General features: G+C 35.2%; 1 protein-coding gene, 1 long non-coding RNA gene and 1 pseudogene across 2 annotated transcripts in view; all 3 read left to right on the plus strand.

Annotated features, from left to right (window-relative positions):
• Positions 1-2,703, plus strand: part of LOC138331638 (uncharacterized) — a 6,757-nt gene extending 4,054 nt beyond the window's left edge. The window contains exon 3 of the long non-coding RNA XR_011209712.1: positions 2,611-2,703. This is a non-coding gene — a long non-coding RNA (uncharacterized lncRNA). The remainder of the gene's footprint in view (positions 1-2,610) is intronic.
• A 17,812-nt stretch (positions 2,704-20,515) lies between these two features.
• Positions 20,516-23,333, plus strand: LOC138331639 (uncharacterized). The gene has a single exon (XM_069279360.1). It carries the CDS (start codon positions 20,532-20,534, stop codon positions 21,633-21,635), a length of 1,104 nt encoding a protein of 367 aa, XP_069135461.1. The 5' UTR covers positions 20,516-20,531; the 3' UTR covers positions 21,636-23,333.
• Positions 23,334-35,659: 12,326 nt separating this feature from the next.
• LOC138331640 (uncharacterized) lies at positions 35,660-92,384 on the plus strand (annotated as a pseudogene).
• Positions 92,385-110,842: the final 18,458 nt, after the last annotated feature.

The raw sequence follows: 110,842 nt of genomic DNA on the forward strand, positions 1-110,842 counted from the left end.
TAATCAAACAAAAAAAACTTGATCTGCCTTCAGCTTTACTATGATATAGTTCAGTGGTGTATATAACATCAATGATCGTAACCATGGGATATCAAGGATGAGATAACCCAATCTCGATGACTTACATGGTAATATATTTTATGTTATGTGTAGATATTGCCCGCATATAGACACATTTAACGACCGGACGTATCCAAGCGATATACTGCGGTATGGGGAGGTGTGAAGGTATACTAAGACTGTGAAAATCAGCTACAGTTCACCAGCTAGTATCGCAGAATCATCGTCATGTAGGTGTCATTTGGTCTGAATATGACGTTTGTGTGAAATTTGTCAGTGGAAGACTGCATAGACTTTGTAGTATTCAACATGACTGGAATGCTACTAGATTCTTATAAAAAGAACTTGCATGTGTAACATATTTGTGTTACAATAAGTTGTTTGCTTGATTCGATTAACGCCCTTTTAACAGCCAGGGTCATGTAAGGACGGCATCCCGTGTATGTTGTGTGTTGCATGAATGAAGTACGTGGTTTGGTTTAATTAGTTTAACGTCCTATTAACAGCCATGGTCATTTAAAGATGCGTCAGATTTGTTGGTGGAGGAAAGTCGGAGTACCCGGGGAAAAACCACCGACCAGCGGTCAGTACCTTACAATTGCCCCACTTTGAATGACACAGAGGTGGAGGGCTTGTGGTAATATGTTGAGACATCTTAACCACTCGGTTCCTTTAGTACGTGTTTTGGGAGACTGCGGAATATTCATGCAGTAACTTTTTGTTAATTGGAACTCTTGCCCTTTTTAAATATCACTGAAGCATGCTGCCGCAGACACCAGACAAATAATATACATACGTAGTTAAGAGTATTGATACTAGTATACAAGAGTGTGTCATTAATAGTCTATTTGAAAAAGAAAGTGAATAAATATTCCTCTAATATAACATCACCTATACTCGAGATACGTTTACGACGGGGGCAACTGAGAGCAGGATCAAAATCCGTTAATTAAGGAGAGAAAATCCAGAAAGAAACAAACCATAGATGTTCTAGGTCCCCTGACCAAAACACGCTTATAAGGTTCAACCAATAGTGCTTACAATTGGCCACAGATTGGCTGGAGACATAACTGGTTTATACTGGAGTCTCCCAAATCATTTTCCAAACTCTCATCCGAAACAAATGGCATGTATGGGAGTAAGGGTAGGGTGCATGATTGGTTGTGCAGTGAACGTCTTTAAATGAACTTAGCCGTGAATAGAACGTGCAGCTTAATCAAACTTCCCTTTAAAGCGGCGTAGTGTTGCCTTGGTTGAGACAGCAACTTATCATATCTTGTATGCTTTCAAGTTATCAACACCGAGTTACTTTACTTGGTATAAACATAAAGTTCATTATTCATATATCTTTAACATAAAATATTCCTAAGATCCAACCATGTATGTTTTTGTCGACATTCCCTTATACGCGAACTTACATTCAAGAATATTGACATACAATGTATCCACAAACATCTTTGAGTTATCGCCCTTTGATCAACGATAGTGACGTTATGAATATGAACAACTTACGTTTGACAAAAATGTTAACGAAGTAAAGGTCACCAAACTCCACAAAAAAGACCATCCGAATCCCCCATGGCAAACCTCGTTTTCGGTTCATATCCAAAATGGCCGCCATAACTATACGTTTAATGTTGATATAGACATATTATTGGAACTGGTTAGCCAAGAAATATCATTGAGATACTAGAACTAACTATTTCAGATTAAGAAATCGTTGGTAATAACTTGTGACTTATTATGTATAGGATAGTCTTTTGTCCGTGCGTTGTGGCTTTACCTTGGACACGATAACTTATGTAATAAATATAAACTAAGATTACAGAAACTTTGTAAAGCTCAACTACAGTACTAGTAAGATCTCTGAATTCATTTCACTTGTTCGACAATTACAATGTACTTATAGAGGTAATGCCCTTTTCCATAGGCCCTGGAGATAGGGCGTTAGAATTGCACCTGCTGTCCATATTGCATGATCCTAAAAGGCGACTAAGTTTAGGATCTTATCTTTTCTCTTCTTCCTAACTAGCTTTTTTCTTCCTTATGCCTCCCTTCGCACCGCCTCTTTTTTGGCTTTGGGTTGAGCGTTCGCTTCTGTGAGGAAGGCTCTGGGTTCTGTTCCTTGGCCTAGACACACTAAAGTCTTTAAAAAGTGGTAGTTTCTGCTCCTGCTTAGCGCTCAGCATTTAAGGGAGTAGGACGACTGGTTCGCCCGTTGTCAGTGTAATCTGACCGGGTTGGGTGTGCTTGGTAAAAAGGACCCGAGTTCCACTATACACTATGAAGTGCGGATGGATTTTTTGGGAGACTGTGGTTATAGTGCCTAATCATATATATATAAACTTAAATACATTAAAGTTCTAATTCAACTTTTTTGTACTGTGTATACATTGAATTACCTTTCATTAACTTATTTTTAACATTTGGAGACAATGTATTTGGTTTTCTGTATAAACGTAAGGAGTTGTCTTGTTGGTATATATTTTAAAGATAGCATTACTCTTAAAGCATGGAATTGGAACGATTATTGTATATAATTTTGTGAAGGTTGTGGTTGATCTGGATGAAATAGAGGACATCTCTTTGCCACTGTCAGTGGAGTCCATGGACCAGGGCGACTCGTTCCAAGGTCAGTTTAAATTTTAAAATCAATTGGAGTCATTTTTATGAATATCTACAGAAGTCATCAATCTGCAAATGTTCTCTCTCTCTCTCTCTCTCTCTCTCTCTCTCTCTCTCTCTCTCTCTCTCTCTCTCTCTTTGCATGTTCTATGTTTGAACTTTTATGTCCACTACATAGCAGGTTTTAAACAGTATCTTATTTAGCTATTATCCATGGAGATACGACTTTACCAGCGGTTGTAAGTTGGAGAATTATTTGATGATGGTTTTCTGTCATTTGTTGTATTTTGGTGTGTCTCGGCCAGGGACAGAACCCGGTGCCTACCTTATAGGGGCGAGCGCTCAACAGAGCCAAAAGTGAGGCAGTGTCAAGGGAGACGTTAGGAAGAATAAAACAGATAAGATCCTTGATTAAGTCGTCCTTTATGATCATATAATAGGAAAAGAAAGTACAATTTTAACGCCCTACATGCAGGGCCGAGAAGGTGTAGGGGAACACAAAGAAAATAGATTAAAATATTAACGGATTATGATTCATGTCGGAGGGAAATACAGTACAAGACATCAGTCACAATACTGGCTAAGATGTGCAAAAGCAGATTGGTATTAAACCATACTGTGTAGATGAACTTACAATTTTAAACTACTATAGGAACCGGGTCAGGATCCATGAGCAGCTTCTTGACCTCCCCATGATCCTATATTCGGCTTATGTGCTAAGTTAAAAAACACTTACGTTTTCAAAACTATTGGAAATTTTAATTTACAGAATGCATGTTTACATGAGGATAATTTGTTCCGATTTTCATTGTTATGAGTGATAGACATAGACAGAGATTGAGTTGGTAACGGGTTTTATGAGTGCTGTATAAAACATAAACTGATTGAGGTGTAGTACCACTTTCTAGCCAAATAATAATTATTGATGAACAAAAGAAGCATAACAACATTTAGATTATTAGGTATCTACTTACTGTACAGTTATAATAGATTTTATCACGAATTATCTACCCATTGTGCATGCTCGGATCCAAAAATTGATTATCGATCACAACATTTAATCATGAATCTATGTAAATGTTGACTTGTTTTCATGTATGCCTCTTTAAAAGTGAAATTCAACACGTAAGTTAATTTGGTTCTTTCTAAATGAGCCTTTTTCGTGGCAAAAAAAGGGGAATTGTATAAAGGCATACGGACGGTACATGCCATCGCCAGGAAAGTCACAGGCGGCTTAATTTTTACTCCAAAAGCTAAGCGGTTATCGCGTGTGCATTCTCCTAAAAACGAGCATTAACACCAAAACCTTTATCATTTGTTATCACATATACATGTAGTCCGAACTTAAATTATACCTAACAACGAATTTATCTGGCTTGTAACAGTATGAATTACATTACATTGAATTATGCCCACTTCATGGATTTTTTACTGCTATCATGTTATTTATATTTATTAGTTTTATAACGTACAGTGGACGCCGAATTACCGTCGTAACGTAATATATTAACTAAGAACGCAGAATTGGTCAGTCCAGAAAATACCAGTCTCCCAAAACACGCACCACGTATGGGAGGCCGTCCATACATGACCCTGGCTGTTAATCAAACAAACAAACAAACAAACAGTAATCAATACGATTTAGGCTGGAAATGAAGGTTTCCGGATTATTGAAGGTTCACCGTCATACACCATGAAGCAAGTTAGATATATAGGCCGTAAATGTACGTATATTGGTTCCACTACACAGGAAGACACAACACGAACATACTGTTGTCTCCCAAAACACACGTCTCGCACATCACACACGCTACACACTGCATACATGGGAGGCCGTCCTTTCATGACCCTAGCTGTTAATAGGACGTTAATTAATCAAACAAAATGAACAAACAAAAACGCAGGTAGGGCATAAGAATTTAACTGCTGGCCAAATTGCATTATCATAAAAGGCGACTAAATCTAGGATGTTATATTTTCTCTTCTTCCTAACTAACTTTGTCCTTCCAAATGTCAACCACCTCACTTTTGGCCATCCGTTGAGCGCTTGCCCCTGTGAGGTAGGCTCTGAGTTCTGCCCCCTGGCCGAGACACACCAAAGTCTATAAGGTTGTCTAAAATGCGAAACGACGGAACACCGGAACATATTAAGATACGGAACTAACATGTCCTCATAGTCACGGAAGAATTGATGGTTAACTATAGTTAGTTGTTTTTATACATTATCAACGAGTATCTTAATGTAGTTTACTATGTTGTACTTCATGTTGATTTCTTTTTGTGTGTGTGATGTTGTGTGTTGGGTGGCGAATGTGTACTGCATACATATATACACATGTATCCTCAACTGTCTAAATATATCCTTTTTATATGGAACTTGTTGGGAATGTCATCAATCTTTTTGAGAATTTATCATATAAGACTTTCCTTAAACCTCAAATATTGCCCCAGTAAACTGTGAGGGTTTATGTTTGGAAAGTTAACGATGGGATGTTAAAAAGGATGCAAGTGTAAATTTACTAGCCATAGATATAACAATTGAAAATACAAGACTCATGTTGGTTACATTGTACGGTCCATATAATGATAATCCAAACTTTTTAAATACTGTTGATACTTATCTTAGTCATTTTGATAATACTAAATATATATAATATGTGGTGATTTTAATCTCGTTTTAGATCAATAAATAGATACAAATAATTATTCTACGTATAATAATCCTAAAGCAAAAAATAGAGTTTGAATTCTTATAGAAGATCATAATGTAACCGAATGCTTTCGGGTCTTACATCCTAATTTACGGAGGTATACTTGGCGGAGAAAAAATCATATAAAACAATCAATATTAGATTTATTTTTAACATAAGAAAGTTTATTAAACCGACTTGAAAAATGTAATAAATCCATGATACCATAGCTTCAGTTAAATTACAATATTACAATATCTATTTCGGATGAAAATTTAATACTAACTATTGATGTTCAGTTATTTTTGGAAATTTTATTTATGGAAATCCGCATCACCACATTATCCCACGCAGCATATCGTAACAAAGAGGCCCAAGGGCCTTTACGGTCATTTGATTACCTTGGCAATAATCATATAGGAAATTAATAAGATATCGTGTAATGGTAGCGATTTTCAATTTGGGATCAACCAAAGATGTAACAACCCACTGTCAGGACCATGTCAGGATCATTTCATGCAAGTTTCAGCCAAATCGCACCGGTAGATCTTCAGAAGAAGTTCAAAATGTGTTTTCAAGATGGCGGCTGTGGTGGCCATCTTGGATTTTAGATCAACCCGAAAAATAACAACACTTTGTCGGACCATGTCAGGATCATTTCATGCAAGTTTTAGCCAAATCGCACCGGTAGAAGTTGAGAAGAAGTTCAAAATGTGTTTTCAAGATGGCGGCTGTGGTGGCCATCTTGGATTTCAGATCAACCCAAAAAATAACAACACTTTGTCGGGACCACAATGTCAGGATCATTTCATGCAAGTTTCAGCCAAATCGCGCACCGTAGAAGTTGAGAAGAAGTTCAAAATGTGTTTTCAAGATGGCGGCTGTGGCGGCCATCTTGGATTTTAGATCGACCCTGAAAAATAACAACACTTTGTCGGGACCATGTCAGGATCATTTCATGCAAGTTTCAGCCAAATCGCACCGGTAGAACTTGAGAAGAAGTTCAAAATGTGTTTTCAAGATGGCGGCTGTGGCGGCCATCTTGGATTTCAGATCGACCCGAAAAAATAACAACATTTGTCGGGACCATCAGCTCAGGTACCAATCATTTCATGCAAGTTTTAGCCAAATCGCACCGGTAGTTAAGTTACTTGAGAAGAAGTTCAAAATGTGTTTTCAAGATGGCGGCGGCTGTGGCGGCCATCTTGGATTTCGGATCGACCCGGAAAAATAACAACACTTTGTCGGGACCATGTCAGGATCATTTCATGCAAGTTTCAGCAAAATCGCACCGGTAGAAGTTGAGAAGAAGTTCAAAATGTGTTTTCAAGATGGCGGCTGTGGCGGCCATCTTGGATTTCGGACTGGCCCGAAAAATAATAAAACTTGGTCAGGACCATCTCAGGATCATTTCAGGTAAGTTTCAGCTTAATCCCACTGGTCAAACTTGAGAAGAAGATTGAAATGTGAAAAGTTTACGACGGCGCACGGCGGACGGTGGACGGCGCACGACGACGGACGAAGCATAATGGCTATAAGCAAACTGATAAAAAAGAAAAAGAATTGATTAGAGAAATAAGTATTTTAGAATCAGATGAACAAAATACAAATAATCAAAATAAAAATTGCAAACAAAAAACAAGAATTAGAGAATATAAGACAGCAAAAAATGAAAGGCAACCTCATCAGGTCAAAAGTCATGCAGATAGAGGAAGGAGAAAAACCTACAATATATTTTTGCAGCCTGGAAATAAAAAATTACATTAAGATGAGAGTACACTCAGATTTTTGTGTTATATCTCCATAACATAAAAAATATTCAAATTAATCCTTATAATTCAATTCAATAAAGATAATCTCTTCAATATTCGAAGTTCATTTTGGGACTCTTTTGTCTATGAAATCATTAAGCCGTCATCTCAGCCAATCAGAAGCAACGTCACAAACGGCAAGGCCATTTTTTCCTTTATGGGCTGATAAATTTAATTTAAGCCAATGAAAATGCTCGTAACAGGCGAAATTGAATTATTGTAAGTTAACAGACGAAGATAAAAATGTATCTGAGGGGAAGTTATCTGAAATAGAAATATGATATAAATGGAGGTTCCCGAACAAGTGACTGTTGTTTATCATGTTTATCTAACTCGAGTTAGTTAATTTTCAAATTTTGAAAAGACACGAGCTTTAGCGAGCTTAATTAGTGCTTATCCCATAACTTTAATAGCATCGCCATACCGTCGGAATCAGTTGATGCTACTACACATACAACCAAATGTATTGCGTCATCCAAATTTGGCTGACATAAAATATAGTGCCTAAACAGAGACATATTTATCTGATGAGCAAACTTCAAATTGGCTTAAAAATAGTTATAGATGCAATTTAAATATATTTTTATTACATTTTACAAATAATCGTAATAAAATTACAAAATATTTCTTTGTCTCAAAATAGTACATATCGGTCTGCGCAATCACAAAGTTGTCCATCGAGAGGATTATGAATGAGCTCTGGACCTAGAAAGATTCAATAATCGGCCGTTTCATGTGGTTTACTGGAGTGTAGAAATTATGTATTGTTATGTTGAATGTCCCTCCAGAAATTTGTCCATTCACGATACAAGAAGGTAAACGTTTCCGAGGATTTTGCTGAGAGGCATGTGGACTCTGTAACGGTGGAATGTTGATAAACTGCTATGGCGTTACTAAAACCGTTTGAATGGCCGGCTTGAACAAAGCACTGGTGTTGGATTTTCCTGATGCCAGTACATTCGAAATACCTCGCTGTTGTTGGAGATTCATTGAGGAGTATGCGTTAATACTTTGCACTTTTTTGTGACCAGATATCTGTAAAAATAGCGTAAAATACGAATTTGTGAAATGCTTTCGTCGAATTGTAAAAAAATCACGAAAAGAATTATGTTGTTGGAAGGATGTAATAGATATCTACACCAAAATTCTTAAAATTGGAATGTTTTATTAATATGTTTTGGGATATATGTTCTGAATAAAGGTAAACAAAACGTTTTTAATTTTATTGTTTATCAGTCATTCTACATATATTTCAAATTCAATACCTGCATGATCTGTGTAGGCGCAACACCGCTTTCGTTAAGTTTCTGAACCAGGTATTTTCTAGCCGAATGTATTTCAGGCGTTTCCCACTTTCCCCTTTGGTTTTCAAACCTGTTATACGACATTTATTTCATAGTGTTAAATGTATATCAACATTTCAGTACGATACTGTATATTTTACAACTCGGTCGAAGGGAGACTCGATTAGAAAACCTGCTTTTTTATGGAAATCATACACTTGGAGAATTTGTTGACTTCAACAGGCTGGCATTTGAATCATTTATCAGACTTCTTGGTGTTTTTGTGGCTGTATAATATGGAGTTTCTGGATCACTGTATGTTGCCGGGCGGTGGTCACTGTATAGTTTGTAATATGATACAGGACAGAAAAGGTTTTTTTTTTAATTTTGGACCAAGCATCAAACAATGGATCAAAACTTTTAACAAGCATACACAATCAGCAATATTACAAAGCGGCTTTCTTTCAAACTTTTTCCCAATTAATAGAGGTTGCAGACAAGGTGATCCAGTATCTCCATATACATGTATCTTTCTGATTGTTGCCGAAATCGTAGCTATTCTAGTAAAAACAATAAAAATATAAAAGGGATAAATATTGATAAAAAGGAACATAAGCTTTCAGTTTGCTGATGATACCTCTTTCATCCTTAATGGTTCATTAACGTCATTTAAAGAAGCATTTGATACTCTAGAGCGATATGCTCAGATTTCAGGACTTAAGTAAATAGGAAAAACCTCAGTCATTTAGTGCGGAAGTTTATCATCATAGATGGAAATTACATTGGGGGGAAACAGAGTTTACCTTATTATGAATAGACTTTTCGATGAATTTAGATATTTTGCCTGAAATGAATTATACAAAAGCAATGTGAAATATTGATAACATTTTGAAACAATGTTCACGAAGAGTATTAACACCAATAGGTCGAATAAAACACTAGCTATCCCAAATATGAATCATTTATTTATATCTTAACAAAATCCAAACGGAATTTTCATTCAAACACTAAATACTAAACTTTTGAACTTCATTTGGCAGTCAAATATTGGCAAAGTAAAACAATGTATTAAATGTAAAGATTATATTGAAGGAGGATTGAAAATGTTAAATGTAGAAAATTACTGGACTTACAGTAAGACAACATGGATCATGGAGTTCGGAAGTCACAATATAATGAATGGATCAATGTTTTTGAAAAGCAAAACTGTAATATTAGCTACATTTATGACTTTGGGTCTGATTATTTAAATACGTTGGAAACAAGAAATGTTTTTGGAAAGATGTTTTTTCAGCCAGAAATAAAGTTACATCACAGAATTTTTATGAAATATTGAAATCTCCATTGTGGTACAATAGCTTGTTTCAAATGGACAATAGATCAATTTTCTGTAAATTAAAGTATGGTATGAAAAAGGGGTAAGAAATGTTGGTGACCTCACTACTGAAAATGGCATTTTTTTTAATTTCGAAGAATTTAAAACACTTTTGAAATATCGTCAGATAATTTCTTATTATTTAGGGGACTTTGTCGATCAATTTAACATTATTGTAGACATAACAACACCAAAATGCAACTAACAAAAAACCTTTTATAGACCGTTTTTACCTCACCACATTCAGATTATACTAAAAAACACAAAGGGAACCAAAGATATGTATGATAAACTACATAAAGTGAATACATTGAGGAACACAGCACAGATAACATGGGAAAATGTGAACACAATACACAGAAAGTTTGGCAACATTATTACATGATTCCTTTTCAAATAACAAAAGACACAAAAATTCACTGGTTCCAATACAGATTACAAAACAAAATACTTCCAACCAATTCATACTTTAAATTAATGATAAATAAAGTACCAAATGACACATGCAATCTTTCTAATGAAGAGATGTAGTCAATTGAACATATGTTTTGGAATTGCCTAAACTTTAAACCAATATGGGATAATATTATACAGTGGGTTTTTGATACATCACATACAAATTTGAATTTAGACATAAAGAAGGTATTATTTGGTTTTGCATATGTAGAAATAAAAGAAAACTATATTCCAATCAACTTTATTATACTTTACTCAAAATACTATATATATTTGATGTCAAGAAAGAAGACAGGCATACATGAATTGAAAACATACCTTTTAAGACATAAAACAATTGCCCCAAAACAAAACAACATACAGGAATTTACTTTAACATGGCAGGATATCCAAAAAATATTAAATGTTTAAATCAGAATTAAAAAATCTAATTTCTACTAATATATACATACTGTAGATTATATAGACTACATTTATATGTTGATCTGTTTTTCTAGTACAGTTGTTATATTTCAATATGTTTATCTATCCGTCTAGTACATGTATGTAAGCAGTGTGGTGAATGAGAGCCCTCCTCTGTGGGAACATTTGTTTATATTTTTGAAGGCTGACCCCAATGCCCCAACCTTGGCAGCCTTAAGATGTATAACATATCTAGGATATAAAATGTTTTAGTGTTTCAAAAATGGCGCAGATGTGGATTTAAAGGGACAATTCAGTCTTAAGAGATCATTGAAACCTTTGTACATATATCGGGAAAACCCCAGTTCTAATAGAAATTAAATCAGTCGGTTTTACTGTGATATGATAGAAAGGCCCATGGTGGTGAAATGTGTATGGAATGTTGAAACTCGCTCGCTGTCTGCCATTACACATTGTGGTCGAACTTCTTGTATGCCGAACCCTGTCCCTTGCTCGCAGAGTAATGCAACTTTTGTCTAGAACTGCTTAAATCGATCTGAAAGTAGTGTGTTTACCTTATCAGGTAAATTGTCTTGCCCTAAATAATTGTATCACCTCATCAGCAGTTATGTATTTTATTACAGCAGTCTTCGAAAACACGCACCCGCACTTCATACACGCAATACACTACATACATGGGAGGCCGTCATTACATAACCCTGACTGTTAATTGGACGTTAATAAATCAATCAAACAAAGCTTTGTTCCAGAGCGGTAACAAAATATCGTCGATTCCATTTCCCCTAAAATTTGTGATATATTTGTATTAAGACCAGACTGTCCATTAGAAAAAAAATGAGTGGAAAGCAGATTGACATCGATGGAATAATGCAAGTTGTAGACTGTTACCACGGAAGGCTCCTATATCCGGAGGTCATATTTTATGCAAAAGGGAAAGACAAGATATTTACTTTCCTTTTGAAAATAACGAGCATACCACCGAGATTTATTACATTGGCGAAGAGAATTGTCTACAAGAACCTCGTGCGGAAAAGCTTTTTGTCCGGACAAAGCTTCCTACAAATTTATAAGCAATTTGGTCGCAATGGGTCCGGAAATTAATCAATAGATGTCACACGGAATGTACTTCAGGTACAGAACATCAAAGTAGCAATGACCAACAGAAATAGATTATCAATGGATTCAATAACGAACATATTGGAAATGGCCTATGAAGACAACGTAATTTGATTGTTGTATGTGTAATGAAAGCCGTGCTGAATATTGTGTCTGAAACTATGTATCCTGTTAGAGACTAGAAATACTTCTTTGTTATGATACCAAGTTTTGATACACGGGGAAACATTCATCGACCATTCTATTTTTAAATTAAAACACAAAACAATATTGGTCAAATACACCATGAATACAGATTATGCGGATGTATAAAAGTTAGACGGTAATGGCAAAGTTTTATTTTTTGACTGCAGAATATTTTTTCATATGTGGAAAATCAATCTCGATCGATTTTCTAAACATTTTTATTTATTCTAATGAGGTTCTTTTTAGTTTTCCTTTGGTCGATGTTTGATTTGGCAGGTAACCCTGGGATGATTAATGAGACATGTGGTTATACAAAGAAGCACTGGGAAAATGTCATAGGCACTTGTAAATAAACCATATGACATTGAATAACTCGACATCACGGAAAAAATTGTAATTGATGTGACCACATTATTGCAAAAAGTTTAACACAATTTATCTCGAATATATGTTTGTTTGTTTGTTTGTTTGTTTGTTTGTTTGATTAATTAACGTCCTATTAGCAGCTATGGTCATGTAAGGACGGCAATGCTGGAGTTCCTCTTTGTTTTCAAAATCATTTGTTTGGTATATTGTCACGAAGTGTACGGTATTTGGTATTATTTTCAGCACTTCACATTGATAATAACAAAACAATAACCGTTCGAGAACAGCAATGTTCGCCTTTTACAGCATATAACGTTTTTATCACGGTACTTAGACAATGTATGTTTCTTTGTGACCCAGTTGATGATAGAAAATTTAGGATGTTATGCAATAGTATTAAAACTTATCTACATTTAATTACAAAAGAGACTATTTTGTATCATTTAGATATGAATCGATGCATTTTTGCCTGCTTCTCTCATTTGTTATTTACAGATACTCACGGGATTTAAATTTCGCTAATTTTTTTGAATTGTTACTTGGATATTTGTTTGATTAATTAACATCCAAACAGCCAGAGTCATGTAAGGACGACCTCCCATGTATGCGCTGTGTTGGGGGTGTAAAGTGCGGGTTTGTGTTTTGGGAGTCTGTGGTATATTCGTATAGTGTCTTGTGTGTTATATCTCTGAATCATGCTGCTGAAGACATCAATCAATACTAACTTACTTCTAGATGCTTTTTGTTTATATGGTTGTCATGAACAAAGAGCTGAAGAGAAATACTCGTATCAGGCATTAAAACAATCAACCATACGACAGTTTGGGTCTCAAAATGATGTTGCCAGTTGTAATTGTACTGTGACCTAGTTGTGTGTGCTTGTTCGGTGTCTTTGGCGCCATGCTGCTGTGAGATAGCACTATAAAAAGGACAAAAGTCCCACTATAACTTGGAGACATAACACGAATATACCACAACCTTCAAAACATTAGCAGAAACTAAATGTCTTTCAGACTATCAAAGATCCCAGGATCATGAAATGGAAATTGTTTTATTTCATCTTAAAAGACCCTTCAATTTAAGGGAAAAAATTGTTATATCAAACTTCAAAATTCTATTTGGTACTGATAATTCTAATGAAAGTAAACAAGTGTGGCATACATAAATGCAAACGACCTTCAGACATGTCCAAGCAAGAATCGTAATTAAGTCTACCATACACATACAGGAGTCAGGAAAAAAAGTTGTGATTTACTTTAAATTTCGTCTCAGGTGACATAAAAAGGTTAATTTATATGTTGAATTAAAGACATGTTATTTTAAGCTTATTATGATTTAGATGATGGTGCGTTTATAGTGGCATGTCACGGCGAGAAAGTGATTCAAAACTAGAATGCATGTCTGTGTTAAAAATCAATTATGCTTGGATCAATGAAATCTATCAAGGTCGTTCCTAGGTTAGTTAACAGATTGATTGTGACTGGAATATGATTTATGTGTTTTCTGAACAACGAACAAAACTCAAAGCAAGACTTGTATGTAAATAAAAATACTGCAGGGAACATATCGACTTTAGGCCTCTAATGATAGGTGCCAATAAAGTCTGAATGTTTGAAGGTTGAATGCAATGTCTTCGCTATTTATTATTTCTATAGAGACAATCTTTCCGTTCATTCCATTTGCGGGTTCGTACCAGTTGTACCGGTACGAATCTGCTGCATATGTAACAGAACGTCAAACCGACCTGGTACAAGTGGTTCGTGTCATGAAGCGTATAAATTGGAACCAAGATGGCGGAACTGATGTTTTCATTTGCCATCGAAAGGAACTCTTTCACGAACAATACAAAATTGCTTACGAACTAATATTTTTGAATCTAAAGGTTGCATGTGGTAGCATTAATGAAAATCCTTTACATACGTTTACAAATTCAAAAGGTATCCGGGGCCTTTGCTATGGTCAAATTAAAGTTTCCCAGTAGAGGAGAAAGACGGGTTTCCATTTTTGAGGGAAGATGGTGAACCACATTCAACATGTCCGAAAATATCACTAAAAAATTTCGCCATTTTCTGTCTCCAAACTGCAGCCGACATTTTACCTGTTACCTTTTGCCTACAAACTTGTGAACATAAAATATAATCTTGAAAAAATGATACAGTTTGTCGACATAAAACATAATATTGGATAATAAAGGAATACTGTCATACACCTCTACCGGATAATTTTAATTTGGCCAAATCACGAGCCCATATGACCTTTTTTGAATTTTAAACCTATTTTAGATGACACTAATATTGCTACATACGTATAACATTTAGTTTAAATAAAATTGGTGGGGGACAAATTTTCATTGTTCGTGAAAGAGGTCTTTTCCTTTTGTTGAAAAACAAGATGTAAGATATGGATAATTATATTCATTGAATTTTGATTTATTATATAATAAAATACATTTAGAAAAATTGGTTGTTGCTTTTTTATCACTAGTGCTCTAAAGATTGAAATTTGAAACGTATATTTTATATAGATTCCGCCATGTTGGAATAATCCAAATGTGTTCCATTATGGTATCTTGTCTGTACAACTAGCACGAATCTGCAAATGGAACGCACGGTTAGTATTAGACTTTGTTCGGCAGTAAACGTTTTTATCAATATATTTAAATGACTGGTATTCTTGAAATATACATTTCGTGCACTGACACGATTTAGTATGCATTAATCCACGGTATACACTAGAAACATATAGACTTTTTCGAAGGAACGCATTTATAAATTTATATCTTAAAAGGCCAGCATGGTGGTTTTCCCGAGGCTAAAGATCGTAAGTACATCTTGTGTAATTAATGACTTTTTAACTGCAATATTGGAAATCAAATTGTCACAAAAACCAAAGCCAACTGTGTTTGAAAGCAGCTGGCGGACTTTTGAGATATTCAGTGATATAGATTTGTTCAAAGGAACACCTTTATAAATTTATATCTAAAAATTCCAGCATGGTGGTTTTCCTGAGACTAAAGATTGTAAGTACATTTGGTGTAATTTTTAATTAACTTTTTAACTGCAATATTGGAAATCAAATTGTCACAAAAACAAAGCCAGTGTTTGAAAGCAACTGGCGACCTTTTGGGATACAATCTTCCTAAGAAGGTAGTAAGGAAAGAGCATTATCATATTGGCGTTCATGAGGGTTAACATTGGTATGCATCGTTCGATTTCAACCACATTTGGTATATTGCTTTAAATCAATGAGATATCGGATTGGTTTGATACTGGTCAAAATCCGTCAATATTTACAAGAGTCAAGGGACTTCAAAATCGTCAAAACAGATAATTTCTTGGTTACCGCTCAATACGTTTTGTATTTATTTTCAGATTTCAACCATATTATATATTGCATATGGCTTTAAATCAATGAGATATCTCATGGGTGTGATCTTGGTCAAAATCCGTTCATATTTACAGGACTTAATAACTTCACCTAATTATTAACAATGTTTTCAACTGTGAATAACTATTTTTGTGATGTTTTAAACTGCTCTGCAGGCGACACATTCACTCCCATGGAATTCTTGTATTTACATACTGGTTTGAATATCAATTGTTTGTTGATGTTATGACAAAGATATCAATTTGATATATTAACAATTTGGCAATTTTCGTCTGTCTGTTAAAGTGTCTTATTTTTATACCCACCAACCGAGAAGAGTTTTAGAATGTTATTTATCACCAAATGTTACCAACATAGGACGTTTAAATGATCAAACAAACAAACAAACATTTCGAGAATTACAATACTTACAATGCGTATGTTTTTATTTTACAACTACAAATAAGAACTAAAAAGATTTTTGGTAATACTGCTATTAATAATTTTAGTGAAAATGTTACAGTGGTATTAGTTATTATGAAGTGATTTCTGCGGGTATCGTTTCATCTCAACATACATAAGGCATACAAAACTGTACCGTGCATCAATTCTGTTGTACTAATATTTTACGGCATCACAAAGCTTGTCTGTTCACGCCAATGATTTTTTTTATTTTAACGTCCAATTAACAATCATGGTCATGTTAGGACGACCTCCCATGAATGCAGTGTATAGCGTGTGTGAAGTGCGAGGTGAGTGTTTTGGGAGATTGCGGTATTCTCTTGATGTTTACTTTAATTCATCAAACCTAATGTTTTTTTAATATATTACCGAATAGAATGTGATTATTTTCATCCAGTTATGATACATATAACATAAATGCGTGTTCACGTTTGCGGCTTCTTTTAGTTGTTTTATTAGGTTCAACGTGCTATTAGCAGGTAGGGATATTGGCAATAAGATAATCCCCCTGTGTGTGTGTGTGTGTGTGTGCGTGTGCGTGCGCGTGCGCGTGTGCGTGTGTGTGTGTGAATGTCTGTTTGCCCTAGGACATTACGGTATGTTTGTTTAATTAATTAAAGTTGCTCCACCGCCTACAGATCATAAACAATACCCATCATTTAAACAATAATTGGTGTTTTATCATGTATTAATAAATATGTCTAATTTACACACAAAAATATAAAAACAATTTATTTTGCTTTTGGTGCATGCGTAATCAGTACTTCATTCCATGACATGTAGGACATAGTTCTGCACACTTTTAGTGCAGAGTGATGTTAGGACGACACACAACAGATGCGGTGTGTAGCGTGCGTAAAGAGCAGAATGTGTGTTTTGGGAGATTGCAGTATGTTCTTGTCGGTCGTCTGATATAGTGGAACCTTTGTCCTTTATCACCGAAGCGTGCTCCTGAAGACACGAAGCAACACATCCCACCTGGTCACATTGTACAACTGTACTGACAATGGGCAAAACCCACTGCCTACCCCACAGGGGCGTGCACTCAACAGAATGCCAAAAGTGGGTTTGTGCCAAGGGAGACGTAATTTAGGAAGAAGTTAGAAAGAAAGGAAAAGAAAACATCCTAAATATAGTCGCCTTTTACGATCATGCAATAGGGCCAGCAGGTACAATTCTAACGCCCTACCTGTAGGAACTTTATGGGATATTCAAGCCCTTGTAAAAGTAGAATTCTTGACATTTGTTATGATAGTGTTATCTCACTGCAGCTGAGGCATATTGTCAGACACAGATCAACATTTCAGTATGTATTTCATTTGTAAAGTGAAAATGATAGTTAAAAAGTAAGTTAAGCCCCGAGAACCATGTGTATCAAAGATAGTTTAATGATTCAAAACGTGTGGAGGTGTCAAGGAATTTACTGGAGAAGGATGAGGAATGAAGAAGGTTTCACAGTGCAGAAGTGATTATATTCATGGAGATAAAAATTAATTGTACTCGCGGTCAGATTCAGTTATAATTTAACAAAGACATAATTGAACAATTGGTTGAGCCTCCTACTTAAAATTCGCGAACGATCTGTACATGATATTAAAATGTAGGGAAAAAATAACAAGACAAAAAAACATTCAAAGCTTATTCATCTCATAAATTGGCAACTGCATGAACATTTAGGGAGAAGGTTTAATATCATTTGCTAAAGGTGTGCCCAATTCCATCGTATTTAAAACGTTACAATAAAAGGTTAAAATAAAAAATTCTCCCCTCAATTTAGTTTCAAGGATGATAAAAATAAACAATTAAACATTGTAGTTACGACGTTGTAACGGCTAATTACAACCACAAACTCAATTGTTTTGTTTGCTGTCCAACGTGTATAAACTAATATAATGGCTGGCTATGCCTTAATGCATTTTTAAACTTCCAATATAACATTTTAATAAATTGGCTGATTTATAAGCGCCTGCTGAATACCATCACCTCATAAACCTGTCATTACTACACTAAGCGTTTAGGTGGTAACTATTCTTATTCAATTCGTCTGAAATCAAGGACAAATCAATGATTAATACATTTTTAATCGAAAAATGAGAAAAGGAAAAATTCTTTAAAAAGTTGTCATTAGCCCGCTCCATATTAATGCTAATTTAAAGCGTCCCACCAAAATTTAATAATTTCACATTTCGATCTATAATTCCGACTTGAACAGGTATCCGGATATATATATATATATACATAAATATGGCTGTTGCAGCGCGGAAACCCGTAAGTATAAAGGATTTTAGCGATATCATACATGTACAATTAATTAAATTATAAATATTTCAAACTAACCGATACTTAGTGTGTTTATCATATTTCCGGCTCTTTATCAAGATCTTCGCCCGTGAAAAAAATAGAATAAAAATAACGATAAATGGTTTAATCGAACTGGAAATCAAACATGCTCAAACATAGCCAGGTCACGCCAAAATAAGGTATGGGACTGCGTAGTTGTGTTTGTTTTTTCCTATCTCCGATCCTGATTCAAAAACAACTTGTCAAAATGAAACCCTATTGGAATAGTGCCCATTGAAGCACATTTTATCTACGATCCAATGGAAAGACAAGTCGGTACTGTTTAATTATGTTAATTATCGGGGGTTTTTTCACACCCGTGATATTTATAGTCAGAAATTGGAAATACTTCTATAAATATTGTCAATTGTACAGTCAATAGACAAAAGGTTTTGTAAATGTTATTTTCTCTCTATATATTCTATGTATTTGTACTTTTTTTATTTTTTTTCCTGATCTCACCATTGACGGATTTCAACCAAATTTGATGTACTTATAAAGAATTGTCTACATGTACGTTTTGAGAAAGCCTTGCTTTGTTACCAAGCAAGAACAAAGAAGGAAAGGACGTTATGAAGTTCACGTGGTGCACAAAATAATGATATTTGGAAACGAAACCTAGGAAAATTATGCAAATATTATGAGCTTAAAGTGCAGATAATTTTCAACAATTATGTCAAATATGGTGAAAATCCATCAATAGATGAAATAAAGAAAATTCAAAGAACAAATGTAAAAATACATGGTATATATGGGGAGAAATGAATTACGAATACTTTTGGCACAGTACTGTATTTACAACTAAATACACTAATTCCAAATTAGTATAATGGAAATATCTTTGAAGGTAAACTTTTGCTCATTTGCGTAAGACAATAGGTTCATAAACAAAATCTAAAATTTGATTTATTATATTTACATCATATTAACAGCCAGGGTCATTTAAGGACGGCTTTCCGTGTATGTACATGGTGGCTTTAATTTCTTATTATTTTAATGTACAATATTACAACTGACACTCTGAATTATGGTTAATATCAATTAACAAGATTAGCTTAACATTTTTAAAATTGTCAGCTTGGGTGCAAGGTGTGAAATTTAACGAGCGGGGAAAATATTCAATTATATTTGTAGTTCGTAGGGTTTAGTTTAGAATTACATTTTTTGTCTACTAAATTATTACATAAACGATATCGAGTAATATCAGTAATGTAATCAACAAAAAGTCTTGGCTACAGGATTAGTAATGGTGGTAGCTTTGTATTAGCCAGCTGATATTTTTTTTTTATTTTAACATATTTTATTGCGTAATTTTACATACAATGGGATTAGGCAACTTATATGAAGCCCTCTCCCTACAAAATTATATTCAATTATATGACAAAGAACACACAAATGTCAAAAATATACATATTTACATGATTTTAGAGAGAGGGGGGGAGAGTATTTGTTTATTTTAACATACAAATGTATGTATACAATTTCTTAATTTATTGATATACATTTACACAGCTGATATGTTCAGCAAGAAAACATCAGTGAGTGAAATATGTATAAAAGCTTATACATAATGAATTTATCTGTCAGGTTGATTATTATGGGATGCATTTTTGTCAAGCATTGATAATTCCTATACGGAAAGAATTATGATATTATGTGTATATTGCCAGTATTAACACAGACCCTTCGGATTTGTTAACGTAATATTTCTACAATAAAAATGTGACAAAACCCTCACTTATTTTCACTTTTAAATTACGTCATTTAGAGTGACAAAACATGCCACATGATTGATGTAAGTAGCAAATGATAGAGATCTGAAAAGAAAAATAGATTTCGTTGAATTATTTTATATACTATTTACTGAACAATTCGTATAACAATGTTTATATGTTTATCACTTTTTGCTTTATATCGAAAGTTTTACTCTACTCTCCCATTTCAGGGCCGCTTTCTGACTGTATTATTGATCATGGCAGCCATTATGATATCAGCAATTTTTCAAATGCTGTATCTCAAATGGAACACGGAACATCCATCTGATGAATACATTGCTATGAACACTTTAAAAGAAACAATGGCAAAAGTGAGAAATAACCCCAGGTATCTTGTGTACGAGTGTTCTAAAACCAGGAATACTTCATGCTACGGCTGGTCCGACAGAATAGCGGGTATCGTTACAACATTCATCATATCCATACTTTCTAACCGTCATTTCCTGATCGACTTTGACACGCCATGTTTACTTCAGGATTATCTCATTCCTAACCACTACGACTGGAGATACAATTCATCTATACTTGTTAACAAGACAAGTTCTTTTCATGATGTAAAAAATTGGCATCACAAAAAGTTAGATAAATATATCTCAGGAGGTGAAAATTTTAACAAATACTTCAAAGAAGACGTTGTACACTTGCTGATGAATTGGGATTTCATAAACGATTTTAGAAAAAGGCCAAATATTGAACAAGATATTCCATGGATTACAAAACGTCATCAAGTAGATATCTACAAGGGTGTGTATGACTTTCTTTTTAAGCTTTCTCCTATGTCTATGCATGCTATCGCGTTTTACGAATTAACACAACGGAAGCGAAACAAAATAGCATGCGCACATGTACGTGTAGGGCAGAATCCAAACATGCCAAACGATGGTGACATACGAATCCCGATGCCTTTGGAAGTTCTTTGGAAATATTTTGATTCATTGGATAAAGATCAATTCGACTTGTTTGTTGCCTCGGACTCGGATATTGTAAAGGAAAATGCTAAGAAACGTTTCCCTAACAACATTGTAGACACACCGGGGAGTATAACTCATATTGACCAACCAGCAAAACATAGTCCGCGTGAAGGCTTTCTGAAACAGCTTATTGACTTCTATATATTGACAAAATGTGACGTTATCATTATTACCGCACAGACAGGATTCGGAATGCTAGCCACATTCCTCAGGGATATTGACGATGGAATTTACTGTTGGCATGGAAAACGTCTCATACCGTGTTCGAGGTATACAGTAAATGACGTGTTTCGATACGGAAAATTCGGAATTAAGCCTAAAATTAGTTGAAACTATGAAATTACATGTACAGGGTAGCTATTTTGTAATAGTCAAAAATGCTGAAATCAGCCATTTGGCTGAAGATTGTCATCAAATTATAAATGTCATTTGATGACCGAATATATCCTTAATCTTTATACGTTATATTAAAGATGCTCTACCGCCGACAAAGCATAAATGTTATTAATTATTTAAACAATAATCGGTGTTCAATCGTGTATATGTATGTCTAATTAACAAAGAAAATAATACATTTTTTATTTTGCCTTTGGTACATGCGCAATCAGTACTTCATTCTATATAGGATATAGTGCCACAGACTTTTTTCGGGATGCAATAAATTATTTTTAACTTGAAGTAAAATTAGAAGCTCAAACTTTTCAATGGTGGTAATGATGTAAATTAAATAATTTTTGTAACTGAAGAAAAGTATTAAATCGTCTGCTCCTGTTTTTGATCGTGAAAAAATACCATTTGTCGGTGGTGGAGCATCTTTAATCTGATCTACAATTTTCTGTACTATCAAGATAAACGGATAATATGACAACTGCTCATAATCTTTTATCAATGAACAGTTAACGAAGACGTCTCACTCTCATGTCGATTAGACTACAGCGTTGTTGTTATCGATTCATTTTATAAGAACACACAGGCAACATATTTTCCTACTGTGGTGAATGTATCAGTTTGGTTTCTATGTGAACACCGATTCGAATAATCACTGTATCGTTATTTATTCATTAACCTATTTTCGTATGGCATCTATGGTCTACATAGATGCCAGAGCTTTGCAGACAATCTTCATCATGCTCGCTAGTTTTGTTTACCCGGTAATCACATGCATAGGATCTTACATGAGTGATCATTTCATATGAGATTTTATGAAACGAGATTAAGAAGTTTTTATTTTTGCGCGTCTTGGCGAGTTCATAAAATTTCATAATAAATGAACATTTTAAGATACTTTTTGTCACATAACTACAAATACCTACATAACAAAGAATTTACGTCAAAATGTATTCCGAAAATCCAGCAGAGACCGCCGTCCTCGCACTCTTGACGTCACGTCATTTTATTGTTTCTGTCTGACGTCACAATGAATTTCCAGCCAATGAAATTCGCTCCAGGTCATATTACAATAGTGATATATGCAATATTCAATTAGTTTCAAGGGGAACTCAATTCATCCCCCCATGAAATCGACCAAAACCAAAGCAAGATTCAATCCTTATATTTCAATTCAATCGTATTTAATACAATAAAATACAATTTATTTTATTAAAGTGTCACATGTCAATTTACATAAAACAACAAAGTAACTGTACAAAATATTCAAATTTAAAATTGACACCCAGCCTATAACATAAAGGCTTACGAGACACTGATATCTGTAGTTTGTACTTAAAATTCATTCTTTTGCTATACATTTTATAAATTGTGCTGGCTAAAATATATATAAGATTGCCTTCATTCATTAAAAAAGATTGACAGATTGGAATATTTCTGTATAATGATAACTGTTTCTATCTAAATCTCACTCAGACACACTAAATGTGTGACAAGAGGTGCAAGATATAATACTGTTGTTTACGGTTTTTGTTTGACTTTGTTCTTTAGATAGTTAATATGTGTACAAAAACTTTCTGATTATGATATAAAAATATTTTTGATAAACATGATCCATTTGAATAGAATTTGTTCTGTTTCATGAAGCTAATACATCAGTTTATACATACATGTACGGCTTGATAATTTATTTCATTACAAACCAACATAAACCAAAATTTTATCATTCTTAATCAAATATCGACATCTAATGAATATCTACTAGGATATGGTTTTTTCTGAGGTTTACCTGTGCTGTCAGTGTAGTGATAGTAGAACTTGTGTTGTTTTAGTAAAACACACCGGTTCCACCTTGGCCAACGTTTATCCTACCCGTTTCTCACCTAAAATCCCAAAAGTTGGCTAGACTGGAAGACACCAAATATTACACGAGCGAAATCACTGGATATCAGGTGGTTTATGTGCTTATAATTTGTACTAATCTGAATTCAGGATTTTTTTTTAAATTTTAAATCTGGACATTTTTGTAAGCGTTTCAGAACAAATTGATATAAATTTATTTATTACAAAATCGAGCTTTTAGTCGCTAACATGTTGTTTAATAATTGTTTTCTTTTTCCATTTTTTACAATGCAATCTAAAAAGTATACATTTGAGATTAAAATATTTTGTTTTTCCTTAATTCGTTCCTGAGACAACCCCTTGCGATTCTAAGGACGGACAGTCGCCATTTTGTTTTAACTCTGCTTGGATACAATATTGGGTACCGACTCCTATATAAAGCACGTGAACCACACACACGTGTAGCCATTCTGATCTCGTGCCCCGAAACGTTATATATAGCGTCACGGCACGTAAAACTCTTCACTTCACACACGCGCTATCAGTCCAACACCCGCTGTTCAAAGTGTAACAACTAACAACTGACCGACTCTAGATGGTGACCGCCTTATATCCCTACGGCCCTATAGTCCGAAGGCCCTATAGTCCGAAGGCCCATTAGTCCTAAGGCCCGTTAGTCCGAAGGCCCAATAGTCCGAAGGCCCGATAGTCCGAAAACGGATAATATAATTGGGATTTATATGCGAACAGTACTTGAAATGAAACAAACGTTTATTACTAAATTTTACCCATTACATTTTTCCACAAAATATGTCTCGTTAAAAAGCTCGCTAGAGGTCAAAGTTTACCAAAAGTGACTATTTTTAGATTTTTTTTTTATTTTTCATTTTTTCCCAATTTTTTTCAATACATCGATGCAGTATGTCATTCTGAAGGTTTTGATGTCTCCAAATTTAAAATTGGTCGACTAACTAATGTTTTATGACGTAATTAATATTTAAGTAAGAATTTTTTGCAAATTTCGACAAATATATTTTAAACATCTCCTCTGACGCCACCAGTCAAATCAAGCCCAAACTCACACAAGATCTTCCGCTTATCACCGTGAACAATTCTTGTTAATATGGTGTCGATTCAAATTCAAATATGGCTGCAATGATGTCACTTCCGGTTTAACCTAGACAGCCATGATTCGTTAACCATTGAGCTAATTCCTTTGAATTTTTTTTATATTTTATGTAGAATACCATACTGATAAACTTTGTAATTGTACATTTTCTCTAAAATGTCAACTTCCGGTTGATCATTGACTCATATTGCAAATTCGCTGTTTTCGGTGAAAATCACGAATACATCTTCTTGTCATGTTTTTTGACAAAATGATTAACAAATCTTCTTTTGAAATTCTAGGAGGCATAGACACCTAATATTAGGCATGTAGCATGCTGGCATAAATGCCTACCAAGTTTTTCGATATGATTGAACTTGACTTATATTCAAGGTCACAGGGGCCAAAAAATCTAAAATCTCAAAATGACTTCTTCTGAAGTTCTGGAAGGCCTTGTTTATATAAATGACCTTTACCGGAATACCTTTTAGGTGAAAAGCCCGTCAAATTGTCCCGGTGACAATTTCTAACTTTATTATTTTTTTTATGTTTTTTTTTATTGCCCCATGAAGAAATGACAACTTGCTGTCCATAGAAATGGTCAGATCAGCAATGCCGAAAAATGTTTTCGTCAAAATACGTTAATTATAACAACTCTATAACTTGCAATATTTACTAATTTTCGGACTAACGGGCCTTCGGACTATTGGGCCTTCGGACTAACGGGCCTTCGGACTATTGGGCCGTAGGGATATAAGGGTGTCACCTCTAGATCTACTGTACTTGCGTATTTACGTGTAACCGGAGGTCGTGCCATAAGAATGCAGTGAACTGCGTTCAAGCGTCCGGATTAGACTCCTCCCTCAAATGTTGTAACATTCTGTTACGACAGCCAATGAAATCTCTGGGAAGTTACCTCGATTGGTTAGACTCCATGTAGTGTAGCGCAAACAATGTTGACTTCAAAGAAATCTACTGATTTGACTTGGTCACACCTTTGTACCAAAGATTTGTTAGCATACACTTGGAGATAAAAGGTTTCAAACATGTTTTTTTTTAATTCAATAGTAGCATATAACCATCGAAAGACAACAACACTATACCTTGATAGCTTCGTAAAACGTAGCTGTATATATAAGCTAAAAAATATATTTGTTTAGAGTTACATTGGCAAAAAAATAGGGTCGGTAGGTAGCGATTTTTTTTTTTAATTTTTATATATATTTATATATTTTTTGTCAAGTTCAAATGCAATAGCGAGCTGTTTACTAAACAGATATATGGCGCCTATTTATCAACAAGAGCTGTTGGAGAACAGCAAAGCTCGCCTATTCAGAAGAAGTTGATGTTCAAGTATTTACTATTTAAACATGGAAATATGACAAATTAACGGACTCAAAAACCCCCTAAAGGCCCCCAAATTGGTTGTATTATCGCGTTCAGCATCCATACACATTAGGAAAATAAAATCATAAACATTTATGATGACTTAAGCTTAAACAATAGACAAAATAGAAACTTGTTCAAAAACTTTAACATGGAAATATGACAAATTAACAGACTCAAAAAACCCCTAAAGGGAACAAAATTGGTTGTCTTATCACATTCAGCATCCATACACGTTAGCAAAATAAAATCATAAACATTTATGATGACTTAAGCTTAAACAATAGACGAAACAGAAACTTGCTCAAAAACTTTAACGTGAAATGGGACGCCAACGCTGACGCCGACGCCGACGCCGACGCCGGGTGACAACATTAGCTCCCCCTATATTTCGAATAGGCGAGCTAATAAAATGATTAAACATTATTGTCTTTTACTCTTCACTCTTTATTTAACAATGAATAATTGGAGATTTGACTAATGAAGAAGGTATTAACAGATTAGATTGGCCTAGAGTAAAACTATTAATTGGAGTATCCCTTTAGGTACAGAAAAAAATCAGGGTCGGGGGTAAAAAATTAGGGTCGGTTGGGTAACCCTAAACCGACATTGTTTGGCCTAATGTAGATGTTTCATCCGGAAGCAGACATCCCACGTCTAATTGTTAGTTGTTTGAATCGTAATGTTTAAAAGTATGCTTATAAATATGTAGATTTCTATTCAAACCTATGATAAGTTGTGTCTAAAAACCCTCTATTGTAGTTCAAGAAAGCATAATTTGACGTTTGGAATATACATGTACATGTATTAAGTAACGACTTTCTAGCTCATGTGATTTCAAATAAAGTTAAGATACCAAATACCAAATTTCCACTCACTTTAACCTGTGACTATGGCTATGTACCTGTAGGTCATGACTATATACATACACGTAATGCTGTTTTTATTTTACGATTTTGTATGCCAAATTGTTGCGGTATTAATGATTGAAATTACGAAAGTTTTTGAATGTGTAACAGCTATAACAGGTAAAATCCACCCTCAGTTAGATAAACTCCGCCCACAGTTTGACTGACGCTATTCCCGAGCCGATAAACGCGCGTACGACTGGTTGAAACTATTCACGTGATTTGTGGTTTGAACGATCCGAAAGGCAATTCCGGACGCTTGAACGCATTTCACCGTAAAATGGTTAATACGGTCAATGTTTTCTCAAATAAAGTTTCTAAGAGCCATATATAGATCTATACAGTTGAATAAAAAGTACTGAATGAACCCTGCCTTCTTTCCACGTGCCATATCCATTTTGATTATAACGTAATTAACTCGGAAATTCTTATAGCAGATAACATTGTCAAACCAAAAATGAACATTATATTGCACTCACCTGACAAGATTTCATGATGCAATATTGTCTGCTAGATCCGAAAATATGTCTAATACGAGCAAATAAGACACTTCAATATACATGTACATTTGATATTACACGCACATGAACACGTGTGTGCCTTCGGTAGTTTATATATGGAAGCGTCAATTGTTCGGGACAGGTGGTCACGTCCACGTGGCCAGTCGAGTACATCGGGTACGATAGTATACGTGGAGATATGTGGTGGATTATTATTAGTATTTCTATTCATTTGCGTTGAAAGTTCAATTTGTGAAACATCTAAATGACAGCTTAGAGGAGTTTTATTGTTAAGATAAGCCCTACACATATTTACAGGTAAGGGGTTTATTTATGTTTTAGTAGGTGATACACAGTGGACAACTGCTAGGTGTATATGTACATCAGTGGCGTAGGAAGATGAAACGTAATGGGGGGGGGGGGGGGGGCAAAGGTCCTCAATATTTTTGTTCAGTGGCGTAGGAAGATGAAACGTAATGGGGGGGGGGGGGGGGCAAAGGGTCCTCCCCCCCCCCCCCCCCCCCCCCCCCCGCCGCACCTACAGGAGGAGATTCATTCAACTCCCAACCATATATGCTTTATGTACATTTTTCATATCTAATTAAATTTAATCCTTGTACACATTTATAAGCAGTGGGGTCACTAAAAGGAAATTAACGAATATGCAAATTGGCTAAATTAGCGTGTGAGCGTCGAAGGCGAGAGATTTTGGTGTTTTAGGGGTCTGAGGGTGACCTCCGGGAAAAAATATTGTAATTTAGAATGGCTGAGATGAGTTTTACAATGTATTTTGATGATTTTGCGAGTGCCCGAAAGCGCGAGATTTTGGTGTTTGGGGGGTGGGGTGTCCGGGGCCTCCCCCGGGAAAATATTACGATTTAGAATGGCTTAGATGAGTTTTACGATGCATTTTGATGAATTTGCGAGCGCTCAAAGGCGCGAGAATTTGGTGTTAGGGGGGATCGGGGGTCTCCCCCGGGCAAAAAATTACGATTTAGAATGGCTGAGATGAGTTTTAAGAGGTATTTTAATGATTATAAAGCGTTCTTAACATGGTAATTTTTCGATTTAGAAATGATAATTGTGTCGCCATAACATTATGCAACCCTACTCGATCTGAATATACCGGTTTCACACCATCGGCACATTGTTGTGTAACATAAAAAAATGAATTAATTGTCTCGCTAAGACATATAAACAAATTGATCTTTTAAGAGACATTTTTTAAATAGTACATATAATCCCTTGATGAACACTTTAGTCTAGTTCGTGTGTATTGAATTTTTACTATTTAAGGTTTGACATTATGTGCTTGAACGTTTAAGGAAATGCGCCGCGCAGCGGAAAATTTTCTAGAATGAAGTACGAAAAATGTGCAGGAGGACCCTTTTTTCATTCAAATAAGCATTTTTAGAAAATTTCAGTCGGCGAAAATGGGGGGGGGGGGGGGCAAAAAGACATGTTTGCCCCCCCGTCCTGGGGAACGGGGGGCAGTTGCCCCCCTGCCCCCCCCCGCTTCCTACGCCCCTGTACATTACTGAGCGCACGTGTGTCGGTTTACGCGCTTTATATAGGGGTTGGGAGGCGTATTGTATCCAAGCAGAGTTAAAACAAAATGGCGTCTACCCGTCCTTAGAAACGCAAGGGGCTGTCTCAGAAACGAATTATGATTTGTTTTAATCTCAAAAGTATATTTTTTCACTTGCATTGTCAGCTTTACGAAGGCACAGATTGAGAATACACATACATGCAAAATAAACACACACATACACACACTCAGCCTCATAGTTACACGACTTTACATATAGCCAGTTCAATTTATTATTATTCTAAAATATGCCTAACACAAAATGTAAACACCTGGCCTAGTCTTACACCTACCATCATTGGCAAACATGCAATTACACACCAAATATATATATATTCTAGTCAAAAGATAAGTACACAGTACTCTTAAATGGAACACAAGTATGCGCAAACATATACACATATGCAAGAAGGACAAATTAAGACACAAATTAAGGGCAGGTAACAATACAAAAAAATGAAGACCAGACACAGATCAAACAAAACAAACTATACAACATGTATTGACACACACACATGCGGTGGACAGGAAGTGTAAACAAAACAGAAACATGGATGGACAGACAGACAGACACTGAAAACTGCAGAGAGACAGGATTGACAAACTTATAATGTACATGTAGTGTCAGAAAGACAGCTGTTAAAATGGAAATTGATGGACATAAGGACAAACATAGGATAAGCGTACATGTTCTTTTTAATCTGTGTAATAAAGATATTAATCACAACTTTTCAGAAAAAAATATTTACAAGAAAGAAAAATCATAATCTTTTTGTTTATACAAGTCTTAATTTCCCGTTCTGAAATTTCTGTCAGCTGTCTGCGACTCACTAAGATTTTTTGAAAGTTGGTGTACTTTCTTTTTTAGGATGTCATTCTCTCTCTCCAGATCAAATACTCTTCCTTCTAGTTGTTCTGTGGCTTCTAATACAACATTTTAAACACGACTTTTCTTGTTGCTCCGAGAAAGATGGTAAAAACCATGCGACTGACCCATCCGGAACTCCTCGGGGAATAGATATTTTCGTGATAATACCCGATGAGTTCAGGATGGCGACTGACCAGGTCCTGGTGACCTTGATCTTCCTTCCTAACATGTTCATTTTAATAACTGCAAATCTATTTCATTAAAACCTTTAAATACGTTGATCCGTATGTAGCAGGGATGAAATTTATAAATTATAAATTGTATTTTGTTTTTGATATTAATGCCGTCATTCGCGCCAACCGTCCCATGTTTTGTATCGTGCTCGCATAAAAGAATTGTCCGTGTATCGTATCCCATGTTGTGATCGAAGTGTACAGATGTATTGCGTTGCGTTGCTCGTTAGTTTGTTGTTACGTCAGTGTCCTATGGTGTAATTTGTATAGGTCATAATTATTACATGCAAGTGTATAGGTCATAATTATTACATTGGTTTGTCGCGGGTGGTCAGTTTTGGCGCGTGTTTCATTGTCCCTAGTTATCTCGCCAGTACCCTTTGTGGACTCCTAGAGGACGGACGACTTTTATGACAGTAAGTGTCTTATTGATTTTATGTACCATATATGTTATATTCGAGACTTTATTTATTAGTCTCATTAAGTTTATGTTGAAACTAGACATGTGTAATGTAAATATTCGTAATGTATGTATTTTAATAATTATATTTGAGTAAGATTTTGAATAACTTCAAAGTCATGTAACAGAATTAATTGTATATTTGAAGTCTATGTAATATTCTCATCTGAGTAACGAGATTGTACCGATAAGTCTATTTATTATAATTTGCAGTACCATTCTACAGTTTATATCTAGACCTGTTATACGGCTCTGTGCCACACGCAGGTATACCATGTTCTACTTTATGTCTTTGTATTGTTGTAATTTGTAAAATATATTGAATCAAGATATTGGATTCAATAGAATGTGGTATTATTGTAATTGTTGTACATATGAGTCTGGCCGGGATAAAATTAAGTTTGTAAGAGTTATCTCCCTTATCATTTGTATGGATATAAATATTGTATGAAAGTGCTATATGTATGGTTTTACTTATATTCGTCTGTATATGTTACGGGGTTTGTTGCTTCCTACAGAACTCTGATAGATCTGTGGGTAATAAAGGCAGTAGAACTCATCTGAGGAGTTGTTTGATTATTTTGAACACGATCCACCTCTACCACTGGTCACCATCCCAGATAATAGAGAATAAGAAACCTTAAAGCTGACAATGCAAGTTAAAAAGCATGCATTTGAAATAAAACAAAAAGTTTTTTTTAACATTGTTTCTGAGACAGTCCAAAGATATGACAGTGTCGTATCCAAGGAAGTGGCAGACATTTTTATTTTTGCTCTGCTTAGCTCCCTTGCGGGTAGGTATCGATTGTTACGTCATTATTTTGTGAGCTCAATTCACGTCGTTTTCTCCGAAACGTATGACGTTACGCTCACACACACATGGCGTCACAAGTTTTGAAATCATTTCGTGCTAACAGAGTTTAGAGTGTTCATAGGAACGACGTTAATGACGTTATTTTCTCTTAACGGAAGTAGCCGTCTCCATGATGACATATCATGCGCAGAAATGATGCGCACTACTCTGGAGTTGGAATTCCCACTCAAGATGGCTACTCGCTACCGGTCCTCAGTGAAGCGTACGCAAGGGAGGTAACTGAGGCGGGAACCAGTCTATCGATTGTTACGTCATTATTTTGTGAGCTCAATTCACGCCGTTTTCTCCGAAAAGTATGACGTTATGCTCGCAAACACATGACGTCACAAACATCACTTGTCTCGTATACACATATTGCAAATAACAATGTTCAACTGAAAATAAACACTGCACTCACCTGACAAGGTTTCTTTGAAATAATACATGAATGTGTTGTCAGCTAAATCCCAAATAATATCCAAAACGAGCTAATGAAACACTTCAATATCATTAGATTTTACACGTACACTGAGACGTGTGTGCCCTTGGTACAGTAGTTGTCGCTTGTTCGGGACAGGTAGTCACGTGCACATGACCAGTCGAGTACATCGGTTACGATAATATACGTGGAGACATGTGGACGGTTAATCATTTGGATTTCTATTCATTTGAGTGGCAATTTTATTTTGACAAACACGTAAATGACAGCTTAGAGGATTTGATGTATTTTTGTTACCAAACAAGCTGCATATACCTTTATAGGTCAGTGTTTTGTTTACGTAACAGTAGGCGAAAAACAAAAATGGCTGACCTCGATAGGGGGTTGTCTCATAAACGATTCTTGAAATTCAAGTGTCCATATTTTTTTTAATCTCAATTTAAAACTTTTTAACTTGCATTGTCAGCGTTAAGTGTTTCTCTTTTTAAGTATTTATGTTATCTTAGAGAAGAGTGTGCAATTGCGTTTGAATAAAACCGAAACTATAGGTTTGTTTGATTCAATAATTAATACAACGGCTTATTATCTTATTAATATCAACACATGCTCATGTTGGTATATTTGTGTCGTGTCTTCTGTTTGCACTTTTTATAGTGCTACACAACTGACGCATGCCGCCGAAGACATCAAACAGCACACCCCACACGGTTACATTATACTGCATTACGGGTGAATCAGTCGTCCCACTCACTTAATGCTAAGCGTTAAGCAGGATAAGAAACTACCACTTTTTTTCTCTCAAAAAATTTGTATTCAAAAGACATATAAATAACATTATGTTCCTTTCACAGAAGGACTTGCACACAAATGTCCATATTTAAATAGATTATTCTAATCTTGAACACAAACTTTCACCGCTTTCACATTATTTACAGATATATTCATCATTTATTCATCATTACCTCTCATTCATTTATATCCATTCAAAATAAATTGATATTTGTAATTGCAAATAATTAATTTACTTTGTGTATAGTTAATATTGCCATCCAATATGTCAGGTAAGGGGAGACAACTCTTATATAAAAAAAATCGGTAGAAGGGAGACTACTCTGATCATCTATTCTGACATTCTATCACAAATTGATCTTACTTTTAATAATTTCAGTGGTACATCTTACTTTTAATATTTGTGGTACACATATTATGTAATGTTATTTTTTATATGTACTTTTTTCACATTTTTAAATTTAACTTCTAATCAATCCATAAGTAGTTTTAAAGAATATGAAAAACACAATAACATTGAAATTGATATCACAACTTGGGGAGCTAACTCTCACATATACTTGATTGATAAAAGTGTAATTATAAATACATGTAGTTCTTAAATCACAGTTTTTGTAATAAACTTCGGTATTTTGAAACTATCAATTCCTTTTCCCATTTTGTTTGATTTTTATGTATAAGGACAGATTATCATTAAGTAATTCTTTAAAAATTTGAAATGCTGATGTAGAAGAAGTTGATTTGTTTTATAATTTTTTTTTATATTCCTGATCTTCCATATAACCCATTTAGTTGTAATTATGACTGTGTTAGATATTGCATTTTTCAATAAATTATCAGTGCAGTCACCGAGCATCATTTTCTCCTCATAAATATTCCAAGTCATATTTACCCGTCAGTGTCAAAACTTTCATTTTTGTAAAGATTAGCATGTCTAACAGTTAAAAACAAATGGGTTAAAGTCTCATTTTCAGTTCTACACATATGACATAGTCCATCGGATCTATTCATTAGACTTAGTTTGTTTTCGGTATACATTACCCTATGTATACTTTTCCATTGAAATTCTTCCATTTTATTTGCAATTGCACAGTCGGTATTTCCAAAAAATTTCAAACATTCATCCAATCTATTTCCTTCTGAATTTGAGTATTCCATTTAATTTCTGCTTTTGGTCTTATAATTGGTGTAGTAAGGGTATGCAGGGTTTTCAATTTAAGTTCTTTTGGCTTTACAATTTTAAGATAATTTACATTAAAAACACATCTCTAATTTATTGTTAATATAAATATGTTGTTTGTGTTCTGGTTCATTATCTTGAATAATTTCAATATATTTTCTAGGTATAGCTTTCTTTGTTTGAGAAATCTCGGCAATCCAATTATGTTTAATTAAATATAAGTTTCCTTAAAAGTTCTTTTTTGTTGATAAAGTTTTTCCTGTTCTCATCCCATATGTCAGACACTTTTCGAAAAATAAGATAAAAATAACGGTTGATTATTATGTTGTGTGTTTTTGTTACCGAATAATGATTGTGACAAAATTTGTGATATTCCATTAGGTGCTATTTTAGATTTCATATTTGACCATGCTTTCAAAATTGAACAAATTTCGAAAAGAATATATAGACACGTTTCAAATATCCTTCTACTAACTTGAAAATTGACATCCTTCAATTATTTTAACAATGTAGAAGAACAGAGAAAGTGCACATTCCTGTCGAGTGTCCCGACCAGGAATCGAACCAGGGTCTCCGGCGTGGAAATCTATGGCTCTACCGACTGAGCCAAAGAAGCATGCTCCGTCAGCTGAGTGACAGAGACCGTATTTAACACTATGTACAAATCACACCGATCCGCTCCTTTTACACTAATCCCCCTGGTTTTCTTGAGATTTCCTAAATCTCAACCCGAGACTCTTTAAAGTGAATAGTCGGGCAAAGAAAACCAGTCTAAATGCGTGTATTGCCCTTCCAAAAGTTTTCACATGTTAATACGACGGTCAAGTTCTGCCTACGGTTTCCAGTTCTGACCATTGAAATAAAGAAAAGTTGAAAGCATTGAAAGCGAGGCTGCGTGAAAATGTAACCACCATTCCTATACTTTAAATTAATTTCTTCGCACGCAGACAGATTTTGACGAGAGATTTTATTTTTCTATTTCATTCGAAATTATACTGGATACATTCACACCATTTTTACCGACTTTAGCCATCCTTGCCCGACTGTTCACTTTAACCACCTACCATGGGTTATTTAGTTGGGCGCCAATGTAGAAGAACAGGGAAAGTACACATTCCTGTCGAGTGCCCGACCAGGAATCGAACCCGGGTCTCCGGCGTGGAAATCTACGCCTCTACCGACTGAGCTGAGTGACAGAGACCGTACGTATTTAACACTATGTACAAGTCACACCGAACCGCTCCTTTTACAACAATGATACGTTGCTGTCCGATAATTCTGATTTTAAACCAGTTAGATGTCGTGCTGATATTTGTTTGCTTACAGAGTTTCACAAATAAACATTTACTATACTCAGATAATTCTATGCACAACGTGCAATAACTATTATTGCAAACGGCAATAACTCTAATGTTAGTCTACATACAGTGTGATCACATGCATTAATGTTAAACGCTATACATCAACTTTATCCTAGTAAAATTATGTAACCCTTACTTTAGTTTGGCGTATTAGGTTTAAAGTATAACATCCAAAGTGTGTTAACATCTTGATAGATCGGACCTTCAGTTACCGATACTACTGGTTATGTAGATTGTACAGTGGTAGATATCTGTAACCTTTGCCATATATGCTACACACTGAAGCGGACCTGTTAGAACATCTAGGAACGTTCTAGTAACCGTTTTTATCGATCACATTTAATATTTCATGAGCGATACGGCTGGTTGACTAACCATAGTCAGATGTCATGCTTACATAATGTAGGTGACCCGAACGGATACCAGTAGTTGGAAGATCTTGGAACGTATCATTTAGTGGATCGGAATTTCAAGTATAATTTTGATTAGAGTGGGAGTCTTCAGATGCATTATGTATTCCATTTTTAAAAAAGTTTTACCAGTATTGCTATATTAGCCACGACTACAGATATCTGCTGTGGAGAGACTAGGAATTCGAGCTCTGAATAACTAAACATCTCTTTACTCCGTGTAACAGACCGTAACCAAATACATAGGTTGACTACGAGTAAAACCGATGAAGATTGAATTTATGAGGCCAGTAAAAAAGGTAGGTTGAACAACCAGTTTTATTAAAAACATGTTTTATAAATGACTTTAAATCGTACTCAATCTCAAACAGTACATTGAACCATATAAGCTTCCATAAACACGTTTCGATACAGCTACATGTATTACATGTGTCTGGACCTTATGAGTATTGCTTTGGCTCGGATTAAATTGATAGTCAGAACTCTTCTGGGCCCGACACCATAAAACGTTCTCAGATTTTTTTTTACTCAACCCTATGTAAAATCATATTCTTTAGTTAAACAAATCTGTCTGAGAATAGTTTTATGGTGCTGGGTCCATAGTCATTACTGTAGCATTGTTTGTTGTCGTGTTACATAATAGACCTTTCTTAATATAAGCTCATGAATATTCATCTATGATCGAAAACGAGGCTTAGTGAGCATAGCGGTGGTAGTAATACATGTGCATTAATGGTATAATTTTACTTACCTTATCATTATATTTAAATTCACATAATATTCCCGTAGAGGTACATGGATCAATTTGATCACATCAGTGGCTGATCGAATTATGGCATAAACATGTATAATAAATCCCAGAGGCGAGAGGAAAGAAAATGCAGGTATCCATGTCAACGATTTCCTTTATTGAGGCCAAGCTGAATTACAGTATTGGTACTCGTTGCCTAAACTGGAATAAGGCTATATATTATACATGTATGGTGCCAAATAAACAAGGGACATGAACCAAACAATTAAATAACATAAATACCATTCCTAACCTTCATTATCAAAGTCTCAAGTTGCCTTCCCAATATTCCCTTTAGGCCGGTATTTGGGTCCCAGTCTGTTTATATTTAACAGCTGTCCCCTCTGATCACATTTTGCCATTAATTTCCCTATTAAGGTATACATGCATAAAGTTGTTATCACAAATTTCACCTAGCTCTGGCTGTCCCCTTTACCAATCCTTATTTACTCCAATAAACACCCTTTGTCTATGACATGTGAACAATTACAAACACCAATTATGTTCACGATATTGCAAAACAAATGATATTTGTTATTAGAATGAAGCATTCCTTAATGACTATTTCTGTCTAATGATCACCTTCTTAATAAGATCAATTTCTTTATGGCGCAAACAAAATGGTAAACTTTACATTATATGACCTTTTGTTGTGACCACTTGGCTACAAAGCCCAATTTCTCATTGCACTTTTGGGTTTAGATAGGCTTCCCTGAATATATGTGTTTTCCTCATTTTTATGTATCACAAAATAGAAGTACATTGTACTTGATATATTGAGCATGCTGCAAGGATCATTTTAACTGAAATATGTGTTTGTCACTTTTAAGTATTTGACAAGTCTAGAGGGGCTATTAACAAAGAAATATTACGAAATTTCCTGAAACATAGGGATCGTTTTCAAAATCTGAAGATCATAGTCGAAAGGGCTACTCTAAAATTATCCCTGAAGTTGTGATCACAAAACACATATCCTATAAAATCAGTGCACAGATCATAAGCATGATAAAACACATAAATATACATCAGTATACCACCCATTTAAACTTAAATAAAATGATTAATAAAAAGAGGAGTTGCGATTGAAAGCCTTAATTGTTCATGCAATTATAGAAAATATCGCAAATGTGATCATTTCAGTAAATATATTTGGTTTTCTTCTAAAGAATTGAACCCTTGTTCAGATTTGATTATTGATGTCCATAGATCATTATATTCAGTTACTTTATTTCAGTTTTTCAATATCTACCAGAAATAAGAATTTATGATGTTAGTTTTAGAAATAAATCACTCTAATAATTAACATTTAAATATATCAGCTTTTATCAGCTCTAAAATTAGTGTCCTCGTGATAATGCACAAAAAGTGTTGTTTCATTTTAGGAAAAGGTTATGCATGTATCTAACAACCGGCACGTTCACTTAGAAAATTACGGTAAAGAACTAAACACTAAATTTGATATTTGTTTCATTTATGTAAAACACATGTATAGAATTCTCCACTCTTGTATTTAAATGTGTGGAAACAAACTACACATGTAAACAGATACAGTGTAAATAACTGATGGTAAAATATAGAATGTAATGTTATACAGATAAATCTACAATGATCTTCAACATTATGTACCCTTTTCTCTGCCTATGTTGATAATCAACCTTCTTTTACACTTCAGTATTAAGAATTTGATGAAAATGAGCAATTAAAACTATTTTCATGACATTGAACAGCATTGTGGTTTGTTTTTGTAAGATATGTTGCATTAATTGTATATACGTTGCTACGGTGCCTGTGCTCACTAAGCCTCGATCTGAATTAGGAATGTCAGGCATGCATATAATTTGAGAAAGGTCTATTAACCGCAACCACGCCGTTAGTAACCACGCCGTTCTGTTGATCTAGTAAACAGTTTTAATTTAGTGACTCATTACAGTCACATGACATTGTCATGCACTACACGAAAAATCACAAACCCAAACAAGACGTCCATCATTGACAGGTTTTTATCGGTCAAATGAAATAAGTGATTGTCTCCTCTTTCTATTTCTATTAAACCTTTCATAACTCTACAGATATTACGAAATATGGAACAATTTTGTTAAAATTAAGATAATTCTTTATTTAAATTCTGCATTTCCTTCACTTGAAACTGCTGCACGACTTTTAGTTTGGCCCTAAATGACCCTAGTTGTCAATGGGCAGTAAAACACACACACTGCTTTTCCGTCACAAAAATAACGCAGTATAAAAGCACAAATTATACTATTAGAAAGATCCTTTACAGTATAACCATTTAAAACAGTGAAAACGGACTTCAATTGTTAATATTTAAGGTGATGCTTGATTGACTACATGTATATTGATTTTGAACGTTCAATTTTAACAAGATTTCTTTATAAAAACAAATAACAGTTGTCAAAATCAATTATGGTATCTGCTGGTCATTTTCCTAGATTATTCATAAAATGCAAAACTAGTGAGCTTGGGGAACCGACAAATCACTTTCAAAAAGATTGGTTGTCATAGAATGGAAACAAAATATAGAGGCCTCTGATTGGTTGAAATTTAGATATTGTCAGATATAAGTGAAAATTGGTATATAGGGGATATGAGGTCTGCTGAATAAATGGTACACTTTCAAAAAGATTGTTGCCATGGAAACAAAATGGAGGATTCTGAGAGATGGCCATTAAGTCCTATTAACAAATTTTCTATGACTGACCTTAGGGGCGGGTTCAAAAGGGGTCAAATAGGGTAGAATCAATTACTTTTCATATATAGAAAGGTCTTCAGGTCCTTTACAAAATTGTGAATAATATGGCCCTGGGATCTCAAGTTTCCACCTGGGGAGGTGTCAAGTTTACTATAGTTTATATAGGGAAAACATATTTATGAGCATTTTTTTGCTCAATTTTAAAAGGAAATGAGTCAACTTGGTTAGAATTATTAGCCTGAGATAGCATTTTATCATCATATCCATATTGGTCCTGGAAATTCTGGAAATGGTAGAATCAAATACACTTTATAGATGAAAAGGTCTTAAGGTGTTTTATAGAAATTGTGAATTATATAACCCTGGGGTTTCACATTTCCCCCTGGGGAGGGGGTCAAATTTACGATAGATTATATAGGAAAAACGCATTTATGAGCATTTTTTACTCAATTTTCATAGGAAACGAGTCAAACTTGGTTAGAATTATTAGCCTGATATAGCATTTTGATATCGATAATATATCCACATTGGTCCTGGCTTTATAACTGGAAAGGTCTTAAGGTGTTTTATAAAACCTGGGGTATCACGTTAAGCCCTGGGGAGGGGGCAAATTTTACTTTAGTATATATAGGAAAAACACATTTATGAACATTAATATTGCTCAATTTTCAAAGGAAATGAGTAAAACTTGATTAGAATTATTAGCCTGAGATATAGCATTTAAGCATCCATATCGGTCCTCGCTGACCCCTTGGGGGACCAAAGGGGCAGGACCAAACAGGGTCAAAATAACTAAAATTTTTAAAATTTCTTCTAAGTTCACCGGTTTGATGGAAGCATATACTCTTCATAGACTAAAAAGTCAAATTTATAAAATCACTGACCAATTCAAGGCCCAGTATATAGTGTTTATATGTTTTAATTTGTTTCATTTTATATTCAAACTTAGGTGACCGTTAAGGCCCATGGGCCTCTTGTTCCAGTGTACTGTCTTTTCATGGTAGACCAGCGGTAGGGTCTTCCACCTCTTTGTCTTCCTTGATTAGGTGGTTCAGTCTTGACAGGCCTAGGGTACGGCAGTTAGCTCCACAGTGGAATCTAGCACTCGTGTTACAATCACTGACGGGGGCTCCTTATGAGCCTTTGGTGTCGGTCTCCATTAAGTTTTTTTACGTTTGTCTGCCTATTTGCTCTTCCCTCTGACCGTAGGAGGAGTGATATCCATCTGTTCACTCTTCGTGCTTTCGTTGGGCAAGAGATAGCTCTGTCGTTACCCTACTCACTGATCCTCCCTCTTTGACAAAGAATCAGGTTCCTGGTTTGTAGCCGGACCCCATTAGGATTCCTTCCTTTACAGTCTCTATTGAGTCTGAGGAGAATAATCGGTTGCTTTGTTCTTGTCGGGCGCTTAGGTTTTACCTTGATAAAACTAGGGGGCGAGATACTATTCTTGCCCATAAATAGGGTCAGCAGGATTTCTCCTCCCAGTCCATCTGCAGTTGGATATGTCAGGTGATCAAGATTGCTTATGAACAGTCTAATGATCAATCTGGGACGAAACAAGGTGAGGGCTCATGAAATTAGAACCCTTGTGGCTTCTTTGGCTCTCCATACTGGGTCCTCGTTCCAGGACATCATGTCTGCTGTCTATAGGCGTGGTTACCAACAATTTTGGTAAACAACCCATACATATTTAGAAACTTCAGATCACATCCTTTCCAGATTTTATATGAAAAAAATGTTTTTGTGTTAATGACGTTACCATAGCAACAGGAAATTGGGACTTTTACAAAAATGTTAAAGTTTCTTACATTTATAGCTCTTAAGCCTCTTAATGTGATTCAAATGTTCATTTAACTACTTACTAATCAAGAACATCATTGAATAAGATATGAAAAATCTATTGAATGTCACATTTGCAATTTAGTTTTGGTTGTTACCAGGTTACCAAGAAATATTTATAACCGATGATTTTTGAAAATGTATTGATTTAGCGCTGTATTTATCCTGCTTTAGCTGTAGCAAAAATGTTGTATTCTATGATTTTGGTTACCTATCAACTTGCATATTGACTTTTGAAAAGAACATGGTCAAATTTAATGACAAATAATTGATTTTTGGCATCGTGGCAACTGAAAGCGGGCCTATACAATTTGTTTAGCTTATAGAAACATTTATGTGGGCCTCCAGTCGAATGAAATATGGAAACATATTTCTATTATGTTGTACGTTTTGTTTGAATCATTACTGTTAGTAACATTAAATATTTTATATCTATGCACGGATATTATTATATCAGATGAGTGTTCGAATGTCAATATTCAACATTACATGTATAATATTTTATATAAATCCTTCCCTATTTCGTCATTAGTATGTAGTTATCCGATAGCATATATGTTTCGAAAATCAAGATGTTCAAATGAATAGTTTTACATATGCCATTTGATAAAATCAAAATTGTAATGCAGTAATCTTCATATATGTGCATACTGTATTAATCTATTTGTTACCAAGGCAACTAATTTATCAATTTACGTAGTGTCACCTTTTCCTTATCCTTCACACAAAAGTATCAATACCATCAACAGAATAAATGTTGACAGAGCAATTGTAACACTCAGGGACTTATATGGAAACAAATTATGCATTAAAGAAAAATAAAGCAGGTATAGATATGTATATATATATATATACATTTTTCGATGTTTCATAGGGTTAGATTTATTATGCATGTGTACAATGCTCTGTCTATATAGATATATAGCTACGGAAAATAGATGCATGGGACAGGAGCCCCCATTGTCTTGCCCTTTATTGGGTGGAAGGGATATTTATACTATTTAATAATGTTTATATTTATTCTTCCTCTGGAGAACTAGTATTTGAAACTTTATTGTATATACCATGAAGTTGTACTTGTGTGTTGTGTCTTGTTTAGTTTGCAGAAACAACGAATGCATTGTACATATATGTGTTTTGTCTTGTCCATTTCATATATACACTGCTGTATCTACAAATATATACAGGTGTGTTATCACAGGCCTTTATCACCATAGATACATTGTATATAGACACCTCTATGTATGCATAATACTGTGTTACACGTAGAAATGTATATCGAGGTGTCCGTATATCGATCTGTATAGCCAAAAGCCTGTTGTGTCTACAAACATGTGTATTTTGTCTTGTCTAAATTGTAGATACATAGATTACATGTTGTTTGTATCTTTGGCCTTTGGTCACATAATACATGCACGTTTGATAAGAATTACATACACTATACTCTACTTTTAGTACGCGTTTTCAATTGGTTGAAAGTTATATGTGCCGTATTTTTCATACTCACGAATCAAGATGAGTTTTTAATATGTTATTCATCACCAAAAATTACCAACTTTTTGAAAATTACAGTACTTTCAATGCATAGGTTTTAAAATTACATGTACAAATAAGAGCTGAAAATGATTTTTGGCAGTACTGCCAAAAATCATTTATTTACATCAATAGTGAAGTGAAATGAGTACATACGGTCAGACCTTGAAGCCAAATTGTGGTCTACAATTACATTACACATTTTTACAATGTTATTAGTAATTGTAAAGTGATTTCTGCAGGTATGTTTCCATGTAAACATATTTAAGGCATAAAAACAACAATTTCACAGTACAAAATTTCTGTGTTATAACTAACGTTTATAAGTCATCTGAAGCCATTTGAATGATTTTTACAGCTTTATTCATCAAACCTTATGGTTTTAAATAGATTAAGGATGGAAAAATAGCATGTCAAAATTTTCGCCCAGTTACGGCACATATAACTTTAACTATAAATATATTATGTTTATCATGTTTTCCTTTTTAAACAATAACTTGTGTAAGTTTACAACTGTATAAATTAAAGTCCTCTTATGTTTTCGTAATATTTAAAATGGTAAAAAAATACCAAATTGTGCCAAATGATAGAGTTGATATCCCTATGGCGATATACTTTTTACTTAAAAATGTCGTAGTTAATCCGCATTGTTATTGTTACGCTCTGTTGGTGCCACAGTCCACACGTGGGTACAGTAGCTACTTTTGTAGCAGAAAAGATATCACCTTCTGACTGACTTTTCTCAGAAGGTGATATCTTTTCCGCTTCAACAGTAGCTACCCACGTGTGGATTGAATTGAATTCTATAAATGGACCCCCTGGGGTTAGAGAAAATAGGCATACCTTGCCAGTGACGCCTAACTGATCATCATCTCATGATCAGGTAAGGTGCAACCTTCTTAGGTGGTTGAATGGGTGTTCTCCATTTGCCCACTTTTTAGAGTTCAAAGAAAAGTGTTGGTATAGGAGAACAATGGAAAACCGATTATAGTCAGTTTCATAAAAATATTTACCTGTGCTTACCTGAATTCGTTTACCTGAGCTACCTATAGTGTGTCAAAAGTTGGGAAATAGAGAGATATCAATATATACAGTACAGTATATTTTATGCATTTTGACAGACAATTATGCATGATATTTTATATGTTAAATCTTTATAAATTTCAACATTGAGATAAGAATAAAGAACAAAATTGCATCCAAGTGTTTGGAGAGGTGTCACAGGAAGAGCAAATTGTTTTTTTACCAACTGTTTCAATTTCAAGAATTAGTTAAAATCATAAAAACGTCTACATCTGTCGTTATTAGGAGAACCCAATCAAGACAATAATGCTTGTAATGTTGGCATGTGTACTTATGTAGGTATATAGAGAATATATCACAAGAAACTGTTCAAATCTATAAGATCATACATGTGACAATACACATGTAAATATGCATGTATTTAATTGATTATATCATTTACAGTTGTATTCCCTTATACATTGTATATAAAACTTAACTGATGTCCCGACATTCCAATTCTACAATAACAAGAATAACAAAGATACATGTACTGTACATATTTGTATGTAAGACATTGAGAAAATCCAACTATTTTTCATCAAGGATGATATTTTCGCAATTTATTGGAAACATGCAGATGGTCGCTAAAATATCCTCCAAAAATATCCTCCATGAAATGATTACTAAATATGAGATATCAATAAATTAAATATACATTTTTGTCAGAATGTAATATTTGGATTCAGATATCTTTTGTTTACAGTAGCCTGCAAAATTTAGTAAAGCATAATTTGATAATACACGTATTATTATATTAATACTACTTTCATTAGAGGGTGACACTAGGCACTGTCACCCTCTAATGCAGGTAGTATTTATTTTATTATACCAAAAGTCTAGAAACAAAACTAGTTTTCAAGTATTTGCAATCTATTGAAACATTTTAGCTGATTTTAGCAAAAGTCGAACAGTCACCGTCGGCAGTACTTCTACTTCTACCGGTTATCGACCTACTTCAACATGGTGAAGATTATATGTCGAGTGGTTTATGGAGCATGAAATGTGGGAACTGGAAATTGGAAATTAATATTGGTGTTTTGAGATTGCGGATTTGAATGATGGTACAGTTTCAGAAGATATAATTTGTGAAGGGAGGTGGTTCCATTCTTTTATTGTTCTTGGGAAGAAAGATTCTTTTCTGGAAGTTGTTCTGCATGATATTAATTGGAATGATAAGTGGTGGTGGTGTCTTGTAGGTCTTTTTATTGGAATGAGGTGCTTTGTTGTAATAGCAACCTTCTGGTGGATGATCTTAAACATCATTGTTATTCTAGCGTCTTTACGGCGATCTTCGAGACTGCGCCAGTTTAGTACTTCCAACATACTTCCGACACTAGATATGTTATGGAAGCGGTTGGAGACAAAACGGGCAGCTTAGCGCTGTACCATTTCCACATTATCTATATCTTTCTTTAAATAGAGGTCCCATACTGCGCTAGCATATTCAACCCGAGAGCGGACCAGGAACTTATATGCCTTTTCTTTGATGGAACACGATGATACTTTGAGGTTCCGCCTCAGGAAGCCAAGGCTTGAATTAGCTTTTTTACTGATGTTGTTGATATGGGTGTCCCATTTTAGATCTGAGTTAATGGTGACACACAAGTATTTCGCCTCAGTCACATGTTCTAGTTCTTGACCATGAAGTACATATGGGTTGATGGTGGGTTTGGTGTTTTTAGTGACAGTGAGGACTTGGTATTTCCCAGGATAGAAAGCCATTTTCCATTTTTTCTCCCATTGGGCCAACTTGTCTAGGTCTCTTTTCAGGTATCTTACTGGGACAGAGTTGGACATTTCCCCCTCGACAATGACACGTTGGGATCTATTATTTAGGAAATTTTGTATCCAGGTGTTAGTTTTTCCTGTAATGCCATAGCCTTCCAATTTATGAATAAGTAGGTCGTGACTCACCTAATCAAATGCCTTACTGAAATCCATGATTAGAATGTCTGTTTGTTTACCATGTTCTAGATTTGTTGTAACGTCATCTATGAATTCAATGAGCTGGCTCTCAGAACACCTAGACTGCCTAAAACCGTGTTGCAAGGGATATAATATGTTGCTGTTTTCAGCGTGGTTCACGATGTTACTCACAATGACATGTTCGAGTAATTTGCAACATATACAAGTGAGAGAAATGGGACGGTAATTTTCTGCATTGAATTTCTGACCTTTTTTAAAAACAGGGGCTATATAGGCTCTTCTCCAGTCTGATGTTACATGACCTGTGTCTAGTGATCTTTGAAAGATGAAACAGAGAAGGGGGAAATATCTACAGCTAGCTCTTTTAGTACTTTGGGTTTGATTTGGTCAGGCCCATCAGCTTAAGATGCGTCAAGATTTTGAAGTAGTTTACAGATACCATTAGATGTTATTTGAAAATCAGGCATTTTAGGATATTTGTTTCGAGTGTTGTTGCTTACAGGAGGAGCTTTTGAACTATCAGTGCTGAAGAAGACAGATTGAAATTGCTCATTTGGGATGTACGCTTTTACTACTGGATCTGTATGTAGTTTGCCATTACTTTTAAGTGCGCCTACTCCATTGTAATAAGATTTTTTGTGTTTAATGTAGGTCCAAAAAATTTTCATTGGTTGTTAATCTTGTGAATTTGGACTTGTGTCGGAGTTTGTGGTGACCACATCTTCAATATATTTCCAAAAGGCTTTTCTCAGGAGTTTTTGGATGTGGTGTTTGAGTGATCTAAATTTCTCTTTGATGGACAGATTTCCAGATTCTTTAGCTTTCTTATAGAGACGGTTTCTTTTGTTTATTAGTTTTCTAATTTTGTGTGTTACCCACGGATTCCCATCCTTTTTTCTAGCCTTTTTGTGTGGTATATGTTCCCTTTTTTGTGTGGTCTATGTTCCCTTACCAGATTATTGATGGAGTGTTTGAAGGTTACCCATAGCCCTTCTGTCGTTAGGACCCTATTACTGGAGAGTTCAAGATGGAATTCCTGGAGCTCGTTTCTCATAATGTCCCAGCTTGCATTTCTGTATAAGGGAATGAGTCGGTGTTTCTGTGTCAATTTATGTGGTACTGATTTAAATTCTGCAAAAACAATATCATGGTCCGAAACGCCTGGAAATGGTTTAATTCTGGTGACTAGGCTGGGATTGTTTGTGATCATAAGATCTAGAGTGTTGTTATTTCTATTCGGGAATTTCACAAGTTGGGTTAACCAAGTGTCATCAAGAAGATTGCCGAAATTATGGTGAGATTTGGAATGGGTAGTATGTGGTTTTACTATGTTTTTGTCCCAGTTCCAACCTGGAAGATTGAAGTCACCTCCAATGAATAGAGAGTTTGGGATCTGGCTAGCTCTACGTTGCCTGATTTTGGGTTGTAGTAAGAACAGATATAAAGGGATTTGCTTCCGACTACTTGGATTTTTGCCCAGATAATTTCACAATCTTCAGGGGGGTTTAGATCGTCAACAGAGTCACTTATATAATCATATTTGATAGCTATAAGGACACCTCCTCTCTAACTTGTAAGTCTAGCTTTTCTATAAAACTTGAAGCTAGATGGAAGGACTTCTTTACAGGAAATACCTGGTTTGAGTCATGTTTCAGTTCCAATTATGATATCGGGAAAGGGACTCTCTATGAGGTTGTTCACAAGATGTTGTTTGTTTTTCATAGATTGAAAATTTTCATTTATTATTCTGAGGGGTTTATCTCTGGTGTTTGGACTGCACCTTCCTCTACGTATTGGTGTAGATGAATGAAGAGGTTTGGTTTGATTTGGGGTCGTGTTTAGGTTGTATACTCCACTTGGACAGAGATCGGATAGAGATAAGAATTGATTTGAGGTGCTAATAACATGAAGGTCAAATGTGACAGTACTATAATTGGGCTGATTGCATATGAGACAATGCCAACTTATCATACTGTCTTCCAGTTCTTGATATGATTTACTGTGAATGTTTTGGCAGTCAATATAGTACCATTGGTCGCAGGTCTCGCAGACAATGCCTCTATGCTTCCATGTAACGGTATGGTCGCATGTTTTACAATAGAATTTTGTACTATCATTACTGGGCCCTGGGTTTTATTCGATGTCCTTTGATTGGGTGATAATAAGTAGAACAAGGAAATACTATATAAATACTACCTGCATTAGAGGGTGACAGTGCCTAATGTCACCCCGAGGATATCACTGTCACCCGAGGCGAAGCCGATGGTGACAGTGGTAGTCCGAGGGGTGACACTAGGCACTGTCACCCTCTAATGCAGGTAGTATTTATTTTATTATACCAAAAGTCTAGAAACAAAACTAGTTTTCAAGTATTTGCAATCTATTGAAACATTTTAACTGATTTTAGCAAAAGTCGAACAGTCACCATCGGCAGTAGAATAGCATATCAGCTTCTACTCAGAAGCGCTAACTATCATTGCATTATAAAAAGAGTACTCACAATAAGCATTTAGTGAAAATTCTAGTTGTCTTGTCTCCAGCGTTTGTTAAAATCTTAACATTTCGTAAATCTCAATGAATTTTGGTTTCGTCCCGTTGTGTGTTTACAACTTTAGCAACGTCACGAAGACGCTTGAAATCGCATGTCTTCCGTTCACCTAATCACCGACGGGTTCATAAAAACCAACATATAGCGCTTTGACGGTAAGCAAAAAGGGCGTGAACGGAAAGCTCTGTCCTTAATATGAAACAATGTTATTGATAGACAGACAAATTTGGCAAAACTATCACTAAATAACTCCAGATAAATGTTGAAGCGTCGCTTCAAAGAACAAAGATGGCGTCGAAAAAAGAAACGAGTGCGCATCTTTTTCGGGCGCTTAATATTTTGCACTGTCAAAATCACCCGTTGCTAGCTATATAGGGTGTTGCTACGAACGTGTCTATAGTTCCCTATTGTTCTAATGTTACCTGCCGTGTGATAGTGTAAAATACCAAATATCTCTCGACTAATCAGAATGCAGGATTCTCACTTGAGGTATAATAAAACATTTTACCTGGTCTCACTACCCGCATTTGCTTGTTTCGACGCACAAAGCAAAGTAACGCGTGACAGGCTGGCAGTTTTGCAGGGAACGGAAAAAACATGAATATATGGTTTCGGCTATGGGGATGGCATTCATGACTACTGATTAGGTTGGCTGGAAATGATGTTATCATATACAGAGATAGGGTTATGATGATGTTGATATGATGGAGTGAATCTCTATTATACATGTACATATATCCACCCGGATTGTAAACACACGGCAGATCTGCCATTTCATAGGAGTAAAGACATCCTGGTGATTGTCAATGTGTCTCTAGTAACGACACATTGTTGTCATATGATTTTGGTAACTGATTACTTATCAGCGTGGCGAATACCACGAGTAAAGATAAAGCCTAATTTACGTACGACATTGATGGTGTGACTTACGATTTGTGGATGGATGGACCGGTGGGACAAATTAATAGCATATAAGCTTCTACTCAGTAGCGCTTACTACATTTGTATCATTGCATTATTAAAAAGAATACTCACAATAAGCATTTAGTGTAAATTCATGTTGTCTTGTCTCCTGCGTTTGTTAAAATCTTAACGTTTTTATAAATCTCAATGAATTTTGGTTTCGTCCCATCGTCTGTTAACAATATCAACAACGTCACCAAGACGCTTGAAATCGCATGTCTTCCGGGATCCGTTCACCTAATCACCGACGGGTTCATAAAAACTAACATATAGCGCTTGGTATTTGGAAAAAACATATATTGATAAACAAACTACATGTAATTTGGCAAAACTATTACTACGATTTCAACGATTTTATTTTACACCCAGACACATTATAATGTGTAACATGAGGGATAAAACAAATACAAGTGTATAGGCATGACAGGATTGACAAGCATATGTACATAACATTAAGACATTATTATATATATAGCAATGGCTCTCAACATTTTTACATTTCACATGTACGAAACACAAAGTATAAATATATCTTTATGGTGCAATAAGAAAAAAACCTACATGATAAATGTAGAATATTTTGATTTTGTAGTAGCATCATTATTACGAAAATAGTAGAGGATTACGTTTTTTAAGAAAAAGGGAGAGTCCATTTAGGACACTCTTATTACAAACTGATGTCAAACCTTTCATCTTATTATCATTTGGGTTAATTCGGAAGTAGTATGGAATATACTTTCTTTGCAAATTTTGGACATCCGCATTATTACAAATAAACAAATAATGAAACTCATTTTCAACATGTCCCAAGCACATATTACAAAGTCTATCTTCGTTAGGAATATTTCGCCATCTGCCTGTTTCAATGGGAAACTATAAGTTACAGGTACGTATTTTGTTTATTTGCAATCTGTTATTTTCGGACAATATTGTCAAATACTTCTCAAATTTAAATTCAGTTTTAAAAATTAAATAGAATTGTCCTCTCGATGAGTTGTGGGCATCAGAAAACCAGTTTTGGATGAACTGGTCTTTACTAAATAGGTCCAGATAAATCTTGAAGCGTCGCTTCAAAAAACAAAGATGGCGTCGAAAAAAATGCAAGGTGGAGTATATTACAAAACCCATGATTACATACATAACGCAGAAAGTTTATTGCCTGTTAACCGCGATCACAATGTACAGCAAATATAAGCGGTTACCTTATATCAAATTGTCTAACATTTATATTTCTCATCTTACTTCATATCGTTCATATGACAATTAAATCCATGGAAAAAACAATGGGTGAAGTACATTTTCACACATAACAACGAGACAAATTTCAATTCATTCTTAAGACTACATTGTCAGTAAATATTCAACGTCTCAATTTACATACAACATGACTCACTTAGTCATTGCCCTCGATCAACTTAGAAAAATAAAATGTCGGAGAATTCGTCAAGGACGCGAAAAAGGACTATGGAGAATAAAACATGCCAGGGACACATTCGCCAATCGAACGAGGAGGAGGTATAATGGAGATATTTAAAAAAAAACGGTTAAGACTAATATTTTATAGAAAAACTTACTTGACAATAGCTGTATCATCCCAACGGGGGCGAAAACAAATGGAATAGACGGTGTTGGAGGTACATGATTATACACTTGACCCACAGGGAAAGGCTATCAGAGTCCTGTCCTATCCGACTGTGAAAAGAACATTTCGGAGACGCCCTCACCAATCCAACAGGAAAAGAATATATCGGAGACACCCTTCCCAATTCGACAGGGAAAAGAACATATATCGGAGACACCCTAAGAAATCCAACAGGAAAAGAATATATCGGAGACACCCTTCCCAATTCGACAGGGAAAAGAACATATATATCGGAGACATCCTAAGCAATCCAACAGAAAAAGAATATATCAGAGAGTTCTCACCAATCCACCAGAAAAAGAATACGTCAGAGAAAACATATTATCAAGATACCCTCACCAATTTCCTAATATATGGGAGGCACTTTCCCAATCCAAAACAAGGGAATCTAACAACTAATTTCTCCGATTTGCCAAGGATTAGAATATATCAATAACTGACACAAACCCCTACTTCCGACGATGGGAAGTACTGTACGTCTCAGCAGATCTAAAGTGGTCAAGAGATGTTGTTTCCAATTCAGGACGAAAGACGTGGAATTTTACTTGTATGATTTTACGTTTACATTTTATAACTTAATTGAATGCTAAGTTGAAAAGCAGATACTCCACACAGGGCAGAAAGCTCCGTCAAATATTGCATTTTCATACTAATCGCTATTTACTTGTAATATACAAAAGAAACGGCTGGGGAGGGAATTGGTCTACTTTAAAATGTCAGAAGACTCATAGATGCGTCTCTTCTGAAGACATACACAGACATGGCCTCATCGATAACAATGGAATGTAAATTTAAGACCAACATCAAGCCACGGTGGTAATTAAAGATATGTACGCACGATACTGATCATATCGCCATGGCCGCCATTTTATTGCATGTTATCACGCATGTTCCCACCCCAACTTCCGGTTAATGGACGATGCTGAATATTGGTTCACTAGTTGCTAAATTATGGTGATGTGTTGACAATTACATTTAACAGTCTGTTCTAGGGCTGACTGAAAATAAAATCACATTTAATACATATTTCTATAGCAATTTGAACGAGTTTTTTAATCAACTAAATGTGCTCATCAAAAACATGCCAACTACAGCGTTTGACTATCGGCATGGTATGAACAATATATAACAGCAGACACTACATGTAGCCTCTCAATTGTTGATTGTTCTTTCAATTGGAAGAAGATCGCACGGAATGATTAATGACATTGCAGCCAAGAGAAGCACTTGGGAACTTATATACGTATTGTACACTGTGTCTTATTCAATGAAACACAATAGCGTGTAATGTATGTATCCATGGGAAAGCTAGGAGATTGCTCGAAATCTAGTAGACATGCATTTAAAAATGGTTGCATGACCAGAATCAGGGTTTGGTATAAATAATCTCAGTGTAGAGAACAAACAAACACATAGGCAAAAAAAAAAAAAAAAAAAAAAAAACACTTAAAAATCAAACAAAAGGAGGTCGAATAACTTCTTCAGTCTAATAATTTCTATTTATATTTTTGTCAACATGACAAAAATAATCGTGAGAGGTATACAATTATATGACAAGAAATTGTTATTCTAAAGTGGTCTAATAGGTCGTAATGTGGAAACTTTACCTACAATTTTACATCAAAGATGTACTTTTCCTATACTGATTACAAAGAACAATAAGTGTATAGATCTATGTATGAGAACCGCTTTGTGTTACCTTTGACCCAAGGTACAGTTGGGAGCAAACTAAACTTGGTCTCTAGTGCACATTGTAGTGCACATGTAGTGAACAACGTAGTGCACTAGACTAAACATTAGTGCACTACGATGTGAATTCCAGTGCACTAGTGTTAACTCTAGTACACAACATAGTGCACTTCAGTTTTACATTGCTGTGATACACACATGTTCCAGTATAAACTTACAAATACAAGTATATTAAAATTTGTGATAACTTATATTCATTTTGAAATAAATAAATGAATGAATTTGTTCATAGACACATACATAGGCACACTATTAAAAGTCAAATAACTTGTATTTTGAGATACAGTGTACATGAAGCTACATTTACTCTAGCTAGATTATAGGTTTTACCAGAAATTTATATGGTATATTATCGAAATATCTGGTTTTACATACCTTCATTCATGTAATTACATCGTTTTCTATACTAGATCTCTTGATCAAGTATGTATGATGGCCGTATGTATACCTGAGTCAGCATGTTACATGTAGTTAAATTTCTTTAAATAAAAGAAAATTCTAAAACAGTTCATAGCCAGAGGGCAGAATTAGTGTCAGCTAGTGGCGAGAAAAATAATCAATATTATAAAAAATATTCTCAATTGAAAGAATAAGCACATTTTGATAAAAAAAAGTAGCTATAAGTTTATTATTATTACTATTATTAATATATTAAACAAAACCACATGGGGTCAAGTTGACAGTTAGACTTTACTAAACAAATCAGGTACAGAGGCGGTCACAGCATGCTATAAATGGACCCCCTGGGGTTAGAGAAAATAGGCATACCTTGCCAGTGACGCCTGACTGATCATTATCTCAAGGTGTCACCATCTTAGGTGGTTGAATGTGGAAATAGGGAGAAAAGGACCCTAGGCCTAGTGACCATAACGACACACCTGTGTGCCTATATATAGTTTACAATATACAAGTCATTTATTCAAATTCAAATTTCAAATTCTTTATTTGCATTAAGTTTTTCAACTTATTTGCTTTTTACAAAGAATAATATCAAAATACAATTTGCATACATACAGGATAAGTGGAGAATGGACAAAGCATTACATTAATGACTTTCTCAAAATAGTTGCATTATAAATATATTTACTAAGTAGATTTAATTCTTTTTTTATTTGTAGTACTCAAAAGTTTGGTTAATTTAAATACAGGTGGTTTTTCCCAATAATGTCTTTTTATAAATTTCTTTCTAATATCTTGATAAATTGGACAAATGAGAATAAAATGATATTCGTCCTCAATATCACGATGAAGGTCACAAAACTTACAAACACGCTCACTTCTAACTAAATTTGAAAAACGAGTACAGTGTATACGTATATATGTACCTGTATCCCCATGTACAATGTACCGTACATGTATATCAGTGTATGTGACAGACTTTTGTACCAATTACACATCAACTATACATGTACATACATTTACTTACATGTAATAATGACATGATAACAATTAAATATTTTGTATGTACACGGATGTACATGTAGTTAGAAATCCTTGATAAGTATATGATAAAAATATTGTATTTTATGTGTATATGTGTAAACACTAAAACATGTCTATGATTAATGTCTCTTGACAACATCAATTATATAAGACAGTCCACATTATTTTAAAGTACATGTCATCACTTTTAGTTCAAACACTTTTAATAAATGAACACAACTTTTGCTTATAATTTCAATATAGATTTAATATCTTTAACATATATAAATATAAAGATCGCCCAAACTGAAAATACAATGAATAATTCAAAATTTATTTATCACATCTTTTGTTTGTTTGTTTAATTTATTAACGTCATATTAACAGCTATGGTCATGTAAGGACGGCCTCCCATGTATGCGGTATGTTGCGTGTATGTTGTGCGAGGTGTGTGTTTTGGGAGACTGCGGTATATTCATGCTGTGTCTTCTTGTATAGTGGAACTGTTGCCCTTTTTATAGTGCTATATCACTGAAGCATGCCGCCGAAGACACCAAGCAACACACCCCACCCGGTCACATTATACTGACAACGGGCGAACCAGTCGTCCCACTCCCTGTATGATGAGCGCTAAGCAGGAGCAGTAACTACCACTTTTATAGACTTTGGTGTGTCTCGGCCAGGGGACAGAACCCAGAGCCTTCCTCACAGGGGCGAAGGCTCAACTCAAGGCCAAAAGTGAGGCGGTGCCAAGGGAGGCATTAGGAAAGATAAGGTCAGTTAGGAAGAAGAGAAAAGATAAGATCCTAAATTTAGTCGCCTTTAACGATCATGCAATAGGGCAGCAGGTACAATTGTAACGCCCTATCTGCAGGGCTGGTAAATTTGGTAATTCATCTGAAATAATTCAAAGATATTTAAAACCACTCAATGAAATATATACATGTACAATGTATGCAATAAGTAGAAGTATCAGGATCATTTGTCTTGTGCACTACAGTGTGAACTCTAGTGCACTACGTTATAAACTCTAGTGCACTAGCTAGTGAACCGGAGTTCACTTTACTTGTGCACTTCACTACCAAGTTTAGCTTGCTCCCAACTGTTTGTTTGCCAACTGATGTTGACAGACGACGCTAATGCATTGTCATCTTATTTTCGTCGTTTTTATAATTACTTACATAATATATAATAATAATAAAAATATTGTTGGAGGTAATTTCAACTGTTCCGAAATCAGAAAACTCAACAAAAGGAGCGGAACAATATCAATAAATCAGTGTTCACCATGACCTATTTTATGTTTTATATTTTTTACGTTAAATTATGCAGCGCCATCATTAAAAGTTCAGTGCCATCATAAACAAACGGTTGCACCATCGCCAAATATCCCTTGGTGAGCCCCCAGATTTTACCTGGACTCGCCTTCAACACCGCATGTAAATGCTTGCGGGCAAATTAAATAGAACAATTGACTCTAGGGACCCACGCTCATCTGAGTGCCTATATCGTACATGGGTCAATGCACACACACCACATGAGATCTATTACTGTTAATCGATAAATTGTATACACATCATTTATTAAACAAGAAATTCTCGGCGGTATCAGGTCGTTTCGGTAACATAACTGAAGTCGTTTCGGTACATTGTACGGTCGTTTCGGTACGTACATTGTACGGTCGTTTCGGGACACAAAGAAAAGTCGTTTCGGTACTTTTATGTAGTTTCGGTAGAGTTATTTTATGACGAAATAAAGTTGTTTCTCCCACAGATTTACAACAAACACATATTTACTTTCAATTGTTTTGCCTTTATCAGTGAAATAGATTATAATATTTACGTCACTGCCTTTGGCAAAATAGGAAAAATATAGTTTCCTCTAGATCGGTTCATAATTTTCTTTGCGAATATATACTTGTGTTTTAAAAAACTCCAAAGTGTGTCAATTCATGATATAATATTCATGTAGCAACAAAAATGCATATATTATCAATTCGCTTCCCATAAAATAATTATTGCATGTTTAAGTATGTAAAGATCGTCAGTTATCTGTGATCTCTGAAAAAAATTTGCTTGGTAATGCATTACGTCTTTCTCAAAAAGTACATAGAGGAAAATTATGTAAATATTATAAGCTGAAAGTGTAGACAATTTACTATAAGAACAACAAATCTGGTTGAAATCCGTTGATATATAAGATCATGAAAAATCAAAGAAAAAAAGTATATACACAGAATACGTAAGGAAAAACAATAATTATACTGATACCAAGGACGTATATGGGACTCACTTATAAATCCTTGACTGATACCAAGGATACGTCCTTGCGAATACTTTTGGCACCTAGCTGTTCTAATTGTAAAAGATGCATGGAATGTATTATGTTGTCGACAGACTTTAAAAACTTGTCGTTACTTACTAATATTTCGTTCCCACGCAATATTATTTCGTTCGAACAGAATAATATTTCGCTCGAACGAAATAGTACATTCCCACGCAATGAAATTTCGTTCCCATGCAATAATATTTCGTTCGAACGCAATAATATTTCGTTCCCACGCAATACTATTTTGTTCCCACGCAATAATATTTCGTTCGAACGGAATAATATTTCGTTCCCACGCAATAATGTTATTTATTTCAAGTCCGCTCCCAGCCACCGTAGACACGTCTTAAATATGTATTTTACTCAAATTTACATGGCTTACTTAAGTTCATGTCCCTTAAAGCGATGTGTGAAGGTTATGTGGCCTTGGTTTACAACTGAATGTAAATCTGCTAGACAGAACTACAGAAAAGCCAAGAGATTATACAAAAGATATGGTGATATTGCGCTCATAGAAAATTTATATGATAAGGAACGAAGTTATCGTAAAACACTGAAATCTGGTGTGAATTCACATAAGAAGAATATAAAAACCAAGTTAAATAATCTAATATCTAGAAACCCAAAAGAATATTGGAAAATATTAAATCAAGGTTATTCCATTAATAAATCATGTAAGGCAAGCATCGATGAATTATTCAACTTTTTGGTAGATATTTTAATAATAATGTTGAAGGTGATATCGACCATGTACTATCAATTGAAGAAATCAAAGAGTTGTCGAACCTTGGTGCTCATGATATCTAGATTCAACAAATATCAGCATCTGAAATACTTAATTGTGTCAGCAAATTAAGAAGCAATAAGGCTGTTGGTGAGGACTTGGTTTGTAATGAATATATTGTATCTACTATTGATATTATGATTCCTGTATATGTAAAAGTTTTTAACTACATATTTGACACTGGTATCATTCCAAAGTCGTGGCTTATGGGAAATATTATACCTGTATATAAAAATAAAGGGGATAAAGGGGTTTGACGCCAAAAATTACAGACCTATCACTCTTGTTAGTTGATTAATGAAAGACTAAATAACTATGCCGATAGCATTGAACTTATGCTTGAAAACCAAGCAGGATTTCGAAAGAAATACTCTACCTTAGATCACATATTTTCGTTATATTCTTTAATTGAGCTGTCAAAGCAATTTAAACAACGTATGTATTGTGCTTTAATAGATTTCGAAAAAGCTTTTGACAGTGTCTGGAGATTAGGATTATGGAACAAATTAATATCGAGTGGTATATATGGAAAGTGTTTTAATGTAATAATAAATATGTATAATGACATTAAAGCTAATTTCGTTAAAGGTAAATAAGTTTCTAATATATTTAGTTGTAACTCTGGAGTGAGACAAGGTGAAAACTTATCCCCATTTTTATTTTCAATATCTTTAAACGATTTAGAAGACTTTTTAAAATCACATGATTGTAAAGGCTTGTCAGCTTTATCTGGGAAACTTGAGAATGAATTACAAGTTTACCTTAAATTGTATGTCTTACTGTATGCTGACGATACTATATTACTTGCAGACTCTGCTGAAGATTTACAAAAGCAACTTAATGTATTTTATAATTATTCCAAGCTATGGCACCTTAAAGTTAACATCGACAAGACGAAAGTTATGGTTTTTGGTAGAGGGAATGTATCTCGAGATTCACTTTTAATGGTAACAACGTGGAAATCTAGACCTCTTAAACGTCTAAAAATGATCTTAGGGCACTCTGGTGGGTCCATGATTATATAATCTGTAACTAATTCTCAGATCCCTGTGCCTGCAAGGAGACGTCTTAGGCCTAACTCTACCCACGATGCACTCGATCATTGTCTTATATTATGTAACTTTTCATCGATTATTTATCTAGATAGATCTGTCTACAACCGCTATATTTAAAACTATCAGTACGTTGAAAAAACGTGTGTACAAGATAAAAACAACCCATCTCAACTGCTATTCCGGGACCGGAAAATACACATGTAATGTTGATCCCCTCAGCCCAAGCAAAGGAGCACGAAAGTTATTCATTATGTAAAATAGTTTCTATGTACGTCATGACCACATCATCGAAAAATGAATTATATATTATGTAAATATCGGTTAACTTTTAATGATAATAATAATAACTAGTTTTGATCACGATCAAAACACGGGATTTCCACCCAGGTACTGATATAAGTAATGCTATCGAACAAATGGTTGCATCAATACCCTTTCCCCTCGCTTTTTTTAAGTCGAATGAATGAATAACGAGAGAACGAACAAAAGAAAAATGAGCAGTAAACGAACGAAATAAAGAACGATCAGACGAATAAAATGATGATTATACATTGTATTCAGCTACATATTGATATCCACTTATCCTTCCGATTATTAATCTGTTTGTGCATATGTTAAAGATGCTCCACCGCCGACAGAGCATTAATGATATTAATAACTTGAACAATAATTGGTGTTTAATCATGTGTATATATATGTCTAATTAATACAAAAATATTATAAAATAATTTATTTTGCCTTTGGTGCATGCGCAATCAGTACTTCATTCCATATGATATAGTGACACGGATTTTTTTCGGGATGCAATTAATTATTTTTTGCAACTTTAACTTGAAGTGAAATTACAAGCTCAAACTTTTCAATAGTTATAATGGTGTAAAGTAAGTAACTTTTGTAACTGAAGAAAAATACTAATTCGTCTGCTCCTGTTTTTGATAGTGAAAAAATGTCATTTGTCAGCGGTGGAGCATCTTTAAAGGTCTCGCAATTAAATGAGCTAATATGCGGGAGTCTGGAGAGATAAACAAGTTCACTATTTTAATGTGATTTGAATTGAAAAATTTTGGAAATGTGTATTGATATTGTCATATCTTATATTTCAAACTAACAGAAAGTACCGATTTTGTTATACTGAGATGTACTTCCTGGCAGATATACACATGCACACGTGGAAAATAAAAACATGCATATATATAGTCTATGGGACCAATTTCTTCCCATGATGGTCAGAACAAAGGGGACCAGTAAGATAATGCATACAACCCTTTGTTGCGGTCTTCCATTTATTTGATTTTTCTATATCTGAATATGTTAACTGTATATACGTTTCTGGAAATGGAAATCCCTAACTAGATTTGATCGCGATCAAAACACGGAATTTCCATTCAGCAAAATAATCATGTTATCGATCAAACGATCACTTTAATACGTTTTCTCTTCGCATCAAATCGAAATAGCTGTTATGACCGAACGAACGGTCGAAAGAATGAACAAAAGCACGCCCAAAAGAACGAAAACAATAAATACCGAACGAAAAGAGCTAACGAACAAAAAATAACGAATGAACGAATAAAATTATTATTTACATAATGTAGTTGTACACGGGTTTCAACATGTCCTTCCTTCTATCCGACTATTAATCTGTCTGTACACACAATCTTACAGACAGAACACACTGCTTATGCCACGAACATACTTCCAGATATGATTTTATTAACTCAGACAGACAACACACGAACACATGACAGACAGACAAGCACGATATGAGATGATTACAATTTGAATACATAGACGAACAAATAGCGTTGAAAAAGTTCAAAGTTAGAAGCCATAACGATGAAATCAATATACCCATAAAAAACACTTAAACAAGTGGCCCAAGGACCTTAACGGTCATCTGACTATCTTGGCAATAATCGTATAGGAAATTAATTAGATATAGTGTCATGGTAGCCATCTGCGATTTGTGATCACCCAGAGATGTAACACCACTTTGTCGCGACCATGTCAGGATAATTTCATGCAAGTTTCAGCCAAATAGAACTTAAAAAGAAGTTCAAAATGTGTTTTCAAAAGGGTTGCTGTGGCGGCCATCTTGGATATCGGATTGATCCGAAAAATAACAACACTTTGTCGAGACCATGTCAGGATCATTTTATGCAAGTTTCAGCCAAATCGCACCGGTAGAACTTGAGAAGAAGTTCAAAATGTGTTTTCAAGATGGCGGCTGTGGCGGCCATCTTGGATATCGGATTGATCCGAAAAATAACAACACTTTGTCGGGACCATGTCAGGATCATTTTATGCAAGTTTCAGCCAAATCGCACCGGTAGAACTTGAGAAGTAGTACGAAATGTGTTTTTACAATGCCGGCCATCTTGGATTTCGAATCAACTCGAAAAATAACAACACTGTATCGGAACTATGTCAGGATAATTTCATGTAAGTTTCAGCTAAATTGCACCAGTAGAACTTGAGAAGAAGTTCAAAATGTGTTTTCAAAAGGGTTGCTGTGGCGGCCATCTTGGATTTCGGATTGACCCGAAAAATTACAACACTTTGTCGGGACCATGCATATGTCAGGATCATTTCATGTAAGATTCAGCTAAATCGCACTGGTAAAACTTGTGAAATGTGAAAAGTTAACGCACGGCGCTCGGCGGACGGCGCACAGCGGACGACGACGGACGAAACATGACGACTATATATATAGGTGATCATGACCCTTCGGTTCAGATGACTTAAAAATGGCTTATTATTTTTTTATCGGTATTTTTTTTTTTTTTTTTTTTTTGCCTACTGTTAATGTACAGTAAAATCTCAAGTAGTCGATAGTTCCGTTGATTTAGCTACCTACTGGGTGAAGACAGTGCTAATACTTGTTATTTAGTTAATGTTATATTTGACAAGGTTTTTAAGTTTTGAAAAAAAAATGTTCAAATAGCATTTTAAAGGAACTGATGCATTAAAATCATCTGAATGAAATGCTGCCTGTCGTGTGAAACATTCATGTGTATTGAACGGATCACTGCCTATGATGGGATATTAAGATATACTATATCAATCTATAAATGAAATCTCAACATTTTGTGTGATTTATGTGAAATGAAACCGCCACATTTTCAATCTGATTAAAGTGCAGATTTTTTATCCTTCTAACCTCTACATTACATAGCCTCTTATCCAACGTAGTGAAAATGCGGATCTGTTTTTTAATCAAATTGAAACTTTCTGTAGAACACTGCGCGTCTCAGTGGCGGCAAGATCGACCAGCCTTGAAATACCGATGCCTATGTTAATCTTATGAAAACGTGAAAGTTCATCTTTATTCAAACTTAGTCCTACAATACCACTTGGAGTTCGACTTATCAAAGTTCAACTATATCATTTTATCCATTGATCCATACAAATTGCCATATTTGGAGAGCTATATTTCCGCCACGTTTCTATATAACCCCTTGAAATCCATAACCTTTGAAGAAAAAAGTTCATACAACATAGGTGCGAATAATCCGAAAAATCAAGACTGTACATACAGGTTTAAAGGCGCTGAAACATCTGCCGCAAGGACAAAAAAAAGTAAAAAAAATCGATTTTTGATGCCCTATATCTCCGCCATTTTGAATAATATGACCTTGAAATGGGTCATCATATGTACCTGAGAGCATGCTCTTTCATATGCGCCCTTCAAAACATTTCTATGATAGAGTTCATTTTTTTACCTTTGTGCGACCTCATTTGACCCTCAAGCGAACTCTTGACCTAGACATGATCTCTGATAACATATAGTGAGAAAAAAACGTTCAATATCGTGATCTATCTAAATAACGAAACGCACACGTTGAACAGCGCCGGGTTATGAATTTTTGAGCGTTTGAAGTTCGTTAAAAAACATTTTTTTACGTCTGTGACCTTGACCTTGAACGTGTTCGTATAAAATCTCAAGTAGTCGAGAGTTCCATTGATTTAGCGGGGTCTTCCCCGAACACCAACTCATGGGGCTGTATCCCGGAAGGCTGTATCCCGGGTGGGGTGTTTTCTTAGAGGTTAAGGTGTGTTGATAGGGAGATATAGTCTATCTCAGAATTGTTCTCAGTGCAAGATCACAGGTAAATCTCTGGTAAATCAACTCACCTGGTAGGTGATCAGCAAATCAGTAACTGTTATTGTCAAGATGCTGCAGAATGGTGTATAAAACAGAGGCATACTTCAGAAAAAAATCATACTTGCCATGATATTTGAATAGAGCGTTAAATTATCAACTTGACTTAGCTTGTATTTGTAGACTTTATTGTCTTAGTCTTAAGCTATACATGTTTGTGCTATTTCTCAGCTATATAAGTGTAAATATTTAATAGAAATACTATTCTAATCATTCAATTTTATCATTTTATTATACTTTCTGACTTATTTTAGTTTTCAGATTTAGATTAATATACACTTTGTAAAACATCTGTACTAGAATTGTAGAATTTACAGTTTATTATTGATCTATACTTGACTGTGTTATTTTTTTCAGTTTTCAAGGATGAGAACCTTCCTCTTTAATTCAGAGGATTTCTTCTGATGGCAATATTTAGGAGAAACAAATAATGTCAGATATGATATGAAATATCATAAATTGATCCTTTTAAACACTTAGTGGAGGGATTTCTCTTATAAGTCAAGATGTTTCCTCCCTTTGTTGATAGGATAGATCACTATTTTTATCTATTTTCTGTGATATAAGCTTTTGATCGAGTAAGGCATTAAAACTTATGTATAAGTTGAAAAAAAATATGGAATTAAAGGTAAACTGTATGATTGGTTTGAAGCCTACTTATCTGACAGAAAACAACTCGTATTCATAAACGAATATCAATTACCCGGTAATCCAATGAAAAACCGATAAATGCTTGAGTACCGCAAGGTTCAGTACTTGGTCTTTTCTTTTCCTATTGTTTATAAATGACTTAACAGATAATGTAATATCTTATATAAAAATATTTGCTGATGACACATCTCTGTATTGATAATGATGATGACCTTTTACTGACAGTAATACATGCAGAGTTCTTGGATGATGATCTATCGTCAATTTCTTCATGGGCTAATAAAAAAAGGATCATGGTCGGATCACATCTTTAATATTTGTGAAAAAGTTTCATCAAGACAGAACTTATTCCTGATTAGTATTCATGTGTAATATCTCAAAACATTGACATGTGCACGGAGTACGGCGGACCAGACCGCCGATGTTTTGGACAGCTGCAAGATATTTCAGTTTCAGGTTACGGTGGCCAATAAAAGTAAACAAACACAATGCGGTTTTAATATGCTATTTCTTCTAAATACAACACTTCTCTGTGCAAGTTGTCAAGCATTTATGGGGAATATTTTGCACTGAAATTGTCACCTTCATACATCGATTTTGGGACTCCCTGGACATCGTTTTTTTCCAAATTTTTTGATGCGCAAAATATACTGATAGTAGATTTTTTTCAGCATTTTCAGCCCTAAAAGTACCTGCGCAAATTACACTGGTGCGCAAATTATACCAGTTTTACGGTAATCCAATGAAAAACCGATAAATGCTTGAGTACCGCAAGGTTCAGTACTTGGTCTTTTCTTTTCCTATTGTTTATAAATGACTTAACAGATAATGTAATATCTTATATAAAAATATTTGCTGATGACACATCTCTGTATTGATAATGATGATGACCTTTTACTGACAGTAATACTTGTAGAGTTCTTGGATGATGATCTATCGTCAATTTCTTCATGGGCTGATAAAAAAGGATCATGGTCGGATCACATCTTTAATATTTGTGAAATAGCTTCATCAAGACAGAACTTATTACAAACATTGGAACATAAACTAGATAGAAATTCACCAAGAACTTTGTATCTCTCCTATATCAGACCAATTTTAGAATATACAGACATTATTTGAAATACCAGAACGGAACCATTGACTTGATGACATTAGCCAACTCATGATCAGCATCACAGTTGCTGCACCTTGCTTAAATTGGCAGGAACTATTTTGCATATCAATTCAATTAAAAATATTTTATTGTACATACATTATACACAATGGGATTGGGTAACAGGCAGTGCCTATATCAACCCTTTCCCTCTTCCACAATAATACCACAAATGAAAGTTTATTCCTTCCAAACGCCAGCTTGCAAGGTCGAATCACCTGGGCTCATAGAGGACTAAAAAGTGACGTCATTGGAATGTTCGGGATCAAATCGTCAAATTGAGAAATGGTTATCAGAATAAAGAAATTAAACATTTATTTACTCACATCGCAATATTTTCCTATCGCAACTGTTACAGGAAATTCTTATTACCTGGTATCGAGTTCTATGCCAGATTAATCTCGATAATAGTGCTGAAAATATCTGGTTTATTGATATTGTTCCGCTACTTTTGTTGAGTTTGAATTCGCAAATTCGAAGGGCGTTAGAACGCTTGTTTTCAACCGGGAATCAACACCGTAGTGATAAAGACCTTCCAAGTGAATTTTTGCATCGGGGGAACAGGGACATAAAAAGTTGATTTTCTCAAAAATTAAGAAAACAAAAATACATTGATTTTGCTGGAACAATAAAAAAATCATTCTGATATCGGAACAGCTGGAATTATGAAGATACCTCTAACAGCATTTTTTATCATCATTATATATTATGTAAGTTAATTATTATGTATCTTATCATAGGTATGAGTATAAAAATTACCTGGTTGAAAAAATACCTGAGTTGGTGTTAGAGTTTGAAAATGACTATAATCAAACTTCAAAGGGTTCCCTACATAAACATCTCCCATTGTATTAACCAGAGTTGGTGTTCGGGGAATGAGCCGATTTAGCTACCTACTGGATGAAGACAGTGCTAATACTTGTTATTTAGTTGATGTTATCTTTGACAAGGTTTTTAAGTTTTGAAAAAAAAAATCAAATTGTATTTTAATGGAACCGATGCAATAAAATCATCTGAATGGATCACTGCCTGTCGTGTGAAGCATACATCTGTATTGAACGGATCACTGCCTATGATGGGATATTCAGATAAATTAAGATATACTATATCAATCTATAAATAACATCTCAACATTTTGTGTGATTTATGTGAAATGAAACCGCCACTTTTTCAATCTGATTAAAGTATGGATTTTTGAGCGTTTGAAGTTCGTTAGAAAAAAAAACTTTTTTTTTACGTCTGTGACCTTGACCTTGAACGTGTTCGTATAAAATCGAACGTACATTTCAAGAACTCATGTACGTACATGATGTGTCCAAAGTTGACCGTCGTACCTTGTTCCGTTCAGGAGATATCCTGCTAACAAGATTTGTGGAAATAAGAAGAAAAAAGAAAAAAACTAGATTTGATCGCGATCAAAACACGTGATTTCCATCCAGCAAATAATCATGTTATCGATCAGACGATCGGTTTTATAATTTTTCTCTACTCATAAAATCGAACTATCTGTAATGGGTGAACAAACGGTCCAAAGAACGAACAAAAACACACCCGAAATCAAGAAAAAAACAATAACTATCGAACGAAAATAACAAACGAGAAAAAAAAAAAAAAAAAAAACAAGAAAAAGAAAGAAAGAACGAATAGTAATGATTACAAACACAATGTGGTTGAACACGGGTATCAAAGTGTCCTGCTTTCCATCCATCTTTTAATCGGACTGTGCAAACGTCCTTACAGAAAGGATACACTACATATGCCACGAACATACATGTACTTCCAGATATGATTTTATTAACTCAGACAAACAAACACACGAACACATGAATTAATGGACAGACAGATGGAAGGACAGGCAGACACACACGATATGGTGATCACAATTTGTACACACGGACGAACAGACAGCGCTGAAAAAGTTAAAAGTCATAACGCATTACGATGAAATAAATATACACATAAATAACACTTATAAGTGAAATGGCATATTTTTTGCCTGCTGTAAAGACACAGTAAACTCTCATGTAGTCGAAGTTGAAATGCCTATCTTAAAAAGTTCTACTCATCTAGACTTCGACGCATAAACTGTCTAGACAGTGCACATAGTTGTGGTTTAAGGCCCCTTAAAACTGGATGAAGCCTCTACTACGCTCTCCATGACCTCCACGACCATAAAAGATCGTAGCGAGATCATGAATTTTTTTTGAAAATCATCTTCAGTGTGACTGTTTTAACGACACTGATACGCTCCTACCGCGCACAAAAATAGCTTTGGGTCACATTCTTTACGTCAACGGTACGTTCTTACAACAATTATACTACGACATACCATGCTACCACTACGATATTTTACTACTAGGCTCGGATGCTGCTACGCTCTAGAATATCGCATCACGCTAGTATTCCTCTGCTTCCACGAGTATTCCGTTTGCGCTACATTATTTGCACGACTCTGTCAAGACCGACCAACGTTTACTATACATGTATATACGATGTCTTTGAGCCTCCGCTCTCAGTTTCATTCTTGCTTTTGAGAAAGAAACATCTTAAAAATGGAAATCAATCTTTGATGCACCTTGCAAAGTCAGCAAGGTATATTTCAAGTTAGTATGGCAATATCCCTATTGCTGCGGAGAAGGGGAAGAATAATGAGGAAACGCCACCTGTCTTTTTCCCTCTCATAACTACTGGTTTAAAGTGACTGTAATGACGGTCAGACGATAAATGAAGGATTGCTGTGAAATCCACGACGGTCTATTTTAATATTTAGCCTATTTGACCTTGAATGAAGGTCAAGGTCATTCATTTGAACAAACTTGGTAGCCCAGCATGCCAGAGGCCTTATAGCAGGTCTCCATAACTCTTGGTTATTAAGAAGAAGTCGTTTGAATATGTTTCAGCGTGCCACGTAGGCCCAATATCAGGTCTCTAGGAATCTTGGTTATTAAGAAGTCGTTTAAAGATTTTAACCTATTTGACCCTTGTGAACTTGAATATAGTCAAGGTCTTTCATGTGAACAAACTTGGTAGCCCTTCATACGTGGGTGTCACAGTTCAGGTCTCTATGCCTCTTGGTTATTTAGAAGAATTCGTATCACATTACCTACTAAAAACAGCGTGCGAAAACTGTGTGATCTGGGATATAGTTAATCGCACACAGCGCATTTTGAAACTTTAGGCTAAATATTAAGAAATCTTGTCTTATAACTATCAGCTGCCCACGGGTATCATCTGTCTATGCCCATATATCCTTACGGACATATACTGCATATGAAACGAGCAGACTTTCAGCTATGATTTCATTACGTTAGACACATAAACACACAAACAGATTATAAATAGCTTATTTGACCCATGTAACCTAAAATGAAGGTCAGTGTCATTCATGTGAACAAACTTGGTAGCCCTTCATACCAGAATGTCTCAGGCCCAATAGCAGGTCTCTATACCTCTATGTTATTAAGAATAATTCGTTGAAATATTTGAGCCTGTTTGACCTCTGTGACCTAGAATGAAGGTCAAGGTCATCCATTTGAAGAACTTGATAGCCCTTTAATCACAGGTTGTTACAGGCCTAATGTATAATCTCCAGGTCTCTTGGTATTAAGAAAAAGTAATCTAAATACATTCCAGCCTATTCGACCCCTGTGACCTTTAACGAAGGTCAAGGTCATTAATTAAACAAACTTGATTGCCCTTTATCCCAGGAGAACACAGACCCAATATCAGGTCTCTAGGCCTCTTGGTTATTCAGAAGAAGATTTTAGCTTATTTGACCCCTGTGACACTGAATGAAGGTCAAGGTCATTCATTTTAACAAAATCAGTAGCCCTTTATTCCAACATGCTACAGGCCAAATATCAGGTATCTTGGTCGTTTGGTTATAAAGAAAAAGTAGTTTAATTATGTTTCAGTCTATTTGACCCCTGTGACCTTGAATGAAGATCAAGGTCATTTATTTAAAGAAACATGGTAGCCCATCATCCAAACGTGCAACATGCCTAAAATCAGGTCTCTAGGGATCTTGGTTATTAAGAAGTCATTCAAAGATTTTAGCCTATTTGACCTCTGTGACCTTGAATGAAGGTCAGGGTCATTCATTTTAACAAGTTTTGTAGCCCATTATCCCAACGTGTCATAGGCTTAATATCAGGTCCCTTGGTTATTAAGAAGGTTTTAGCTTATTTGACCACTGTGACCCTTTTTGAACAAAATTGGTAGCTCTTTATCCCAGCATGCTACAGTACACGCCCAATATCAGTACCCTGGGTCTTCTGCGTTTTTTTGAAGAATTCGTTTACAGATTTTAGCCTTTTTGACCCCTGAGACCTTCAATGAAGATCAAGGTCATTCATTTGAACAAACTTGATAGCCTTCTTCCAAACATGTCATGGGCCAAATGTCATGTCTCTGGGCCTCTAAGTTATTCATAAGAAGTTGTTTAAAGGATTTTTAGCCTATTTGACCCCTGTAACCTTGAATGAAGGTCAAGGTCATTTATTTGAACAAACTCAGCAGCCCTTCATCCATGCATGCTGCAGGCCCAATATGAGTATACTGGGCCTTTTGTTTCTTGAGAAGAAGTCATGAAATAGTTTAGCCTATTTGACCACTGTGACCTTCAATGAATGTCAAGGTCATTTATTTGAACAAGCTCGACAGCCCTTCATATGTGCATGCTGCAGGCCCAATATGATGTCCTGGGCATTTCGGTTCTTGAGAAGAAGTCATGAAAGATTTTAGCCTTTTTGACCCCTGTTACCTTGAATCTAGGTCAATGTCATTAATCCCAGCATGCTACATGCCAAATATCAGTACCCTAGGCCTTTCGGTTATTGTTCAAATGAAAAATGAAATTTCATGTATACAGGCATTATAAATATAAATAGATTTAAATATCTTGTAACATTTACATACATGTAATACCTTAGAAATAATATGGGAGATTGCTATATGCCACGATTCCGTAATTACAGTACTATACTGGAATAATTTTAAAGGTTAAATCTTTAGTTGAAATAGTTCTTAGAACCATTCTTGTTTCTGAATAAGTCAACTTCCATTATTGTTTTACCTGTGTACGACATATAGGTATGTAATATATATTCCTAGGTATGATCAGGGATATTTTATTTCCATTTGCTATTGCATTTTCAATTTAAAAATGGAGGTGACAATAAAAAACCTAGAGCATAGATGTATGGGGTTTCCATGATTCAAATCACAATCCAATTAACGGATGTCCTAACCTGATTGACAGTAAGACAATAGCAAATACACGCGGCCAGGAAATTACAGGTGATTTCGAGGAATGGCGTTGTGTACAGGTCAGACGTGGCATCCATGCTAAATGTAAAAATGGAAACAGAACTGAAAAATCTACAATCAACGATAACATCCGAAATGGAGACAAGCGTGAAAAAGTTACGGTTAGAATTCGATAGAAAATTAAAAGGTTTGAAAGACTCGATACAAACGACAAACCCACCTGCCCCGGGCCACGTATCCGATACAAACGACAAAAAACTTAAAATAGCAAATAAAAATTTACCAGTATTGGAAGAAGAAAATGGTGAAAACAAAAATGAAATGACATTACAGAATGTGAAAACATTGGTACGTGACGGTCCAAAATTAGCGGACATACAAATCACACATGCAGAACGTAAACAACCGAAAGGTAGATATGCGGGTGTTGTGATCGCTTCAGTGGACACGATTGAAAACAAAACAAAAATAATGAAAGAGAAAAAGAAACTGAAAAGTACAGACAACTACAACAATGTGTACATTGACAGTGGCAAATCAAAAAGTGAGCTTGAGACAGAACGTACACTACACACAGTCCTAAAAGAAATCGGCAGAAATAATAAATACCGAGTACAGGGTACCCGATTAGTGCGTCGTACACGTGATCATGAGCGCAACTCAGGCCAGGATGACTCGTACAGTGACTCGGCGCGTACGCGTGCACGTGGTGAACAAGTGCATAACAGTGACACACACGTGAATGCTCATGACAGTCGTCCGCGGGACAGAAACCACAGAAATGGGGGATACCAACACAGAGACAATAGTTTTTCAAACTCATGGAGAATCAACGGCACAAATTCAAATAGACGTCAAAATGACAGGTTTGATAACAGAACCGAATGCGATAACAGGGACACGCGTGACCGACTTACGCCTAGGCCCACACGTGGTAACGTAAACAACCATCACGTGGGCAGGGACCGTCAAAACACACGACACTATAATGAACGTAGATAGGGAAACGGAGAATCCCGTCTGTCTCTAGGATTTTGGAATTTGGCAGGGTTGTCAGTGAATAATAAAAACAATTTTGACTTTAGACAAAAAGTAATCACCGCAATGAACTTTGACATTTTTGCGGTGTGCGAGACATTCCTGAGAGGTGATGAGGAACCACATATCAATGGATATCGATGGATTGGAAATAACCGGAAAGCTTTACATCAAAAAGCTAAGCGGGGAAGCGGCGGTGTAGGAGTTTTTATAAAAAATGACATTTACAATTCGTACGAAATTAACATTTTAAATGATAATACGGATGACATTTTATGGATAAAACTCAGTAATGGAGCTGAGAAGGACCTTTATTTTTGTGTGTGTTACCTACCACCCCAACATTCAACAAGGTCAGCGGAAAGTGATGCTTTTTTCCATAACCTGTTGGAAAGTATTTATTCTTATCAAACCTTGGGTAACATATGTATAGCAGGAGACTTCAATGCCAGAATAAGCGATTCAGCTGACTTTATTGAAGGTGTTGATACAATACCCCATAGACACTCAATTGACGACGGATCAAATCATTATGGTGATGTTTTTATTGACTTTATGATTGAAACCAATACTTGTGTCTTAAACGGTAGATTTGGATCTGATGATTTTACTCATGTCTCAAGAAGGGGCAGATCAGTTGTCGATTACGTTATAGTTCCGCACGAACAATTATTTTTATTTGATAGTTTTAATGTACTTTTAATGTCAGACATTGTGCGCAACCTAGGCCTGGAGGGTCACACCAGCGTACCCGATCATTCTATACTCGGATTTACTATGGGAACAAAACGGACAACAACAAGAAATCAAGAAAGTATCCCGGATTCCAGCAAAAAATATAACTTATCGACGTTACCGTCAGATTTTCTAAGTGATGCCGAAAGTATCGACGCAATAAACTCGACAATCCGGATAATCGAGCGAAATCTGGAGGATAATGGAGATATTGATCAAGCGTACTCAAATCTTAAAGATCTCATATTCACGGAAATGGACAAGCGGGTGAAAATAACGCGAAAAACTGTTGGTCGGCCCAAAACCAAATACCTATTGAAACCATATTGGAACGACGAACTCCAAACACAGTGGAACATTGCTCATGAGTGTGAACGTTTATGGCTGAAATTTAAAGGGTCTCGTTCGGCAAAACACAAACTTAAGGAGAGTTTTTGTCGGGAACGGAAAACGTTTGATCAGCTTAATCGTAAATATAAACGGCGATTCCAGTTAGAGGAACAATCGAAACTTAATTCTTTGTTATTAGAGAACAATTCTAGAGACATGTGGAAAGAGATTGGCAAGCTCGGTATGGCAAATGCACGACAAACGGAAATCCCCATGGAAACCGTGAACACCGATGGTAACATAGTTCGTGAAAAAGACGAAGTCCTCGAATGTTGGAAAAATAAATATGAAGAACTCTACAATAGTCATGGTGATTCAAATGATTTTGACGAGACTCATCTCGCTGGTGTAAAAACGAAACTAGAGACAAATAGTGTAGAGGTTTCTAACACGGTAGATGTTACGTCCCTTAATACACCATTTACCAGGGAGGAAGTACGGAAAGCTATCGCGCGTGCGAAAAACAGGAAATCACCAGGTTTTGACAATATTCCAGTAGAGGTTCTCCGGAACGACGCGTGTGTGAACATACTTCTCAAGATTTTTAAATACTCCTTTGACAATAGTACTGTACCAAAAGATTGGACTTCCGGAATAATTCATCCTATCCCTAAGTCGGATACGAAAGACTTCACCAATCCGCTTAGTTACCGCGGGATATCGCTTTTGTCTGTACCCAGTAAAATTTATACCGATATCCTAGGACAACGCTTAAACACCTGGCTTGAACGTCATAACTTACTAGCGGACGAACAAAACGGCTTCCGTTCGAAAAGGAGCTGCCTCGACCACATCTATTCGCTTTATAGTGTGTTAAATAACCGAAAACTTTCCAGAGACTCGACGTTCGTTTGTTACGTAGACGCTAAAAAGGCGTTCGACACCGTCAACAGACATTGCCTATGGTACAAACTTAAAGCTATTGGCATAAGTGGATTATTCTTGGACGCGGTGAAATCTCTCTATTCACAGTCGCGATGTGCGGTACGGCTGAACAATCACGTCACCGATTGGTTTAACGTCAACAACGGCGTAAAACAAGGTTGCAATATTTCGCCGAGTTTATTCGCCATATACATCAACGACCTTGCAGAGGAAATCAATAACCTTCGATGTGGAGTCACGATTGGTGATAGCATGATCTCTATTCTTCTTTACGCTGACGACGTGGCGTTATTGGCGCCGGATGAGCCCTCCTTACAACGGATGATGAATTGTTTGCATAATTGGTGTTGGAAGTGGCGTCTTACGGTCAACGTCGAAAAAACCAACGTTATTCACTTTAGAAACAAAAGTGTACCAAAATCGAATTTCCAGTTCACATGTGGCGATCTTAATATCCAGACTACCGATCGCTATAAATACTTGGGTATATGGTTTACGGAACACTTAGACATGGAGCTTACTGTCAAGGAACTAGCGAAATCAGCAAGTCGAGCACTCGGCGCACTATACAGCAAATTTAGATTCGCGGGTGGCATGTCGTTTGGTGTTTTTAAGAACCTTTATGAATCGTTAGTGGAGCCCGTACTTTTCTACTGTGCCGGTATATGGGGAATTAACTCTTACCGTTTTGTTCAAACCGTGCAAAACAAAGGCCGGGCGCTACTTCCTTGGCTCCGGAAAAAATGCTTCAAACGTGGCGACAAGAGGCGACCTTGGGTGGAACTTGTGTGCAACGAAACAGAAAATAGAAGTATGCAGGCTTTGGCTAAAACTCAAGTGCTGTGAACCCCGGCGTCTCATAAAAACAATTCATATCTGGTCACTCTCTCGAGGAAGAAGCTGGGATAAACGAGTGGAATCCATGTTAAATATACGGAACTTGAACTCTCTATTAGAACCTACCCCTTGTTATATATCAGGTCTCAATAATGCAAAACTAGTATTCAAACAGGAGGATGTAACTAACTGGTATAGACAAATGTGGAACGACTCCGGTCAAGACAACAGAAATAAGCTTAGGACCTACCGAACGTATAAAAATAATCTTGCTCCGGAACCATATGTGACGTTAATAATGAACTATAAACATCGACAAACCTTAGCCAAATTTCGCTGTGGGAACTTGAAACTTAAAGTAGAGACGGGACGGTATTCTCATCCTGTTATACCTTTACAGGAGAGAAAATGTACTTTGTGCAATTCAGGCTCTATAGAAGATGAGACTCATTTTCTGATAGATTGTGACTTTTACTCAGATTTGAAACTTTCTCTATACAACAAAGCATCTTTTTATTTACCAAACTTCACAAACCTTGATTCTTCTCTTAAATTACAATTTCTTATGCAGAATACGAACCTTCAATCCACATTAGCGGCCACATTATATAACATGTACAGACGAAGATTATGTTTTGATTTTGTTTAATAATAATATGTACTAGTACATGCTTTTAAGAATCCCAACCTATATAATGATACTGATCAGGTATCTCCTTACCGATATACGATAGAACAGGCACCATTTTACGATCGTGACGAATTTTTTAACTGGATAATTTGATACTTTTTAAATATATATATATTCTTTTAAGTGTCTCGTAAGTCAGATCTGGCTGGGCATTTTTATTCTAATTGGTAAATTATTTATCATGGCTGTTTTTTACCCTGTTGTAAAAATGTGTGACACTCTAATAAATAAAATATTGTATTGTATTGTATTGTATTGGTATAAAAACAACATTCTGGTCCAGGTATTACATATCCATCAAACCAAAGGCATGACTAATTATATATCTATATCGGAGTATCTACTCGTATATCAATTTAAAATTAAAAGCGACCGCACGATCTGAAAAAATAGTTTGTTTTGCTTAATATCGCAATATTTTGGTCTTTTATAATATCAAAAATACATTCTTTCTACCACATGTTGAAACGTTTTACGGTATTGTCATTAATGTATCTCAATTTATTCGGTTAGCAACACACAACACAATGTTTGTTATGATCAATCATCGGTGTGTACGTACGTCAATACTTTAATCAAGGATTTCTTATATTGTTAAGTAAAATTTCATTTTACAGTCACAAGATTTGTAATTCACAATTTATAAAAGATACAGATTACAGGAAAATATTATTTAATTAAAGCTTATTCGTTGCTGAACTCCTCGACAAAAAATCCGAAACTTTTATTTCTGTTTTGATTTTCTTTCATAATTACACGAAGATACCTGCTATTAAAGCATAAATTATAGTATTTGAAACATCGAATTTCACTCTTTTAGTTATTTCCATTCGAGCCAAAGTTATTGTACGATTAACTTCACTCAAAAGTAATCATAAAAATTCGTTGATCGGCTTTTCCTCTGACAGTCGATGTAAGTGATAGCACATCAGTTATAGTACAGCTATAAGCCACGGACTATTATGACGTCACACGGTTTAGAGCTAGAAAATATGCATAATCGGCGGTCAGAATATCGACGGCTTACAGGTTATTCCGGCCGCGCGCGGCACGGAGAGGTTTCTACACGTGCTAATAAAGCCCTTTCTAGCATAAACTGAAATTATCATTTTTGACTGCACAAATCCTGTAAGTACGTAAAACCACCGCATGCTCCGTATTTTGACAGTGAAAATGTAAACAAATCACCCGTCGCCCCTACTCGTATGACTTATGTGGCTTAACTTGAACGAATCGTGCATCCTTGGCTTCAATCAACACATCTCGTCGATAGAATGGGAATCACTCTACATGCAAAAATTGTTGGTTTTTAATTTTTCTCTCAATATCTGTGTCTATGATCGCATTGAAAAAATGTAAACAACTACCGTCGGCTATTTCTCGCTTCGAGCTCCCCCTAAGTCAGAGGTACTCACCTCCTGCGCACCCCGATTCCGTTAACCTTCTCCACGGTGCACACGCTCAATATAATCTTACACTCTGAGTTTTCGGTCTTCTTTCTGAATATAACCGAACATGATGAGTTTAATCTGACACGCTGAATATAATGTTACACGTTGAGTTTAGATTTTCACACTGAATATAACCGAATATGCTGAGTTTAATATGAGACGCTAAATTTAATCTTAAACTCTGAGTTTTCGGTCTTCACTCTGAATATAATGTGCAACACGCTGAGTTTTCGGTTACAATTCTGAATATAACCTGACCACACTGAATTTAACCTCACCACTCTGAATATAGTCGTGACACGCTGAAAAAGTCAGAGTTGTCGGTTAATACTACCATAAAACGAGGAAATTCAGAGTTTTATATTCACCAGTGTAAGCCAGTAGACCATATCAAGGTAGCCTGTGCTGGTCAAGTGCTGCGTGATCAATACGCATTCAATGTTAACGCTGTGGGACATTTGAAAACTGAATGAATGAGCTGTGTATTATTCCAGGTTCTACCATGTATTTACATAGTACTTTATCTGTCTAAGCCTATTGTATTATCTATCTTGTGAGACGAGTCTTTGCTTTTGTACTTTCAGTTCTAACCAACAATTGGACAGTTACGGTCGCGTTTGAAAGTATATCTATGCAAACGGGTGTGGACTGAACTGCATCAATCATGAGAGAGAAGAAAATTGTGAGTAATTTTAATGTATACATTGTATTGATATGATCAAGTATTTTATTGTTGTATTTAAGTAATCACGGCCTAATGATCACATTTATCATGTTAACATGACTTATCGAGTTCAATAGTCAAACCAGATCTGTACAAACACGGCTGTCAACAGTGATGTACCTGCTGTACGATCGTCGGAGACGACTAAATCAAGAATCTTTGTAACTTTTTTCCTAACTTGCTGTCTTCTTTGTTGTTACTAGTTGATAATATAACGTCCTATTAAAGGTTGGCCGAGTGGTTAAGGGTCCCGACATATTACCAAGCCCTCCACCTCTGGGATGCGGGTTCGAATCCATGTGGGGTAGTTGCGAGGTACTGACCGCTGGTCGGTGGTTTTTCTCCGGGTACTCCGGCTTTCCTCCCAAACCTGGCATCCATTATGACCCTGGCTGTTAATAGGACGTAAAAATAAAATAACAAATAAACTATTAAAGGCCAAGATCATTAATGGACGTCCTCTCGTGTATACGTGGTGTGTGTGTAACGTGTTGTGGGAGACTGCAGTATACTCTAAATTTGTATAGTGCATAGGGTTAGATGTTCCTTGTATTTTGCAGAATATTCAAGCGAATAAAATATCTCCAATGATAGAAAGACACACAACACGAATATATCGCAGTCCCTCTAAACAAACAGACATTCGCACTCATAACACATCGAATGGGGAAAGCGTCTTTTAATCCCCTTAGCTGATTAAAGCATATGTTTATCCTAATCAATCGAACGCATACAAAAGAGGCATTTCAACAGATAACTACGCATTAACATGATGTTCTTTTATATGTCAGTATATATTCATTAGTACCCTATATGTATCTTACGAACTCTATTGAGGTTACCTAAACCCTTTATATACAGTATCTGAACCGTTTAACGTTCCCAGCCTAACGCAACGCAAAAAAATCATACGTTAGCTAACCTTAACGAATTCTAACGCTAACGATTAACGATCAACGATTAAATTATATTTAAAATAGGAAATATTGCAACTGAAATCAGGCTAAATACATATGTAGATTAGCGGAAACATATATAAGTTATATATATTTCTGGTATAAGCCAGGTGTACCTTGTGAAAAAACTTTTAACTAGATATCTCCGTTTTCACAGCTTACTAAATTATCAAACCTCGGTAATATTCCATTTCCGTAATGTGATCTAAAAAGAGACGAATTCGAAAAATGATGGTCATATAATAATCCATTTGAATAAGTTTCTGTTTAAATAAAAATTAACTAGGCTTGTGGATTTCAAGAACCAGCATAACGAATAGCAAATGTCTTAAATGTATTTCATAGTTCAATACACGTAGATATCATTGACATAAACTCGGAGGAGAGTAAAAAAAATAAAAAAAAATAAAAAAACACTTGAGAGACTGAATTTAAAATGTATAATTCATTTATAGCTGTAACGAGTCCCTCTTCCTTTTAAAGCTACATGTATGACAACATGTGTTATTTTAACAATCTTCAACAGTACATTTATTGGTCAGATAGACTATTATATAATATACAAATATAGCATTTTGATGAGGTCGAAACATGGTTATATCGACCATAGAAAAAATATTGACCGAGGACGTAGTCCGAGGTCGATATTTTTTCTGTGGTCGATATAACCATGTATTGACCGAAATCAAAATGCTATATTTGTTTTATTATTTTTCTGGATTTTTTTACATTTTGAAATAATCATTTGCTATGACAGTTACAATCTTATGATTTTGTAACATGTTTAATTTAAGAACAACATACGAAAGCAGTGTCAATTGATGCACTTCACCCTTTTGCACTTCACACTTCATCGAGAGTGATTTGCATAAGTTTTATAACTTGTTTCGTAATCGATGTAAAAGAAATAAAGTTTATATATATATATATACTTCACCCTTTTATTACATGCACCCGGTGCATGCGTTCTTGTAAATTGCATACATGTACATGTACTCGATTATACATGTAGCTCCATGTCGGACACGGTCAATTAAATGTGTACACATGTAGTGTGTTCTCCGTTGAAATAATCCACTTCGACGCCAAACATATATTAAAAGATTCAGATTGACATAAAGATACATTCTATTATGCTTAGTACTCCATTACGTAAAATAAAAATCGTATACATACTGTAGGATTAGCTTAGGCCTAATGTTGTTACTAGTCTAGGTGGAAATTTCCAAAAAAAATATCAAACGTATTCACTATTCAATGGCTCCAGATGCTTAATGAATGTTATTCGATTATTTCCTACTCTCCTACCGTGTTTATGTTGAAAATTTAAAAGTTTAAACTGTAGTCATCAGCTGGAAGTCATCATCATCTTTCATAGAAACCGAAACAATCAACGTCGTCTGTCACAATTTGTGGTTACGCTTCAAACTCAGGTCATCAAAGCGTTTGTTTCAAAGCGCCAGGAACACGAAGCGTTTTGGTAACGTAGATAATAACGTAGATAATCTAAAAATAACCGTGCAATATACTTTTTCTATAAACTACTTCCGGAAAAATCGTGCAATATAGTTTTTTATCGGTGATCACGTGGCATGTTTTTGACCAATGAGAAGTGACAGAAAATCCAGAAAAATAATAATATAACATATAGGCCGTGGGCAGGGGCCACATGCCCCCCCCCCAAACCTCCGCACCAATATTTTTCTGAACCCTTATGACCCACTGATCACAAATCCAAATGTTAACATTGCATAAGTTGGGATGAACTTCCGGTTTATGACGTCATCAAGTTGGCCGCCATCTCGAATTTCACAAAAATTGAAAAATAGTCATAACATTACAATTTTTCAACCGAAGTAGACAAATGAGGTATCAAAATTACCACAATAAAACAACAAATACATATCAGGACCAAAATATCCAATTTATGTGGTGATTTCTACGCAGGAAATGAAAAAATAGGATTTAAAGCTCAAATATGGTGATTTTTCAGCAATTTTTTTATATTTTTTTTGACGCAGCAAAAATGTTTCCCAACAGCAATCTATTATTTCTAATAAGTTTTTTGACCACTTGTCAATCAGTTTAAGCAACAAAAACAACCAAAACCAATGTTAACATCGTATAAGTTCCGGTTATGACGTCATCAAGATGGCCACCATCTCGAATTTCACTGAAAAATGAAAAATAGTCATAACATTGACATTTTTTCAACTGAAGTAGACAAATGAGGTATCAAAATGACCACACTAGAACAACAAATACATGTCAGGACCAAATTATCCAATATATGTAGTGATTTGAACGCAGGAAATGAAAAAATTGGATTTAAGCTCAAAAATGGTAATTTTTCAACATTTTTTTCATATTTGACTTGACGCAGCGAAATTGTTTCCCAACAACAAATTATTATTCACAATCAGGTATTTGACCTCTTATCAATCTGTTAAAACAACAAAAATATATAGAAATGCAAAAGAGAATTGTTATACCATCATTTGGTTTACAAAACATCACCGGATGCGGCATATGATTGTTATCTTTTCCAAACCGCTAACACTACAGTTTCCTGGTGTCTTGGAATTTCCTTAATATAACATTGGCTATTGACGATTTATATCTTCACAAATTTGAATTTAAAGTTGGCTGAATATGTAAGTGGGACTTCAAAATAATCCATTTTCATGTTCGAAATTTTGTAGACTAGTAGCCTCTCAAACTGAATTATTACAGCAAAACGCTAACTAATAGCTATAGGGTATCAAATTATAGTTCCGTAAATACCATGACACTTTTCGAAACATATTGTGTCTTTTAGAATGAGCACACTCATTGTTTATTTCCTGTGTATAACGCAAGGAAATATAAGATGGTTACTACTGTGTCACATATTTCTTTCACTAGTTCTTAATGCTAATCATTTTCGTTGTGCGTGCTTTCTCGCCAGAGTGTCGTCTTCGACCTCGGTGACCTGATGTGACATTTCATTACCGGGTTACCATTGTGGTTCTAACTTGTCAACTGCCCATGGTCAGAGTTAAGATCAGAAACATCGGCTTCAGGGATGTGGGAGATCTTCCTGTTTCCAACCTAGTTTCACCTAGATTCACATATCGTATATTATGTTCCAGATTTCCCCGGCATGATGGAAAAGACACCAGATCCACACTCTGCGGAGGGTTGAGTTGGTTCTCCTTAATTCGTATGAAGCACAATTCCTTATTCTTGTTAACCTCAGTGACCATTGTAGCACAGGTGGATTCTTTGAGGTCATAAATGAGGTCTGCAGTGAAGTTTCACTCTTTGCCAAGTCTGGAAAGCACTTTAGAGAACTTTTTACTGGGGAGTCTTCAATAGTCTCTTTGCGCATACACCAGATGTGACACAACCAGCACCTTCAAGGGAGTGGGGAAAGTCAGACCAATGAAAAACATTTAACATTTATGCCCTCATTAATGACCTCAATGATATCACCTGTGCCATTTATGGTTGCACGAGGGTCCACAAGATTGATGAAAGTACTTCACACGAATTATGGAGTTATGTGCTAAGGAGAACCCATTCCACCATTGGAAGAATGTGCATCTGGTGTAATTTCCATTATGCCGGAGAAGTCTGAAACAGCATATACGTACGATATGTTAGAATCTGAAAGAGATCCCACATCCCTGAACCTGTTGTTCCTGATATGAACTCTGGTCATGGATGGGTCATAAAAGGCTAGAACAACACTAGTAATGCAGTGTCACATGAGCTCATCGACACCGAAGACGTCGATATGGCTTTCGACGAATTGGATACTGATATCTCGAGTACTCTGATTCGGACTGCATGTACCAGCTACCAGATATGTCGAGTCTCTTCAGTGGATAGGTCAGTGAGGCGAGAAAGCACGCACAATGATAATGGTTATCATTGAGAACCAGTGAAAGACATATTAGTGACATTGTAGTAACCATCTGACATTTTGCTTATGCTATGCATAGGAAATAAACAATGAATGTGCTCATTTTCAAAGACACAAACGCTTTGGGAACTGTTAATGATATTAACGGAAACACAGGCTTAGCTTAGGTTACATTTGTTAGTAGGTGTTGTGTTATTTTTGAGACGCTGCTAATCTACAAAATTGAGGGTATAGCAATAATTCTTTTTTTTGCATTTCTATATATTTTTGTTGTTGTTTTTTAATTTACTGATTGATAGGAGTTTAAATAACTGATTACGAGTAATAATTTGTTGTTGGGAAACATTTCTGCTGCGTCAAGCCAAGTATGAACAATTTGCTGAAAAATCACCATTTTTGAGCTTAAAAGCTTATTTTTTTTATTTCTTTCGTACAAATCACTACACATATTGGATTATGTGGTCCTGATATGTATTTGTCGTTCTATTCTGGTCATTTGGATACCACATTTGTCTACTTTAGTTGAAAAATATCAGTGTTAGACTATTCTTCATTTTTTAGTGAAATTCGAGATGGTGGCCATTTTGATGACGTCATAACCGGAACCTATACAATGTTAACATTGGTTTTTGTTTGTTGTTGTTGTTTAAACTAATTGATAGTGGTCAAACAACTTATTAGAAATAATAGATTGTTGTTGGGAAACATTTTTGCTGCGTCAAACAAAATATGAAAAATTTGCTGAAAAATCACCATTTTTGAGCTTTAAATCCGATTTTTTCATTTCCTGCGTAGAAATCACTACATATATTGGATTTTGTGGTCCTGATATGTATTTGTTGTTCTATTGTGGTCATTTTGATACCTCATTTTCTACTTCAGTTGAAAATGGTTAATGTTATGACTACTTTTCAATTTTTAGTGAACTTCGAGATGGCTTATGCAATGTTAACATTTAAGGATTGATTGTCAATTTTGTTGCTTGCATTGACTGATGAAGAAAGTTAATCTTGTGCAAATGAAGTGAACTGCGAAGCAGTTCATGTAACATTTGCACGAGATTAACTTTCTTCATCAGTCAATGCAAGCAACAAAATGATAATCAATCCTTATATTTACGTTAAACCAATTTAAATATCCCGCTTTTGAAAAAAAGTCAAATTATATGTGTTCGGTATAAGATTATTATACAATTTTGCAACATTGTACCAGTTATCGTACATGTATGTACAGCTACGGAACAGCCGCCAGTCAGTTCTTCTCGTCACCAAGGCAACACAAAATGTAGTTCCGAAAATAACTTCATTCTTTGTGCGTTGTTACGATAAAAAAACGGCGATTTTGAAATATTGTTTTTATATTCAAGAACTAATGGCTTAAATTTTATCATAAAACATTATTATGTAGCTTCAAATACAAAAACTGCTGCTCAGTACTAGCAGTGCAGTCAATGTGTAATCCGGTCGCTCGATTGAGCAGGGGTCCGGTTTCGAAGAAAATGACGATTGTGGTGAAAATGCTGAATGATTGGTATCTAAAACATGATCAAACCTTTTAAAACTCAATTATAATTGTTATGGAATTAACTGAATGTTGTATTTCCGTCTGATAATTATTTGTAGCTGACATTTAAATATGTATGAACTAAATCTGTTGTGAAATCCAACCCCTGTGTCTATAGTATGTGATGCAGTCCAATAATCATGCTTCCGGGGCTCAATAAAACGTGTTAAAATGCGGGACTTAGTCGCAGATCACTGGAAGACTTCTGTGTTATTCTTGAAATGTGATAACTTCTCTGTCTACTGGAGTTTGGGGATTAAAATTCGGTATAAAGTAAGTAGAGAAACATCGATTTGAAATGTTGGCGGTTTCCAACGACCCTCCAATGCCGTGGATTTTGACACTCACAGAATCGTTTCGTTAGGCTTAATGTCACTGAAATTAGCCTGTTTGCTATTTGAGCGTATTTTCATGGAATCTATCATTTCTAAGCTTACATGTATGACACCGTTTCACATATATTGTACACATTAAACTATTTGCGTTCGATTATGGCCTACTAGGCTATGCGATGAGTGGTGAACCTCACTGCGTTCGGTCCTAACGTGACGCTAACCCAAATTACACTTTTTGAAGATAACATTGTTAAAATTTTCTTACGTGTGCTTGAATTAAGATATTTCTCTAAACATTAAACAAATAAATGCTTTTAGTTTTAATTTCATGCTTTGTTTACTTGTCAGCAGTGCATATATTTATAGGCCTAAATAGAGAGCTTTGAAGCATCCCCGGTCCAGGCTATGCTCAGCATTTTTTTACCTGGGCTTGAGCCTAATTCAGTGTTTTATCAAAATACGTACGCGTGTAAAATATATCTAGGCGACTATAATTTTATATTACTGACAATTTCTAATATCACTTTATCAAGCATTCCTGTCTGTGTTTCTAAATGTACAACGATAGGCCACATCGCAGAAAGTCCGTTCAAAACTGAAGCGGCGTAAAACTACAATGTAGGTCAAAATGTAAACAATGTCAAAATGTATTCTCACGCCGGTCAGAGGTCAGCACGTGACCAAGCATCTTCATTGGGAAATGAAGTAATCGGAGTTTACTAGTTTCATTGAGGCGGAGCGAAGTGAAAATGTAAATATTTGGATTTGTGATCAGTGGGTCATAAGGGTTCAGATATAAATTCATTATTTAACTATAATAATTCACTTATTTTAACAATAGTTGTTTAACATTGATAGACTATGTATATGAATAAAAAAACAAATACATGTTACTTGTTATTTTATACAAATTACAAGTAATACAATATAAACAATATGATAAAGTTAAGATGTTAAATTTATAACTATTTATTAATAAGTAAGTTCTCAATCTCGCCTAACATTTCTTTAGTATTACTCGCTACATCTATCATCATAACCTCTCATTGTTCGTCTGGCAAGTATATAAATTTGAACGATCACCAAGTAAAAATCTGCATTGATTTTCGATATTCATGTTTGAAAAGATTATGTAAAATGTTGTATCTATCGCATTCACAACACCGTCCAGAATTTTGTTACGACTCAAATATAGAGATGGACATTCTAGTATAAAATGTAATAGAATATCACTACTTGTTTTACTACAAAGTTTACATCGTAAAATATCATTCTCACATGATAGGGAGTACTTAAATAAATCTACTATATCCCACACATGGTGTCGAGAGATGTACTTTGTACTTTGTTGTAAAATAGGATTTATACCAGGATTACTGTGAATAGCGGAGTACCTCTCAAGCTCTTCACGATTATTAAGATTTTCTTTCCATCTGATGTACTAAAAATCATACAAAAATCTGTTAATGAAACGCTTCCAGCACATTGCTGGTGGCACAAAGACATTTAGAATATAGTCATTTATAAAGGATTGTATATTAAATTTAACCATTATATTGTATATATCAGGTATAAATCCTGTTTGAGTACAAGTATTACATACATCGTAATACAAAAACTGACATAGTCGAGTAATAAAAAGTGTTTTCCATATAAATTTAGCTTTACCCAAGCACAATTTATTCCAAAATAATAACTTCCGTCTTAGTAATAGGTATCGGACATGAACACAGGTATTTGTGTCTTCAAAATCGATATTTGCAAACAGATAGTTTATATTAGATGGCAGACACCGAATTCGAAAATCGTTACTCTATCTTATGTGAGTAGAGTACGTCCCTTTGTCCTCGTGACGTCACAGGTCAGGGGTCCCGAATCGGGGTCAATGGCTTTGGGCTTCAGGTATGTTCTAGAGAAAAGTCGCATTTTCTCTAATACCGTGATCGCTATGAAACTCGTACTTTCTCCGTTCTAAATTTTATCGAATGACGCATTTATCAAGCCTCATATACCACACCATTGCGTGTACACTTTAAGCACATTCTTAAATGTGCACTAATGCAAGGTATATGACATTTGTTTCTGATAATAATAGAAATAGTCAAAAAAAATCACATTAAGTTTTGTTGTTTTTTAAATTAATACATTTATTATTTTAGTAAATAGACCGAATAAAAAATAATCTGTCACTTAAATACGAAGTATTTCAGAACGTTTTCACGGATCTGAGCGTCATCAACATATGCGATCTGGATACATATTTTCATTTCAACCACATCTAACAAAACATAAATACAACCGAAGGAGTTATAAATTGCAATATAACACACTTTATTCATTTTTTCTAAATTTTATAAATGCTTTGAAATCGCTACTACACGAAGCGGTAAACGTAATATCTTCAGAGAAAAAAAAAGAAACATTATTTAAATTCGGATCGTCAAAGCGTTTCACCGGCCTTCAGTGGTTAACGTTAGCGGAAGTGGATCTTGCTAAAGGGCACAAAGGGAAGCAGCAAGAATAATTACGGGTTTGCCATCATTTGCAAAAAATGAATCTCTTTATGGTGAATCAGGTTTGGAAGTACTAAGTGATAGGAGAGCTAGAAGAAAACTTAAATTATTACATAAGATGAAAACTCATGATACTCCTAACTTTCTTTCGAATCTATTACCTCCCACAGTTGGTGAAAATAATCAATATGCTCTAAGAAACAACAACGACTTTTGTATTCCAAACTATCGACTCTCTTCCACTCTCAAGTCTTTCTTACCTTCTACTTTAAAAAACTGGAATAATTTAGATATTAAGTCATTACCCATTTCTTCTTTTAAGATTGCACTTTCCCAACAAATAGTCTCAAATCGACCAATTTATTTTAAGCTTTAAACATACAACAACTTTTACTACACAATTATTATCAAATTTATTTAAAGTAATATTATTTGATTTGTTTAATCTGAATAAGATATCTAAGTCATCATGTATAATATGTTAATTGTGTTATAATGTTAGGAGACGGCTGTTTAAGTTTGAATAACTTGTGCCTGATCCTTTTGTGTTTTACAATAAAATATGTTTAAGGACGTTCCGAACAGTGGTCGAATGCGCCGTTCGTTCGGACCTCCTCGGGTCAATGAGTACATTCGGAACTGCACATGAAAACTCTTTTGTGACTAAGATTATGAAGAATAGCCATCTATATGTTATCCGTCTAACGATATCTTACCTTTTCACGTTAAAATCAGGATAGTGTAGTCGATAAACTGCGTATTTGTCGATATTGTATTTAGTTCGGTTTGCCGAAAGCTTGATACCGGGTGAAAATCAAAGTTTGTACGGTAGGTGTAGGACCTAGTTTCGACAAACTAGAAAAAATAACGTTGTCAGATCTTTGAATTGGGCTAGGATAATATAACATGAAGCTACATGTATCTTTTGAGAAGCACATTACATAACTCATACAAACGGACTGATATATGCCGAAACTGAGATTTCATAACAATCAAGTGATTAAAACATTTTCTGTTCAACTCCGTTAAACTGTGAATATTTGACACTTAATAAACATATGTTTTAAGGGAGATGCAAATTAAATCAAGACATTCCAATTTTGCCGAGTAATACTCTAGTATAAAACTACAGATACATAAATATTTTCATCTCTCCATCGCCCTACCCCTACTTTTCGTTCAATTTGTACATGTTGTAGATGTCTACATGTATCATGTTTAGCTAATATGATCCTCAATAAGCACTAACACGTTCGGGAAACAAGATTTTATTTACTGAATACATGTACGATAGGACATAGGCTGTTAACTACTGTAATTAGATGATGAATGTATTTCCCGTTTTGAGAAAGTACACGGAAATAAGCTACTCTGATTCAGTTGATCAAATACTATCTTCAAAGCACATGTAAGCTAGTGTCAACATCAGTATTATATCTGTGATATAGAAACTAAACATGCACATGTAGGCATAGACTAATTATTTTCCTGTCTACAGTAATCAGCTGAACGTAGATCGAGGATTCAGAATAAGAGATATTTTTTCTTAGGCGTACTGTACACTTGCCGTACAGGTTATATTGAGGATCCAAAAATTTGTTTTATTTTACTTCGAATAATAAATATATATCTACATGTATTAAATATGCAGATATCTCCACAAAAAACATACAAAGACATACAGTTGTGTATTTTGTGTCGATTTTATCGACATTGTTGTGATCAAGTTGAAGTTATCAACTTCGATCGTTGTCACGTAGACGCTTTTCATGGTTACAATTTTGGCGCCAAATTCAAATTTATGCTTGAATATCTGCCTCAAACGACTATTGAAGCTAAGATATCTTGACGATGGAAAGATAGATTTTGATAAAATATTTTTCCGCTAAAACAATATAAAATCATGGATTGTGTAAAGGGTAATTGAAGTAGAATATTTACACAGAATTTTCCATATTCATTTTTCAGATATTATATCCAGGCAAAATAATGGCTTATTTGTGCCATTTCTTAGCTTTGTATAGCATCAAATCGGTGGCATCGTGACATAAAATTAACAGGTATAACAATTTATATTATCAGACTATTACACTTATTAATATTCAATATATAAGATGTTCTTTATAGAAATATTACCGCTCGATTTCGGTCTAATAATATAATTGTGAAAAAAGTCATTTTTAGGGGGTAGGGGTATAGAAAGGCTAATTACTAAAAAATTCCACGGTCAATTTTTTTATATTCTTTCATCATAACCCAAACAACTGTTTTATTACGTGGACAAAAAATAAAGAAAATTAAACAACACGATTTTTTGAAATTAAGTATTTAAGTTGAAATTGGCCCTTTTTAGGCCTCATTTACACGCATTCGCGTGTAAAATTCACAATTATTGTATTTTTAAGAGTGGAAACGTTATTCAAGTCATTGAAAGCCATATAAACTTACATATTAAAGATACAAACTGTTGTTGTTTGTAATATTTCAGTCAATTATCAACCTATTTAAATAAGTGTGTAAAACTGTATTTTGAGAAAAACAGACGGTAAAGTAGGGTTATTGAGAGTACAATATTTCCAAAACCGCACGGTCAAATTTAAAATAAAAGCCTTAATAAACAGTTTATCAACCAATCTCTCAATGAGCAAACTTTAAAGAAAATTAAACGAGGGGAAATTTTTAGGCCTAACTGTATCGAGCAACCTTAAAGTAAAGTCTTGGTAACGATTAACGCAAACATGTTGTTAACGCAACTATAACGATAAACGATTGCTCACGCTAACGATTGCTAACGGAAACAACGCAAATGAAACGCAAATTTGGGAACGTTAAACGGTTCAGGTATTGTATATTGTACAAGATAATGATGTTTTATATTTAGATATTGATATTTACATTTCTGTTCCATTTTCAGAGTGGCCTTGTGGTGCTATTACTGCTAGTATTTGGTGGTTTGGTGTATATTCGCGACATTCCACATACTGTGATAAAGATGATTACTACAGAGAAAAAAACCAAGGAAAATCGATGTTATGTTGCAAGCGAAACCACCCCAGACGTGAGAGAACCACCACCCAATGTCATAGAAAGTTATCTTCGCAACCACACAGCGAATAATAGTCAGAGAACTAAATACCTTGTTTACGAGTGTTCTAGAGCACGTGGAGTTGCGTGTTACGGATGGTCCGATAGGTTAGCCGGTATCGTGACCACCTTTATCATATCTGTACTTACGAACCGTCACTTTCTTATTTATTTTGACATGCCATGTTCACTGCAAGATTACCTCATCCCTGCTGAGTACGACTGGCGATACAACTCGTCTATAACTGTGAACAGGACGAAATCTTATCACAATTTAAAGAACTGGGCACAATTAGAAATGGATAAATATATATCCGGAGGTGTTGACTTTAACGAATATTTCACAAAAGATATTGAATTCCTTGTGATGAACTGGGATTTTATATATGATTTCAGAAACAGACCAAGTATTGAATCTGATATGCCAATGATTACAAAATTTCATCAAGCAGATATTTACAAGGGTATTTATAAGTTTTTTATTCAAACTTTCACCCTTGAGTGTTACAGCGTTCAATGAAGTAAAGAAAAAGCGAAACAAAATGGCATGTGCACATGTTCGTGTTGGAAAAAATCCAAACATGCCACATGATGGTAACGGACGAAAAAAAATGCCTTTGGAAGTTCTATGGAGATATTTTGACTCGTTAAATAAAGAAGAGTTTGACTTGTTTGTTGCTTCTGATACGGACAGTGTAAAGGAAGCGGCAAAGAATCGTTATCCTGACAATATAATAGATACGCCAGGAAATATAACTCATATTGACCAGCGAGGAAGGAACGACCCAAGTGAAGGTTTCCTAAAACAACTTCTGGATTTTTATATACTAATGAAATGTGATAAACTCATAATAACGGAACAAACTGGATTTGGAATACTAGCGTCATTTATCCGGAATATGGATGACGGATTATACTGCTGGCGACGAAATCTTCTGATTCCTTGTTCGAAGTATACAGTCAATGATATTTTTCGTTCGGGAAAGTTTACGGCCGTTAAACCAAAACAACCTTAATTTAAGGTATATATTTTCCTCACAGATCTGAAGGATGCGCGGTATGATGATGCTGAACGACTGCTGTGTTTTTTTGGAAAATGAACTACGTCTGGTGAGGATATTATGGAACACATGACAGAAAGTAAATCGCAACACATATGTACTATTCCAATGAATAAAAACATCTATAATATGTTTGTTAAAGCATTACGGGGAATGATCAGTATGTAATCATGAAATGATGTCTGCGTTAGAATTGAGAATACATTTCAGAGATAGGGTATTATAAAACAACCTTAAATGCAAGATATATGAACTTTCAAATAGATTGTACGTTAAATATTTGCCGTCCGGAAGCTTGCAGTAAACCAAAAATTGAAATTATATAACTTCTCCTATTATATAGCTCATTTTATTCAATTCTGTAATAAAATGAAAGATATGTATATATTGAGAGGAAGACAATGATGTAACATTTATTTGAAACTTATTAGCATTATTGGTGATGCGCCATAATGGAAATATTAATTATAAAATATGTTGAATGAAAGATGCATACATGCCAGTATATTCCGTCTTTGCATATTACAGAGTTAGCTCCCTTGCGGGTAGGTATCCATTGTGACGTCATTATTTTGTGAGCGCAATTCACGTCGTTTTCTCAAAAAAGTATGACGTTGCGCTCGTAAACACATGACTTCACAATCAATACCTACCCGCAAGGGCACATGACTCTGTAATATGCAAATACTGAATATATTAATAAACAAAACAAAACCAAACATGACAGAAAAGTGACATTGGATATAAAACTTTTTATAACAGAATAGAACCTTAAGAAAATAACGTTATTAAGTATTGAATGAAAGATGTGTAAGTTAAAGAAAGATGACTGTACAAGTTATTTACATGTAAAACGTTTTATGTAATACATATAAAAATAACACAAACTGCATCTACAGGTAAAACAAGTTTGTATCATAAGCATTCCGGAAGTAGTGTATTGATAAAATCTATATCAAATACACTTAAAAATATGATAGATAAAGCTGATGATTAATACATGATATCAATTTAAGTAGCCGAACATTTTTAATAGAAATTGAAAATGTACAAAGGAAATTGAAACTCATTCATATTTGTTGCAGAAAAAACAAGTACGCAATAGTCGATTTTCATCATTTTTCGACAAATCAGTAAGATGTATTCTTATTGTTGGAAACAAATTATAGTCGCATACCTTGAATACCTTTGTTTAGTGTTATATCTGACATAACTAGACATGCTATATTTCCCTCTGAAATCAGTTATCAATTGAAAACCACGTTAAGGTGAATTAAGCTGTAAATATTCAAAGTCACAACCAAATGCTCTATGATCAGAAGTAAACACACATTTTTTGCACTGTAAATGTTATTATTTGTATGATTTACATAATGTGTTTAGACGAAAGACGTTACAAACTATTTACACTGTAATACAGTAAAATGTGAAATTCTATCTGACAATATGTACTCATTTTACTGCACTGTATACGTTAAATTGATAAATTATTATGATTTGTGGCAGTACTGTCAAAATTCATTTTGAGCTGTTATTTGTCTGTAAACTTAAACATATTTATTGTATTGTGATTCTCAAAATATTGGTAGTGAATATCATATTAAAAGATCTTTTCTTGATTTATATGTACGAAAATGACGGTACATAAACATATTCATTGTAATGATCTGTCCAGAAAGTAATAATTATATTTGAAAGAAAAATATTTTTTCATATCTACAGCAAATGATCATTCTTTGCATAACGCAAAATGAATAATTAATTGTTTCAATCAACTGTGGTCAAGAGCGAAACAATATTTTCAGTGTTTATTGTCTCTATTGTTTAAACATATCTTCTGAAGCTGATTCCATGAATAGCCTTTAATAATACATTTTGTTTACCTTGGTCGTTGGTGTAGTTTGTTAGACTACATGACTATAACTATTACTGTTTATGTAAAGTGTATGCAAGGCTGTACAAAGTAAAATGTGTATATTGAATACAAAATGTTTATACTAGGTATTTGCTTATTTATACATGCATGTGTATTTAAGTAAAAAAACATTTAAGCGAGACAACTTATTGTTTACATATGAAGTACTCTAATAAATACTACACATTTCAGTTCAGATATCTACCTGCGTGGCTCATATGTTTTATGTATGGATGTATCCTTTAACGATCCCGTACGCGTCCGAAACCAAAGACCTACTTATAATACTTGTAACACCAGAACATTTATATTCAATGCTTGAGGTGACATAATAACAAACAACATATATACGATTCCCTGTGTAAATTCATGTGAAAATATAATGATTCATAAGACGACCCGCGTTGTGGAAATTAACAAAACTATTACTGCCATGACTGCCTAACCGTTGACGAATAATGTGTAGTAGTTATCGCACGGCTGCATAAATACAATTCCAGATTATGTCCTACCAAGATTGCTTGAAAAGTGTTGCTATGTTTTAGAAAATATTGTCACCATTTTAGATTTATACATACACTGTAAAGCTGATGTGATATTATTTTCCAATTTAGTCTTTGGAATACCAAATCCCATTTATAACAACACTGTGACTTAATTACCATAAATTTTAACCTTTGAACTAAATACATGTATAAGAAACATTTTCACAGGCAATTTTTTTAATAACCGAACGACACTAGAACATTACACTTAGTAAAGAATTCTGTTATGTCTTGATGAGAGGTTGAATACAACTTCCTGGTATGTTTTTTTTTACTTCCGTTGGTGCTTTAATTGCTTCAGTTATGTGAAAATTAAATTAGGGGTCGGGCATTTATTTCAAGTCTAGATTAATAGCCTTGCTCATTTTATTTTTACATCATGGTCTTGATGTGTTGTGTTCGCAAAGTAAGACCTGTACATTGGTACATTGTATATTGATAAGTAAAGTTACCTATAACGATATGACACTCAAATCTGATTGTTTCATGATTGATGTTGTTTCATGATTGATGTTTCAAACCCATAAATTCTTTGCTTCATATTAAATTTGGTCAGAATTGATATAATATGCTACTGTCTTATTATTTTGTTTAGAATTCAACAAATAAAATTCCATTTGAACGCTATTGTTCAAACAATAATCTAGAGCGCAGGTGGTAGTCGCAGTATACAAGGTGCCGGGGAAGGGGGATATACTACGTGACAGTACCCTATGATCTAGAGGATACAAATTCCATTCCATTTGGCTTAGCTAAGAAAACACCGACTATGGAGTTCACAGTTTGGCCTAGTCCACTTAACCTGCTTATATTATTAGGCTTTTAAAAATGATAATAAAATACTTACAATATAAGCAGGTTTAGCGGACAAAATTTGACTATGACTTTTATCGTATATTAATTTTAAACCTTGAAATATTCATCCTGACAGTGTTAAAATAAAACAATGGTTTCACATATCTGGTGAAAATACTGGACAAGTTATGAAATAAAAGTTTCATATAGGTTGGTACAAAATGAATGTCCCAAGAGAGAAGCCATATGTTTCAAGATGAAGAAAAACTTGAGTTCCCGGAGAAAAACCAAAGTAACCTACAATCTGCACATTTGTATCTAACAGCTGTCACATGTATTCATATACGATACTCGCAACCTGGAGGTGGAACACCATTGCTATAATACAGAGACAATTTTGGAAGGGGCTCTTTGCAAAGCAAAGTGATCTCGAGAATGTTAGATTTCGATATACCGTTGTCACTGTATTCAACCCAATAAGCAACCCTCATGAGCCCTTAAGTTAAACTGTTTTGAGACCTTACCTCTAATTAAACTCAAAGTACTTTTTGAAGGTAAATCCAATGTGGCTTATATGTACTGGTTTAGTTTACCCGTGGTTTCTTTTAATTTGCAAATTGATTGATCTATAGCTTACTTTTTGTAAAAGGTTGGTCGACGTCCAAATAAGAGTGATTTTATTTAGTCCATCATTTTTGCACTATAGGTAATGCCCAGAACACTTATTGGGTCAAATACAGCATTTAGCTTCACAGAACTGGACACAAAGAAAATTAAAATGTTCATCTCATATTATATGGTTTATTAAACCTTAACAAAACACCATATTTATGGCACAAAAGCAAATTTAAAATATTATTATTGTTAATTGGGTTACATCCACTGTATAAAACAAGCCAAAAATAATTAACCACATGATAATAGACAAATACCAGCACAAAAGTTTATATAAGAAACAAGTTTCGAAAAACAAATGTTAATATCTCTGGATCATTATACATATACCTTTAGAATTTGAATATTTTGTATTCCAACTGAAACCGTGAATGCACAAGATTTGTTTCAGAAAAATAAAGGAATTACCATTATCAAGTAGTGATATATCAGTATCAAAAGGGAGGAAAATGCAGAATTACATTAAATTTTATTAAAACTAAACTGATGTCAAAAGAACATCCTTTGAACCGTGTTACTAAATGAATAACAAGATGAAATTCCTGATTGGGACATTTAATTGCATTAAAAAAAACTTAGCAATTCCATTGTTTCTAAAATAATAAAATACTTGAAATAATAGTTAAATGATTGTAATAACAAGTAATTAAGATCACCAGCCCAGATACATGTAGTATACAGGTTGTAGGAAGGAGGGGTTATTCTTTATCATCGTTTTAAGTTAGATTGGTACTTAGATAATGTATATAAAGTATTATGTTCTTATATATGAAATTGCGTACAACATAACAATCTGTCAACACGAAAAGTTTATGCACCAACAGGTTTAATTCATATTATGACAGCCTAGCAACAGCTTCTCCAAACATTGTTTGAACCTTAGCCTCAACGTCCACATCAATATACCTATACACAGCATCACAAGCTTTGTTCTAAAAACCTGATAAGTGAAAGCACCCTCTTAACCAGACAAAAACAAGGGACCCAATGGGTCGGCGGATGCAGTTCCATCAAAATAAGAAAGCAAATCACTTACAGGGCATAATATACTGTTAGATGGCAGTTAAGGTAAATACACTTCAACCACTTTTTGTCTATATTGAATAGTTTTTGTCCATCGAAGACTGATCAAGAAACCCCAGGAGCATGCCATCACATCCAGACGTCTGAGGTCACGGGTACGATCAAATGTTCCTCTAACAGTTACATTGCCTGGTCTTAGTAAGCCAAAGAATGCCATAAGACAAATACACCAAAATGAGTAATCGGATATGTTGTGCCATGTCAGCACCTGATAAATTTGTTTCAAAATACTAGGTGTGATGACATCTACAGGGGTTTGAGACACACCTAATACTCGTTTCACTCCTAATAACTCCTGAGACACATGGTAATCCCCTTTTCATCGAGACCGACAATTCTATTAATATGAGACACAATATTTAGATACTGCTTAATCGTCGAAAATTTAAACTTTTTCACAGTTGTTAAGTATGCGATATAAGTCTGAATCATTTTTGATGTCGCCGGAACCATAGCATAGTCAAGTGTCTCACAGAAGGAGGAGTAGCACTTCAGGTGCGTCGCGTATGTGGCCGACGTTGACTCAGCCCACGCTTTTCTTTTCAGCTCCTCGACTGTTGTCGTCAGGGTGGACTCCAATGCTCCATCTGTGATAGATAAACATAGGAGATATATGTTTTGCTAGTGCTAGTTCATCAACTGTTAAGGGCATTAATGGCAATGTAGGCAGACAGACAGACAGATTCTTTATTTCCTCAATATTGAGATAACATACAAACATTGTATTCTCTAAATATAAAGTCACAAAGCCGAATTAAAAATAGTGATTTCCACACGAAGCCTACACTTGCATTACAAACTTCGCAGCAAATATCCGTAAGTCCAAGGATTCTTGTGTTATCGCTGAAGATGATGTTTTTCAAAATCCTGACATCGTCTAGCCGCATATCTTTGTGTTCGCTCTAGCTCGGTTTGAGATGACTTTGTTGGATTCGCCCATAGCTCCCATCCATAGAGTATAATAGGAAGAACAACTGATTTCATTATGCGCACACTTTTTAATGGGTTAATTCCATTTTGGAGTATACCAACACTAATAAGACTGTTTATAGCTTTACGCCCTTTCCCGCAAGAACTCACGATGTGAATATCCGGTTTCAGATTGAGGCATAACGTTATCCATGCGTACACTTTTGATGCTGTCTAAGCAATCGGTGTATTTCCAAGATAACAGGTATTCAGTTCGTTCTGCGATCGTTTCCGGTTTGTAAATTGCATTAACGATGGTTTTGCAGAGTTATAGTTAAGTCTCCATAGCTTTGCATAGTTGTGGACAATGTCCAACTGTAACTGCAGATTACTGATCGATGCTGTAAGGAGTAAAGTATCATCTGCGAGGAACACACAAGGTATGTGGAGGTCTCGGATGACTAAACCTAGGCCTGCTTTGTCCAATTCCACCGCCAAGTCGTCAAGGCATTTGCATTAAAAAAGAAACACTGCGAAGACCTTTGAATTACGCTCAAGATAATGGCAATTTGATTCTTTGATGGTAAAAGCAGCCGTGATGCTACCACATTGCGGTCGAAATAACCCTGTTGTAACGTATGAGCTTTTGTAATACTGGTGTCAGGGTTATATCGCGATAATTGTTCATATCAAGTCGATCTTTCTTTCCACCTTTGAACAGTGTGATGACGATTCCTTTTTTGAAGTGTTTTGGATAGTCTTCCTGGTCAATTATGATGTTAATGAGTAAGATTCAACACGATGCCACCGTAACGAATATGTTCCACAGCAATATTATCATGCCCACCTGCTTTTCCATTCTTCATTCCGTTGATAGCTTGCATAACCTCATCAAGACTGATATATCGTTTGTATATAGTGTTTTGGTTATTGTAGCTGTTCGCGTAAATTTCCTTGGTGTTGCATTCTACTTTTTGTCTGAATTCAGCATCAAAATGTGGACTTGTACTTCGTTTTGACAGGTTTTTAAAATGCACTGCCAACGCTTTCCTGTTTGCGTCTGAATCGCGACTGACGTTGCCTCCAACACGTAGTTCGTTAGATGTATATGCCTTACTCTTCTTCTTTCTGATAATTTTATAGAAAGCCGCAGCGTCTATTTCAACCAGATTTTGCAGTTCGTTTAATAGCTGTTCCTCGTATGATTCTCGCGCTTCATCCAGTGCCACTCTAAATTCGCGTTTCGACTGTTTATATAGCTTGTATGAGGAATAGGTATGCCCTCTAGGGCGTCCTTCCTGTATCCATTGTGCTCGACGCTTTCGCATGATGGAATGAAGTTCCTTGACACCACCGCATTTTCAATAAGGTTTAAGAAAAGGTCGGTAACGCTTCCTTGGCAGCGTTACGTTAGCTGACTCTCGCGTAGCATTGACTGTAAACTGGACTAGCGTTTCAAGCCTGTCGATACTAATGTCAGAGGTGTCGAGGCTAAGTAGGGGTTCTAGTTTCTCGTTGAAGTGTGCCGCATACAGCGCTTTCTCCTCGAGTGATACCTTTTCCCAATTCACCCAACGTTGATCTGTGATGATCGATTTACTAACACCAGATTCGCTTTATAATCCACAGTTACAGGTAAATGATCGAACACATTGAGGAAATGATCATCATGTATCACACAAGAGGTCACCAAATCACACTTACTGGTCCCTACTAAAATATGGTCAATCAAAGTACGGGTCTCTCCGTCGCTTGACGCAAATGTGAAGTCACTTCCTATTGTCCAGTCTTGGAAGTTAACAGAGACTAATTGTTTTTTCTTTCAATGGATTTTTCCAATAGGACACCTCTTTCATTGGCACGATCGTGGTTTTTCATTCCAAATTTCTTTGAGATATGCCATTTAGGTCCCCTAGAATAATGATTTGTCCTTGCTCGCAATAACGATAAAAAAAGTCGAATATACATTCAATTGCGTCCTGATATTCACGTATCGGGAGATTTGTAGAGGGTAAAAGAGCTCCTACAACGTAGAGATACGACTTATCACAAAGCTGCACCGATACTCCCATGACCCGATCACTGCCTTCATTTAAAAGGGGCGATACTCTCAAGTTGTTCCTCCACAAAATTGCAACTCCGCCGCAGCCACGACAATGAGATCTCAATTCAATATCCGATGATATGCGACCATCAGATCTTCCAAATGCCCTAAAGTTGATATCAATGCTTTCCAAGAAGTTCAATTGCTCACGGGGAAGCCAATGCTCAGTCATGACAGCAATATCAACGTCTCTCAGAATTTCCGACAGTAGAGGATTTCCATACATAATACCTCTTGTGTTCCATGTTAGAAGCTTCAGAAATATGATAAAATATAACGAGTAGTTCAACAGTTTATACCCTGCTTTGGTATCCATCAGAATTTGCGATTGGTGAATCTATTGTTACGACCCTCCCATTCACGGATGAGAACGTTTTCTGGTCAGAAACTGGGGTCCATGGCTAACGCACAGTGATGTTCAAGTATGTTCAGTTTTGCCGTGTAGGTGGGATTTTCCTGATCGTTCCAGTGTTTCAGAATGCGCATAAACGTTACCTTGACACCCATATCGGCAGCGTAGGACACAACAGAATTAATCACATCCTCTTCAGACGCAACCACTGTGATTATGGACTTAATCATACATTTTATTTTAGGTTTACGTTTTACGCCACGAAATTCATACTGTGATTTGACCTTTGAAGCCCTAGTTGTTGCTGAGTATTATATCCATGGAATGATACCCGACGCGTTACTTTAACCGTCACCGCCATGTTCATTTGTTCTTCAGAACGCTTCTCGAGTTTACCCACAAGCACAACATTACATAATCTGCATAACGTAGTCACGATATGTAAAGTCGAAACGCGTTCCGAGAGAAAAATGAACATGGCGGTGATGGTTAAAGTAAGTGAGCTACACGATGTTTTAATGTAGTTTCTACAAAGTACGGGTCATAACAATACAGTTACATAAGGATACAGTTCGCCCATCTGAGTATTCCAGTCTACTGATTGTAATTCGTTATTAATGCCAGTTGGCACTTTCAAATTGATAAAAAGTTTTTTTGTCAGATTTTTCACGCAGTGTTTTGAAAACAAGATTTAAAAGAAAGTACAATGGTCACTACAAGTTGGAGGTAGTACCTCAGTGTTACTAACAATGTTAGGATTGTTTGTAAAAAATATATCAATGCTTTTAGCAGATGTGTCAGTTATGCGTGTTGGTGTTTGGAATAGTCTGTCTAGTTGGTATTTTGTTAAAATAGTGTGTAGATGTGAAGTGTTGGGGAGTCTCATCATGTCCTGATTGATGTCACCAGTAATGATTACATTAGTGTTCAAATTAATCAAATTTTCGATAAGATCATCAAAATGTTGCCAATAGTTTAACTCTGGAGTTAGGTGGACGATAGATGCAACACAAAAGATTTTTTTTATTAGAGGTTTGCACTTCTATAACTAAATTTTCAATATTGGGGTTTTCCAGATCAGTTCGTCTGGTAGATATTAAGTTTTCTTTGGTAAAAATCAGTATACCACCTCCATTATCTTTTTCTCTATCTCGTCTGAACATAACTGGGTGTGAATTTAGTGCCAAGCTATCATCAGTTATAGTGTTGTTTAAGTGTGTTTCATAAAATTAAAAGAAAAAGTATTTTATAATGTATACATATGACATTTATGAAACCGTTTGGGCTTAGTAGAAAAGTGTAGTCTATTGGCCCTGGATTAGGATGGATGTCACCAGATAGCTCCAATAAGAAAATACTCTGATGGGCAAACAAAACATTTTTGATTTGTATAGCAATAATTTTAATTAACAGGTAAAGGGTAAACAACAAGTAAGCACTTCCACACACACATTCATACCAAACGTAGAGATTAATATACATTTTAATAGAATATTACTGCTAACTTATGTAGGTAGCAATTCAATTAATAAAAGAATTGCTCTGAATGAAGAGTATTTATGTAACATAGACAAGTTGTTATTTAGTTGCGACTTCACAAAAGTAATTAATTGAGTAATATTTGGTCTAAATATAGATCTGTGGTTACATATAAGATTATATATACAAACAGCACTTTGGATACAGTCAAAGGGGGGCAATAAAATAAATAAAATAGAGTAGCTAGAATGGTATGTAGCTTGTTAACAGCAACAACGGATGTGAATACAGTCAAAGGGAGACAACCAATAAATAAAATAGAGTAGCTAGAATTATAGGAGATTTCAGAAAAGATGGCGATGACGTCACACAAAGGTACATCCGGGCGCTCAAAGGTACAACTCCGTATATCTGTACTGGTGGGAACACAGCCGCTTCGATGTTTGTTTACATTTTATTGTAATTAATAGTACGACAATCCGAGAATTGTTGCTTTATCTTAATTGCAAAAGGTGTAAATAAAAATATGTAACAATACTATATAGATATAAACATATGGTATTCATATATTTTACGATGTTTATACTCTATTTTCGACCGACACGAGAAAAAACACGGCGGCCATTAGGCCTATGTATAACATTGACAGAATATTGCAAATATGAGCTTGAAATTACAAATTAAATTCCAAGTTCCGCAAATATCGTACTGAAATTTTAATAAGCGATTACTGTTTTCTTAGTCTTACTTGGTAAAACACCTTACGATGTGTGATTATGACCAAGTTTGCATTCGTAGATTACCCCAAGCGCACGGCAGCCATTACGTACAGTGCTGCCGAGATCTCGAATTTCGTCCTTTTTTCCCTTTTTTAAAGTCACAAAATTACGTATTCTAGATAACTTTTTCGTCAGAAATATTGGAATTTAGTTTATGACATACAAATGAATCAGTCTATAGTTACTTTTTATCATATTTTTAAACAAAACTTTTAGTATTTTAGGATTTTCGAAGCCGTGCGCAATGTGTCCTGGTCGGCATTTACAGTATTACGATCTGTATTCATAAATCTAAATGTAGTCAATCTTACATGTATTCGAATCATTTAAAAGTAATATCACTCGAATTTGAAATTTCACTTAACAGCCCGTGGAATAAAAGCGACTGAATTTAAAAAATAAACTTTACAGCATTAAAACTGAACGATTCCACTATTTAATGTTTCGAGATATCGCGATCGGTAGCCATACTTTACGTAAACAAGTACATTGCGTATAGTAGATCTGCATATAAGTGTAACACAGTGGTTTATAGCATTCCTTTAAAACAAGATATACATGGTAAAGAACGAAACATATATCTTTTACAAGTACTTATTGAGATATGTGTTGGTAATTACGTATTTATATTATTAAATTCCTAACTATGGGCTGTGGCCTGAGATGATCTGCCAGCGAAACCATGCACGAGCGGCCGTGGTCTGGCAAGGTGGTTCACATTTCGTTATATTTAATAGTGTTGTGAACAGCTTTTTCATGTATAACAGAAACATTACACAATAAAATCAATTATCCATTCATAACTTTTTCACAACATTGATTTCTACCTGTGAAGAAAAAATGGGTACTGTGACGGCCCGACACCGCTTCACAAGCTGGCTTCAACACTATATCTACATAAATTTTTTAGCAATAAACAATAAGAAACAATTTTAAAATCGGAATTTGCAAGTATGAATGTGTATACTTTTGTCAAAGTATCGATTGTGTAGCAGGGATGTACGTGTCGGTTATTGTTTTTATTAGTCGCCACACTGTGTTTGTACCTTTGAGGACCCGGATGTAAACTTTCTGTGACGTCACGCCATCTTTTCTGAAATATCCTATAGTATAGCTTGTAATTGGCAATAATTAATTTGGATACAGTCAGAGGGAGACAATCATTAAATATAATAGAGTAGCTAGAGTAGTTTGGAGCCTGCATTGTAATCAGCAACAACAGATTTGTCCTGTTAATTATCTAGTAATAAGTATTTACATGTAGGTAAAAATTATGAGCAGAAAACTCTAAAATACAATATGCAATAGCCAAGTCCTGTTAATTTAATTAAATACTCAAATTATTTGATCTATTGCTATATATAATATAGGCATTATTACTAATTTATTAGTGACTATTTATATCACTATACAGCCATAAAAAGGAGATATATTATAACATAGTACAAGAATAGCTAATACAAGGTCAACTCATATTCATACACATTATTAATTTTCAATGAACAGCAAACATATGATAACTGTTCGTCGTTGAAGGTGCTGGGTCAAAGAATAAATAGGAAGTTAATGAGAATAACAAAAGCAACTTTTATACATACATAAGAGAATATTGTTGATTAATGAGATACAAAATGATAATTACAGATAAAATTTAAAAGTAGAGCAATAAAGAAAGGAGAAAAAGAAGAATAAAAAAGAAATACTAGTGAAAGGAAAACCATGAACAATAAATCATATAGGTATATAATTAGGAAGTAAATAAATGATAAGTTGATAAATAAGTAAGTAGCTAAAATAAGAATAAACGCTGAATATAAAGAAGACAAGCACACATTAAGCCAACAATAAGTAATGCTTGGACAATCGAGCAAATATAGGGAAAAAACAAAACGATATAAACACTAAGCTGTACATGCAGTGGCTAGACAAGCAATCTAAGCTAGATATTAAGATCAGGTTATTCTTATGCTTTTGTTGCAAGACGAATACTTATTTGCATAGTACTTACTATATATCGCTGCAGGAAGTATCTGAAGTAAAAAAAACCTTAATCAATAATAGTAGGAAGTACTAAAATAGGAAATTTAATATAATAAATAAAATAGGAAGAAGAATATAATAATCATAAAGGTCATGATAAACAAGTGATATTTACATATAAGTTATAGATAACATATCAAACTAATTTGTTAACATATATACAAGTAATAATATGCATATGATACAATAAGAACTCTCTCTATAAGTAGCATTAATTATTAAATTTACCGATTACCGTTAATACGTGTTGTAATTATTTTTTTATGCGATTTGCTTAATATGTCCATTTTGAGATAGTACTAAATAGGAAATTTAATATAATAAATAAAACTTAATTTAGGCAGAAGAATGTAATAATTATAATGATCATGATAAGCAAGTGGTATTTACATATAAGTTATAGATAACATATCAAACTAATTTGTTAACATATATACAAATAAATCATATGCATATGATACAAAAGGAACTCTCTCTATAAGTAGGATATATATCAAATTTACAGATTACATGTTTGTATTATGCGATTTGCTTATACATCCATTTTGAGATAGTAGATTGGTATAATACTTATGAAGGTTAAGGTCTATAGTTCGTCATTAAGACTTTGGCAGTGGTGTCGAGGTCATCGAACCAGGCAACAGATATAGCTAGGCACACTAGCATTGAGTTCAGAGGATAAGCCATCCTTCAGAGGACCAGTAACAGTGTTAGTTGGCACATGGAGGGGACCGGCTTGGTTGGGATTTGGTGACATTGAGTTTAATTTTCAGGAATTTTTCAATGTTATTCTATTTACACTTGTGACATGAATAAAAGAATCTTGTAGGGTTTTGACCATAATCCTGCCAACATAGGTCCAGCATCCTTGGATTTTTTTGGTCATGGAGTAGGTCCCTAGACGTTTTGAATAACAAAGATCGTTGCCGAGTAAGTGCTTCATTGATGAACACTTTGTGTTTCGTATCTTTGGAAGAGTTAATATTTTTCAAGTTCCGTTTGTTGTTAAACACATTGTTACATTAACGAATAACAGAAAGGAGAAACCAGCAGCTAAATTCAAAACACAATTTAATTATATATACAATATTATACAGAGATGGTTTACAATATCTAAAGTAATTGGTGGTGGTACAAGACTAGTACGATGATTTAAAGTGTTACTTATCTGTATGCGAATGTCCTGGTATAATCTTTGATCCTTCCAGGTTTCAAATTAACAATAATCACAAATCCACAAGGAAATTGAATGTCCACCGATGATTTGTAAAGTTCCAGGCAATATGAATAAATCTACACAAAGTGTTGTAATAATCCACATATAAAGTCACAATAGCTCTCCCAATAGAATCTTATATGGCGCTGTACAATTCTTATAATGTCTTATTACAGGTCTCATTACAGTTCTGATTAGCCTTGGACAGCTGGAGTGTATATAGCTAAACCGTAATTCAAGAATATTGGAGAACCCTCTACTTCTAGAAATATCTAACTAAAAACAGTAAACAAGTAAACACACATAACTTTCTGGAAATAGATCATTCTAGATCTCTACTTAAAATCAACATGTTTACAAACATATTTGTTTATACATGATTATATTCTAGAAAGTTCTATAACCTAAATCAATGCTATGACCTTCATAGGATGTATTGATAAAAAAGCTATAGGAGTTATCTCCCTTATCTCATAACTACATGTATTTAGTGTCATACATAACACACCCCTCCTTAAAGAAAAGAAAGTTTTCTTGAAAAGGAAACTTTCTTGACATATCAAGTAATATTTAAATCCTTGATAAAGCATCTGCTAGAATATTGTCTTTCCCTTTGATATGTTTGATGTCAAGATTGTATTCTTGCAAAGTCAAACTCCACCTGAGAATTCTTTGGTTTTTGTTTTTCATTTTCCCAATGAATGTCAAAGGGTTGTGGTCGGTGAAGACCAACACAGGCACAACTGTAGTGCAGAGATACACATCAAATTGGTTCAAGGCCAAAATCAACGCTAAACATTCTTTCTCAATAGGGAATAAATTTCTCTGGTGTTTGTCAAACTTTTTCGAGAAATAACAAATTGGATGGTCAATTTGTTCAGTACCTTCTTGCATCAAAACAGCACCAACACCTACATTACTGGCGTCAACAAACAGTTTAAACTGTTTATTAAAATCTGGAGCAGTCAGAACTGGTGAGTTTGATAGTATGGCTTTCAATTTCTCAAATGCAGACTTACATTCGTCTGACCAAAAAAATTTGACATTTTTCTTTAACAAAGCAGTAAGTGGAGCTGCTATAACAGAGAAATTTTGACAAAATTTTTCTGTAGTATCCAGCCATACCAAGAAACCTCATCAGCTCTCTCTTGCCTCCAGGAGCTGGAAAATCTATAATTGATTCTACTTTGGCCTGAACAGGTTTAACCTGCCCCTGTCCTACAACATGGCCTAAAAATTCAACAGTTGCATGACAAAATTCACATTTCAATAAGTTTACAGTCAATTTCATGGTAGTGAGTCTTTCGAAGAATTCACGAATCCCGCGTAGATGGTCTTCCCACGTGTCGTGGTAGTTGATGACGTCATCAATGTATCCATCACAGCCTTCCAGGTCTGATATCACGCTGTTAAGAAGACGTTGAAATGTTGCCGGGGCATTCTTCATACCAAATGGCATAACTTAGTACTGGTACAAACCTTGCGAGGTTACAAATGCCAACACTTCTTTAGCTCTTTCTGTTAATGGCACCTGCCAATATCCTTTCAACAGGTCAAACTTGCTTACGTACTTGGCTTTGCCAACTTTGTCAATACACGAGTCAATCCTTGGAATTGGATAAGAGTCTGTTTTACTGACAGAGTTTACTTTTCTGAAGTCAGTACAGAACCGGTATGTCTTGTCTGGCTTTGGTACCAGAACACATGGAGAGCTCCATTCACTTTTGCTTGGTTCAATAATATCATTGTCCAACATGTATTGAATTTCTTTCGTTAAGTGTTCTTTTTTCAAAGGATTGACACGGTAAGGATGTTGCTTGACAGGTGGCGCATCGTCTACATCCACGTCGTGATAGATAGCATCTGTTTTGCCTGGTGTATCCGGAAACAAATGTTTATACTCAAGTATCAAATCTTTAAGTTCATTGCGTTCCTTTTCCGATAGATGACATAGTTTCTTGTCCAAGTTCGCGAGCACATCTGAGTTCCGTAACTTAAGACCACAGTCTAAACCTACATCTTGTACACCACCATCTAAGTCTAATTTACAAATATCAGCTGTACTTTCACTTTGTGATGGTACAGAGGCCAAAGTAGCAATAGGTTGAGAGGTCTTGCTCTCTTCTCTATCTACATATTTCTTAAGCATATTAACATGACATAATTGAGTTTTCTTGCGCCTCCCTGGAGTTTGTACAATGTAGTTAACATCATCGACCTTTTTCTCAACAACATAAGGTCCAAAATATCTAGCTTGCAAAGGCTGACCCGGTATTGGTAATAGAGCCAAAATTTTGTCACCTGGATCAAAACTTCTTGCACGGGCATCTTTATCATACCCATGTTTTCATTTTGGTTTGAGTAACGGCCAAATTTTCTTTTGCCAGTTCACATGCCCTTGTCAACCTTTGCTTAAAGTTAGACACATACTCTAAGAGATTCACTTTAGAATCTTCGTCCAAAATTTTGTCTTTCAAAATTTTCAAAGGACCACGTACAGTATGTCCAAACACAAGTTCAAAGGGACTAAAGCCAAGAGATTCTTGTACAGATTCTCTAACGCCAAACAACAACATGTGTATACCTTCGTCCCAATCTCTTTTTTGTTTTCAAAACAATAAGATCTCATCATATTCTTCAATGTCTGATGAAAACGTTCTAAAGCACCCTGAGACTCTGGATGATAAGCACTAGACTTATACTGCTTGATCTGGAGCTGGTACATGACTTGTTGAAAAATACCAGACATGAAATTTGAACCTTGGTCCGATTGGACAGCTTTTGGAAGACCAACCAATGTAAAGAATTTAACCAAAGCCTTGACTATGTTAGGGGCTTTAATATTCCTGAGTGGAATGGCTTCAGGAAAGCGTGTGGAAGCACACATAATAGTTAAAAGATACTCATTCCCAGACTTAGTTTTGGGTAGAGGACCTACACAGTCTATAATGACTCTACTAAATGGTTCCTCAAATGCTGGAATGGGGTGCAAAGGTGCAACAGGGATTTTCTGATTAGGTTTCCCTACCACCTGACAAGTATGACAAGACCTACAAAAATCAGCCACATCCCGTTTCAACTTGGGCCAAAAGAAGTGATCTAAGATCCTGTTATAAGTCTTGGTCACACCTAGATGCCCTGCCATAGGTACGTCATGAGACAAACTCAGAATATCTTGCCTATACCTCGGTGGGACAACTATTTGATTGACAACCTTCCAGTCTTCCTCGGGAGACACATCAGGGGGGCGCCACTTGCGCATCAACACACCTGACCTACGGAAGTAACAAACCGGGACTTTCTCCGCCTCTTCCTCACTCAAAGCCCGATTACACAGTAAGGAGATTTCAGGATCTTTCTCCTGTTCTACTATAAGCTCCACTCTAGACAAAGATGATTTACTCATCATGTCAGACAAAGAAGTACCCTTGTTAGGAACAACTCTATCACTATCAAAGTCTACAGGATTGCTCAAAAGATCACACTTGCTCCCGACATCCTCTATATCATGAGCCAAGAAAGTGTCACCTAACCCTGGACTATAATGATCCTCAACTACTGCAACATCAGAAACCTTCTTACTCATTGAACGAGTTACAGCACAAGAAGGGAAAATACCAGGAAATTCCTGTTGAATAGTCTCAGCATCATCTGTTTTATCAGGGATACTGGACACTAAGGGATCTACCCTAACTTTCTCTCCAGCCAAGTCATTGCCTAAAATGAGCGACACGCCCTCTATGGGAAGTTCCGGTCTAACACCAATGGTGACAGGCCCAGTAACCAAGTCTGACTTTAAATACACAGAATGGAGAGGCACATTAACAAAACCTAACTCTACACCTTGAAGCAAAACACTACTACCACATGAGGTCTCCTCAGAAAAAGGCACTACGCCATCTAATATCAAAGAATGAGAAGCCCCAGTATCTCGCAAAATCTTCACAGGTTTCAAGTTGGTAATATCACTAGTAAGTGAAACAAAACCTTCAGAAATGAAGGGAGAGTACTTCTCCAAGACACTATCAGACTCTGAGCTCTTAATCTCAACAGACACTTTAGAATCTTCCACAATATCACTAAGTTTCTGACTAGGCTTTGACATAGCTAATACAGAAGGAACTGACTGTTTACGCCTTTGCTCCTTACGCTGGAGAATAACATTCAGACATAACATACCCTACTTTCTTGCAGTAATTACAAACAGGATCAGCAGGAGACCCCACACCTGCCCTATGATCTGTTTTAGAATCAGACTTAGTTTTATCACCTAATTTAGGTTTGTCGTTGGAAGGGCCACTAAAGGTTGGGTTCCTAGGCTGACCAAATTTACTAGTACCTGTGGTACTGTTTTTGTCTTGAGAACTGTTTTTAACAAATGAGCCTTTGTGGGTGAGAGCGTAATCATCAGCCATTGTAGCTGCTTCATTAAGTGTTTCAACTTTTCTCTCATCTAAATGAGTTTTTATGTTTGTGTGGACACAACGTTTAAACTCCTCTATCAACAATAATTGCCTCAATTTACCGAAATCGTCATCAATTTCTTTAGAATCACACCACCTATTAAATAATTGTTCTTTTTCTCTGGCAAATTCTACATGAGTTTGTTCATCTCTCTTTCTCGAGTTTCGAAATTTCTGGCGGTAAGCCTCAGGAACTAACTCATAAGCTTTCAAAATAGCTTTCTTGACTACTTGGTAATTTGAAATCTCATCTACAGATAAAGAAGAATAAATGTCTCTAGCTTTACCAATCAAGACACTCTGAAGAAGCATTGTAAGCTTATCTTCAGGCCATTTCATACTGTCAGCTATTTTCTCAAAATGCAGAAAATACTTGTCAACTTCTTTCTCTTGAAAAGGAGGAACTAACCTAATATTTCTACTGACATCAAAACCTCTGTTTCCTTGTAAACCCCTAAAAGTTGGATTACTTGAACTGTCTTGAGAAGCTAGTTCTAATTCTTTAATTCTAAGTTCTGTTTCAGCTTGAATTTTTTGCTTCTCTAGCTCTAACATCTGATCTCTCTCTTTTTCTTTTAATTCTTTCTCAATTTCTTTTTCTCTTAACTTCTTTTCTATTTCTCTTTCTCTCATTTCTTTCTCTATTTGTTTCATTTTCATTTCATGTTCAAGTTCCATTTGTCTCATTTGGATTTCTGAAGTGACTGTTTCCTCTATACTATCTAATGCACTAGAGTCAAATTTGCCATTGTCAACAAAATATCTTATAATTACATTCCTAATTTCAGCTTTCCTCAAATTAGTTTTGATAGTAAGGCCTAAATGTTTACCCAATAACAGTAAATCCTTCTTACTAACTTGCAAAAGAACTTCCAGGGATGGCGCTTTAACAAACTGTTCTACCTGCATAGTAGTCATATTTATCTAGCTGTTGGTTTCAAATGTAAACTCAAAGTTTGTACACAAATTTTGAAAATTTCTAAATTAATTTTTCAAAGTTAGATTTCACAAATTAAATATCGATCCCGGACGAGCCCCCAATTCTGTTACATTAACGAATAACAGAAAGGAGAAACCAGCAGCTAAATTCAAAACACAATTTAATTATATATACAATATTATACAGAGATGGTTTACAATATCTAAAGTAATTGGTGGTGGTACAAGACTAGTACGATGATTTAAAGTGTTACTTATCTGTATGCGAATGTCCTGGTATAATCCTTGATCCTTCCAGGTTTCAAATTAACAATAATCACAAATCCACAAGGAAATTGAATGTCCACCGATGATTTGTAAAGTTCCAGGCAATATGAATAAATCCACACAAAGTGTTGTAATAATCCACAGATAAAGTCACAATAGCTCTCCCAATAGAATCTTATATGGCGCTGTACAATTCTTATAATGTCTTATTACAGGTCTCATTACAGTTCTGATTAGCCTTGGACAGCTGGAGTGTATATAGCTAAACCGTAATTCAAGAATATTGGAGAACCTTCTACTTCTAGAAATATCTAACTAAAAACAGTAAACAAGTAAACACACATAACTTTCTGGAAATAGATCATTCTAGATCTCTACTTAAAATCAACATGTTTACAAACATATTTGTTTTATACATGATTATATTCTAGAAAGTTCTATAACCTAAATCAATGCTATGACCTTCATAGGATGTATTGATAAAAAAGCTATAGGAGTTATCTCCCTTATCTCATAACTACATGTATTTAGTGTCATACATAACAACATAAGCTCGATCTCTGTAACTTATGATTTTAAAATAATGTCTCTTGGATGGGGTGGTTGATCACTTCTTGGTTGGTGTGGTCTATTGACTCTATGAGTACGGCTAATTTAATGGAGCTCAAAAGTCTTACCTAGTGGCTTCAGAATATCTTGGTTTATCATATTGAGGACTAGATTGTCAGTATTTTCACCATGTGTTTCTTGGATGCCTGAGAACTTGAGGCAATTTCTTCTAGAGTATTGTTCCATGTCATCAAGCCTGGCTGTCAAAGAGGAAATCTCAGCCTGCATACTCACAATAGTAGGATACAATGATTCAGTAATGGCTGATTTTAGGGCTGTATGACCTAAGATTACTTCTGCAGCGCGCTTGGTGGCATCGTCATTGTTGGATATATCATTCAAAAGTAGACTGAGATTATCAATGGCTGATTCACTGTTGCTGTCAGTGACACACTGTCGTTTCCTAGAGTTTGAGTCGGGTTGTTGATGTTGTTTACCGCGACGACGACCACAATTCCTCGTCATGATCGTTCCGTTGGATACAGTGAATTAGTCAAGTGAATAATGAACAGTATATCAGGACCTCATGAATATTCAAGGAATGTTTATAGGTAGTCTGATTTCTTCCCGGTAGGTTGATGGTTTGTTTGTTTGTTTGATTAATTAACTTCCTATTAACAGCCATGGTCATGCAAGGACGGCCTCCCATATATGCGGTGTGTTGCGTGTATGTTGTGCGAGGTGCGTGTTTTGGGAGACTGCGGTATATTCATGTTGTGTCTTCTTGTATAGTGGAACTGTTGCCCTTTTTATAGTGCTATATCACTGAAGCATGCCGCCGAAGACACTAAGCAACAAACTCACCCGGTCACATTACACTGACAACGGGCGAACCAGTCGTCCCACTCCCGGTATGCTGAGCGCTAAGCAGGAGCAGAAACTACCACTTTTATAGACTTTGGTGTGTCTCGGCCAGGGGACAGAACCCAGAGCCTTCCTCACAGGGGCGAACGCTCAACTCAAGACCAAAAGTGAGGCGGTGCCAAGGGAGGCATTAGGAAAGATAAAGTCAGTTAGGAAGAAGAGAGTTGGGCGCTCGCCCCTGTGAGGAAGGCTCTGGGTTCTGTCCCTTGGCCGAGACACACCAAAGTCTATAAAAGTGGTAGTTTCTGCTCCTGCTTAGCGCTCAGCATTACAGGGAGTGGGACGACTGGTTCGCCCGTTGTCAGTATAATGTGACCGGGTGGGGTGTGTTGCTTGGTGTCTTCGGCGGCATGCTTCAGTGATATAGCACTATAAAAAGGGAAACAGTTCCACTATACAAGAAGACATAACACGAATAAACCGCAGT

Source organism: Argopecten irradians, chromosome 9 (genome assembly GCF_041381155.1).
Source record: "Argopecten irradians isolate NY chromosome 9, Ai_NY, whole genome shotgun sequence".
NCBI lineage: Eukaryota > Metazoa > Mollusca > Bivalvia > Pectinida > Pectinidae > Argopecten > Argopecten irradians.

Coding starts and splice junctions, on each gene's coding strand:
- LOC138331639 (XM_069279360.1), top strand. CDS start 20,532: ATGGCAGCCATTATGATATCAGCAATTTTTCAAATGCTGTATCTCAAA.